The sequence below is a fragment of the Stenella coeruleoalba genome (assembly GCF_951394435.1).
Source record: "Stenella coeruleoalba genome assembly, contig: scaffold_283, whole genome shotgun sequence".
Taxonomy (NCBI): Eukaryota; Metazoa; Chordata; class Mammalia; order Artiodactyla; family Delphinidae; genus Stenella; species Stenella coeruleoalba.
The window spans coordinates 88,576-232,754 of NW_027646069.1; the positions used below are offsets into that span (position 1 = coordinate 88,576).

The window sequence follows — 144,179 nt, forward strand, 5'->3', positions numbered from 1 at the left end:
GAACAGGGTCTCAAATTTAGAAAACCAACTTATGCTTGCTTAAGGGGAAAGGTGAGTTGGGGTGCTGCATAAAACCAGAGATTGAAATGAGCACAGATAAAGTTCCTTAAGCCAAATATGGAATAGACAAGAGCTACTCCTTGCTCAACGAAATGGACTCAACACCGCATATTAAACGCCTAAGAATGTACCTGACTAGTAAGTATCTTAAAACCTATGGATTGCTATGTCTCCGAAAGAGAATCAAGCATGTGTACAGGGGCATAAACGCAGCAGTGATAGGATTGGAGAGGTTCGGTGAGCAAATGAAGACCCTTTGAAGTCATATTGCATGGTACCCATTCCACGGGTTTCAACTACCGAGGTTTTAGGTATTCTTCCTTCAGCTAAAATATGCATGTGGAACCCAGAGTATGATCAACAATGTGATCAGGAGACGTGTTCAAATATGTCTCAGTTTTCCTCCCCTGGTACTCGGGTGCAACATTCCAGACGCTTTACTAACACTCTCCCCACTTGGAGAGTCAGTCCCTTTAACCTCCAGTTTGGCCCAGTTTGCAATTTCTGCGGAAGATGAACAGGAATAGCGAGAACCAATGAGAGGCTTGCTGGAGGTGTCTGGACGGGCAAATTTAACTCTCATTTCCCACCAGGAAGAGGAAATAACCAAAGGCTCAGCGTGCCGTACTGGAACCAGATTAGGGCCTGAAGCCATCCTGCGGTGTTGCGGCCAGCTCAAAAGAAAGCGAGTTGAAGAAAGGAGCTCAGGGGCACTATAATTCACAAACCTGCAGAGTTATAAATGACAGCTATCGTCCAAAAATAGACTGAAGTAAGGCTGCCAAGAGGACTTGAAAGCGGGGCAGAATTGCAGGAAACCGATTTCAGGAGGTAGACTGGAATTGCATTGAAAGCATAGGAAAAGAGGCAGAACGTCCACAATGATGCACTTGGCCAAAAAGGGCGTATGCGTTTTTTCCTGAATATATTCAGGAAAAAACGCATACGCCCTTTTTGGCCAACCAAGCAAGCTTGCAAAGGAAATCTGCACTACAATGAAGTCTCACTTCCCCCCGGTCAAAAGGGCCATCTGAAAAAAGTGTAAAATCCAGAAAGGCAGGACAGGCCATGGAGAACTGGGAGCCTTGTTATGCTGATGGGCGGGATGTAAATTGCCAACAACCACTCGGGAGAAGTGTATGGTGTTTCCTGAAACATCTAAAAAACAAAGCAACAGAACCTAGGGCACTTCCACTTATGGTCCTATAGCTTAGGGAAATTAAAATCAAAAAGACACAGCCACCCCAAAGTTTGGAACGGCTCTGTTTACAAGAACCTCGTTTACAGTACAAGTTCAACATCGCAGAAAGTGAAAAATGGATAAAGAAGTTGTGGTATTTACTTACAAAGCAATATCACTCAGCAATGAAATCTGTGTCATCAGGCCCTTAGCAGCACAATGAGTGGATTCAGGTATGATGATTCTAACTGAAATAAGTCACACAGAAAAAGAAACATCATAAGATATCAGTAATACACGGAATGTAAACTTGGGTACACAGGAACTGAATTACAGAACAGAACAGGGTCTCAAATTTAGAAAACCAACTTATTCTTGCTTAAGGGTAAAGGTGAGTTGGGGTGCTGCATAAAACCAGAGATTGAAATGAGCACAGATAAAGTTCCTTAAGCCAAATACGGAATAGACAAGAGCTACTCCTTGCTCAACGAAATGGACTCAACACCCCATATTAAAGGCCTAAGAATGTACCGGACTAGTAAGTATCTTAAAACCTATGGATTGCTATGTCTCCGAAAGAGAATCAAGCATGTGTACAGGGGCATAAACGCAGCAGTGATAGGATTGGAGAGGTTCGGTGAGCAAATGAAGACCCTTTGAAGTCATATTGCATGGTACCCATTACACGGGTCTTAACTCTCCAGGTTTAAGGTATTCTTCCTTCAGCTAAAACATGCATGTGGAACCCAAGTATGATCAACCATGTGAACGGGAGACGTGTTCAAATATGTCTCAGTTTTCCTCCCCTGGTACTCGGGTGCAACATTCCAGATGCTTTACTAACACTCTCCCCACTTGGAGAGTCAGCGCCTTTAACCTCCTGTTTGGCCCAGTTTGCAATTTCTGCGGAAGATGAACAGGAATAGCGAGAACCAATGAGAGACTAGCTGGAGGTGTCTGGACGGGCAAATTTAACTCTCATTTCCCACCAGGAAGAGGAAATAACCAAAGGCTCAGTGTGCCGTGCCGGAACCAGATTAGGGCCTGAAGCCATCCTGCGGTGTTGCGGCCAGGTCACAAGAAAGCAAGTTGAAGAAAGGAGCTCAGGGGCACTGTAATTAACAAACCTGCAGAGTTATAAATGACAGCTATCGTCCAAAAATAGACTGAAGTAAGGCTGCCAAGAGGACTTGAAAGCGGGGCAGAATTGCAGGAAACCGATTTCAGGAGGTAGACTGGAATTGCATTGAAAGCATAGGAAAAGAGGCAGAACGTCCACAATGATGCACTTGGCCAAAAAGGGCGTATGCGTTTTTTCCTGAATATATTCAGGAAAAAACGCATACGCCCTTTTTGGCCAACCAAGCAAGCTTGCAAAGGAAATCTGCACTACAATGAAGTCTCACTTCCCCCCGGTCAAAAGGGCCATCTGAAAAAAGTGTAAAATCCAGAAAGGCAGGACAGGCCATGGAGAACTGGGAGCCTTGTTATGCTGATGGGCGGGATGTAAATTGCCAACAACCACTAGGGAGAAGTGTATGGTGTTTCCTGAAACATCTAAAAAACAAAGCAACAGAGCCTAGGGCACTGCCACTTATGGTCCTATAGCTTAGGGAAATTAAAATCAAAAAGACACAGCCACCCCAAAGTTTGGGACGCCTCCGTTTACAAGAACCTCGTTTACCGTACAAGTTCAATATCACAGAAAGTGAAAAATGGATAAAGAACTTGTGGTACTTACGTACAATGCAGTATCACTCAGCAATTAAATCTATGTCATCAGGCCCGTAGCAGCATAATGAGTGGATTCAGGTACGATGAATCTAACTGAAATAAGTCACACAGAAAAAGAAACATCATAAGATATCACTAATACACGGAATGTAAACTTGGCTACACAGGAACTGCATTCCAAAACAGAACAGGGTCTCAAATTTAGAAAACCAACTTATGCTTGCTTAAGGGGAAAGGTGAGTTGGGGTGCTGCATAAAACCAGAGATTGAAATGAGCACAGATAAAGTTCCTTAAGCCAAATATGGAATAGACAAGAGCTACTCCTTGCTCAACGAAATGGACTCAACACCGCATATTAAACGCCTAAGAATGTACCTGACTAGTAAGTATCTTAAAACCTATGGATTGCTATGTCTCCGAAAGAGAATCAAGCATGTGTACAGGGGCATAAACGCAGCAGTGATAGGATTGGAGAGGTTCGGTGAGCAAATGAAGACCCTTTGAAGTCATATTGCATGGTACCCATTCCACGGGTTTCAACTACCGAGGTTTTAGGTATTCTTCCTTCAGCTAAAATATGCATGTGGAACCCAGAGTATGATCAACAATGTGATCAGGAGACGTGTTCAAATATGTCTCAGTTTTCCTCCCCTGGTACTCGGGTGCAACATTCCAGACGCTTTACTAACACTCTCCCCACTTGGAGAGTCAGTCCCTTTAACCTCCAGTTTGGCCCAGTTTGCAATTTCTGCGGAAGATGAACAGGAATAGCGAGAACCAATGAGAGGCTTGCTGGAGGTGTCTGGACGGGCAAATTTAACTCTCATTTCCCACCAGGAAGAGGAAATAACCAAAGGCTCAGCGTGCCGTACCGGAACCAGATTAGGGCCTGAAGCCATCCTGCGGTGTTGCGGCCAGCTCAAAAGAAAGCGAGTTGAAGAAAGGAGCTCAGGGGCACTATAATTCACAAACCTGCAGAGTTATAAATGACAGCTATCGTCCAAAAATAGACTGAAGTAAGGCTGCCAAGAGGACTTGAAAGTGGGGCAGAATTGCAGGAAACCGATTTCAGGAGGTAGACTGGAATTGCATTGAAAGCATAGGAAAAGAGGCAGAACGTCCACAATGATGCACTTGGCCAAAAAGGGCGTATGCGTTTTTTCCTGAATATATTCAGGAAAAAACGCATACGCCCTTTTTGGCCAACCAAGCAAGCTTGCAAAGGAAATCTGCACTACAATGAAGTCTCACTTCCCCCCGGTCAAAAGGGCCATCTGAAAAAAGTGTAAAATCCAGAAAGGCAGGACAGGCCATGGAGAACTGGGAGCCTTGTTATGCTGATGGGCGGGATGTAAATTGCCAACAACCACTCGGGAGAAGTGTATGGTGTTTCCTGAAACATCTAAAAAACAAAGCAACAGAACCTAGGGCACTTCCACTTATGGTCCTATAGCTTAGGGAAATTAAAATCAAAAAGACACAGCCACCCCAAAGTTTGGAACGGCTCTGTTTACAAGAACCTCGTTTACAGTACAAGTTCAACATCGCAGAAAGTGAAAAATGGATAAAGAAGTTGTGGTATTTACTTACAAAGCAATATCACTCAGCAATGAAATCTGTGTCATCAGGCCCTTAGCAGCACAATGAGTGGATTCAGGTATGATGATTCTAACTGAAATAAGTCACACAGAAAAAGAAACATCATAAGATATCAGTAATACACGGAATGTAAACTTGGGTACACAGGAACTGAATTACAGAACAGAACAGGGTCTCAAATTTAGAAAACCAACTTATTCTTGCTTAAGGGTAAAGGTGAGTTGGGGTGCTGCATAAAACCAGAGATTGAAATGAGCACAGATAAAGTTCCTTAAGCCAAATATGGAATAGACAAGAGCTACTCCTTGCTCAACGAAATGGACTCAACACCCCATATTAAAGGCCTAAGAATGTACCGGACTAGTAAGTATCTTAAAACCTATGGATTGCTATGTCTCCGAAAGAGAATCAAGCATGTGTACAGGGGCATAAACGCAGCAGTGATAGGATTGGAGAGGTTCGGTGAGCAAATGAAGACCCTTTGAAGTCATATTGCATGGTACCCATTCCACGGGTTTCAACTACCCAGGTTTAAGGTATTCTTCCTTCAGCTAAAACATGCATGTGGAACCTAGAGTATGATCAACCATGTGATCGGGAGACGTGTTCAAATATGTCTCAGTTTTCCTCCCCTGGTACTCGGGTGCAAGATTCCAGACGCTTTACTAACACTCTCCCGACTTGGAGAGTCAGTCCCTTTAACCTCCTGTTTGGCCCAGTTTGCAATTTCTGCGGAAGATGAACAGGAATAGCGAGAACCAATGAGAGGCTAGCTGGAGGTGTCTGGACGGGCAAATTTAACTCTCACTTCCCACCAGGAAGAGGAATTAACCAAAGGCTCAGCATGCCGGGCCGGAACCAGATTAGGGCCTGAAGCCATCCTGCGGTGTTTCGGCCAGGTCACAAGAAAGGGAGTTGAAGAAAGGAGCTCAGGGGCACTGTAATTCACAAACCTGCAGAGTTATAAATGACAGCTATCGTCCAAAAATAGACTGAAGTAAGGCTGCCAAGAGGACTTGAAAGCGGGGCAGAATTGCAGGAATCCGATTTCAGGAGGTAGACTGGAATTGCATTGAAAGCATAGGAAAAGAGGCAGAACGTCCACAATGATGCACTTGGCCAAAAAGGGCGTATGCGTTTTTTCCTGAATATATTCAGGAAAAAACGCATACGCCCTTTTTGGCCAACCAAGCAAGCTTGCAAAGGAAATCTGCACTACAGTGAAGTCTCACTTCCCCTCGGTCAAAAGGGCCATCTGAAAAAAGTGTAAAATCCAGAAAGGCAGGACAGGCCATGGAGAACTGGGAGCCTTGTTATGCTGATGGGCGGGATGTAAATTGCCAACAGACACTCGGGAGAAGTGTATGGTGTTTCCTGAAACATCTAAAAAACAAAGCAACAGAGCCTAGGGCACTGCCACTTATGGTCCTATAGCTTAGGGAAATTAAAATCAAAAAGACACAGCCACCCCAAAGTTTGGGACGGCTCTGTTTACAAGAACCTCGTTTACAGTACAAGTTCAACATCGCAGAAAATGAAAAATGGATAAAGAAGTTGTGGTATTTACTTACAAAGCAATATCACTCAGCAATGAAATCTGTGTCATCAGGCCCTTAGCAGCACAATGAGTGGATTCAGGTATGATGATTCTAACTGAAATAAGTCACACAGAAAAAGAAACATCATAAGATATCAGTAATACACGGAATGTAAACTTGGCTACACAGGAACTGAATTACAGAACAGAACAGGGTCTCAAATTTAGAAAACCAACTTATGCTTGCTTAAGGGGAAAGGTGAGTTGGGGTGCTGCATAAAACCAGAGATTGAAATGAGCACAGATAAAGTTCCTTAAGTCAAATATGGAATAGACAAGAGCTACTCCTTGCTCAACGAAATGGACTCAACACGGCATATTAAACGCCTAATGTACCTGACTAGTAAGTATCGTAAAACCTATGGATTGCTATGTCTCCAAAAGAGAATCAAGCATGTGTACAGGGGCATAAACGCAGCAGTGATAGGATTGGAGAGGTTCGGTGAGCAAATGAAGACCCTTTGAAGTCATATTGCATGGTACCCATTCCACGGGTCTCAACTCTCCAGGTTTAAGGTATTCTTCCTTCAGCTAAAACATGCATGTGGAACCCAAGTATGATCAACCATGTGAACGGGAGACGTGTTCAAATATGTCTCAGTTTTCCTCCCCTGGTACTCGGGTGCAACATTCCAGACGCTTTACTAACACTCTCCCCACTTGGAGAGTCAGCGCCTTTAACCTCCTGTTTGGCCCAGTTTGCAATTTCTGCGGAAGATGAACAGGAATAGCGAGAACCAATGAGAGGCTAGCTGGAGGTGTCTGGACGGGCAAATTTAACTCTCATTTCCCACCAGGAAGAGGAAATAACCAAAGGCTCAGCGTGCCGTACCGGAACCAGATTAGGGCCTGAAGCCATCCTGCGGTGTTGCGGCCAGCTCAAAAGAAAGCGAGTTGAAGAAAGGAGCTCAGGGGCACTGTAATTCACAAACCTGCAGAGTTATAAATGACAGCTATCGTCCAAAAATAGACTGAAGTAAGGCTGCCAAGAGGACTTGAAAGTGGGGCAGAATTGCAGGAAACCGATTTCAGGAGGTAGACTGGAATTGCATTGAAAGCATAGGAAAAGAGGCAGAACGTCCACAATGATGCACTTGGCCAAAAAGGGCGTATGCGTTTTTTCCTGAATATATTCAGGAAAAAACGCATACGCCCTTTTTGGCCAACCAAGCAAGCTTGCAAAGGAAATCTGCACTACAATGAAGTCTCACTTCCCCCGGTCAAAAGGGCCATCTGAAAAAAGTGTAAAATCCAGAAAGGCAGGACAGGCCATGGAGAACTGGGAGCCTTGTTATGCTGATGGGCGGGATGTAAATTGCCAACAACCACTCGGGAGAAGTGTATGGTGTTTCCTGAAACATCTAAAAAACAAAGCAACAGAACCTAGGGCACTTCCACTTATGGTCCTATAGCTTAGGGAAATTAAAATCAAAAAGACACAGCCACCCCAAAGTTTGGAACGGCTCTGTTTACAAGAACCTCGTTTACAGTACAAGTTCAACATCGCAGAAAGTGAAAAATGGATAAAGAAGTTGTGGTATTTACTTACAAAGCAATATCACTCAGCAATGAAATCTATGTCATCAGGCCCTTAGCATCACAATGAGTGGATTCAGGTATGATGATTCTAACTGAAATAAGTCACACAGAAAAAGAAACATCATAAGATATCAGTAATACACGGAATGTAAACTTGGCTACACAGGAACTGAATTACAGAACAGAACAGGGTCTCAAATTTAGAAAACCAACTTATGCTTGCTTAAGGGTAAAGGTGAGTTGGGGTGCTGCATAAAACCAGAGATTGAAATGAGCACAGATAAAGTTCCTTAAGTCAAATATGGAATAGACAAGAGCTACTCCTTGCTCAACGAAATGGACTCAACACCGCATATTAAACGCCTAAGAATGTACCTGACTAGTAAGTATCGTAAAACCTATGGATTGCTATGTCTCCGAAAGAGAATCAAGCATGTGTACAGGGGCATAAACGCAGCAGTGATAGGATTGGAGAGGTTCGGTGAGCAAATGAAGACCCTTTGAAGTCATATTGCATGGTACCCATTCCACGGGTCTCAACTCTCCAGGTTTAAGGTATTCTTCCTTCAGCTAAAACATGCATGTGGAACCCAAGTATGATCAACCATGTGAACGGGAGACGTGTTCAAATATGTCTCAGTTTTCCTCCCCTGGTACTCGGGTGCAACATTCCAGACGCTTTACTAACACTCTCCCCACTTGGAGAGTCAGCGCCTTTAACCTCCTGTTTGGCCCAGTTTGCAATTTCTGCGGAAGATGAACAGGAATAGCGAGAACCAATGAGAGGCTAGCTGGAGGTGTCTGGACGGGCAAATTTAACTCTCATTTCCCACCAGGAAGAGGAAATAACCAAAGGCTCAGCGTGCCGTACCGGAACCAGATTAGGGCCTGAAGCCAACCTGCGGTGTTGCGGCCAGCTCAAAAGAAAGCGAGTTGAAGAAAGGAGCTCAGGGGCACTGTAATTCACAAACCTGCAGAGTTATAAATGACAGCTATCGTCCAAAAATAGACTGAAGTAAGGCTGCCAAGAGGACTTGAATGCGGGGCAGAATTGCAGGAAACCGATTTCAGGAGGTAGACTGGAATTGCATTGAAAGCATAGGAAAAGAGGCAGAACGTCCACAATGATGCACTTGGCCAAAAAGGGCGTATGCGTTTTTTCCTGAATATATTCAGGAAAAAACGCATACGCCCTTTTTGGCCAACCAAGCAAGCTTGCAAAGGAAATCTGCACTACAATGAAGTCTCAATTCCCCCCGTTCAAAAGGGCCATCTGAAAAAAGTGTAAAATCCAGAAAGGCAGGACAGGCCATGGAGAACTGGGAGCCTTGTTATGCTGATGGGCGGGATGTAAATTGCCAACAGACACTCGGGAGATGTGTATGGTGTTTCCTGAAACATCTAAAAAACAAAGCAACAGAGCCTAGGGCACTTCCACTTATGGTCCTATAGCTTAGGGAAATTAATATCAAAAAGACACAGCAACCCCAAAATTTGGGATGGCTCTTTTTACAGAAATCTCTTCTACGGCACAAGTTAAATATCCCAGAGAGCAAATAATGGATAAAGAAGTTGCGGTACTTATGTACAACGGAATACCACTCAGCAATGAAATCTATGTCACCAGGCCCATACCAGCATAATGAGTGCATTGAGGCACGATGATTCTAAGTGAAATAAGTCACACAGAAAAAGAAACATCATAAGGTATCACTAATACACAGAATGTGAACTTGGCTACACATGAACTGAATTACAAAACAGAACAGGGTCTCAAGTTTAGAAAACCAACTTATGCCTGCTTAAGGGGGAAGGTGAGTTGGGGTGCTGCATAAAAGCAGAGTTTGAAATTAGCACAGATACCGTTCCATAAGCCAAATATGTAATAGACAAGAGCTACCCCTTGCTCAACGAAATGGATTCAACAATGAGGTATCACCTCACACCTGGTAGAATAGGCATCATTGAAAATCTACAAACAAAAAATGCTGGAAAGGGTGTGGAGAAAAGGAACCCTCTTCCACTATTGTTGGGAATATAAATTGATACAGTCATTATGGAGAACAATATGGAATTTCTTAAGAAACTAACAATAGAATTACCATATGATACAGCAATCCCAGTACTGGACATATACCCAGACAAAACCATAAATCAAAAAGAGTCATTCACCGCAATGTTCATTGCATCACTATTTACAATATCGAGGTAATGGAAGCAACCTAAATGCCCACAGACAGACGAATGCATAAAGCTGTGGTACATATATAAAATGGAATATTACTAAGCCATGAAAAGGAATGAAATTGGGTCATTTGTAGAGACGTCGATGGATCTAGAGACTGTCATACAGAGTGAAGTAAGTCAGAAGGAGAAAATCAAATTTGTATATTCATGCATATATGTGGAACCTAGAAAAACTGTACAGATTAACCATTTTGCAAGGCATAAATAGAGCAACAGATGTAGACAACAAACGTATGGACAACAAGGGGGGAAAGCTTTTGGGGGGGTGGTGGTGGGAGGAGTTGAGAGACTGGGATTGGCATGTATACATTTATATGTATAAAATAGATAACCAATAAGAACCTGCTGTATAAAAATATAAAATAAAATTCAAAATTAAAAAGAAGTAAAATTTAAAAAATAAAACAGAAAAAACAATTATTCCCTGCACATACATGTATTTATATGAATAAATTATTTCCATGCTTATATCTGTAAATACAAAAAGAGGAATAAAATCTACCTTGAACCAAAAACGAAAAAGAGAAAAAAAACACAGAACCCACCAGTTACACAGAGGAAAACCGTATCAGGGCACTTGCTCCAGTTGTAAACAATTCTGAAGTTGGTCAGTGGTGGGGAATCGTCTCCCATTCAGCCAGCAGCCCCCACGCAACAAGCGTCCTCATTGCAAAGCTGGGGCACCGTGCCGAGGCATCTGTGAGTAAACGTGAGCTGAGCCCCAGGCCAGTTGCTGCTGAACTATTCCCACCCGTCCCAGGTAAAACACCTGAATATATACAAGGACTTGAAAGCCTAGAGGAAGGGCCATAGAGCCACACGAGTGACAGCATGCCGGCCGACTTGGTGCCTGCAGGCCAGCCAGGATGGTCCTGGCCCTGGGTGCTCTTCTGGAAGATTTCCATTTCCCTGCCTGAGATACCCGTCCTGTCCCTGCCCCCACTGCTTTTTTCCTTCCTCACCTCTGCCCAGGGAGAAATTCCAGCAGCAGGTATGGGTGACACATCCTCTTCTTTAGCAGGTGGCAGCCTGGCAACTGCTGCAGAAAGTCCAGCAGAGCCCCACTCACACTGGGCCACCCACAAAGCCGTGGCCTCTCACTCCCTCCCACCAGCCCAGCCCCGAGACTGCTGACAGGGCAGAGAAAATGGCGTCAGGCACGGCTGCAGGGGCTCTTGCTGCCTGGAGTGGTATTTATATTGATCTCAACCCAGGCACACCTGGGGAGGGCTGGCCGGCACGGTAAGGCTGCCCAGGTCAGCCAATCATCACCCCTCAGGGGCTCACAGTTGCAGAAAATGGAACTTGCTGAACCGGCCAGGTCCAAGGAACAGGTGTGGGCTCCTGAGAGTCAGGATAGACAAGGGGCTGCAGCTTTGGCTTGTTTTCTAATCATTTTATCTGGCCCATGAGTGGGAGACAACTTCAAGAAAACCCTCTCCTAATGAGAGGAACCCAGGAGTCAGGGAGAGGAGGGGTGGGTGGTGGTTGGAGACAGAGGCCTGGTGCCCCGGGTGCAGTGGAAGTCTCTGGAAGACCAGGTGGAGGGAGGCCTCACGGAGTGATGCCCAGGGTCACAGACCTGTCGCAGCTGCTGTTTGTTAGTTCAAGTCCTGCTCTGAGGTGCTCTGTGTCAGCTCTGAGCGACAGGTGAGCTGGGGGTGCTCTGCAATGAGGGCTATGTGCACGGTTCCTGTGTGCCCAGCCCTGCCACGGTACCCGCAAGGGTAGCTCTGTATCCTGGGAGGGGCCTGACCACGAGAGCCCCGTGGGCTGGGGTGGGGGTGGGGTACCTGCCCAGGTGAGCTCCATATTCTGGGATTGGTCTGACCACGAGAGCCCCATGGGCTGCTGGGGACCTGGTAAAGGATGTCAGGACAGTCAGTGAAGCCACCGAGGATATACCTCCAGTTGCTCCTAATTCCTACACCCTGCTGGTCATTCTACCAACCACCAGGACATGGTATTCTGTATTAGTCTTCAATGATGCCTTCTTTTGTATTCCATTAGTCCCAGAGTCACAAGAAATTTTGGCTTGTGAGTGGCAGGACTCAACATACAACTAAAACAATACTTCCGGGCCGTCTGGCCCCAAGGGTGCAAAAATTCCCACACCATCTTTGGGGAAAGCTTAGCTAAAGACCTAAAAGTTCTACCTCTGGAAAAGGAAACCCTCCTTCAATATGCAGACGACATTCTGATCACCAGCCCTACTAAGGAGGCCTCTGAACTACCAAGCCAATAAAGGATAGAAGTTGTCCAAGAAAAAGCTCAAATATCACAGACTGCGGTGACCTGCCTGGGCTTCATTCTCACAGAAGGTCAGAGAAGCCCATCCCAGGAAAGGGAAGAAACCATTTTCAGCCTTACCCCTTTCTAAAACTAGAAGACAGCTTAGGGGTTCCTGGGGAGGCCAGGGTTTGCTGCTTCTGGATCCCTAGCTACAGTCTACTAGCTGGGCCTCTATATGAAACACTGAAAGGAAAAGATGATGATCCTTTTGAATAGAATCCAGAAGTGGCCTTTCAAGAATGGAAAGAGCAGTCAATTCAGACCCTTGCCCTGGAACTCCCTAATTTAGCTAAACCCTTTGACCTTTACATTCCCGGTGAAAGGTGAATCGCCATTGGAGAATTAGTGCAAAAACTGGGACCACTTGAAATGGAACAATGCAAGAATGCCATCCAGGTAGGATAAACTACGGTCACTAAGGGGCTTGGCCCACTGCCACATCTGGCCAAGATACTGGCGGTATCTAAAAACCTGGAAATCAGCAGCCCAAAAGGCCACCTCCCTCCTAAGGGAAAAGGACCCCACGTGGTGATCCTAACCACCAACCATGCCCTGAAGTTGCAGGGTTCGCTCCGTGGGCACACCGACCTCGAGTGAGGAGGCCCTCCAACTCCAACATCCAGAGAGATAACCGGGGGCAACAGGGCACCATGACGACTCGTGTGAACATCACTTGACCTGGAGTTTCTCTCATAAAACAACAAGAGTGTGTCCCAAAAGAGTAGACTACTGCTTGCAGGACTTACTGCACCCAGAGGGGAGCTAATAATCTTGGCGGGGGAACAGTATACCACACTGTCACCATAGAAAAGCCTACAGACACCGTGATGATGGTGGCCAATAAGACCGGCTGGACTCCTGTTTACTTCAAAAGGCTGTTGACTCAGTAGCCATCATGGTCCTTGATCACCACTGACCCTGGACTGTCTGGGAGTTGAGCGGGCAGGGCTCTGACACCTGGTGCTGTTTGTACGTTAATTCAGGGGCCTAACTGAAGAAAGCGCAGACTACTGGTCAGAGCATCTAGGCTGGCAGAGACGGTCAGCCTAAGGTGGCCGAACAAATGTGGGGCGGGGTGAAACCGGCCCCCACAGCGTCTCTGCACATCTCTTTCCTGGACCCTTAAAGGTCATTAGAATCTATAACACTTCCAATGCTGGTGCTCAGGTGGACGAGCAGGGAGGCAGGGGTCCTGGGGACAATCAACGTCACCGGGAGGCTGCTGGGGAGAAGCTCTGACCCTCGCCCCAGGGTATGAGGGCTCCCAACTCAGCACTCAGCAGTTACAGAAGAAGGGTCTGCACCCTCAGCACTCCAAGAATGAGGAACGGGACAAAAGGCAGAGGAGGGGTTTGTCCCCAGCAAAGCCCATTAAAAATCCCTGGGAGATAAAAATAGAATCTGGGCAATAAAGTCAAGTCTAACCTTTTTTATCCTTTGTGCTTTGTCTAATTTCACGTGCTCCTAGGGTCCCGCATGCAGAGGTTCCACACCCGGCACTTCAGACCAGATTTCCTAGTGCAGAATGGCTGGGTCGACACCTCAGCTCCTGGGGCCCAGTGCAGACTCCACGATATAGAGCCTGAGCTACAGCCAACCCAGCCCTCGAGAGCTCCGCCGCCTCCCTCCCTCCCACTGACTCTGACAGGATCTCTACACAGCAGCCCAGCCCACAGCCCACGGGGTAGTGCATGCTCTCACCTTTCCATTCTCTGATCAAAATATAAAGTTTCCTTTGCTTGTGAACCAAACTCAGTCTCGATCTGTTGGCCCCAATGACACTGGGCAGGGGGACACTTGTTGGGGTCCACTCTGGAGGATCAGTAACAGAAATTGAGACTATTGTAACCTCAATGAACAGATGTGTGAGCCAAACTGTAGTTAACATAGAACAGTGTATAAGGCTCGGGTAAAATAAGATGTTTTTAACACTTCCATTTGATATTTCCATCACTTTTTATAAGCAAGTTCAGTGAAAAGGTTTGTCTTATTTGTCAGGTCAATATTAGAGAAACGAAGTGATTTCTTTCCAAGGATGTACAGCTAATAATCTTGGTTAAACCTTCAATCTTGTTTTAAATGCTTTTCCATTGAAAATGATACCTCTCTTTCAGCTCCCCCATTTCTGAGAAGTATAAAATCTTATAATTTATTATTACCAAAGGGGAAAGGTGGGAGGAGGGATAAATTAACAGTTTGGAATGAACACATACACACTGCTATGTATAAAATAGATCATCAACAAGGAACTACTGTATAGCACAGGGAACTACACTCAACATTTTGCAATAACCTATAAGGGGAAATAATCTGAAAAAGAATAGATATTTTTATTGACATCATCTATCAATGACAGTTAAAGTGTAGCCTAAGGGAAGCTGGTGGTGAGTGCTTCTGACCCTGAAGACTTCAATCATCTAAAGTTTGGACTCTGCCTACTTCCCAAGGCCCTTAATGAACATATGTGTAGCCGTAGCTTAAAAACTTCCCCAGTTTGGGTTTCGGGGAGACACTGATTTTGAAAAAGCCCTGGTGTTCTCCTTACATGAATGGGACTCTTCCTACTGCTAAAACATGTCTGTCACACCCAGAGGATGGTATACCGTCTGATCGGGAAGAGTTTGGAAAAGGCATCTCATCTCCTCATCTCCTGGTGCTCGGGTTCACCCCTCCAGCGTCTTTACTAACAGTCTCCCCACTTGGAGATGTCAGCACTGTCAACATCCTGTTGCGTACAGTTTGGAATTTGTCCAGAGGATGAAGCGGAAGGATGAGGAACAATGAGAGACAAGTCCTAGGTGTTCAGACAGGCACATGTCACTCTAATTTCCAATCAGGAAGACGAATTGACCAAAGGCTAGGGTTGCCCATGGAAACAGTATAGGGCTTGAGGAAATCCCGCTGCTTTGTGGCCAGTTCCCATAAACACGAGTTGAACAATGGAACTCAGGGGCAGTAAAATTCACAAAACTGCAGAGTTGAAAATATCCATCACTGAAAAATGTCTTGAGGAAAGTCAGAGAAAAGGACTTGTAAGCAAGGGAGAATGGCAGGAAAGGGATTTGAGGAGGTAGAAAGGACTCGCCATTAAGCACAAGAAAAGGAGCTGAACATTGCCAACATTGCAGTTGGCCAAAAAGGGTGTATGCGTTCTTTTCTGTATATATTCAAGAAAAGGGCATACACTTTTTTAGCCAACCAAACAGGTGGGCACTGGAAGTCAATACTACAAAAGATATCACTTCGCATCAGTCAGAAGAGCCATCCTCATAAAGCGTAAACAACAGAAATGCAGGACAGGGCAACGAGAAGAGGGAGCCCTGTGAGACTTATAGTGGAAATGTATATTGCCAACGGCCATTCTGGAGAAGTGTATTGTGTTTACTAAAGCATCTAAAAAATGAGCTACAGAGCATAGGGCACTTGCACTCATGGGCGTATATCTTGGGAAAAACAAAAATCGAGAGGACACAGGCACCCCAATGTTTACCCCCTCTCTGTTTAAAAGATCCTCGACTAGGATATAACTTAAATGTCTCTGGAGGGAAAAAATGGATAGAGATGTGGTACTTAGGTAGAGTGGAATATTATTCAGCCTGGAAATCAATGAAATATGGCCAGTTGTAACGACTCCGGAGGAGTTACGTATGATCATTCTAAGTGACAGAATTCAAAAAGAAAAAGACACATATCATAAGATATCACTTAAAGGTGGAATCCAAAATGGCTACACATGAAATAAATTACAAAACAAAAACATAGTCAAATATGTAGAAAACACGCATAAGGCTGCTAAACGGGAAAGGTGGGGAGGGGTGAGGCATCATCCAGGAGGTTGAAATTAGCAAAGATACCATTCCAAATACCAAACTGATAATCAACAAGGCCTACACGGTAGCTAAAAGAACTGCACTCAGCACACTCAAGTCACCGGAAAAGAATATATACGACTGGTAAGAATCTGAAAAAGAATTTATTGATGTCTCTCTGTACGCGAATCAAGTGGATGTACAGCAGCAAGAAACAGAGCTTTGAAAATCAGCTGTAACCAATATAGTAATAAATTGAAAAAAATAAACGACAGAGAGACAGAGAAAACCTCTTACAACTTTTCCTCAGGGACGGTGATGCAACATGGATTGAACACATCTAGACCCACAGCAGGATGAGACATAAGGCTGGAAACTGTTTGCGCTAAGAGAAATGTGAGGTTGGGTGAGGAAATGCACACCCTTTAAAGTAATACTACCTGGTACCCATTCAATGGGTCCCAAATCTGCAGGTTCAAGGGATCTTCCTACAGCTAAAACATGCATGGAAAACCCAGAGGACTGTACACCATGTGATCGGGAGATGTGTCTAAAATGCACCTCATTTATCCTCTCCTGGTGCTCCTGTTCACCATTCCAGCCACGCTACTTAGAATCTCCCCACTTGGAGAATCAGCACATTTAAACTTCTGTTTCACACATTTTGCAAATTGTGAGGAGGATGAACGGGAAGAGGGGGAACCAATGAGAGAAGAGTTGTAGGGGTTTGGACGGGCACATATCACTCTAATTTCCCATTAAGAGTAAGAATTAAAGAAAGGCTCAGCCTGCCTCGCCGGAGCCAAAATAGGGCCTGAAGCAATCCTGCGGGTTTGAGGCCAGCTCACAAAAGAGCAACTTAAAAAATGGAGCTCAGGGTCACTGCAATTCACAAACCTGCAGAGTTATAAATGAAAACTAACGTCCAAAAATATGTTGAGGTAAGGCAAAGAAGAGGATCTGAATGCAAGACAGAATTGCAAGAAACAGATTTCAAGAGATAGATTGGACTTGTCTTTAATGCACATGAAAAGCGGCAGAATTTCGACAATGATGCAGTTGGCCCAAAAGGGCGTATGCGTTTTTTCCTGATTATATCCAGGAAAAAACGCATACGCACTTTATGGGCAACGAAGCAAGCAAGCAATGCAAATGTGCACAACAAAGAAGTCTCACTTCCCACCGGTCAAAAGGGCCATCCTAAAAAATTGTAAAAACCAGAAATGCAGGACAGGCCATGGAGAACAGGGAGCCTTTATACGCTGATGGGCAGTGTGTGAACTGCCGAGAGCCACTCTGGAGAAGTGTATGGTGGTTCCTAAATCATCTAAAAAACAGAGCTACAGAGCATAGGACACTTCCAATCATGGGAGTATATCTAGGGAAGTCTAAAAATCAACAAGACACAAGCACACCACAGTTTAGGGCTACTCTGTTTACAAGAACCTCAACTTCAGTACACCTTAAATATCCCAGGAAAGAGAACAATGGATAAAGAAGATGTGGTACTTATGTACAATGGAATATCTCTTCACCATGAAATCAATGTAATAAGGCTAGTAGAAGGATAAAGAGTGGATTTAGGTCCGATAATACTACTTGAAATAAGTCAAACAGAAAAAGAAACATATCATAAGATATCACTTATAGAGGGAGGGTAAATATGGCTGCACAAGAAATGAATTACAGAACAGAACAGTGTCTCACATTTAGAAAACACACTTATGTCAGCTTAAGGGGAAAGGAGAGGTGGGGTGATGCATAAAACCAGAGTTTGAAATTAGCACAGATACCGTTCAATAAACCAAATAGGTATTAGACAAGATCTACACCTTGCTCAATGAACAGGCCTCAACACACCCTATACACCGCAGAGAAATATATCTGAGGAATAAGAATCTTAAAACCCATGTATTGATATATCTCCATAAGGGAATCAAGTGTGTGCAGAGCGGCACAAACACAGCAGTGAAAAGGAGCTAAACCCCATTATAGAAATAAATTTTAAAAACAAAACGCTGAAACAATGAAAGAGAGAAAAATTCTTACAAAATTCGCTCAGGGGCTGTGATGCAACCTGGATTGACCACATATAAACCCACAGCTGGATAAGACATAAGGCTGGACACTTGGGGCTGACAGGATTGGTGAGCTTTGGTGAGCAACTGCCGAAAGTTTAATGCAATACTTCATGCTACTCAGTCCAAGGGTCCCAACACTCCAGGTTGAAGGGAATCTTCCTACAGCTAAACCATGCTTGGGAAACCCAGCGACTGGTATACCATATGATCGGGAAAGGTTTCTAAAACGCACCTCATTTTTCCTCTCCTGGGGCTCCGGATCGACATTCCAGCCACTTTACTAACAACATCCCCACATGGAGTCAATGCCTTTAAGTTCTGGTATCGCACAGTCTGCAGTTAGTGCAGAGGATGAATGGGAATAGGGGGAACCAGTGAGAAACTAGCTGTAGCGGTTTCAATGGGCACATGTCACTCTAATATCACATCAGTAAGAAGAATTAACCAAAGGCACAGCAGGTGCCCCAGAAGAAAAATAGGGCTTCAAGGAATCCTGTGGTTATGGGGCAATACCACAAAAATAAGAGCTAAAAAATGGAGCTAAGGGCCACTGCAATTCAAAAACCTGCAGAGTTATAAAGGCCAACTATTTTTAAAAAATATATTGAGGTAAGGCTATGAAGAGGCATTGAAGCAAGGCAGAATTGCAGGAAACCGATTTCAGGAGGTAGACTGGAATTGCACTGAAAGCATATGAAGAGAGTCAGAAACTCGACAATGATGCACTTGGCCAAAAAGGGCGTATGTGTTTTTTCCTGAATATATTCAGGAAAAAACGCACACGCACTTTTTGGCCAACCAAGCAAGCTTGCAAAGGAAATCTGCACTACAATGAAGTCTCATTTCCACCTGGTCAAAAGGGCCATCTGAAAAAAGTGTAAAATCCATAAAGGCACGACAGGCCATGGAGAACTGGGAGCCTTCTTATGCTGATGGGCGGGATGTAAATTGCCAACAGCCACTCTGGAGAAGTGTATGGTGTTTCCTGAAACATCTAAAAAACAAAGCAACAGAACCTAGGGCACTTCCACTTATGGTCCTATAGCTTAGGGAAATTAAAATCAAAAAGACACAGCCACCCCAAAGTTTGGGACGGCTCTGTTTACAAGAACCTCGTTTACAGTACAAGTTCAATATCGCAGAAAGTGAAAAATGGATAAAGAACTTGTGGTACTTACGTACAATGCAATATCACTCAGCAATGAAATCTATGTCATCAGGCCCGTAACAGCATAATGAGTGGATTCAGGTATGATGATTCGAACTGAAATAAGTCACACAGAAAAGAAACATCATAAGGTATCACTAATACACAGAATGTGAACTTGGCTACACATGAACTGAATTACAAAACAGAACAGTGTCTCAAGTTTAGAAAACCAACTTATGCTTGCTTAAGGGGGAAGGTGAGTTGGGGTGCTGCATAAAACCAGAGATTGAAATGAGCACAGATAAAGTTCCTTAAGCCAAATATGGAATAGACAAGAGCTACTCCTTGCTCAACGAAATGGACTCAACACCCCATATTAAACGCCTAAGAATGTACCTGACTAGTAAGTATCTTAAAACCTATGGATTGCTATGTCTCCGAAAGAGAATCAAGCGTGTGTACAGGGGCATAAACGCAGCAGTGATAGGATTGGAGAGGTTCGGTGAGCAAATGAAGACCCTTTGAAGTCATATTGCATGGTACCCATTACACGGGTCTCAACTCTCCAGGTTTAAGGTATTCTTCCTTCAGCTAAAACATGCATGTGGAACCCAGATAATGATCAACCGTGTGAACGGGAGACGTGTTCAAATATGTCTCAGTTTTCCTCCCCTGGTACTCGGGTGCAACATTCCAGACGCTTTACTAACACTCTCCCCACTTGGAGAGTCAGCACCTTTAACCTCCTGTTTGGCCCCGTTTGCAATTTCTGCGGAAGATGAACAGGAATAGGGAGAACCAATGAGAGACTAGCTGGAGGTGTCTGGACGGGCAAATTTAACTCTCATTTCCCACCAGAAAGAGGAAATAACCAAAGGCTCAGCATGTCGTGCCGGAACCAGATTAGGGCCTGAAGCCATCCAGCGGTGTTGCAGCCAGCTCACAAGAAAACGAGTTGAAGAAAGGAGCTCAGGGGCACTGTAACTCACAAACCTGCAGAGTTATAAATGACAGCTATCGTCCAAAAATAGACTGAAGTAAGGCTGCCAAGAGGACTTGAAAGCGGGGCAGAATTGCAGGAAACCGATTTCAGGAGGTAGACTGGAATTGCATTGAAAGCATAGGAAAAGAGGCAGAACGTCCACAATGATGCACTTGGCCAAAAAGGGCGTATGCGTTTTTTCCTGAATATATTCAGGAAAAAACGCATACGCCCTTTTTGGCCAACCAAGCAAGCTTGCAAAGGAAATCTGCACTACAATGAAGTCTCACTTCCCCCCGGTCAAAAGGGCCATCTGAAAAAAGTGTAAAATCCAGAAAGGCAGGACAGGCCATGGAGAACTGGGAGCCTTGTTATGCTGATGGGCGGGATGTAAATTGCCAACAGACACTCGGGAGAAGTGTATGGTGTTTCCTGAAACATCGAAAAAACAAAGCAACAGAGCCTAGGGCACTTCCACTTATGGTCCTATAGCTTAGGGAAATTAAAATCAAAAAGACACAGCCACCCCAAAGTTTGGGACGGCTCTGTTTACAAGAACCTCGTTTACAGTACAAGTTCAACATCGCAGAAAGTGAAAAATGGATAAAGAAGTTGTGGTATTTACTTACAAAGCAATATCACTCAGCAATGAAATCTGTGTCATCAGGCCCTTAGCAGCACAATGAGTGGATTCAGGTATGATGATTCTAACTGAAATAAGTCACACAGAAAAAGAAACATCATAAGATATCAGTAATACACGGAATGTAAACTTCGCTACACAGGAACTGAATTACAGAACAGAACAGTGTCCCAAATTTAGAAACCCAACTTATGCTTGTTTAAGGGGAAAGGTGAGTTGGTGTGCTGCATAAAACCAGAGATTGAAATGAGCACAGATAAAGTTCCTTAAGCCAAATATGGAATAGACAAGAGCTAGTCCTTGCTCAACGAAATGGACTCAACACCGCATATTAAACGCCTAAGAATGTACCTGACTAGTAAGTATCTTAAAACCTATGGATTGCTATGTCTCCGAAAGAGAATCAAGCATGTGTACAGGGGCATAAACGCAGCAGTTATAGGACTGGAGAGGTTCGTGAGCAAATGAAGACCCTTTGAAGTCATATTGCATGGTACCCATTCCACGGGTTTCAACTACCCAGGTTTAAGGTATTCTTCCTTCAGCTACAACATGCATGTGGAACCTAGAGTATGATCAACCATGTGATCGGGAGACGTGTTCAAATATGTCTCAGTTTTCGTACGCTGGTACTCGGGTGCAACATTCCAGACGCTTACTAACACTCTCCCCACTTGGAGAGTCAATCCCTTTAACCTCCTGTTTGACCCAGTTTGCAATTTCTGCGGAAGATGAACAGGAATAGCGAGAATCAATGAGAGACTACCTGGAGGTGTCTTTTTGGGCAAATTTAACTCTCATTTCCCACCAGGAAGAGGAATTAACCAAAGGCTCAGCATGCCGTGCCAGAACCAGATTAGGGCCTGAAGACATCCTGCGGTGTTGCGGCCAGGTCACAAGAAAGCGAGTTGAAGAAAGGAGCTCAGGGGCACTGTAATTCACAAACCTGCAGAGTTATAAATGACAGCTATCGTCCAAAAATAGACTGAAGTAAGGCTGCCAAGAGGACTTGAAAGCGGGGCAGAATTGCAGGAAACCGATTTCAGGAGGTAGACTGGAATTGCATTGAAAGCATAGGAAAAGAGGCAGAACGTCCACAATGATGCACTTGGCCAAAAAGGGCGTATGCGTTTTTTCCTGAATATATTCAGGAAAATATATTCAGGAAAAAATATATTCAGGAAAAATATATTCAGGAAAAAACGCATACGCCCTTTTTGGCCAACCAAGCAAGCTTGCAAAGGAAATCTGCACTACAATGAAGTCTCACTTCCCCCCGGTCAAAAGGGCCATCTGAAAAAAGTGTAAAATCCAGAAAGGCAGGACAGGCCATGGAGAACTGGGAGCCTTGTTATGCTGATGGGCGGGATGTAAATTGCCAACAACCACTCGGGAGAAGTGTATGGTGTTTCCTGAAACATCTAAAAAACAAAGCAACAGAGCCTAGGGCACTTCCACTTATGGTCCTATAGCTTAGGGAATTTAAAATCAAAAAGACACAGCCACCCCAAAGTTTGGGACGCCTCTGTTTACAAGAACCTCGTTTACAGTACAAGTTCAACATCGCAGAAAGTGAAAAATGGATAAAGAAGTTGTGGTATTTACTTACAAAGCAATATCACTCAGCAATGAAATCTGTGTCATCAGGCCCTTAGCAGCACAATGAGTGGATTCAGGTATGATGATTCTAACTGAAATAAGTCACACAGAAAAAGAAACATCATAAGATATCAGTAATACACGGAATGTAAACTTGGCTACACAGGAACTGAATTACAGAACAGAACAGGGTCTCAAATTTCGAAAACCAACTTATGCTTGCTTAAGGGGAAAGGTGAGTTGTGGTGCTGCATAAAACCAGAGATTGAAATGAGCACAGATAAAGTTCCTTAAGCCAAATATGGAATAGACAAGAGCTACTCCTTGCTCAACGAAATGGACTCAACACCGCATATTAAACGCCTAAGAATGTACCTGACTAGTAAGTATCTTAAAACCTATGGATTGCTATGTCTCCGAAAGAGAATCAAGCATGTGTACAGGGGCATAAACGCAGCAGTGATAGGATTGGAGAGGTTCGGTGAGCAAATGAAGACCCTTTGAAGTCATATTGCATGGTACCCATTCCACGGGTTTCAACTACCCAGGTTTTAGGTATTCTTCCTTCAGCTAAAACATGCATGTGGAACCCAGAGTATGATCAACCGTGTGATCGGGAGACGTGTTCAAATATGTCTCAGTTTTCGTACCCTGGTACTCGGGTGCAACATTCCAGATGCTTTACTAACACTCTCCCGACTTGGAGAGTCAATCCCTTTAACCTCCTGTTTGGCCCAGTTTGCAATTTTTGCAGAAGATGAACAGGCATAGCGAGAACCAATGAGAGACTAGCTGGAGGTGTCTGGACGGGCAAATTTAACTCTCATTTCCCACCAGGAAGAGGAATTAACCAAAGGCTCAGCATGCCGGGCCGGAACCAGATTAGGGCCTGAAGCCATCCTGCGGTGTTGCGGCCAGCTCACAAGAAAGCGAGTTGAAGAAAGGAGCTCAGGGGCACTGTAATTCACAAACCTGCAGAGTTATAAATGACAGCTATCGTCCAAAAATAGACTGAAGTAAGGCTGCCAAGAGGACTTGAAAGCGGGGCAGAATTGCAGGAAACCGATTTCAGGAGGTAGACTGGAATTGCATTGAAAGCATAGGAAAAGAGGCAGAACGTCCACAATGATGCACTTGGCCAAAAAGGGCGTATGCGTTTTTTCCTGAATATATTCAGGAAAAAACGCATACGCCCTTTTTGGCCAACCAAGCAAGCTTGCAAAGGAAATCTGCACTACAATGAAGTCTCACTTCCCCCCGGTCAAAAGGGCCATCTGAAAAAAGTGTAAAATCCAGAAAGACAGGACAGGCCATGGAGAACTGGGAGCCTTGTTATGCTGATGGGCGGGATGTAAATTGCCAACAACCACTCGGGAGAAGTGTATGGTGTTTCCTGAAACATCTAAAAAACAAAGCAACAGAACCTAGGGCACTTGCACTTATGGTCCTATAGCTTAGGGAAATTAAAATCAAAAAAACACAGCCACCCCAAAGTTTGGGACGGCTCTCTTTACAAAAACCTCGTTTACAGTACAAGTTCAACATCGCAGAAAATGAAAAATGGATAAAGAAGCTGTGGTATTTACTTACAAAGCAATAACACTCAGCAATGAAATCTATGTCATCAGGCCCTTAGCATCACAATGAGTGGATTCAGGTATGATGATTCTAACTGAAATAAGTCACACAGAAAAAGAAACATCATAAGATATCACTAATACACAGAATGGAAACTTGGCTACACAGGAACTGAATTACAGAACAGAACAGGGTCTCAAATTTAGAAAACCAACTTATGCTTGCTTAAGGGTAAAGGTGAGTTGGGGTGCTGCATAAAACCAGAGATTGAAATGAGCACAGATAAAGTTCCTTAAGCCAAATATGGAATAGACAAGAGCTACTCCTTGCTCAACGAAATGGACTCAACACCGCATATTAAACGCCTAAGAATGTACCTGACTAGTAAGTATCTTAAAACCTATGGATTGCTATGTCTCCGAAAGAGAATCAAGCATGTGTACAGGGGCATAAACGCAGCAGTGATAGGATTGGAGAGGTTCGGTGAGCAAATGAAGACCCTTTGAAGTCATGTTGCATGGTACCCATTCCACGGGTTTCAACTACCCAGGTTTAAGGTATTCTTCCTTCAGCTAAAACATGCACGTGGAACCAAGAGTATGATCATCCGTGTGAACGGGAGACGTGTTCAAATATGTCTCAGTTTTCGTACCCTGGTACTCGGGTGCAACATTCCAGACGCTTTACTAACACTCTCCCGACTTGGAGAGTCAGCGCCTTTAACCTCCTGTTTGGCCCAGTTTGCAATTTCTGCGGAAGATGAACAGGAATAGCGAGAACCAATGAGAGACTAGCTGGAGGTGTCTGGACGGGCAAATTTAACTCTCATTTCCCACCAGGAAGAGGAAATAACCAAAGGCTCAGCGTGCCGTGCCGGAACCAGATTAGGGCCTGAAGCCATCCTGCGGTGTTGCGGCCAGCTCACAAGAAAGCGAGTTGAAGAAAGGAGCTCAGGGGCACTGTAATTCACAAACCTGCAGAGTTATAAATGACAGCTATCGTCCAAAAATAGACTGAAGTAAGGCTGCCAAGAGGACTTGAAAGCGGGGCAGAATTGCAGGAAACCGATTTCAGGAGGTAGACTGGAATTGCATTGAAAGCATAGGAAAAGAGGCAGAACGTCCACAATGATGCACTTGGCCAAAAAGGGCGTATGCATTTTTTCCTGAATATATTCAGAAAAAAACGCATACGCCCTTTTTGGCTAACCAAGCAAACTTGCAAAGGAAATCTGCACTACAATGAAGTCTCACTTCCCTCTGGTCAAAAGGGCCATCTGAAAAAAGTGTAAAATCCAGAAAGGCAGGACAGGCCATGGAGAACTGGGAGCCTTGTTATGCTGATGGGCGGGATGTAAATTGCCAACAGACACTCGGGAGAAGTGTATGGTGTTTCCTGAAACATCTAAAAAACAAAGCAACAGAGCCTAGGGCACTGCAACTTATGGTCCTATAGCTTAAGGAAATTAAAATCAAAAAGACACAGCCACCCCAAAGTTTGGGACGCCTCTGTTTACAAGAACCTCGTTTACAGTACAAGTTCAACATCGCAGAAAGTGAAAAATGGATAAAGAAGTTGTGGTATTTACTTACAAAGCAATATCACTCAGCAATGAAATCTGTGTCATCAGGCCCTTAGCAGCACAATGAGTGGATTCAGGTATGATGTTTCTAACTGAAGTAAGTCACACAGAAAAAGAAACATCATAAGATATCAGTAATACACGGAATGTAAACTTGGCTACACAGGAACTGAATTACAGAACAGAACAGGGTCTCAAATTTAGAAAACCAACTTATGCTTGCTTAAGGGGAAAGGTGAGTTGGGGTGCTGCATAAAACCAGAGATTGAAATGAGCACAGATAAAGTTCCTTAAGCCAAATATGGAATAGACAAGAGCTACTCCTTGCTCAACGAAATGGACTCAACACCGCATATTAAACGCCTAAGAATGTACCTGACTAGTAAGTATCTTAAAACCTATGGATTGCTCTGTCTCCAAAAGAGAATCAAGCATGTGTACAGGGGCATAAATGCAGCAGTGATAGGATTGGAGAGGTTCGGTGAGCAAATGAAGACCCTTTGAAGTCATATTGCATGGTACCCATTCCACGGGTCTCAACTCTCCAGGTTTAAGGTATTCTTCCTTCAGCTAAAACATGCATGTGGAACCCAAGTATGATCAACCATGTGAACGGGAGACGTGTTCAAATATGTCTCAGTTTTCCTCCCCTGGTACTCGGGTGCAACATTCCAGACGCTTTACTAACACTCTCCCCACTTGGAGAGTCAGCGCCTTTAACCTCCTGTTTGGCCCAGTTTGCAATTTCTGCGGAAGATGAACAGGAATAGCGAGAACCAATGAGAGGCTAGCTGGAGGTGTCTGGACGGGCAAATTTAACTCTCATTTCCCACCAGGAAGAGGAATTAACCAAAGGCTCAGCATGCCGGGCCGGAACCAGATTAGGGCCTGAAGCCATCCTGCGGTGTTGCGGCCAGGTCACAAGAAAGCGAGTTGAAGAAAGGAGCTCAGGGGCACTGTAATTCACAAACCTGCAGAGTTATAAATGACAGCTATCGTCCAAAAATAGACTGAAGTAAGGCTGCCAAGAGGACTTGAAAGCGGGGCAGAATTGCAGGAAACCGATTTCAAGAGGTAGACTGGAATTGCATTGAAAGCATAGGAAAAGAGGCAGAACGTCCACAATGATGCACTTGGCCAAAAAGGGCGTATGCATTTTTTCCTGAATATATTCAGGAAAAAACGCATACGCCCTTTTTGGCCAACCAAGCAAGCTTGCAAAGGAAATCTGCACTACAATGAAGTCTCACTTCCCCCCGGTCAAAAGGGCCATCTGAAAAAAGTGTAAAATCCAGAAAGGCAGGACAGGCCATGGAGAACTGGGAGCCTTGTTATGCTGATGGGCGGGATGTAAATTGCCAACAACCACTCGGGAGAAGTGTATGGTGTTTCCTGAAACATCTAAAAAACAAAGCAACAGAACCTAGGGCACTTCCACTTATGGTCCTATAGCTTAGGGAAATTAAAATCAAAAAGACACAGCCACCCCAAAGTTTGGAACGGCTCTGTTTACAAGAACCTCGTTTACAGTACAAGTTCAACATCGCAGAAAGTGAAAAATGGATAAAGAAGTTGTGGTATTTACTTACAAAGCAATATCACTCAGCAATGAAATCTGTGTCATCAGGCCCTTAGCAGCACAATGAGTGGATTCAGGTATGATGATTCTAACTGAAATAAGTCACACAGAAAAAGAAACATCATAAGATATCAGTAATACACGGAATGTAAACTTGGCTACACAGGAACTGAATTACAGAACAGAACAGGGTCTCAAATTTAGAAAACCAACTTATGCTTGCTTAAGGGTAAAGGTGAGTTGGGGTGCTGCATAAAACCAGAGATTGAAATGAGCACAGATAAAGTTCCTTAAGCCAAATATGGAATAGACAAGAGCTACTCCTTGCTCAACGAAATGGACTCAACACCGCATATTAAACGCCTAAGAATGTACCTGACTAGTAAGTATCTTAAAACCTATAGATTGCTATGTCTCCGAAAGAGAATCAAGCATGTGTACAGGGGCATAAACGCAGCAGTGATAGGAGTGGAGAGGTTCGGTGAGCAAATGAAGACCCTTTGAAATCATATTGCATGGTACCCATTCCACGGGTTTCAACTACCCAGGTTTTAGGTATTCTTCCTTCAGCTAAAACATGCATGTGGAACCCAGAGTATGATCAACCATGTGATCGGGAGACGTGTTCAAATATGTCTCAGTTTTCCTCCCCTGGTATTCGGGTGCAACATTCCAGACGCTTTACTAACACTCTCCCCACTTGGAGAGTCAGCGCCTTTAACCTCCTGTTTGGCCCAGTTTGCAATTTCTGTGGAAGATGAACAGGAATAGCGAGAACCAATGAGAGGCTAGCTGGAGGTGTCTGGACGGGCAAATTTAACTCTCATTTCCCACCAGGAGGAGGAAATAAACAAAGGCTCAGCGTGCCGTGCCAGAACCAGATTAGGGCCTGAAGCCATCCTGCGGTGTTGCGGCCAGATCACAAGAAAGCGAGTTGAAGAAAGGAGCTCAGGGGCACTGTAATTCACAAACCTGCAGAGTTATAAATGACAGCTATCGTCCAAAAATAGACTGAAGTAAGGCTGCCAAGAGGACTTGAAAGCGGGGCAGAATTGCAGGAAACCGATTTCAGGAGGTAGACTGGAATTGCATTGAAAGCATAGGAAAAGAGGCAGAACGTCCACAATGATGCACTTGGCCAAAAAGGGCGTATGCGTTTTTTCCTGAATATATTCAGGAAAAAACGCATACGCCCTTTTTGGCCAACCAAGCAAGCTTGCAAAGGAAATCTGCACTACAATGAAGTCTCACTTCCCCCCGGTCAAAAGGGCCATCTGAAAAAAGTGTAAAATCCAGAAAGGCAGGACAGGTCATGGAGAACTGGGAGCCTTGTTATGCTGATGGGCGGGATGTAAATTGCCAACAACCACTCGGGAGAAGTGTATGGTGTTTCCTGAAACATCTAAAAAACAAAGCAACAGAGCCTAGGGCACTTCCACTTATGGTCCTATAGCTTAGGGAAATTAAAATCAAAAAGACACAGCCACCCCAAAGTTTGGAACGGCTCTGTTTACAAGAACCTCGTTTACAGTACAAGTTCAACATCGCAGAAAGTGAAAAATGGATAAAGAACTTGTGGTACTTACGTACAATGCAGTATCACTCAGCAATGAAATCTATGTCATCAGGCCCATAGCAGCATAATGAGTAGATTCAGGTACGATGATTCTAACTGAAATAAGTCACACAGAAAAAGAAACATCATAAGATATCACTAATACACGGAATGGAAACTTGGCTACACAGGAACTGAATTACAGAACAGAACAGGGTCTCAAATTTAGAAAACCAACTTATGCTTGCTTAAGGGGAAAGGTGAGTTGGGGTGCTGCATAAAACCAGAGATTGAAATGAGCACAGATAAAGTTCCTTAAGCCAAATATGGAATAGACAACAGCTACTCCTTGCTCAACGAAATGGACTCAACACCCCATATTAAACGCCTAAGAATGTACCTGACTAGTAAGTATCTTAAAACCTATGGATTGCTATGTCTCCGTAAGAGAATCAAGCATGTGTACAGGGGCATAAACGCAGCAGTGATAGGATTGGAGAGGTTCGGTGAGCAAATGAAGACCCTTTGAAGTCATATTGCATGGTACCCATTCCACAGGTTTCAACTACCCAGGTTTAAGGTATTCTTCCTTCAGCTATAACATGCATGTGGATCCTAGAGTATGATCAACCATGTGATCGGGAGACGTGTTCAAATATGTCTCAGTTTTCCTCCCCTGGTACTCGGGTGCAACATTCCAGACGCTTTACTAACACTCTCCCCACTTGGAGAGTCAGTCCCTTTAACCTCCTGTTTGGCCCAGTTTGCAATTTCTGCGGAAGATGAACAGGAATAGCGAGAACCAATGAGAGGCTAGCTGGAGGTGTCTGGATGGGCAAATTTAACTCTCATTTCCCACCAGGAAGAGGAAATAACCAAAGGCTCAGCGTGCCGTACCGGAACCAGATTAGGGCCTGAAGCCATCCTGCGGTGTTGCGGCCAGGTCACAAGAAAGCGAGTTGAAGAAAGGAGCTCAGGGGCACTGTAATTCACAAACCTGCAGAGTTATAAATGACAGCTATCGTCCAAAAATAGACTGAAGTAAGGCTGCCAAGAGGACTTGAAAGCGGGGCAGAATTGCAGGAAACCGATTTCAGGAGGTAGACTGGAATTGCATTGAAAGCATAGGAAAAGAGGCAGAACGTCCACAATGATGCACTTGGCCAAAAAGGGCGTATGCGTTTTTTCCTGAATATAATCAGGAAAAAACGCATACGCCCTTTTTGGCCAACCAAGCAAGCTTGCAAAGGAAATCTGCACTACAATGAAGTCTCACTTCCCCCCGGTCAAAAGGGCCATCTGAAAAAAGTGTAAAGTCCAGAAAGGCAGGACAGGCCATGGAGAACTGGGAGCCTTGTTATGCTGATGGGCGGGATGTAAATTGCCAACAGACACTCGGGAGAAGTGTATGGTGTTTCCTGAAACATCTAAAAAACAAAGCAACAGAACCTAGGGCACTTCCACTTATGGTCCTATAGCTTAGGGAAATTAAAATCAAAAAGACACAGCCACCCCAAAGTTTGGAACGGCTCTGTTTACAAGAACCTCGTTTACAGTACAAGTTCAACATCGCAGAAAGTGAAAAATGGATAAAGAAGTTGTGGTATTTACTTACAAAGCAATATCACTCAGCAATGAAATCTGTGTCATCAGGCCCTTAGCAGCACAATGAGTGGATTCAGGTATGATGATTCTAACTGAAATAAGTCACACAGAAAAAGAAACATCATGAGATATCAGTAATACACGGAATGTAAACTTGGCTACACAGGAACTGAATTACAGAACAGAACAGGGTCTCAAATTTAGAAAAGCAACTTATGCTTGCTTAAGGGGAAAGGTGAGTTGGGGTGCTGCATAAAACCAGAGATTGAAATGAGCACAGATAAAGTTCCTTAAGCCAAATATGGAATAGACAAGAGCTACTCCTTGCTCAATGAAATGGACTCAACACCGCATATTAAACGCCTAAGAATGTACCTGACTAGTAAGTATCTTAAAACCTATAGATTGCTATGTCTCCGAAAGAGAATCAAGCATGTGTACAGGGGCATAAACGCAGCAGTGATAGGATTGGAGAGGTTCGGTGAGCAAATGAAGACCCTTTGAAGTCATATTGCAATGTACCCATTCCACAGGTTTCAACTACCCAGGTTTTAGGTATTCTTCCTTCAGCTAAAACATGCATGTGGAACCCAGAGTATGATCAACCATGTGATCGGGAGACGTGTTCAAATATGTCTCAGTTTTCCTCCCCTGGTACTCGGGTGCAACATTCCAGATGCTTTACTAACACTCTCCCCACTTGGAGAGTCAGCGCCTTTAACCTCCTGTTTGGCCCAGTTTGCAATTTCTGCGGAAGATGAACAGGAGTAGCGAGAACCAATGAGAGGCTAGCTGGAGGTGTCTGGACGGGCAAATTTAACTCTCATTTCCCACCAGGAGGAGGAAATAACCAAAAGCTCAGCGTGCCGTGCCAGAACCAGATTAGGGCATGAAGCCATCCTGCGGTGTTGCGGCCAGGTCACAAGAAAGCGAGTTGAAGAAAGGAGCTCAGGGGCACTGTAATTCACAAACCTGCAGAGTTATAAATGACAGCTATCGTCCAAAAATAGACTGAAGTAAGGCTACCAAGAGGACTTGAAAGCGGGGCAGAATTGCAGGAAACCGATTTCAGGAGGTAGACTGGAATTGCATTGAAAGCATAGGAAAAGAGGCAGAACGTCCACAATGATGCACTTGGCCAAAAAGGGCGTATGCGTTTTTTCCTGAATATATTCAGGAAAAAACGCATACGCCCTTTTTGGCCAACCAAGCAAGCTTGCAAAGGAAATCTGCACTACAATGAAGTCTCACTTCCCCCAGGTCAAAAGGGCCATCTGAAAAAAGTGTAAAATCCAGAAAGGCAACAGGTCATTGAGAACTGGGAGCCTTGTTATGCTGATGGGCGGGATGTAAATTGCCAACAGACACTTGGGAGAAGTGTATGGTGTTTCCTGAAACATCTAAAACACAAAGCAACAGAGCCTAGGGCACTGCCACTTATGGTCCTATAGCTTAGGGAAATTAAAATCAAAAAGACACAGCCACCCCAAAGTTTGGGACGCCTCTGTTTACAAGAACCTCGTTTACAGTACAAGTTCAACATCGCAGAAAGTGAAAAATGGATAAAGAAGTTGTGGTATTTACTTACAAAGCAATATCACTCAGCAATGAAATCTATGTCATCAGGCCCTTAGCATCACAATGAGTGGATTCAGGTATGATGATTCTAACTGAAATAAGTCACACAGAAAAAGACACATCATAAGATATCAGTAATACACGGAATGTAAACTTGGCTACACAGGAACTGAATTACAGAACAGAACAGGTTCTCAAATTTAGAAAACCAACTTATGCTTGCTTAAGGGTAAAGGTGAGTTGGGGTGCTGCATAAAACCAGAGATTGAAATGAGCACAGATAAAGTTCCTTAAGCCAAATATGGAATAGACAAGAGCTACTCCTTGCTCAACGAAATGGACTCAACACCCCATATTAAACGCCTAAGAATGTACCTGACTAGTAAGTATCTTAAAACCTATGGATTGCTATGTCTCCAAAAGAGAATCAAGCGTGTGTACAGGGTTTAAATGCAGCAGTGATAGGATTGGAGAGGTTCGGTGAGCAAATGAAGACCCTTTGAAGTCATATTGCATGCTACCCATTTCACGGGTCTCAACTCTCCAGGTTTAAGGTATTCTTCCTTCAGCTAAAACATGCATGTGGAACCCAAGTATGATCAACCATGTGAACGGGAGACGTGTTCAAATATGTCTCAGTTTTCCTCCCCTGGTACTCGGGTGCAACATTCCAGACGCTTTACTAACACTCTCCCCACTTGGAGAGTCAGCGCCTTTAACCTCCTGTTTGGCCCAGTTTGCAATTTCTGCGGAAGATGAACAGGAATAGCGAGAACCAATGAGAGGCTAGCTGGAGGTGTCTGGACGGGCAAATTTAACACTCATTTCCCACCAGGAAGAGGAAATAACCAAAGGCTCAGCGTGCCGTACCGGAACCAGATTAGGGCCTGAAGCCATCCTGCGGTGTTGCGGCCAGCTCAAAAGAAAGCGAGTTGAAGAAAGGAGCTCAGGGGCACTGTAATTCACAAACCTGCAGAGTTATAAATGACAGCTATCGTCCAAAAATAGACTGAAGTAAGGCTGCCAAGAGGACTTGAAAGCGGGGCAGAATTGCAGGAAACCGATTTCAGGAGGTAGACTGGAATTGCATTGAAAGCATAGGAAAAGAGGCAGAACGTCCACAATGATGCACTTGGCCAAAAAGGGCGTATGCGTTTTTTCCTGAATATATTCAGGAAAAAACGCATACGCCCTTTTTGGCCAACCAAGCAAGCTTGCAAAGGAAATCTGCACTACAATGAAGTCTCACTTCCCCCGGGTCAAAAGGGCCATCTGAAAAAAGTGTAAAATCCAGAAAGGCAGGACAGGCCATGGAGAACTGGGAGCCTTGTTATGCTGATGGGCGCGATGTAAATTGCCAACAACCACTAGGGAGAAGTGTATGGTGTTTCCTGAAACATCTAAAAAACAAAGCAACAGAGCCTAGGGCACTTCCACTTATGGTCCTATAGCTTAGGGAAATTAAAATCAAGAAGACACAGCCACCCCAAAGTTTGGAACGGCTCTGTTTACAAGAACCTCGTTTACAGTACAAGTTCAACATCGCAGAAAGTGAAAAATGGATAAAGAACTTGTGGTACTTACGTACAATGCAGTATCACTCAGCAATGAAATCTATGTCATCAGGCCCGTGGCAGCATAATGAGTAGATTCAGGTACGATGATTCTAACTGAAATAAGTCACACAGAAAAAGAAACATCATAAGATATCACTAATACACGGAATGTAAACTTGGCTACACAGGAACTGAAATCCAAAACACAACAGGTTCTCAAATTTAGAAAACCAACTTATGCTTGCTTAAGGGTAAAGGTGAGTTGGGGTGCTGCATAAAACCAGAGATTGAAATGAGCACAGATAAAGTTCCTTAAGCCAAATATGGAATAGACAAGAGCTACTCCTTGCTCAACGAAATGGACTCAACACCGCATATTAAACGCCTAAGAATGTACCTGACTAGTAAGTATCTTAAAACCTATGGATTGCTATGTCTCCGAAAGAGAATCAAGCATGTGTACAGGGGCATAAACGCAGCAGTGATAGGATTGGAGAGGTTCGGTGAGCAAATGAAGACCCTTTGAAGTCATATTGCATGGTACCCATTCCACGGGTTTCAACTACCCAGGTTTTAGGTATTCTTCCTTCAGCTAAAACATGCATGTGGAACCCAGAGTATGATCAACCATGCGATCAGGAGACGTGTTCAAATATGTCTCAGTTTTCCTCCCCTGGTACTCGGGTGCAACATTCCAGACGCTTTACTAACACTCTCCCCACTTGGAGAGTCAGCGCCTTTAACCTCCTGTTTGGCCCAGTTTGCAATTTCTGCGGAAGATGAACAGGAATAGCGAGATCCAATGAGAGGCTAGCTGGAGGTGTCTGGACGGGCAAATTTAACTCTCATTTCCCAACAGAAAGAGGAAATAACCAAAGGCTCAGCGTGCCGTACCGGAACCAGATTAGGGCCTGAAGCCATCCTGCGCTGTTGCGGCCAGCTCAAAGAAAACGAGTTGAAGAAAGGAGCTCAGGGGCACTGTAATTCACAAACCTGCAGAGTTATAAATGACAGCTATCGTCCAAAAATATACTGAAGTAAGGCTGCCAAGAGGACTTGAAAGCGGGGCAGAATTGCAGGAAACCGATTGCAGGAGGTAGACTGGAATTGCATTGAAAGCATAGGAAAAGAGGCAGAACGTCCACAATGATGCACTTGGCGAAAAAGGGCGTATGCGTTTTTTCCTGAATATATTCAGGAAAAAACGCATACGCCCTTTTTGGCCAACCAAGCAAGCTTGCAAAGGAAATCTGCACTACAATGAAGTCTCACTTCCCCCCGGTCAAAAGGGCCATCTGAAAAAAGTGTAAAATCCAGAAAGGCAGGACAGGCCATGGAGAACTGGGAGCCTTGTTATGCTGATGGGCGGGATGTAAATTGCCAACAACCACTCGGGAGAAGTGTATGGTGTTTCCTGAAACATCTAAAAAACAAAGCAACAGAACCTAGGGCACTTCCACTTATGGTCCTATAGCTTAGGGAAATTAAAATCAAAAAGACACAGCCACCCCAAAGTTTGGAACGGCTCTGTTTACAAGAACCTCGTTTACAGTACAAGTTCAACATCGCAGAAAGTGAAAAATGGATAAAGAAGTTGTGGTATTTACTTACAAAGCAATATCACTCAGCAATGAAATCTGTGTCATCAGGCCCTTAGCAGCACAATGAGTGGATTCAGGTATGATGATTCTAACTGAAATAAGTCACACAGAAAAAGAAACATCATAAGATATCAGTAATACACGGAATGTAAACTTGGCTACACAGGAACTGAATTACAGAACAGAACAGGGTCTCAAATTTAGAAAACCAACTTATGCTTGCTTAAGGGTAAAGGTGAGTTGGGGTGCTGCATAAAACCAGAGATTGAAATGAGCACAGATAAAGTTCCTTAAGTCAAATATGGAACAGACAAGAGCTACTCCTTGCTCAACGAAATGGACTCAACACCGCATATTAAACGCCTAAGAATGTACCTGACTAGTAAGTATCGTAAAACCTATGGATTGCTATGTCTCCAAAAGAGAATCAAGCATGTGTACAGAGGCATAAACGCAGCAGTGATAGGATTGGAGAGGTTCGGTGAGCAAATGAAGACCCTTTGAAGTCATGTTGCATGGTACCCATTACACGGGTCTCAACACTCCAGGTTTAAGGTATTCTTCCTTCAGCTAAAACATGCATGTGGAACCCAAGTATGATCAACCATGTGAATGGGAGACGTGTTCAAATATGTCTCAGTTTTCCTCCCCTGGTACTCGGGTGCAACATTCCAGACGCTTTACTAACACTCTCCCCACTTGGAGAGTCAGCGCCTTTAACCTCCTGTTTGGCACAGTTTGCAATTTCTGCGGAAGATGAACAGGAATAGCGAGAACCAATGAGAGACTAGCTGGAGGTGTCTGGACGGGCAAATTTAACTCTCATTTCCCACCAGGAAGAGGAAATAACCAAAGGCACAGCGTGCCGTGCCGGAACCAGATTAGGGCCTGAAGCCATCCTGCGGTGTTGCGGCCAGGTCACAAGAAAGCGAGTTGAAGAAAGGAGCTCAGGGGCACTGTAATTCACAAACCTGCAGAGTTATAAATGACAGCTATCGTCCAAAAATAGACTGAAGTAAGGCTGCCAAGAGGACTTGAAAGCGGGGCAGAATTGCAGGAAACCGATTTCAGGAGGTAGACTGGAATTGCATTGAATGCATAGGAAAAGAGGCAGAACGTCCACAATGATGCACTTGGCCAAAAAGGGCGTATGCGTTTTTTCCTGAATATATTCAGGAAAAAACGCATACGCCCTTTTTGGCCAACCAAGCAAGCTTGCAAAGGAAATCTGCACTAAAATGAAGTCTCACTTCCCCCCGGTCAAAACGGCCTTCTGAAAAAAGTGTAAAATCCAGAAAGGCAGGACAGGCCATGGAGAACTGGGAGCCTTGTTATGCTGATGGGCGGGATGTAAATTGCCAACAACCACTCGGGAGAAGTGTATGGTGTTTCCTGAAACATCTAAAAAACAAAGCAACAGAGCCTAGGGCACTTCCACTTATGGTCCTATAGCTTAGGGAATTTAAAATCAAAAAGACCAGCCACCCCAAAGTTTGGAACGGCTCTGTTTACAAGAACCTCGTTTACAGTACAAGTTCAACATCGCAGAAAGTGAAAAATGGATAAAGAAGTTGTGGTATTTACTTACAAAGCAATATCACTCAGCAATGAAATCTGTGTCATCAGGCCCTTAGCAGCACAATGAGTGGATTCAGGTATGATGATTCTAACTGAAATAAGTCACACAGAAAAAGAAACATCATAAGATATCAGTAATACACGGAATGTAAACTTGGCTACACAGGAACTGAATTACAGAACAGAACAGGGTCTCAAATTTCGAAAACCAACTTATGCTTGCTTAAGGGGAAAGGTGAGTTGGGGTGCTGCATAAAACCAGAGATTGAAATGAGCACAGATAAAGTTCCTTAAGCCAAATATGGAATAGACAAGAGCTACTCCTTGCTCAACGAAATGGACTCAACACCGCATATTAAACGCCTAAGAATGTACCTGACTAGTAAGTATCTTAAAACCTATGGATTGCTATGTCTCTGAAAGAGAATCAAGCATGTGTACAGGGGCATAAACGCAGCAGTGATAGGATTGGGGAGGTTCGGTGAGCAAATGAAGACCCTTTGAAGTCATATTGCATGGTACCCATTCCACGGGTTTCAACTACCCAGGTTTTAGGTATTCTTCCTTCAGCTAAAACATGCATGTGGAACCCAAGTATGATCAACCATGTGAACGGGAGACGTGTTCAAATATGTCTCAGTTTTCCTCCCCTGGTACTCGGGTGCAACATTCCAGACGCTTTACTAACACTCTCCCCACTTGGAGAGTCAGCGCCTTTAACCTCCTGTTTGGCCCAGTTTGCAATTTCTGCGGAAGATGAACAGGAATAGCGAGAACCAATGAGAGGCTAGCTGGAGGTGTCTGGACGGGCAAATTTAACTCTCATTTCCCACCAGGAAGAGGAAATAACCAAAGGCTCAGTGTGCCGTGCCGGAACCAGATTAGGGCCTGAAGCCATCCTGCGGTGTTGCGGCCAGCTCACAAGAAAGCGAGTTGAAGAAAGGAGCTCAGGGGCACTGTAATTCACAAACCTGCAGAGTTATAAATGACAGCTATCGTCCAAAAATAGACTGAAGTAAGGCTGCCAAGAGGACTTGAAAGCGGGGCAGAATTGCAGGAAACTGATTTTAGGAGGTAGACTGGAATTGCATTGAATGCATAGGAAAAGAGGCAGAACGTCCACAATGATGCACTTGGCCAAAAAGGGCGTATGCGTTTTTTCCTGAATATATTCAGGAAAAAACGCATACGCCCTTTTTGGCCAACCAAGCAAGCTTGCAAAGGAAATCTGCACTACAATGAAGTCTCACTTCCCCCCGGTCAAAAGGGCCATCTGAAAAAAGTGTAAAATCCAGAAAGGCAGGACAGGCCATGGAGAACTGGGAGCCTTGTTATGCTGATGGGCGGGATGTAAATTGCCAACAACCACTTGGGAGAAGTGTATGGTGTTTCCTGAAACATCTAAAAAACAAAGCAACAGAGCCTAGGGCACTTCCACTTATGGTCCTATAGCTTAGGAAATTTAAAATCAAAAAGACCAGCCACCCCAAAGTTTGGAACGGCTCTGTTTACAAGAACCTCGTTTACAGTACAAGTTCAACATCGCAGAAAGTGAAAAATGGATAAAGAAGTTGTGGTATTTACTTACAAAGCAATATCACTCAGCAATGAAATCTGTGTCATCAGGCCCTTAGCAGCACAATGAGTGGATTCAGGTATGATGATTCTAACTGAAATAAGTCACACAGAAAAAGAAACATCATAAGATATCAGTAATACACGGAATGTAAACTTGGCTACACAGGAACTGAATTACAGAACAGAACAGGGTCTCAAATTTCGAAAACCAACTTATGCTTGCTTAAGGGGAAAGGTGAGTTGGGGTGCTGCATAAAACCAGAGATTGAAATGAGCACAGATAAAGTTCCTTAAGCCAAATATGGAATAGACAAGAGCTACTCCTTGCTCAACGAAATGGACTCAACACCGCATATTAAACGCCTAAGAATGTACCTGACTAGTAAGTATCTTAAAACCTATGGATTGCTATGTCTCCGAAAGAGAATCAAGCATGTGTACAGGGGCATAAACGCAGCAGTGATAGGATTGGAGAGGTTTGGTGAGCAAATGAATACCCTTTGAAATCATATTGCATGGTACCCATTCCACGGGTTTCAACTACCCAGGTTTTAGGTATTCTTCCTTCAGCTAAAACATGCATGTGGAACCCAAGTATGATCAACCATGTGAACGGGAGACGTGTTCAAATATGTCTCAGTTTTCCTCCCCTGGTACGCGGGTGCAACATTCCAGACGCTTTACTAACACTCTCCCCACTTGGAGAGTCAGTCCCTTTAACCTCCTGTTTGGCCCAGTTTGCAATTTCTGCGGAAGATGAACAGGAATAGCGAGAACCAATGAGAGGCTAGCTGGAGGTGTCTGGACGGGCAAATTTAACTCTCATTTCCCACCAGGAAGAGGAAATAACCAAAGGCTCAGTGTTCCGTGCCGGAACCAGATTAGGGCCTGAAGCCATCCTGCGGTGTTGCGGCCAGCTCACAAGAAAGCGAGTTGAAGAAAGGAGCTCAGGGGCACTGTAATTCACAAACCTGCAGAGTTATAAATGACAGCTATCGTCCAAAAATAGACTGAAGTAAGGCTGCCAAGAGGACTTGAAAGCGGGGCAGAATTGCAGGAAACCGATTTCAGGAGGTAGACTGGAATTGCATTGAAAGCATAGGAAAAGAGGCAGAACGTCCACAATGATGCACTTGGCCAAAAAGGGCGTATGTGTTTTTTCCTGAATATATTCAGGAAAAAACGCATACGCCCTTTTTGGCCAACCAAGCAAGCTTGCAAAGGAAATCTGCACTACAATGAAGTCTCACTTCCCCCCGGTCAAAAGGGCCATCTGAAAAAAGTGTAAAATCCAGAAAGGCAGGACAGGCCATGGAGAACTGGGAGCCTTGTTATGCTGATGGGCGGGATGTAAATTGCCAACAACCACTCGGGAGAAGTGTATGGTGTTTCCTGAAACATCTAAAAAACAAAGCAACAGAGCCTAGGGCACTTCCACTTATGGTCCTATAGCTTAGGGAAATTAAAATGAAAAAGACACAGCCACCCCAAAGTTTGGAACGGCTCTGTTTACAAGAACCTCGTTTACAGTAAAAGTTCAACATCGCAGAAAGTGAAAAATGGATAAAGAAGTTGTGGTATTTACTTACAAAGCAATATCACTCAGCAATGAAATCTGTGTCATCAGGCCCTTAGCAGCACAATGAGTGGATTCAGGTACGATGATTCTAATTCAAATAAGTCACACAGAAAAAGAAACATCATAAGATATCACTAATACACGGAATGTAAACCTGGCTACACAGGAACTGAATTCCAAAACAGAACAGGGTCGCAAATTTAGAAAACCAACTTATGCTTGCTTAAGGGTAAAGGTGAGTTGGGGTGCTGCATAAAACCAGAGATTGAAATGAGCACAGATAAAGTTCCTTAAGCCAAATATGGAATAGACAAGAGCTACTCCTTGCTCATCGAAATGGACTCAACACCCCATATTAAATGCCTAAGAATGTACCTGACTAGTAAGTATCTTAAAACCTATGGATTGCTATGTCTCCAAAAGAGAATCAAGCGTGTGTACAGGGGCATAAACGCAGCAGTGATAGGATTGAAGAGGTTCGGTGAGCAAATGAAGACCCTTTGAAGTCATATTGCATGGTACCCATTCCACGGGTCTCAACTCTCCAGGTTTAAGGTATTCTTCCTTCAGCTAAAACATGCATGTGGAACCCAGAGTATGATCAACCATGTGAACGGGAGACGTGTTCAAATATGTCTCAGTTTTCCTCCCCTGGTACTCGGGTGCAACATTCCAGACACTTTACTAACACTCTCCCCACTTGGAGAGTCAGTGCCTTTAACCTCCTGTTTGGCCCAGTTTGCAATTTCTGCGGAAGATGAACAGGAATAGCGAGAACCAATGAGAGACTAGCTGGAGGTGTCTGGACGGGCAAATTTAACTCTTATTTCCCACCAGGAAGAGGAAATAACCAAAGGCTCAGCATGCCGTGCCAGAACCAGATTAGGGCCTGAAGCCATCCTGCGGTGTTGCGGCCAGATCACAAGAAAGCGAGTTGAAGAAAGGAGCTCAGGGACACTGTAATTCACAAACCTGCAGAGTTATAAATGACAGCTATCGTCCAAAAATAGACTGAAGTAAGGCTGCCAAGAGGACTTGAAAGCAGGGCAGAATTGCAGGAAACCGATTTCAGGAGGTAGACTGGAATTGCATTGAAAGCATAGGAAAAGAGGCAGAACGTCCACAATGATGCACTTGGCCAAAAAGGGCGTATGCGTTTTTTCCTGAATATATTCAGGAAAAAACGCATACGCCCTTTTTGGCCAACCAAGCAAGCTTGCAAAGGAAATCTGCACTACAATGAAGTCTCACTTCCTCCCGGTCAAAAGGGCCATCTGAAAAAAGTGTAAAATCCAGAAAGGCAGGACAGGCCATGGAGAACTGGGAGCCTTGTTATGTTGATGGGTGGGATGTAAATTGCCAACAACCACTCGGGAGAAGTGTATGGTGTTTCCTGAAACATCTAAAAAACAAAGCAACAGAGCCTAGGGCACTTCCACTTATGGTCCTATAGCTTAGGGAAATTAAAATCAAAAAGACACAGCCACCCCAAAGTTTGGGACTCCTCTGTTTACAACAACCTCGTTTACCGTACAAGATCAATATCACAGAAAGTGAAAAATGGATAAAGAACTTGTGGTACTTACGTACAATGCAGTATCACTCAGCAATGAAATCTATGTCATCAGGCCCGTAGCAGCATAATGAGTGGATTCAGGTACGATGATTCTAACTGAAATACGTCACACAGAAAAAGAAACATCATAAGATATCACTAATACACGGAATGTAAACTTGGCTACACAGGAACTGAATTCCAAAACAGAACAGGGTCTCAAATTTAGAAAACCAACTTATGCTTGCTTAAGGGGAAAGGTGAGTTGTGGTGCTGCATAAAACCAGAGATTGAAATGAGCACAGATAAAGTTCCTTAAGCCAAATATGGAATAGACAAGAGCTACTCCTTGCTCAACGAAATGGACTCAACACCCCATATTAAACACCTAAGAATGTACCTGACTAGTAAGTATCTTAAAACCTATGGATTGCTATGTCTCCAAAAGAGAATCAAGCGTGTGTACAGGGGCATAAACGCGGCAGTGATAGGATTGGAGAGGTTCGGTGAGCAAATGAAGACCCTTTGAAGACATATTGCATGGTACCCATTCCACGGGTCTCAACTCTCCAGGTTTAAGGTATTCTTCCTTCAGCTAAAACATGCATGTGGAACCCAGAGTATGATCAACCGTGTGAACGGGAGACGTGTTCAAATATGTCTCAGGTTTCCTCCCCTGGTACTCGGGTGCAACATTCCAGACGCTTTACTAACACTCTCCCCACTTGGAGAGTCAGCGCCTTTAACCTCCTGTTTGGCCCAGTTTGCAATTTCTGCGGAAGATGAACAGGAATAGCGAGAACCAATGAGAGACTAGCTGGAGGTGTCTGGACGGGCAAATTTAACTCTCATTTCCCACCAGGAAGAGGAATTAACCAAAGGCTCAGCGTGCCGTGCCGGAACCAGATTAGGGCCTGAAGCCATCCTGCGGTGTTGCGGCCAGCTCACAAGAAAGCGAGTTGAAGAAAGGAGCTCAGGGGCACTGTAATTCACAAGCCTGCAGAGTTATAAATGACAGCTATCATCCAAAAATAGACTGAAGTAAGGCTGCCAAGAGGACTTGAAAGCGGGGCAGAATTGCAGGAAACCGATTTCAGGAGGTAGACTGGAATTGCATTGAAAGCATAGGAAAAGAGGCAGAACGTCCACAATGATGCACTTGGCCAAAAAGGGCGTATGCGTTTTTTCCTGAATATATTCAGGAAAAAACGCATACGCCCTTTTTGGCCAACCAAGCAAGCTTGCAAAGGAAATCTGCACTACAATGAAGTCTCACTTCCCCCCGGTCAAAAGGGCCATCTGAAAAAAGTGTAAAATCCAGAAAGGCAGGACAGGCCATGGAGAAATGGGAGCCTTGTTATGCTGATGGGCGGGATGTAAATTGCCAACAGACACTCGGGAGAAGTGTATGGTGTTTCCTGAAACATCTAAAAAACAAAGCAACAGAGCCTAGGGCACTGCCACTTGTGGTCCTATAGCTTAGGGAAATCAAAATCAAAAAGACACAGCCACCCCAAAGTTTGGGACGCCTCTGTTTACAAGAACCTCGTTTACAGTACAAGTTCAACATCGCAGAAAGTGAAAAATGGATAAAGAAGTTGTGGTATTTACTTACAAAGCAATATCACTCAGCAATGAAATCTCTGTCATCAGGCCCTTAGCAGCACAATGAGTGGATTCAGGTACGATGATTCTAACTGAAATAAGTCACACAGAAAAAGAAACATCATAAGATATCACTAATACACGGAACGTAAACCTGGCTACACAGGAACTGAATTCCAAAACAGAACAGGGTCGCAAATTTAGAAAACCAACTTATGCTTGCTTAAGGGTAAAGGTGAGTTGGGGTGCTGCATAAAACCAGAGATTGAAATGAGCACAGATAAAGTTCCTTAAGCCAAATATGGAATAGACAAGAGCTACTCCTTGCTCAACGAAATGGACTCAACACCCCATATTAAACGCCTAAGAATGTACCTGACTAGTAAGTATCTTAAAACCTATGGATTGCTATGTCTCCAAAAGAGAATCAAGCGTGTGTACAGGGGCATAAACGCAGCAGTGATAGGATTGAAGAGGTTCGGTGAGCAAATGAAGACCCTTTGAAGTCATATTGCATGGTACCCATTCCACGGGTCTCAACTCTCCAGGTTTAAGGTATTCTTCCTTCAACTAAAACATGCATGTGGAACCCAGAGTACGATCAACCGTGTGAACGGGAGACGTGTTCAAATATGTCTCAGTTTTCCTCCCCTGGTACTCGGGTGCAACATTCCAGACGCTTTACTAACACTCTCCCCACTTGGAGAGTCAGCGCCTTTAACCTCCTGTTTGGCCCAGTTTGCAATTTCTGCGGAAGATGAACAGGAATAGCGAGAACCAATGAGAGACTAGCTGGAGGTGTCTGGACGGGCAAATTTAACTCTTATTTCCCACCAGGAAGAGGAAATAACCAAAGGCTCAGCATGCCGTGCCAGAACCAGATTAGGGCCTGAAGCCATCCAGCGGTGTTGCGGCCAGCTCACAAGAAAGCGAGTTGAAGAAAGGAGCTCAGGGACACTGTAATTCACAAACCTGCAGAGTTATAAATGACAGCTATCGTCCAAAAATAGACTGAAGTAAGGCTGCCAAGAGGACTTGAAAGCAGGGCAGAATTGCAGGAAACCGATTTCAGGAGGTAGACTGGAATTGCATTGAAAGCATAGGAAAAGAGGCAGAACGTCCACAATGATGCACTTGGCCAAAAAGGGCGTATGCGTTTTTTCCTGAATATATTCAGGAAAAAACGCATACGCCCTTTTTGGCCAACCAAGCAAGCTTGCCAATGAAATCTGCACTACAATGAAGTCTCACTTCCCCCCAGTCAAAAGGGCCATCTGAAAAAAGTGTAAAATCCAGAAAGGCAGGACAGGCCATGGAGAACTGGGAGCCTTGTTATGCTGATGGGCGGGATGTAAATTGCCAACAACCACTCGGGAGAAGTGTATGGTGTTTCCTGAAACATCTAAAAGACAAAGCAACAGAGCCTAGGGCACTTCCACTTATGGTCCTATAGCTTAGGGAAATTAAAATCAAAAAGACACAGCCACCCCAAAGTTTGGGACGCCTCTGTTTACAACAACCTCGTTTACCGTACAAGATCAATATCACAGAAAGTGAAAAATGGATAAAGAACTTGTGGTACTTACGTACAATGCAGTATCACTCAGCAATGAAATCTATGTCATCAGGCCCGTAGCAGCATAATGAGTGGATTCAGGTACGATGATTCTAACTGAAATAAGTCACACAGAAAAAGAAACATCATAAGATATCACTAATACACGGAATGTAAACTTGGCTACACAGGAACTGAATTCCAAAACAGAACAGGGTCTCAAATTTAGAAAACCAACTTATGCTTGCTTAAGGGGAAAGGTGAGTTGTGGTGCTGCATAAAACCAGAGATTGAAATGAGCACAGATAAAGTTCCTTAAGCCAAATATGGAATAGACAAGAGCTACTCCTTGCTCAACGAAATGGACTCAACACCCCATATTAAACGCCTAAGAATGTACCTGACTAGTAAGTATCTTAAAACCTATGGATTGCTATGTCTCCAAAAGAGAATCAAGCGTGTGGACAGGGGCATAAACGCAGCAGTGATAGGATTGGAGAGGTTCGGTGAGCAAATGAAGACCCTTTGAAGACATATTGCATGGTACCCATTCCACGGGTCTCAACTCTCCAGGTTTAAGGTATTCTTCCTTCAGCTAAAACATGCATGTGGAACCCAGAGTATGATCAACCGTGTGAACGGGAGACGTGTTCAAATATGTCTCAGGTTTCCTCCCCTGGTACTCGGGTGCAACATTCCAGACGCTTTACTAACACTCTCCCCACTTGGAGAGTCAGCGCCTTTAACCTCCTGTTTGGCCCAGTTTGCAATTTCTGCGGAAGATGAACAGGAATAGCGAGAACCAATGAGAGACTAGCTGGAGGTGTCTGGACGGGCAAATTTAACTCTCATTTCCCACCCGGAAGAGGAATTAACCAAAGGCTCAGCGTGCCGTGCCGGAACCAGATTAGGGCCTGAAGCCATCCTGCGGTGTTGCGGCCAGCTCACAAGAAAGCGAGTTGAAGAAAGGAGCTCAGGGGCACTGTAATTCACAAGCCTGCAGAGTTATAAATGACAGCTATCGTCCAAAAATAGACTGAAGTAAGGCTGCCAAGAGGACTTGAAAGCGGGGCAGAATTGCAGGAAACCGATTTCAGGAGGTAGACTGGAATTGCATTGAAAGCATAGGAAAAGAGGCAGAACGTCCACAATGATGCACTTGGCCAAAAAGGGCGTATGAGATTTTTCCTGAATATATTCAGGAAAAAACGCATACGCCCTTTTTGGCCAACCAAGCAAGCTTGCAAAGGAAATCTGCACTACAATGAAGTCTCACTTCCCCACAGTCAAAAGGGCCATCTGAAAAAAGTGTAAAATCCAGAAAGGCAGGACAGGCCATGGAGAACTGGGAGCCTTGTTATGCTGATGGGCGGGATGTAAATTGCCAACAGACACTCGGGAGAAGTGTATGGTGTTTCCTGAAACATCTAAAAAACAAAGCAACAGAGCCTAGGGCACTGCCACTTGTGGTCCTATAGCTTAGGGAAATCAAAATCAAAAAGACACAGCCACCCCAAAGTTTGGGATGCCTCTGTTTACAAGAACCTCGTTTACATTACAAGTTCAACATCGCAGAAAGTGAAAAATGGATAAAGAAGTTGTGGTATTTACTTACAAAGCAATATCACTCAGCAATGAAATCTGTGCCATCAGGCCCTTAGCAGCACAATGAGTGGATTCAGGTACGATGATTCTAACTGAAATAAGTCACACAGAAAAAGAAACATCATAAGATATCACTAATACACGGAATGTAAACCTGGCTACACAGGAACTGAATTCCAAAACAGAACAGGGTCGCAAATTTAGAAAACCAACTTATGCTTGCTTAAGGGTAAAGGTGAGTTGGGGTGCTGCATAAAACCAGAGATTGAAATGAGCACAGATAAAGTTCCTTAAGCCAAATATGGAATAGACAAGAGCTACTCCTTGCTCAATGAAATGGACTCAACACCCCATATTAAACGCCTAAGAATGTACCTGACTAGTAAGTATCTTAAAACCTATGGATTGCTATGTCTCCAAAAGAGAATCAAGCGTGTGTACAGGGGCATAAACGCAGCAGTGATAGGATTGAAGAGGTTCGGTGAGCAAATGAAGAACCTTTGAAGTCATATTGCATGGTACCCATTCCACGGTTCTCAACTCTCCAGGTTTAAGGTATTCTTCCTTCAGCTAAAACATGCATGTGGAACCCAGAGTATGATCAACCGTGTGAACGGGAGACGTGTTCAAATATGTCTCAGTTTTCCTCCCCTGGTACTCGGGTGCAACATTCCAGACGCTTTACTAACACTCTCCCCACTTGGAGAGTCAGCGCCTTCAACCTCCTGTTTGGCCCAGTTTGCAATTTCTGCGGAAGATGAACAGGAATAGCGAGAACCAATGAGAGACTAGCTGGAGATGTCTGGACGGGCAAGTTTAACTCTTATTTCCCACCAGGAAGAGGAAATAACCAAAGGCTCAGCGTGCCGTACCGGAACCAGATTAGGGCCTGAAGCCATCCTGCGCTGTTGCGGCCAGCTCAAAAGAAAACGAGTTGAAGAAAGGAGCTCAGGGGCACTGTAATTCACAAACCTGCAGAGTTATAAATGACAGCTATCGTCCAAAAATAGACTGAAGTAAGGCTGCCAAGAGGACTTGAAAGCGGGGCAGAATTGCAGGAAACCGATTGCAGGAGGTAGACTGGAATTGCATTGAAAGCATAGGAAAAGAGGCAGAACGTCCACAATGATGCACTTGGCCAAAAAGGGCGTATGCGTTTTTTCCTGAATATATTCAGGAAAAAACGCATACGCCCTTTTTGGCCAACCAAGCAAGCTTGCAAAGGAAATCTGCACTACAATGAAGTCTCACTTCCCCCCGGTCAAAAGGGCCATCTGAAAAAAGTGTAAAATCCAGAAAGGCAGGACAGGCCATGGAGAACTGGGAGCCTTGTTATGCTGATGGGCGGGATGTAAATTGCCAACAACCACTCGGGAGAAGTGTATGGTGTTTCCTGAAACATCTAAAAAACAAAGCAACAGAACCTAGGGCACTTCCACTTATGGTCCTATAGCTTAGGGAAATTAAAATCAAAAAGACACAGCCACCCCAAAGTTTGGAACGGCTCTGTTTACAAGAACCTCGTTTACAGTACAAGTTCAACATCGCAGAAAGTGAAAAATGGATAAAGAAGTTGTGGTATTTACTTACAAAGCAATATCACTCAGCAATGAAATCTGTGTCATCAGGCCCTTAGCAGCACAATGAGTGGATTCAGGTATGATGATTCTAACTGAAATAAGTCACACAGAAAAAGAAACATCATAAGATATCAGTAATACACGGAATGTAAACTTGGCTACACAGGAACTGAATTACAGAACAGAACAGGGTCTCAAATTTAGAAAACCAACTTATGCTTGCTTAAGGGTAAAGGTGAGTTGGGGTGCTGCATAAAACCAGAGATTGAAATGAGCACAGATAAAGTTCCTTAAGTCAAATATGGAACAGACAAGAGCTACTCCTTGCTCAACGAAATGGACTCAACACCGCATATTAAACGCCTAAGAATGTACCTGACTAGTAAGTATCGTAAAACCTATGGATTGCTATGTCTCCAAAAGAGAATCAAGCATGTGTACAGAGGCATAAACGCAGCAGTGATAGGATTGGAGAGGTTCGGTGAGCAAATGAAGACCCTTTGAAGTCATGTTGCATGGTACCCATTACACGGGTCTCAACTCTCCAGGTTTAAGGTATTCTTCCTTCAGCTAAAACATGCATGTGGAACCCAAGTATGATCAACCATGTGAATGGGAGACGTGTTCAAATATGTCTCAGTTTTCCTCCCCGGGTACTCGGGTGCAACATTCCAGACGCTTTACTAACACTCTCCCCACTTGGAGAGTCAGCGCCTTTAACCTCCTGTTTGGCCCAGTTTGCAATTTCTGCGGAAGTTGAACAGGAATAGCGAGAACTAATGAGAGGCTAGCTGGAGGTGTCTGGACGGGCAAATTTAACTCTCATTTCCCACCCGGAAGAGGAAATAACCAAAGGCTCAGCGTGCCGTACCGGAGCCAGATTAGGGCCTGAAGCCATCCTGCGGTGTTGCGGCCAGCTCAAAAGAAAGCGAGTTGAAGAAAGGAGCTCAGGGGCACTGTAATTCACAAGCCTGCAGAGTTATAAATGACAGCTATCGTCCAAAAATAGACTGAAGTAAGGCTGCCAAGAGGACTTGAAAGCGGGACAGAATTGCAGAAAACCGATTTCAGGAGGTAGACTGGAATTGCATTGAAAGCATAGGAAAAGAGGCAGAACGTCCACAATGATGCACTTGGCCAAAAAGGGCATATGCGTTTTTTCCTGAATATATTCAGGAAAAAACGCATATGCACTTTTTGGCCAACCAAGCAAGCTTGCAAAGGAAATCTGCACTACAATGAAGTCTCACTTCCCCCAGGTCAAAAGGGCCATCTGAAAAAAGTGTAAAATCCAGAAAGGCAGGACAGGCCATGGAGAACTGGGAGCCTTGTTATGCTGATGGGCAGGATGTAAATTGCCAACAACCACTCGGGAGAAGTGTATGGTGTTTCCTGAAACATCTAAAAAACAAAGCAACAGAACCTAGGGCACTTCCACTTATGGTACTATAGCTTAGGGAAATTAAAATCAAAAAGACACAGCCACCCCAAAGTTTGGAACGGCTCTGTTTACAAGAACCTCGTTTACAGTACAAGTTCAACATCGCAGAAAGTGAAAAATGGATAAAGAAGTTGTGGTATTTACTTACAAAGCAATATCACTCAGCAATGAAATCTGTGTCATCAGGCCCTTAGCAGCACAATGAGTGGATTCAGGTATGATGATTCTAACTGAAATAAGTCACACAGAAAAAGAAACATCATAAGATATCAGTAATACACGGAATGTAAACTTGGCTACACAGGAACTGAATTACAGAACAGAACAGGGTCTCAAATTTAGAAAACCAACTTATGCTTGCTTAAGGGTAAAGGTGAGTTGGGGTGCTGCATAAAACCAGAGATTGAAATGAGCACAGATAAAGTTCCTTAAGCCAAATATGGAATAGACAAGAGCTACTCCTTGCTCAACGAAATGGACTCAACACCGCATATTAAACACCTAAGAATGTACCTGACTAGTAAGTATCTTAAAACCTATAGATTGCTATGTCTCCGAAAGAGAATCAAGCATGTGTACAGGGGCATAAACGCAGCAGTGATAGGATTGGAGAGGTTCAGTGAGCAAATGAAGTTCCTTTGAAGTCATATTGCATGGTACCCATTCCACGGGTTTCAACTACCCAGGTTTTAGGTATTCTTCCTTCAGCTAAAACATGCATGTGGAACCCAGAGTATGATCAACCATGTGATCGGGAGACGTGTTCAAATATGTCTCAGTTTTCCTCCCCTGGTACTCGGGTGCAACATTCCAGACGCTTTACTAACACTCTCCCCACTTGGAGAGTCAGCGCCTTTAACCTCCTGTTTGGCCCAGTTTGCAATTTCTGCGGAAGATGAACAGGAATAGCGAGAACCAATGAGAGACTAGCTGGAGGTGTCTGGACGGGCAAATTTAACTCTCATTTCCCACCAGGAAGAGGAAATAACCAAAGGCACAGCGTGCCGTGCCGGAACCAGATTAGGGCCTGAAGCCATCCTGCGGTGTTGCGGCCAGGTCACAAGAAAGCGAGTTGAAGAAAGGAGCTCAGGGGCACTGTAATTCACAAACCTGCAGAGTTATAAATGACAGCTATCGTCCAAAAATAGACTGAAGTAAGGCTGCCAAGAGGACTTGAAAGCGGGGCAGAATTGCAGGAAACCGATTTCAGGAGGTAGACTGGAATTGCATTGAATGCATAGGAAAAGAGGCAGAACGTCCACAATGATGCACTTGGCCAAAAAGGGCGTATGCGTTTTTTCCTGAATATATTCAGGAAAAAACGCATACGCCCTTTTTGGCCAACCAAGCAAGCTTGCAAAGGAAATCTGCACTACAATGAAGTCTCACTTCCCCCCGGTCAAAAGGGCCATCTGAAAAAAGTGTAAAATCCAGAAAGGCAGGACAGGCCATGGAGAACTGGGAGCCTTGTTATGCTGATGGGCGGGATGTAAATTGCCAACAACCACTCGGGAGAAGTGTATGGTGTTTCCTGAAACATCTAAAAAACAAAGCAACAGAGCCTAGGGCACTTCCACTTATGGTCCTATAGCTTAGGGAATTTAAAATCAAAAAGACCAGCCACCCCAAAGTTTGGAACGGCTCTGTTTACAAGAACCTCGTTTACAGTACAAGTTCAACATCGCAGAAAGTGAAAAATGGATAAAGAAGTTGTGGTATTTACTTACAAAGCAATATCACTCAGCAATGAAATCTGTGTCATCAGGCCCTTAGCAGCACAATGAGTGGATTCAGGTATGATGATTCTAACTGAAATAAGTCACACAGAAAAAGAAACATCATAAGATATCAGTAATACACGGAATGTAAACTTGGCTACACAGGAACTGAATTACAGAACAGAACAGGGTCTCAAATTTCGAAAACCAACTTATGCTTGCTTAAGGGGAAAGGTGAGTTGGGGTGCTGCATAAAACCAGAGATTGAAATGAGCACAGATAAAGTTCCTTAAGCCAAATATGGAATAGACAAGAGCTACTCCTTGCTCAACGAAATGGACTCAACACCGCATATTAAACGCCTAAGAATGTACCTGACTAGTAAGTATCTTAAAACCTATGGATTGCTATGTCTCTGAAAGAGAATCAAGCATGTGTACAGGGGCATAAACGCAGCAGTGATAGGATTGGGGAGGTTCGGTGAGCAAATGAAGACCCTTTGAAGTCATATTGCATGGTACCCATTCCACGGGTTTCAACTACCCAGGTTTTAGGTATTCTTCCTTCAGCTAAAACATGCATGTGGAACCCAAGTATGATCAACCATGTGAACGGGAGACGTGTTCAAATATGTCTCAGTTTTCCTCCCCTGGTACTCGGGTGCAACATTCCAGACGCTTTACTAACACTCTCCCCACTTGGAGAGTCAGCGCCTTTAACCTCCTGTTTGGCACAGTTTGCAATTTCTGCGGAAGATGAACAGGAATAGCGAGAACCAATGAGAGGCTAGCTGGAGGTGTCTGGACGGGCAAATTTAACTCTCATTTCCCACCAGGAAGAGGAAATAACCAAAGGCTCAGTGTGCCGTGCCGGAACCAGATTAGGGCCTGAAGCCATCCTGCGGTGTTGCGGCCAGCTCACAAGAAAGCGAGTTGAAGAAAGGAGCTCAGGGGCACTGTAATTCACAAACCTGCAGAGTTATAAATGACAGCTATCGTCCAAAAATAGACTGAAGTAAGGCTGCCAAGAGGACTTGAAAGCGGGGCAGAATTGCAGGAAACTGATTTTAGGAGGTAGACTGGAATTGCATTGAATGCATAGGAAAAGAGGCAGAACGTCCACAATGATGCACTTGGCCAAAAAGGGCGTATGCGTTTTTTCCTGAATATATTCAGGAAAAAACGCATACGCCCTTTTTGGCCAACCAAGCAAGCTTGCAAAGGAAATCTGCACTACAATGAAGTCTCACTTCCCCCCGGTCAAAAGGGCCATCTGAAAAAAGTGTAAAATCCAGAAAGGCAGGACAGGCCATGGAGAACTGGGAGCCTTGTTATGCTGATGGGCGGGATGTAAATTGCCAACAACCACTTGGGAGAAGTGTATGGTGTTTCCTGAAACATCTAAAAAACAAAGCAACAGAGCCTAGGGCACTTCCACTTATGGTCCTATAGCTTAGGAAATTTAAAATCAAAAAGACCAGCCACCCCAAAGTTTGGAACGGCTCTGTTTACAAAAACCTCGTTTACAGTACAAGTTCAACATCGCAGAAAGTGAAAAATGGATAAAGAAGTTGTGGTATTTACTTACAAAGCAATATCACTCAGCAATGAAATCTGTGTCATCAGGCCCTTAGCAGCACAATGAGTGGATTCAGGTATGATGATTCTAACTGAAATAAGTCACACAGAAAAAGAAACATCATAAGATATCAGTAATACACGGAATGTAAACTTGGCTACACAGGAATTGAATTACAGAACAGAACAGGGTCTCAAATTTAGAAAACCAACTTATGCTTGCTTAAGGGTAAAGGTGAGTTGGGGTGCTGCATAAAACCAGAGATTGAAATGAGCACAGATAAAGTTCCTTAAGCCAAATATGGAATAGACAAGAGCTACTCCTTGCTCAACGAAATGGACTCAACACCGCATATTAAACGCCTAAGAATGTACCTGACTAGTAAGTATCTTAAAACCTATGGATTGCTATGTCTCCGAAAGAGAATCAAGCATGTGTACAGGGGCATAAACGCAGCAGTGATAGGATTGGGGAGGTTCGGTGAGCAAATGAAGACCCTTTGAAGTCATATTGCATGGTATCCATTCCACGGGTTTCAACTACCCAGGTTTTAGGTATTCTTCCTTCAGCTAAAACATGCATGTGGAACCCAAGTATGATCAACCATGTGAACGGGAGACGTGTTCAAATATGTCTCAGTTTTCCTCCCCTGGTACTCGGGTGCAACATTCCAGACGCTTTACTAACACTCTCCCCACTTGGAGAGTCAGCGCCTTTAACCTCCTGTTTGGCACAGTTTGCAATTTCTGCGGAAGATGAACAGGAATAGCGAGAACCAATGAGAGGCTAGCTGGAGGTGTCTGGACGGGCAAATTTAACTCTCATTTCCCACCAGGAAGAGGAAATAACCAAAGGCTCAGTGTGCCGTGCCGGAACCAGATTAGGGCCTGAAGCCATCCTGCGGTGTTGCGGCCAGCTCACAAGAAAGCGAGTTGAAGAAAGGAGCTCAGGGGCACTGTAATTCACAAACCTGCAGAGTTATAAATGACAGCTATCGTCCAAAAATAGACTGAAGTAAGGCTGCCAAGAGGACTTGAAAGCGGGGCAGAATTGCAGGAAACCGATTTTAGGAGGTAGACTGGAATTGCATTGAATGCATAGGAAAAGAGGCAGAACGTCCACAATGATGCACTTGGCCAAAAAGGGCGTATGCGTTTTTTCCTGAATATATTCAGGAAAAAACGCATACGCCCTTTTTGGCCAACCAAGCAAGCTTGCAAAGGAAATCTGCACTACAATGAAGTCTCACTTCCCCCCGGTCAAAAGGGCCATCTGAAAAAAGTGTAAAATCCAGAAAGGCAGGACAGGCCATGGAGAACTGGGAGCCTTGTTATGCTGATGGGCGGGATGTAAATTGCCAACAACCACTTGGGAGAAGTGTATGGTGTTTCCTGAAACATCTAAAAAACAAAGCAACAGAGCCTAGGGCACTTCCACTTATGGTCCTATAGCTTAGGAAATTTAAAATCAAAAAGACCAGCCACCCCAAAGTTTGGAACGGCTCTGTTTACAAGAACCTCGTTTACAGTACAAGTTCAACATCGCAGAAAGTGAAAAATGGATAAAGAAGTTGTGGTATTTACTTACAAAGCAATATCACTCAGCAATGAAATCTGTGTCATCAGGCCCTTAGCAGCACAATGAGTGGATTCAGGTATGATGATTCTAACTGAAATAAGTCACACAGAAAAAGAAACATCATAAGATATCAGTAATACACGGAATGTAAACTTGGCTACACAGGAATTGAATTACAGAACAGAACAGGGTCTCAAATTTAGAAAACCAACTTATGCTTGCTTAAGGGTAAAGGTGAGTTGGGGTGCTGCATAAAACCAGAGATTGAAATGAGCACAGATAAAGTTCCTTAAGCCAAATATGGAATAGACAAGAGCTACTCCTTGCTCAACGAAATGGACTCAACACCGCATATTAAACGCCTAAGAATGTACCTGACTAGTAAGTATCTTAAAACCTATGGATTGCTATGTCTCCGAAAGAGAATCAAGCATGTGTACAGGGGCATAAACGCAGCAGTGATAGGATTGGGGAGGTTCGGTGAGCAAATGAAGACCCTTTGAAGTCATATTGCATGGTACCCATTCCACGGGTTTCAACTACCCAGGTTTTAGGTATTCTTCCTTCAGCTAAAACATGCATGTGGAACCCAAGTATGATCAACCATGTGAACGGGAGACGTGTTCAAATATGTCTCAGTTTTCCTCCCCTGGTACGCGGGTGCAACATTCCAGACGCTTTACTAACACTCTCCCCACTTGGAGAGTCAGTCCCTTTAACCTCCTGTTTGGCCCAGTTTGCAATTTCTGCGGAAGATGAACAGGAATAGCGAGAACCAATGAGAGGCTAGCTGGAGGTGTCTGGACGGGCAAATTTAACTCTCATTTCCCACCAGGAAGAGGAAATAACCAAAGGCTCAGTGTTCCGTGCCGGAACCAGATTAGGGCCTGAAGCCATCCTGCGGTGTTGCGGCCAGCTCACAAGAAAGCGAGTTGAAGAAAGGAGCTCAGGGGCACTGTAATTCACAAACCTGCAGAGTTATAAATGACAGCTATCGTCCAAAAATAGACTGAAGTAAGGCTGCCAAGAGGACTTGAAAGCGGGGCAGAATTGCAGGAAACCGATTTCAGGAGGTAGACTGGAATTGCATTGAAAGCATAGGAAAAGAGGCAGAACGTCCACAATGATGCACTTGGCCAAAAAGGGCGTATGCGTTTTTTCCTGAATATATTCAGGAAAAAACGCATACGCCCTTTTTGGCCAACCAAGCAAGCTTGCAAAGGAAATCTGCACTACAATGAAGTCTCACTTCCCCCCGGTCAAAAGGGCCATCTGAAAAAAGTGTAAAATCCAGAAAGGCAGGACAGGCCATGGAGAACTGGGAGCCTTGTTATGCTGATGGGCGGGATGTAAATTGCCAACAACCACTCGGGAGAAGTGTATGGTGTTTCCTGAAACATCTAAAAAACAAAGCAACAGAGCCTAGGGCACTTCCACTTATGGTCCTATAGCTTAGGGAAATTAAAATCAAAAAGACACAGCCACCCCAAAGTTTGGAACGGCTCTGTTTACAAGAACCTCGTTTACAGTAAAAGTTCAACATCGCAGAAAGTGAAAAATGGATAAAGAAGTTGTGGTATTTACTTACAAAGCAATATCACTCAGCAATGAAATCTGTGTCATCAGGCCCTTAGCAGCACAATGAGTGGATTCAGGTACGATGATTCTAATTGAAATAAGTCACACAGAAAAAGAAACATCATAAGATATCACTAATACACGGAATGTAAACCTGGCTACACAGGAACTGAATTCCAAAACAGAACAGGGTCGCAAATTTAGAAAACCAACTTATGCTTGCTTAAGGGTAAAGGTGAGTTGGGGTGCTGCATAAAACCAGAGATTGAAATGAGCACAGATAAAGTTCCTTAAGCCAAATATGGAATAGACAAGAGCTACTCCTTGCTCATCGAAATGGACTCAACACCCCATATTAAACGCCTAAGAATGTACCTGACTAGTAAGTATCTTAAAACCTATGGATTGCTATGTCTCCAAAAGAGAATCAAGCGTGTGTACAGGGGCATAAACGCAGCAGTGATAGGACTGAAGAGGTTCAGTGAGCAAATGAAGACCCTTTGAAGTCATATTGCATGGTACCCATTCCACGGGTCTCAACTCTCCAGGTTTAAGGTATTCTTCCTTCAGCTAAAACATGCATGTGGAACCCAGAGTATGATCAACCATGTGAACGGGAGACGTGTTCAAATATGTCTCAGTTTTCCTCCCCTGGTACTCGGGTGCAACATTCCAGACACTTTACTAACACTCTCCCCACTTGGAGAGTCAGTGCCTTTAACCTCCTGTTTGGCCCAGTTTGCAATTTCTGCGGAAGATGAACAGGAATAGCGAGAACCAATGAGAGACTAGCTGGAGGTGTCTGGACGGGCAAATTTAACTCTTATTTCCCACCAGGAAGAGGAAATAACCAAAGGCTCAGCATGCCGTGCCAGAACCAGATTAGGGCCTGAAGCCATCCTGCGGTGTTGCGGCCAGCTCACAAGAAAGCGAGTTGAAGAAAGGAGCTCAGGGACACTGTAATTCACAAACCTGCAGAGTTATAAATGACAGCTATCGTCCAAAAATAGACTGAAGTAAGGCTGCCAAGAGGACTTGAAAGCAGGGCAGAATTGCAGGAAACCGATTTCAGGAGGTAGACTGGAATTGCATTGAAAGCATAGGAAAAGAGGCAGAACGTCCACAATGATGCACTTGGCCAAAAAGGGCGTATGTGTTTTTTCCTGAATATATTCAGGAAAAAACGCATACGCCCTTTTTGGCCAACCAAGCAAGCTTGCAAAGGAAATCTGCACTACAATGAAGTCTCACTTCCTCCCGGTCAAAAGGGCCATCTGAAAAAAGTGTAAAATCCAGAAAGGCAGGACAGGCCATGGAGAACTGGGAGCCTTGTTATGCTGATGGGTGGGATGTAAATTGCCAACAACCACTCGGGAGAAGTGTATGGTGTTTCCTGAAACATCTAAAAAACAAAGCAACAGAGCCTAGGGCACTTCCACTTATGGTCCTATAGCTTAGGGAAATTAAAATCAAAAAGACACAGCCACCCCAAAGTTTGGGACGCCTCTGTTTACAACAACCTCGTTTACCGTACAAGATCAATATCACAGAAAGTGAAAAATGGATAAAGAACTTGTGGTACTTACGTACAATGCAGTATCACTCAGCAATGAAATCTATGTCATCAGGCCCTACGATGATTCTAACTGAAATAAGTCACACAGAAAAAGAAACATCATAAGATATCACTAATACACGGAATGTAAACTTGGCTACACAGGAACTGAATTCCAAAACAGAACAGGGTCTCAAATTTAGAAAACCAACTTATGCTTGCTTAAGGGGAAAGGTGAGTTGCGGTGCTGCATAAAACCAGAGATTGAAATGAGCACAGATAAAGTTCCTTAAGCCAAATATGGAATAGACAAGAGCTACTCCTTGCTCAACGAAATGGACTCAACACCCCATATTAAACGCCTAAGAATGTACCTGACTAGTAAGTATCTTAAAACCTATGGATTGCTATGTCTCCAAAAGAGAATCAAGCGTGTGTACAGGGGCATAAACGCAGCAGTGATAGGATTGGAGAGGTTCGGTGAGCAAATGAAGACCCTTTGAAGACACATTGCATGGTACCCATTCCACGGGTCTCAACTCTCCAGGTTTAAGGTATTCTTCCTTCAGCTAAAACATGCATGTGGAACCCAGAGTATGATCAACCGTGTGAACGGGAGACGTGTTCAAATATGTCTCAGGTTTCCTCCCCTGGTACTCGGGTGCAACATTCCAGACGCTTTACTAACACTCTCCCCACTTGGAGAGTCAGCGCCTTTAACCTCCTGTTTGGCCCAGTTTGCAATTTCTGCGGAAGATGAACAGGAATAGCGAGAACCAATGAGAGACTAGCTGGAGGTGTCTGGACGGGCAAATTTAACTCTCATTTCCCACCAGGAAGAGGAATTAACCAAAGGCTCAGCGTGCCGTGCCGGAACCAGATTAGGGCCTGAAGCCATCCTGCGGTGTTGCGGCCAGCTCACAAGAAAGCGAGTTGAAGAAAGGAGCTCAGGGGCACTGTAATTCACAAGCCTGCAGAGTTATAAATGACAGCTATCGTCCAAAAATAGACTGAAGTAAGGCTGCCAAGAGGACTTGAAAGCGGGGCAGAATTGCAGGAAACCGATTTCAGGAGGTAGACTGGAATTGCATTGAAAGCATAGGAAAAGAGGCAGAACGTCCACAATGATGCACTTGGCCAAAAAGGGCGTATGCGTTTTTTCCTGAATATATTCAGGAAAAAACGCATACGCCCTTTTTGGCCAACCAAGCAAGCTTGCAAAGGAAATCTGCACTACAATGAAGTCTCACTTCCCCCCGGTCAAAAGGGCCATCTGAAAAAAGTGTAAAATCCAGAAAGGCAGGACAGGCCATGGAGAACTGGGAGCCTTGTTATGCTGATGGGCGGGATGTAAATTGCCAACAGACACTCGGGAGAAGTGTATGGTGTTTCCTGAAACATCTAAAAAACAAAGCAACAGAGCCTAGGGCACTGCCACTTGTGGTCCTATAGCTTAGGGAAATCAAAATCAAAAAGACACAGCCACCCCAAAGTTTGGGACGCCTCTGTTTACAAGAACCTCGTTTACAGTACAAGTTCAACATCGCAGAAAGTGAAAAATGAATAAAGAAGTTGTGGTATTTACTTACAAAGCAATATCACTCAGCAATGAAATCTGTGTCATCAGGCCCTTAGCAGCACAATGAGTGGATTCAGGTACGATGATTCTAACTGAAATAAGTCACACAGAAAAAGAAACATCATAAGATATCACTAATACACGGAATGTAAACCTGGCTACACAGGAACTGAATTCCAAAACAGAACAGGGTCGCAAATTTCGAAAACCAACTTATGCTTGCTTAAGGGTAAAGGTGAGTTGGGGTGCTGCATAAAACCAGAGATTGAAATGAGCACAGATAAAGTTCCTTAAGCCAAATATGGAATAGACAAGAGCTACTCCTTGCTCAACGAAATGGACTCAACACCCCATATTAAACGCCTAAGAATGTACCTGACTAGTAAGTATCTTAAAACCTATGGATTGCTATGTCTCCAAAAGAGAATCAAGCGTGTGTACAGGGGCATAAACGCAGCAGTGATAGGATTGAAGAGGTTCGGTGAGCAAATGAAGACCCTTTGAAGTCATATTGCATGGTACCCATTCCACGGGTCTCAACTCTCCAGGTTTAAGGTATTCTTCCTTCAGCTAAAACATGCATGTGGAACCCAGAGTACGATCAACCGTGTGAACGGGAGACGTGTTCAAATATGTCTCAGTTTTCCTCCCCTGGTACTCGGGTGCAACATTCCAGACGCTTTACTAACACTCTCCCCACTTGGAGAGTCAGCGCCTTTAACCTCCTGTTTGGCCCAGTTTGCAATTTCTGCGGAAGATGAACAGGAATAGCGAGAACCAATGAGAGACTAGCTGGAGGTGTCTGGACGGGCAAGTTTAACTCTTATTTCCCACCAGGAAGAGGAAATAACCAAAGGCTCAGCATGCCGTGCCGGAACAAGATTAGGGCCTGAAGCCATCCTGCGGTGTTGCGGCCAGCTCACAAGAAAGCGAGTTGAAGAAAGGAGCTCAGGGGCACTGTAATTCACAAACCTGCAGAGTTATAAATGACAGCTATCGTCCAAAAATAGACTGAAGTAAGCCTGCCAAGAGGACTTGAAAGCAGGGCAGAATTGCAGGAAACCGATTTCAGGAGGTAGACTGGAATTGCATTGAAAGCATAGGAAAAGAGGCAGAACGTCCACAATGATGCACTTGGCCAAAAAGGGCGTATGCGTTTTTTCCTGAATATATTCAGGAAAAAACGCATACGCCCTTTTTGGCCAACCAAGCAAGCTTGCAAAGGAAATCTGCACTACAATGAAGTCTCACTTCCCCCCGGTCAAAAGGGCCATCTGAAAAAAGTGTAAAATCCAGAAAGGCAGGACAGGCCATGGAGAACTGGGAGCCTTGTTATGCTGATGGGCGGGATGTAAACTGCCAACAACCACTCGGGAGAAGTGTATGGTGTTTCCTGAAACATCTAAAAGACAAAGCAACAGAGCCTAGGGCACTTCCACTTATGGTCCTATAGCTTAGGGAAATTAAAATCAAAAAGACACAGCCACCCCAAAGTTTGGGACGCCTCTGTTTACAACAACCTCGTTTACCGTACAAGATCAATATCACAGAAAGTGAAAAATGGATAAAGAACTTGTGGTACTTACGTACAATGCAGTATCACTCAGCAATGAAATCTATGTCATCAGGCCCGTAGCAGCATAATGAGTGGATTCAGGTACGATGATTCTAACTGAAATAAGTCACACAGAAAAAGAAACATCATAAGATATCACTAATACACGGAATGTAAACTTGGCTACACAGGAACTGAATTCCAAAACAGAACAGGGTCTCAAATTTAGAAAACCAACTTATGCTTGCTTAAGGGGAAAGGTGAGTTGGGGTGCTGCATAAAACCAGAGATTGAAATGAGCACAGATAAAGTTCCTTAAGCCAAATATGGAATAGACAAGAGCTACTCCTTGCTCAACGAAATAGACTCAACACCCCATATTAAACCCCTAAGAATGTACCTGACTAGTAAGTATCTTAAAACCTATGGATTGCTATGTCTCCAAAAGAGAATCAAGCGTGTGTACAGGGGCATAAACGCAGCAGTGATAGGATTGGAGAGGTTCGGTGAGCAAATGAAGACCCTTTGAAGACATATTGCATGGTACCCATTCCACGGGTCTCAACTCTCCAGGTTTAAGGTATTCTTCCTTCAGCTAAAACATGCATGTGGAACCCAGAGTATGATCAACCGTGTGAACGGGAGACGTGTTCAAATATGTCTCAGGTTTCCTCCCCTGGTACTCGGGTGCAACATTCCAGACGCTTTACTAACACTCTCCCCACTTGGAGAGTCAGCGCCTTTAACCTCCTGTTTGGCCCAGTTTGCAATTTCTGCGGAAGATGAACAGGAATAGTGAGAACCAATGAGAGACTAGCTGGAGGTGTCTGGACGGGCAAATTTAACTCTCATTTCCCACCCGGAAGAGGAATTAACCAAAGGCTCAGCGTGCCGTGCCGGAACCAGATTAGGGCCTGAAGCCATCCTGCGGTGTTGCGGCCAGCTCACAAGAAAGCGAGTTGAAGAAAGGAGCTCAGGGGCACTGTAATTCACAAGCCTGCAGAGTTATAAATGACAGCTATCGTCCAAAAATAGACTGAAGTAAGGCTGCCAAGAGGACTTGAAAGCGGGGCAGAATTGCAGGAAACCGATTTCAGGAGGTAGACTGGAATTGCATTGAAAGCATAGGAAAAGAGGCAGAACGTCCACAATGATGCACTTGGCCAAAAAGGGCGTATGCGTTTTTTCCTGAATATATTCAGGAAAAAACGCATACGCCCTTTTTGGCCAACCAAGCAAGCTTGCAAAGGAAATCTGCACTACAATGAAGTCTCACTTCCCCCCGGTCAAAAGGGCCATCTGAAAAAAGTGTAAAATCCAGAAAGGCAGGACAGGCCATGGAGAACTGGGAGCCTTGTTATGCTGATGGGCGGGATGTAAATTGCCAACAGACACTCGGGAGAAGTGTATGGTGTTTCCTGAAACATCTAAAAAACAAAGCAACAGAGCCTAGGGCACTGCCACTTGTGGTCCTATAGCTTAGGGAAGTCAAAATCAAAAAGACACAGCCACCCCAAAGTTTGGGACGCCTCTGTTTACAAGAACCTCGTTTACAGTACAAGTTCAACATCGCAGAAAGTGAAAAATGGATAAAGAAGTTGTGGTATTTACTTACAAAGCAATATCACTCAGCAATGAAATCTGTGTCATCAGGCCCTTAGCAGCACAATGAGTGGATTCAGGTACGATGATTCTAACTGAAATAAGTCACACAGAAAAAGAAACATCATAAGATATCACTAATACACGGAATGTAAACCTGGCTACACAGGAACTGAATTCCAAAACAGAACAGGGTCGCAAATTTAGAAAACCAACTTATGCTTGCTTAAGGGTAAAGGTGAGTTGGGGTGCTGCATAAAACCAGAGATTGAAATGAGCACAGATAAAGTTCCTTAAGCCAAATATGGAATAGACAAGAGCTACTCCTTGCTCAACGAAATGGACTCAACACCCCATATTAAACGCCTAAGAATGTACCTGACTAGTAAGTATCTTAAAACCTATGGATTGCTATGTCTCCAAAAGAGAATCAAGCGTGTGTACAGGGGCATAAACGCAGCAGTGATAGGATTGAAGAGGTTCGGTGAGCAAATGAAGACCCTTTGAAGTCATATTGCATGGTACCCATTCCACGGGTCTCAACTCTCCAGGTTTAAGGTATTCTTCCTTCAGCTAAAACATGCATGTGGAACCCAGAGTACGATCAACCGTGTGAACGGGAGACGTGTTCAAATATGTCTCAGTTTTCCTCCCCTGGTACTCGGGTGCAACATTCCAGACGCTTTACTAACACTCTCCCCACTTGGAGAGTCAGCGCCTTTAACCTCCTGTTTGGCCCAGTTTGCAATTTCTGCGGAAGATGAACAGGAATAGCGAGAACCAATGAGAGACTAGCTGGAGGTGTCTGGACGGGCAAATTTAACTCTTATTTCCCACCAGGAAGAGGAAATAACCAAAGGCTCAGCATGCCGTGCCAGAACCAGATTAGGGCCTGAAGCCATCCTGCGGTGTTGCGGCCAGCTCACAAGAAAGCGAGTTGAAGAAAGGAGCTCAGGGACACTGTAATTCACAAACCTGCAGAGTTATAAATGACAGCTATCGTCCAAAAATAGACTGAAGTAAGGCTGCCAAGAGGACTTGAAAGCAGGGCAGAATTGCAGGAAACCGATTTCAGGAGGTAGACTGGAATTGCATTGAAAGCATAGGAAAAGAGGCAGAACGTCCACAATGATGCACTTGGCCAAAAAGGGCGTATGCGTTTTTTCCTGAATATATTCAGGAAAAAACGCATACGCCCTTTTTGGCCAACCAAGCAAGCTTGCAAAGGAAATCTGCACTACAATGAAGTCTCACTTCCCCCCGGTCAAAAGGGCCATCTGAAAAAAGTGTAAAATCCAGAAAGGCAGGACAGGCCATGGAGAACTGGGAGCCTTGTTATGCTGATGGGCGGGATGTAAATTGCCAACAACCACTCGGGAGAAGTGTATGGTGTTTCCTGAAACATCTAAAAGACAAAGCAACAGAGCCTAGGGCACTTCCACTTATGGTCCTATAGCTTAGGGAAATTAAAATCAAAAAGACACAGCCACCCCAAAGTTTGGGACGCCTCTGTTTACAACAACCTCGTTTACCGTACAAGATCAATATCACAGAAAGTGAAAAATGGATAAAGAACTTGTGGTACTTACGTACAATGCAGTATCACTCAGCAATGAAATCTATGTCATCAGGCCCGTAGCAGCATAATGAGTGGATTCAGGTACGATGATTCTAACTGAAATAAGTCACACAGAAAAAGAAACATCATAAGATATCACTAATACACGGAATGTAAACTTGGCTACACAGGAACTGAATTCCAAAACAGAACAGGGTCTCAAATTTAGAAAACCAACTTATGCTTGCTTAAGGGGAAAGGTGAGTTGTGGTGCTGCATAAAACCAGAGATTGAAATGAGCACAGATAAAGTTCCTTAAGCCAAATATGGAATAGACAAGAGCTACTCCTTGCTCAACGAAATGGACTCAACACCCCATATTAAACGCCTAAGAATGTACCTGACTAGTAAGTTTCTTAAAACCTATGGATTGCTATCTCCAAAAGAGAATCAAGCGTGTGTACAGGGGCATAAACGCAGCAGTGATAGGATTGGAGAGGTTCGGTGAGCAAATGAAGACCCTTTGAAGACATATTGCATGGTACCCATTCCACGGGTCTCAACTCTCCAGGTTTAAGGTATTCTTCCTTCAGCTAAAACATGCATGTGGAACCCAGAGTATGATCAACCGTGTGAACGGGAGACGTGTTCAAATATGTCTCAGGTTTCCTCCCCTGGTACTCGGGTGCAACATTCCAGACGCTTTACTAACACTCTCCCCACTTGGAGAGTCAGCGCCTTTAACCTCCTGTTTGGCCCCGTTTGCAATTTCTGCGGAAGATGAACAGGAATAGCGAGAACCAATGAGAGACTAGCTGGAGGTGTCTGGACGGGCAAATTTAACTCTCATTTCCCACCAGGAAGAGGAATTAACCAAAGGCTCAGCGTGCCGTGCCGGAACCAGATTAGGGCCTGAAGCCATCCTGCGGTGTTGCGGCCAGCTCACAAGAAAGCGAGTTGAAGAAAGGAGCTCAGGGGCACTGTAATTCACAAGCCTGCAGAGTTATAAATGACAGCTATCGTCCAAAAATAGACTGAAGTAAGGCTGCCAAGAGGACTTGAAAGCGGGGCAGAATTGCAGGAAACTGATTTTAGGAGGTAGACTGGAATTGCATTGAAAGCATAGGAAAAGAGGCAGAACGTCCACAATGATGCACTTGGCCAAAAAGGGCGTATGAGATTTTTCCTGAATATATTCAGGAAAAAACGCATACGCCCTTTTTGGCCAACCAAGCAAGCTTGCAAAGGAAATCTGCACTACAATGAAGTCTCACTTCCCCACGGTCAAAAGGGCCATCTGAAAAAAGTGTAAAATCCAGAAAGGCAGGACAGGCCATGGAGAACTGGGAGCCTTGTTATGCTGATGGGCGGGATGTAAATTGCCAACAGACACTCGGGAGAAGTGTATGGTGTTTCCTGAAACATCTAAAAAACAAAGCAACAGAGCCTAGGGCACTGCCACTTGTGGTCCTATAGCTTAGGGAAATCAAAATCAAAAAGACACAGCCACCCCAAAGTTTGGAACGGCTCTGTTTACAAGAACCTCGTTTACAGTACAAGTTCAACATCGCAGAAAGTGAAAAATGGATAAAGAAGTTGTGGTATTTACTTACAAAGCAATATCACACAGCAATGAAATCTGTGTCATCAGGCCCTTAGCAGCACAATGAGTGGATTCAGGTATGATGATTCTAACTGAAATAAGTCACACAGAAAAAGAAACATCATAAGATATCAGTAATACACGGAATGTAAACTTGGCTACACAGGAACTGAATTACAGAACAGAACAGGGTCTCAAATTTAGAAAACCAACTTCTGCTTGCTTAAGGGGAAAGGTGAGTTGGGGTGCTGCATAAAACCAGAGATTGAAATGAGCACAGATAAAGTTCCTTAAGCCAAATATGGAATAGACAAGAGCTACTCCTTGCTCAACGAAATGGACTCAACACCCCATATTAAACGCCTAAGAATGTACCTGACTAGTAAGTATCTTAAAACCTATGGATTGCTATGTCTCCGAAAGAGAATCAAGCATGTGTACAGGGTCATAAACGCAGCAGTGATAGGATTGGAGAGGTTCGGTGAGCAAATGAAGACCCTTTGAATTCATATTGCATGGTACCCATTCCACGGGTTTCAACTACCCAGGTTTAAGGTATTCTTCCTTCAGCTAAAACATGCATGTGGAACCTAGAGTATGATCAACCATGTGATCGGGAGACGTGTTCAAATATGTCTCAGTTTTCCTCCCCTGGTACTCGGGTGCAACATTCCAGACGCTTTACTAACACTCTCCCCACTTGGAGAGTCAGTCCCTTTAACCTCCTGTTTGGCCCAGTTTGCAATTTCTGCGGAAGATGAACAGGAATAGCGAGAACCAATGAGAGGCTAGCTGGAGGTGTCTGGACGGGCAAATTTAACTCTCATTTCCCACCAGGAAGAGGAAATAACCAAAGGCTCAGCGTGCCGTACCGGAACCAGATTAGGGCCTGAAGCCATCCTGCGGTGTTGCGGCCAGGTCACAAGAAAGCGAGTTGAAGAAAGGAGCTCAGGGGCACTGTAATTCACAAACCTGCAGAGTTATAAATGACAGCTATCGTCCAAAAATAGACTGAAGTAAGGCTGCCAAGAGGACTTGAAAGCGGGGCAGAATTGCAGGAAACCGATTTCAGGAGGTAGACTGGAATTGCATTGAAAGCATAGGAAAAGAGGCAGAATGTCCACAATGATGCACTTGGCCAAAAAGGGCGTATGCGTTTTTTCCTGAATATATTCAGGAAAAAACGCATACGCCCTTTTTGGCCAACCAAGCAAGCTTGCAAAGGAAATCTGCACTACAATGAAGTCTCACTTCCCCCCGGTCAAAAGGGCCATCTGAAAAAAGTATAAAATCCAGAAATGCAACAGGCCATTGAGAACTGGGAGCCTTGTTATGCTGATGGGCGGGATGTAAATTACCAACAGACACTTGGGAGAAGTGTATGGTGTTTCCTGAAACATCTAAAAGACAAAGCAACAGAGCCTAGGGCACTTCCACTTATGGTCCTATAGCTTAGGGAAATTAAAATCAAAAAGACACAGCCACCCCAAAGTTTGGAACGGCTCTGTTTACAAGAACCTCGTTTACAGTACAAGTTCAACATCGCAGAAAGTGAAAAATGGATAAAGAAGTTGTGGTATTCACTTACAAAACAATAACACTCAGCAATGAAATCTATGTCATCAGGCCCTTAGCAACACAATGAGTGGATTCAGGTATGATGATTCTAACTGAAATAAGTCACACAGAAAAAGAAACATCATAAGATATCAGTAATACACGGAATGGAAACTTGGCTACACAGGAACTGAATTACAGAACAGAAAAGGGTCTCACATTTAGAAAAACAACTTATGTTGCTTAAGGGTAAAGGTGAGTTGGGGTGCTGCATAAAACCAGAGATTGAAATGAGCACAGATAAAGTTCCTTAAGCCAAATATGGAATAGACAAGAGCTACTCCTTGCTCAGCGAAATGGACTCAACACCGCATATTAAACGCCTAAGAATGTACCTGACTTGTAAGTATCTTAAAACCTATGGATTGCTATGTCTCTGAAAGAGAATCAAGCATGTGTACAGGGGCATAAACGCAGCAGTGATAGGATTGGAGAGGTTCGGTGAGCAAATGAAGACCCTTTGAAGTCATATTGCATGGTACCCATTCCACGGGTTTCAACTACCCAGGTTTAAGGTATTCTTCCTTCAGCTAAAACATGCATGTGGAACCCAAGTATGATCAACCATGTGAACGGGAGACGTGTTGAAATATGTCTCAGTTTTCCTCCCCTGGTACTCGGGTGCAACATTCCAGACGCTTTACTAACACTCTCCCCACTTGGAGAGTCAGTCCCTTTAACCTCCTGTTTGGCCCAGTTTGCAATTTCTGCGGAAGATGAACAGGAATAGCGAGAACCAATGAGAGGCTAGCTGGAGGTGTCTGGACGGGCAAATTTAACTCTCATTTCCCACCAGGAAGAGGAAATAACCAAAGGCTCAGCGTGCCGTACCGGAACCAGATTAGGGCCTGAAGCCATCCTGCGGTGTTGCGGCCAGGTCACAAGAAAGCGAGTTGAAGAAAGGAGCTCAGGGGCACTGTAATTCACAAACCTGCAGAGTTATAAATGACAGCTATCGTCCAAAAATAGACTGAAGTAAGGCTGCCAAGAGGACTTGAAAGCGGGGCAGAATTGCAGGAAACCGATTTCAGGAGGTAGACTGGAATTGCATTGAAAGCATAGGAAAAGAGGCAGAATGTCCACAATGATGCACTTGGCCAAAAAGGGCGTATGCGTTTTTTCCTGAATATATTCAGGAAAAAACGCATACGCCCTTTTTGGCCAACCAAGCAAGCTTGCAAAGGAAATCTGCACTACAATGAAGTCTCACTTCCCCCCGGTCAAAAGGGCCATCTGAAAAAAGTATAAAATCCAGAAATGCAACAGGCCATTGAGAACTGGGAGCCTTGTTATGCTGATGGGCGGGATGTAAATTACCAACAGACACTTGGGAGAAGTGTATGGTGTTTCCTGAAACATCTAAAAGACAAAGCAACAGAGCCTAGGGCACTTCCACTTATGGTCCTATAGCTTAGGGAAATTAAAATCAAAAAGACACAGCCACCCCAAAGTTTGGAACGGCTCTGTTTACAAGAACCTCGTTTACAGTACAAGTTCAACATCGCAGAAAGTGAAAAATGGATAAAGAAGTTGTGGTATTCACTTACAAAACAATAACACTCAGCAATGAAATCTATGTCATCAGGCCCTTAGCAACACAATGAGTGGATTCAGGTATGATGATTCTAACTGAAATAAGTCACACAGAAAAAGAAACATCATAAGATATCAGTAATACACGGAATGGAAACTTGGCTACACAGGAACTGAATTACAGAACAGAAAAGGGTCTCACATTTAGAAAAACAACTTATGTTGCTTAAGGGTAAAGGTGAGTTGGGGTGCTGCATAAAACCAGAGATTGAAATGAGCACAGATAAAGTTCCTTAAGCCAAATATGGAATAGACAAGAGCTACTCCTTGCTCAGCGAAATGGACTCAACACCGCATATTAAACGCCTAAGAATGTACCTGACTTGTAAGTATCTTAAAACCTATGGATTGCTATGTCTCTGAAAGAGAATCAAGCATGTGTACAGGGGCATAAACGCAGCAGTGATAGGATTGGAGAGGTTCGGTGAGCAAATGAAGACCCTTTGAAGTCATATTGCATGGTACCCATTCCACGGGTTTCAACTACCCAGGTTTAAGGTATTCTTCCTTCAGCTAAAACATGCATGTGGAACCCAAGTATGATCAACCATGTGAACGGGAGACGTGTTGAAATATGTCTCAGTTTTCCTCCCCTGGTACTCGGGTGCAACATTCCAGACGCTTTACTAACACTCTCCCCACTTGGAGAGTCAGTCCCTTTAACCTCCTGTTTGGCCCAGTTTGCAATTTCTGCGGAAGATGAACAGGAATAGCGAGAACCAATGAGAGGCTAGCTGGAGGTGTCTGGACGGGCAAATTTAACTCTCATTTCCCACCAGGAAGAGGAATTAACCAAAGGCTCAGCATGCCGGGCCGGAACCAGATTAGGGCCTGAAGCCATCCTGCGGTGTTGCGGCCAGGTCACAAGAAAGCGAGTTGAAGAAAGGAGCTCAGGGGCACTGTAATTCACAAACCTGCAGAGTTATAAATGACAGCAATCGTCCAAAAATAGACTGAAGTAAGGCTGCCAAGAGGACTTGAAAGCGGGGCAGAATTGCAGGAAACCGATTTCTGGAGGTAGACTGGAATTGCATTGAAAGCATAGGAAAAGAGGCAGAACGTCCACAATGATGCACTTGGCCAAAAAGGGCGTATGCGTTTTTTCCTGAATATATTCAGGAAAAAACGCATACGCCCTTTTTGGCCAACCAAGCAAGCTTGCAAAGGAAATCTGCACTACAATGAAGTCTCACTTCCCCCCGGTCAAAAGGGCCATCTGAAAAAAGTGTAAAATCCAGAAAGGCAGGACAGGCCATGGAGAACTGGGAGCCTTGTTATGCTGAAGGGCGGGATGTAAATTGCCAAAAACCACTCGGGAGAAGTGTATGGTGTTTCCTGAAACATCTAAAAAACAAAGCAACAGAGCCTAGGGCACTTCCACTTATGGTCCTATAGCTTAGGGAATTTAAAATCAAAAAGACACAGCCACCCCAAAGTTTGGAACGGCTCTGTTTACAAGAACCTCGTTTACAGTACAAGTTCAACATCGCAGAAAGTGAAAAATGGATAAAAAAGTTGTGGTATTTACTTACAAAGCAATATCACTCAGCAATGAAATCTGTGTCATCAGGCCCTTAGCAGCACAATGAGTGGATTCAGGTATGATGATTCTAACTGAAATAAGTCACACAGAAAAAGAAACATCATAAGATATCAGTAGGGCGGAGGTCGGGGCTGCGTAGTGGGAGGCGGACTGGCGAGGGGCGCCGGAAGAGCTGCAGGTGCGGCCCAGCGTCCGATTCCTCGGGCCCGCCGAGCCAGGAGGTACTGAGCCGCCGCCGCCGCCGCCGCCGCCCTCGGCCCGACCTGCAGCGGGGTATGGGGGCGGTGCGGCCCCTCGGCCCCCTCCCCCTCTCTCCCTCCTCTCCACCCCTCCCCTTCCCGTGGTCCCGGGCTCCCGGACCCTCCCCCAGGGCCGCATTCTCCTCTCCCCGTCTTCCTGTCCTCTTCCGCTGTCCTCTCGTTCCCCACCCCCAAGCATAAACACCCCTCCGCGTCCCAGGCGTCTCCCGTCGCCCCTCCCCCCTCCCCGGGGGTCCGCCCTCCAGCGTTCCGGGGGTTCCCGAGGTCTCTCCAGCGGCAGCTTTCTGTAAGCGCGGTCCCGAAGATGGGAGGCGCGGTGAGTGCTGGTGAAGACAACGACGAGCTGATAGACCATCTGAAGGCGGCGCAGTACATCTGCTCCGAGCTGGTGGAGCAGGCCTTCCGAGCTGTTGACCGCGCTGACTATTACCTCGAGGAGTTTAAGGAGAACGCGTACAAGGACCTGGCGTGGAAGCACGGGAACATCCACCTCTCTGCTCCGTGCATCTATTCGGAGGTGATGGAGGCCCTGGACCTGCAGCCTGGCCTTTCCTTCCTGAACCTGGGCAGCGGCACCGGCTACCTCAGCTCCATGGTGGGGCTCATCCTCGGTCCTTTTGGTGTGAACCACGGGGTGGAACTCCATTCAGATGTGACAGAGTATGCGAAGCAGAAGCTGGACTTTTTCATCAGGACGAGTGACAGCTTCGACAAGTTTGACTTCTGCGAGCCCTCCTTCGTCACCGGCAATTGCCTGGAGATCTCTCCAGGCTGCTCTCAGTATGACCGGGTGTACTGCGGGGCAGGCGTGCAGAAGCAGCACGAGGGGTACATGAAGAGCCTCCTCAAAGTCGGGGGCGTCCTGGTCATGCCGCTGGAAGAGAAGTTGACTAAGATAACTCGGATGGGTCCTTCCGCCTGGGAAACCAAAAAGATTCTGGCTGTGTCTTTTGCTCCACTCGTCCAGCCCTGCCAGTCGGAGTCAGGAGAATCACGACTTGTCCACACCCCTGGCGGTTCGCAGCCTCCAGGACCTGGCGCGCATTGCCATCCGGGGCACCATTAAGAAGGTCATCCACCAGGAAGCTGTGAACAAAAACGGGAACGGACTGAAGAACACTCCCAGGTTTAAACGGAGGAGAGTTCGCCGCCGCCGAATGGAAACGATTGTCTTTTTGGACAAAGAGGTGTTTGCCAGTCGGCTCTCCAACCCCTCTGATGACACCAGCTGCAGAGACCTGGAAGACGAGCGGCAAGAAGAAGAGGTGACAACCCCGCCGGACACCAAGCCCGAGCCCCCGGTGAACTTCCTGCGTGAGAAGGTCCTGAGCCTCCCTCTGCCAGATCCCCTGAAGTACTACCTGCTTTATTACAGAGAAAAGTAAGTCTGTGGTCCAGGGGAGGAGGCCAAGCCTTCCTGGAGGGCTGCCCGCAGCAGGTGCACTGGAGGAGGAAGGGGCTCCCGCTCTGCATCTCGTCTTCTCGTCTGTCCTTGACTGTCCTGTAGAGTTTTCATCCAGTCATCTGATTTCTGTAAACATAGTCTGACAAACATAAGGTGCAAGGGGGAATGTCTCAAAAGGGCGAGAGTCTCCTGGAGGAGGGGTTGACTTCACACTCTCAGGAAATGCTGAGGTCTACACGTGGAGGTGGCCTGGAGACCGTTTCTTACACAAGGTACACGTGTCTGCATCAGAAAGGAAAACTGAAGTTGAAATTAATCTGTGTTTCTTATAAAAGGTGAGACAAAAAGCACAAGTTGCTAAGTGTATGAAATCTTTTCTGAGTGGGACACGCCTATGTGCAAGTTTGAATTTTACGGAATCAACCTCTTAATTACTGGCACCGAGTAATTAAAGATTTATTAAAAGATTAATTTAAAAGATTTAACTAAATGTTTTAGTTATTTGGAACGTGGATACTTGATTGAAAAGCCCTCTCTTATTTTAAGTAAATTAATTACATCTTACGTGAGTTGTCAATTGTAATTTTAAAAAACAAAAATTGTGATGGGGAGAGGAATGAACGTATCAGATTGCCAGGTGTCTTTGTGGAATTGCAAAAGAATTCCAAGGCATTTTTTTCTGACACCTTTTGTTACCTTTAAAGTAACCAACATTGAGTAATCCCGTCAAAGAAAGTCCTGAAGAATGAAACAAGTGTTGTGTGTAAGTAATGAGCTGCATTACTTTTGCCCCAGAGACAGAGAGTACTGTTGACTCAACTTTAAATACAGTCAACGGTGTCTAAGGCTCAGTCCTCAGAGCAGGTGGGAAGTACTGGCTGCAGGAAATGGATTGGGGACGGTGTAGACGGCCTGTGGGTTGGTGTTTTGTTTTTTTTTTCAGTTGGCTATTGTTCTGTAATCACATAACAGTACTGATTCATAGATTTTATCTTTTATAATTCTGGAGAAAAATATTTGTTAGTTTTGTAATTTTTCCTAAGAACAAACGCGTGTTTGGTACATTGCATTAGAACAGTTTCACTCAAGTTTGACTTGTGGAATCCATCTTCTCCAGCGCTGTGTGTTGAGAGCTTCCTGTCTTATTAAGTCGTGGGTCTAGAAGAAGAGGCCGTCCTTTTAGTTAGGTGGCAGGATGTTTACAAGTGACACTGCTTCTTCCAAAACATTGGTTCTTTTCAGACTTTTCAGTTTTAACCAAAGTTAAACCCCAAATCAGAGTCATCCAGATTTTATGATTCATTTGATCTCTCAGCCTCTCAGGAGTTGCTGGATTTCAGTGTCTTTGTGGTTTTACCAGCTTCGCGGAGTTCTGGTTATTTTGTTTTGCCATTTATGCTTTTTTAAAGTAACTGAGTCATTTTATCACAGAACACTGCGTGCACACATAGCTGGGAAAGCGGGTGTATTGCCCTAAATGGGTACCGTTAAGCTGTTGTAAAGAAGGGTTTCTTCATAGTCGTGTTTACCTGCCTTTAACTGAACATCAAGCCTCATTGTCTCAGAGAGAAAAGCATGAGTCACGTTTACTTGCTAAGACTTCGGTTTGCAGATCTTGTTGACGTCATTCTAATTGATTTGTAGAGACCTCTGCAACACGTGGACGTTTTTGGACATGATATCTGAAATATTTTATATTAGGTGGCTTGACTAAATGTTTTTCTGTAATTGTATATGGATTTCCTTTTTTTTCAACCACATTTGCCTTTATGCTAGATTGTAGAAAGTCTTTGCGAGGCATAAGACATGTTTTCCCCTATGTATGTTAAACCCTTCCTAACATTTTGTATTTACATGTTGGTTTGTGACTTTTAAACCAGAATTTGGTTACAAGATATATATATATAGATATTGAATATAATATATGTGAAATAATTTGGTATTGATCTATCTAATAAACATAAAGGAGAATCATCAGTGAGTTTCCCTGTGTGTCAGCACCTTTCTCCGGAGTCAGTATGAGACACTACTTTCTGTTTTCAGACAGATGACTTATATATATAGTCTGTGTTGTCTGCAAGCTCTGTATTGTAAACCACATTCTAGACAATGGCTGACTTTTGTGTTTCGATTAGTCTGTATTTTTATATGTGACTTTCGTCTTGCAAGTAGTGCAGCCATAGACATGTGCAAAACAAGCAACAAATGTATAATATTAAGCACATAAGACAGAAGCCAGCTGCGTATTTAAAAGTATTTTTGCCCATCTGGAACTTTCAGGGGATTAAGGCGAGAAATATGAAACAAAGGTTTTGATGAACTGATACACAAGCGATACCAATAAAGGTAGTTACGGCAAAAAAAAAAAAGATATCAGTAATACACGGAATGTAAACTTGGCTACACAGGAACTGAATTACAGAACAGAACAGGGTCTCAAATTTAGAAAACCAACTTATGCTTGCTTAAGGGTAAAGGTGAGTTGGGGTGCTGCATAAAACCAGATTGAAATGAGCACAGATAAAGTTCCTTAAGCCAAATATGGAATAGACAAGAGCTACTCCTTGCTCAATGAAATGGACTCAACACCCCATATTAAACGCCTAAGAATGTACCTGACTAGTAAGTATCTTAAAACCTATGGATTGCTATGTCTCCGAAAGAGAATCAAGCATGTGTACAGGGGCATAAACGCAGCAGTGATAGGATTGGAGAGGTTCGGTGAGCAAATGAAGACCCTTTGAAGTCATATTGCATGGTACCCATTCCACGGGTTTCAACTACCCAGGTTTAAGGTATTCTTCCTTCAGCTAAAACATGCATGTGGAACCTAGAGTATGATCAACCATGTGATCGGGAGACGTGTTCAAATATGTCTCAGTTTTCGTACCCTGGTACTCGGGTGCAACATTCCAGACGCTTTACTAACACTCTCCCGACTTGGAGAGTCAGTCCCTTTAACCTCCTGTTTGGCCCAGTTTGCAATTTCTGCGGAAGATGAACAGGAATAGCGAGAACCAATGAGAGACGAGCTGGAGGTGTCTGGACGGGCAAATTTAACTCTCATTTCCCACCAGGAAGAGGAATTAACCAAAGGCTCAGCATGCCGTGCCGGAACCAGATTAGGGCCTGAAGCCATCCTGCGGTGTTTCGGCCAGCTCACAAGAAAGCGAGTTGAAGAAAGGAGCTCAGGGGCACTGTAATTCACAAACCTGCAGAGTTATAAATGACAGCTATCGTCCAAAAATAGACTGAAGTAAGGCTGCCAAGAGGACTTGAAAGCGGGGCAGAATTGCAGGAAACCGATTTCAGGAGGTAGACTGGAATTGCATTGAAAGCATAGGAAAAGAGGCAGAACGTCCACAATGATGCACTTGGCCAAAAAGGGCGTATGCGTTTTTTCCTGAATATATTCAGGAAAAAACGCATACGCCCTTTTTGGCCAACCAAGCAAGCTTGCAAAGGAAATCTGCACTACAATGAAGTCTCACTTCCCCCCGGTCAAAAGGGCCATCTGAAAAAAGTGTAAAATCCAGAAAGGCAGGACAGGCCATGGAGAACTGGGAGCCTTGTTATGCTGATGGGCGGGATGTAAATTGCCAACAACCACTCGGGAGAAGTGTATGGTGTTTCCTGAAACATCTAAAAAACAAAGCAACAGAACCTAGGGCACTTCCACTTATGGTCCTATAGCTTAGGGAAATTAAAATCAAAAAGACACAGCCACCCCAAAGTTTGGAACGGCTCTGTTTACAAGAACCTCGTTTACAGTACAAGTTCAACATCGCAGAAAGTGAAAAATGGATAAAAAAGTTGTGGTATTTACTTACAAAGCAATATCACTCAGCAATGAAATCTGTGTCATCAGGCCCTTAGCAGCACAATGAGTGGATTCAGGTATGATGATTCTAACTGAAATAAGTCACACAGAAAAAGAAACATCATAAGATATCAGTAATACACGGAATGTAAACTTGGCTACACAGGAACTGAATTACAGAACAGAACAGGGTCTCAAATTTAGAAAACCAACTTATGCTTGCTTAAGGGTAAAGGTGAGTTGGGGTGCTGCATAAAACCAGAGATTGAAATGAGCACAGATAAAGTTCCTTAAGCCAAATATGGAATAGACAAGAGCTACTCCTTGCTCAAAGAAATGGACTCAACACCGCATATTAAATGCCTAAGAATGTACCTGACTAGTAAGTATCTTAAAACCTAGGGATTGCTATGTCTCCGAAAGAGAATCAAGCATGTGTACAGGGGCATAAACGCAGCAGTGATAGGATTGGAGAGGTTCGGTGAGCAAATGAAGACCCTTTGAAGTCATATTGCATGGTACCCATTCCACGGGTTTCAACTACCCAGGTTTAAGGTATTCTTCCTTCAGCTAAAACATGCATGTGGAACCTAGAGTATGATCAACCAAGTGATCGGGAGACGTGTTCAAATATGTCTCAGTTATCCTCCCCTGGTACTCGGGTGCAACATTCCAGACGCTTTACTAACACTCTCCCGACTTGGAGAGTCAGTCCCTTTAACCTCCTGTTTGGCCCAGGTTGCAATTTCTGCGGAAGATGAACAGGAATAGCGAGAACCAATGAGAGGCTAGCTGCACGTGTCTGGACGGGCAAATTTAACTCTCATTTCCCACCAGGAAGAGGAATTAACCAAAGGCTCAGCATGCCGGGCCGGAACCAGATTAGGGCCTGAAGCCATCCTGCGGTGTTGCGGCCAGGTCACAAGAAAGCGAGTTGAAGAAAGGAGCTCAGGGGCACTGTAATTCACAAACCTGCAGAGTTATAAATGACAGCTATCGTCCAAAAATAGACTGAAGTAAGGCTGCCAAGAGGACTTGAAAGCGGGGCAGAATTGCAGGAAACCGATTTCAGGAGGTAGACTGGAATTGCATTGAAAGCATAGGAAAAGAGGCAGAACGTCCACAATGATGCACTTGGCCAAAAAGGGCGTATGCGTTTTTTCCTGAATATATTCAGGAAAAAACGCATACGCCCTTTTTGGCCAACCAAGCAAGCTTGCAAAGGAAATCTGCACTACAATGAAGTCTCACTTCCCCCCGGTCAAAAGGGCCATCTGAAAAAAGTGTAAAATCCAGAAAGGCAGGACAGGCCATGGAGAACTGGGAGCCTTGTTATGCTGATGGGCGGGATGTAAATTGCCAACAGACACTCGGGAGAAGTGTATGGTGTTTCCTGAAACATCTAAAAAACAAAGCAACAGAGCCTAGGGCACTGCCACTTATGGTCCTATAGTTTAGGGAAATTAAAATCAAAAAGACACAGCCCTGGCGCGGAGGATTGTGGGGTTGCTGGGCGGCCCGGGCGCAGAGAAGAGGAGCAGCGGGCCACTGAATAGGCTTCCAAAATGATGCCCACACCAGTTATCCTGTTGAAAGAGGGGACTGATAGCTCCCAAGGCATCCCCCAGCTTGTAAGTAACATCAGTGCCTGCCAGGTGATTGCTGAGGCTGTAAGAACTACCCTGGGCCCCCGTGGTATGGACAAGCTCATTGTGGATGGCCGAGGCAAAGCAACAATTTCTAATGATGGGGCCACAATTCTGAAACTCCTTGATGTTGTCCATCCTGCAGCAAAGACTTTAGTGGACATTGCCAAATCCCAAGATGCTGAGGTCGGTGATGGCACCACCTCAGTGACCCTGCTGGCTGCAGAGTTTCTGAAGCAGGTGAAACCCTATGTGGAGGAAGGTTTGCACCCACAGATCATCATCCGAGCTTTCCGCACTGCCACTCAGTTGGCGGTTAACAAGATCAAAGAGATTGCCGTCACTGTGAAGAAGGAAGATAAAGTGGAGCAGAGGAAGCTGCTAGAGAAATGTGCCGTGACTGCTCTGAGCTCCAAGCTGATCTCCCAGCAGAAAGCCTTCTTCGCTAAGATGGTGGTGGATGCGGTGATGATGCTCGATGACTTGCTGCAGCTTAAAATGATTGGAATCAAGAAGGTTCAGGGTGGAGCCCTAGAGGAGTCCCAGCTTGTAGCTGGTGTTGCATTCAAGAAGACTTTCTCTTATGCTGGGTTTGAAATGCAACCCAAAAAGTACCATAATCCAATGATTGCCCTTTTAAATGTTGAGCTCGAGCTGAAAGCTGAGAAGGATAATGCGGAAATCAGAGTCCACACAGTTGAGGATTATCAGGCAATCGTTGATGCTGAATGGAACATTCTTTATGACAAGTTAGAGAGGATCCATCACTCCGGAGCCAAAGTCGTCTTGTCCAAACTCCCCATTGGGGATGTGGCCACCCAATACTTTGCTGACAGGGACATGTTCTGTGCTGGCCGAGTGCCGGAGGAGGACCTGAAGAGGACAATGATGGCTTGCGGAGGCTCCATCCAGACCAGTGTGAACGCTCTGTCATCAGATGTTCTGGGCCGCTGCCAGGTCTTTGAAGAGACCCAGATTGGAGGCGAGAGGTACAATTTCTTCAAAGGCTGCCCCAAGGCCAAGACTTGTACTATCATTCTCCGTGGTGGCGCTGAGCAGTTTATGGAGGAGACAGAGCGGTCCCTGCACGACGCCATCATGATTGTCAGAAGGGCCATCAAGAATGATTCAGTGGTGGCTGGTGGCGGCGCCATTGAGATGGAGCTCTCCAAGTACCTGCGAGATTACTCAAGGACCATTCCAGGAAAACAGCAGCTATTGATTGGGGCCTATGCCAAGGCATTGGAAATTATCCCACGCCAGCTGTGTGACAACGCTGGCTTTGATGCCACAAACATCCTCAACAAGCTGCGGGCTCGGCACGCCCAGGGGGGCATGTGGTATGGCGTGGACATCAACAATGAGGACATTGCTGACAACTTTGAGGCCTTCGTGTGGGAGCCAGCTATGGTGCGGATCAATGCCCTGACTGCAGCCTCTGAGGCTGCGTGCCTTATTGTGTCCGTAGATGAAACCATCAAGAACCCTCGCTCCACAGTGGATGTTCCCCCAGCTGCTGGCCGGGGCCGAGGTCGTGGCCACCCCCATTGAGAGGCACCCCAGCTCTCACTGCAGGCTGCCTGCAGGCTGTGCTCACTCTGTCTTGGTGAAATGGTATTACAAGGAAGGGGTAGTATTTGGCCCACTCTCTTCTCACTGGAGGTTATTTAAATAAAACTTAAAAGACTTAGAAAAAAAAAAAAAAAAGACACAGCCACCCCAAAGTTTGGGACGCCTCTGTTTACAAGAACCTCGTTTACAGTACAAGTTCAACATCGCAGAAAGTGAAAAATGGATAAAGAAGTTGTGGTATTTACTTACAAAGCAATATCACTCAGCAATGAAATCTATGTCATCAGGCCCTTAGCAGCACAATGAGTGGATTCAGGTATGATGATTCTAACTGAAATAAGTCACACAGAAAAAGAAACATCATAAGATATCAGTAATACACGGAATGTAAACTTGGCTACACAGGAACTGAATTACAGAACAGAACAGGGTCTCAAATTTAGAAAACCAACTTATGCTTGCTTAAGGGGAAAGGTGAGTTGGGGTGCTGCATAAAACCAGAGATTGAAATGAGCACAGATAAAGTTCCTCAAGCCAAATATAGAATAGACAAGAGCTACTCCTTGCTCAACGAAATGGACTCAACACCGCATATTAAACGCCTAAGAATGTACCTGACTAGTAAGTATCTTAAAACCTATAGATTGCTATGTCTCCGAAAGAGAATCAAGCATGTGTACAGGGGCATAAACGCAGCAGTGATAGGATTGGAGAGGTTCGGTGAGCAAATGAAGACCCTTTGAAGTCATATTGCATGGTACCCATTACACGGGTCTCAACTCTCCAGGTTTAAGGTATTCTTCCTTCAGCTAAAACATGCATGTGGAACTCAAGTATGATCAACCATGTGATCGGGAGACGTGTTCAAATATGTCTCAGTTTTCCTCCCCTGGTACTCGGGTGCAACATTCCAGACGCTTTACTAACACTCTCCCCACTTGGAGAGTCAGCGCCTTTAACCTCCTGTTTGGCCCAGTTTGCAATTTCTGCAGAAGATGAACAGGCATAGCGAGAACCAATGAGAGGCTAGCTGGAGGTGTCTGGACGGGCAAATTTAACTCTCCTTTCCCACCAGGAAGAGGAAATAACCAAAGGCTCAGCGTGCCGTGCCGGAACCAGATTAGGGCCTGAAGCCATCCTGCGGTGTTGCGGCCAGCTCAAAAGAAAGCGAGTTGAAGAAAGGAGCTCAGGGGCACTGTAATTCACAAACCTGCAGAGTTATAAATGACAGCTATCGTCCAAAAATATACTGAAGTAAGGCTGCCAAGAGGAGTTGAAAGCGGGGCAGAATTGCAGGAAACCGATTTCAGGAGGTAGACTGGAATTGCATTGAAAGCATAGGAAAAGAGGCAGAACGTCCACAATGATGCACTTGGCCAAAAAGGGCGTATGCGTTTTTTCCTGAATATATTCAGGAAAAAACGCATACGCCCTTTTTGGCCAACCAAGCAAGCTTGCAATGGAAATCTGCACTACAATGAAGTCTCACTTCCCCCCGGTCAAAAGGGCCATCTGAAAAAAGTGTAAAATCCAGAAAGGCAGGACAGGCCATGGAGAACTGGGAGCCTTGTTATGCTGAAGGGCGGGATGTAAATTGCCAACAACCACTCGGGAGAAGTGTATGATGTTTCCTGAAACATCTAAAAAACAAAGCAACAGAGCCTAGGGCACTTCCACTTATGGTCCTATAGCTTAGGGAATTTAAAATCAAAAAGACACAGCCACCCCAAAGTTTGGAACGGCTCTGTTTACAAGAACCTCGTTTACAGTACAAGTTCAACATCGCAGAAAGTGAAAAATGGATAAAGAAGTTGTGGTATTTACTTACAAAGCAATATCACTCAGCAATGAAATCTGTGTCATCAGGCCCTTAGTAGCACAATGAGTGGATTCAGGTATGATGATTCTAACTGAAATAAGTCACACAGAAAAAGAAACATCATAAGATATCAGTAATACACTGAATGTAAACTTGGCTACACAGGAACTGAATTACAGAACAGAACAGGGTCTCAAATTTAGAAAACCAACTTATGCTTGCTTAAGGGGAAAGGTGAGTTGGGGTGCTGCATAAAACCAGAGATTGAAATGAGCACAGATAAAGATCCTTAAGCCAAATATGGAATAGACAAGAGCTACTCCTTGCTCAAAGAAATGGACTCAACACCGCATATTAAATGCCTAAGAATGTACCTGACTAGTAAGTATCTTAAAACCTATGGATTGCTATGTCTCCGAAAGAGAATCAAGCATGTGTACAGGGTCATAAACGCAGCAGTGATAGGATTGGAGAGGTTCGGTGAGCAAATGAAGACCCTTTGAAGTCATATTGCATGGTACCCATTCCACGGGTTTCAACTACCCAGGTTTTAGGTATTCTTCCTTCAGCTAAAACATGCATGTGGAACCCAGAGTATGATCAACCATGTGATCGGGAGACGTGTTCAAATATGTCTCAGTTTTCCTCCCCTGGTACTCGGGTGCAACATTCCAGACGCTTTACTAACACTCTCCCGACTTGGAGAGTCAGCGCCTTTAACCTCCTGTTTGGCCCAGTTTGCAATTTCTGTGGAAGATGAACAGGAATAGCGAGAACCAATGAGAGACTAGCTGGAGGTGTCTGGACGGGCAAATATAACTCTCATTTCCCACCAGGAAGAGGAAATAACCAGAGGCTCAGCGTGCCGTGCCGGAACCAGATTAGGGCCTGAAGCCATCCTGCGGTGTTGCGGCCAGGTCACAAGAAAGCCAGTTGAAGAAAGGAGCTCAGGGGCACTGTAATTCACAAACCTGCAGAGTTATAAATGACAGCTATCGTCCAAAAATAGACTGAAGTAAGGCTGCCAAGAGGACGTGAAAGCGGGGCAGAATTGCAGGAAACCGATTTCAGGAGGTAGACTGGAATTGCATTGAAAGCATAGGAAAAGAGGCAGAACGTCCACAATGATGCACTTGGCCAAAAAGGGCGTATGCGTTTTTTCCTGAATATATTCAGGAAAAAACGCATACGCCCTTTTTGGCCAACCAAGCAAGCTTGCAAAGGAAATCTGCACTACAATGAAGTCTCACTTCCCCCCGGTCAAAAGGGCCATCTGAAAAAAGTGTAAAATCCAGAAAGGCAGGACAGGCCATGGACAACTGGGAGCCTTGTTATGCTGATGGGCGGAATGTAAATTACCAACAGACACTCAGGAGAAGTGTATGGTGTTTCCTGAAACATCTAAAAAACAAAGCAACAGAGCCTAGGGCACTGCCACTTATGGTCCTATAGCTTAGGGAAATTAAAATCAAAAAGACACAGCCACCCCAAAGTTTGGGACGCCTCTGTTTACAAGAACCTCGTTTACAGTACAAGTTCAACATCGCAGAAAGTGAAAAATGGATAAAGAAGTTGTGGTATTTACTTACAAAGCAATATCACTCAGCAATGAAATCTATGTCATCAGGCCCTTAGCAACACAATGAGTGGATTCAGGTATGATGATTCTAACTGAAATAAGTCACACAGAAAAAGAAACATCATAAGATATCAGTAATACACGGAATGTAAACTTGGCTACACAGGAACTGAATTACAGAACAGAACAGGGTCTCAAATTTAGAAAACCAACTTATGCTTGCTTAAGGGGAAAGGTGAGTTGGGGTGCTGCATAAAACCAGAGATTGAAATGAGCACAGATAAAGTTCCTTAAGCCAAATATGGAATAGACAAGAGCTACTCCTTGCTCAATGAAATGGACTCAACACCGCATATTAAACGCCTAAGAATGTACCTGACTAGTAAGTATCTTAAAACCTATGGATTGCTATGTCTCCGAAAGAGAATCATGCATGTGTAAAAGGGCATAAACTCAGCAGTGATAGGATTGGAGAGGTTCGTGAGCAAATGAAGACTCTTTGAAGTCATATTGCATGGTACCCATTCCACGGGTTTCAACTATCCAGGTTTAAGGTATTCTTCTTTCAGCTAAAACATGCATGTGGAACCTAGAGTATGATCAACCATGTGATCGGGAGACGTGTTCAAATATGTCTCAGTTTTCGTACCCTGGTACTCGGGTGCAACATTCCAGACGCTTTACTAACACTCTCCCCAGTTGGAGAGTCAGTCCCTTTAACCTCCTGTTTGGCCCAGTTTGCAATTTCTGTGGAAGATGAACAGGAATAGCGAGAACCAATGAGAGGCTAGCTGGAGGTGTCTGGACGGGCAAATTTAACTCTCATTTCCCACCAGGAAGAGGAAATAACCAAAGGCTCAGCGTGCCGTGCCAGAACCAGATTAGGGCCTGAAGACATCCTGCGGTGTTGCGGCCAGCTCACAAAAAAGCGAGTTGAAGAAAGGAGCTCAGGGGCACTGTAATTCACAAACCTGCAGAGTTATAAATGACAGCTATCGTCCAAAAATAGACTGAAGTAAGGCTGCCAAGAGGACTTGAAAGCGGGGCAGAATTGCAGGAAACCGATTTCAGGAGGTAGACTGGAATTGCATTGAAAGCATAGGAAAAGAGGCAGAACGTCCACAATGATGCACTTGGCCAAAAAGGGCGTATGCGTTTTTTCCTGAATATATTCAGGAAAAAACGCATACGCCCTTTTTGGCCAACCAAGCAAACTTGCAAAGGAAATCTGCACTACAATGAAGTCTCACTTCCCCCCGGTCAAAAGGGCCATCTGAAAAAAGTGTAAAATCCAGAAAGGCAGGACAGGCCATGGAGAACTGGGAGCCTTGTTATGCTGATGGGCGGGATGTAAATTGCCAACAGACACTCGGGAGAAGTGTATGGTGTTTCCTGAAACATCTAAAAAACAAAGCAACAGAGCCTAGGGCACTGCCACTTATGGTCCTATAGCTTAGGGAAATTAAAATCAAAAAGACACAGCCACCCCAAAGTTTGGGACGCCTCTGTTTACAAGAACCTCGTTTACAGTACAAGTTCAACATCGCAGAAAGTGAAAAATGGATAAAGAAGTTGTGGTATTTACTTACAAAGCAATATCACTCAACAATGAAATCTATGTCATCAGGCCCTTAGCAGCACAATGAGTGGATTCAGGTATGATGATTCTAACTGAAATAAGTCACACAGAAAAAGAAACATCATAAGATATCACTAATACACGGAATGTAAACTTGGCTACACAGGAACTGAATTACAGAACAGAACAGGGTCTCAAATTTAGAAAACCAACTTATGCTTGCTTAAGGGGAAAGGTGAGTTGGGGTGCTGCATAAAACCAGAGATTGAAATGAGCACAGATAAAGTTCCTTAAGCCAAATATGGAATAGACAAGAGCTACTCCTTGCTCAACGAAATGGACTCAACACCGCATATTAAACGCCTAAGAATGTACCTGACTAGTAAGTATCTTAAAACCTATGGATTGCTATGTCTCCGAAAGAGAATCAAGCATGTGTACAGGGGCATAAACACAGCAGTGATAGGATTGGAGAGGTTCGTGAGCAAATGAAGACCCTTTGAAGTCATATTGCATGGTACCCATTCCACGGGTTTCAACTACCCAGGTTTAAGGTATTCTTCCTTCAGCTAAAACATGCATATGGAACCTACAGTATGATCAACCATGTGATCGGGAGACGTGTTCAAATATGTCTCAGTTTTCGTACCCTGGTACTCGGGTGCAACATTCCAGACGCTTTACTAACACTCTCCCCACTTGGCGAGTCAGTCCCTTTAACCTCCTGTTTGGCCCAGTTTGCAATTTCTGTGGAAGATGAACAGGAATAGCGAGAACCAATGAGAGACTAGCTGGAGGTGTCTGGATGGGCAAATTTAACTCTCATTTCCCACCAGGAAGAGGAATTAACCAAAGGCTCAGCGTGCCATGCCAGAACCAGATTAGGGCCTGAAGCCATGCTGCGGTGTTGCGGCCAGGTCACAAGAAAGCGAGTTGAAGAAAGGAGCTCAGGGGCACTGTAATTCACAAACCTGCAGAGTTATAAATGACAGCTATCGTCCAAAAATAGACTGAAGTAAGGCTGCCAAGAGGACTTGAAAGCGGGGCAGAATTGCAGGAAACCGATTTCAGGAGGTAGACTGGAATTGCATTGAAAGCATAGGAAAAGAGGCAGAACGTCCACAATGATGCACTTGGCCAAAAAGGGCGTATGCGTTTTTTCCTGAATATATTCAGGAAAAAACGCATACGCCCTTTTTGGCCAACCAAGCAAGCTTGCAAAGGAAATCTGCACTACAATGAAGTCTCACTTCCCCCCGGTCAAAAGGGCCATCTGAAAAAAGTGTAAAATCCAGAAAGGCAGGACAGGCCATGGAGAACTGGGAGCCTTGTTATGCTGATGGGCGGGATGTAAATTGCCAACAGACACTCGGGAGAAGTGTATGGTGTTTCCTGAAACATCTAAAAAACAAAGCAACAGAGCCTAGGGCACTTCCACTTATGGTCCTATAGCTTAGGGAAATTAAAAGCAAAAAGACACAGCCACCCCAAAGTTTGGGACGCCTCTGTTTACAAGAACCTCGTTTACCGTACAAGTTCAATATCACAGAAAGTGAAAAATGGATAAAGAACTTGTGGTACTTACATACAATGCAGTATCACTCAGCAATGAAATCTATGTCATCAGGCCCGTAGCAGCATAATGAGTAGATTCAGGTACGATGATTCTAACTGAAATAAGTCACACAGAAAAAGAAACATCATAAGATATCAGTAATACACGGAATGTAAACTTGGCTACACAGGAACTGAATTCCAAAACAGAACAGGTTCTCAAATTTAGAAAACCAACTTATGCTTGCTTAAGGGGAAAGGTGAGTTGGGGTGCTGCATAAAACCAGAGATTGAAATGAGCACAGATAAAGTTCCTTAAGCCAAATATGGAATAGACAAGAGCTACTCCTTGCTCAACAAAATGGACTCAACACCGCATATTAAACGCCTAAGAATGTACCTGACTAGTAAGTATCTTAAAACCTATGGATTGCTATGTCTCCAAAAGAGAATCAAGCATGTGTACAGGGGCATAAACGCAGCAGTGATAGGATTGGAGAGGTTCGTGAGCAAATGAAGACCCTTTGAACTCATATTGCATGGAACCCATTCCACGGGTTTCAACTATCCAGGTTTAAGGTATTCTTCCTTCAGCTAAAACATGCATGTGGAACCTAGAGTATGATCAACCATGTGATCGGGAGACGTGTTCAAATATGTCTCAGTTTTCGTACCCTGGTACTCGGGTGCAACATTCCAGACGCTTTACTAAAACTCTCCCCAGTTGGAGTGTCAGTCCCTTTAACCTCCTGTTTGGCCCAGTTTGCAATTTCTGTGGAAGATGAACAGGAATAGCGAGAACCAATGAGAGGCTAGCTGGAGGTGTCTGGACGTGCAAATTTAACTCTCATTTCCCACCAGGAAGAGGAATTAACCAAAGGCTCAGCGTGCCGTGCCAGAACCACATTAGGGCCTGAAGACATCCTGCGGTGTTGCGGCCAGGTCACAAGAAAGCGAGTTGAAGAAAGGAGCTCAGGGGCACTGTAATTCAGAAACCTGCAGAGTTATAAATGACAGCTATCGTCCAAAAATAGACTGAAGTAAGGCTGCCAAGAGGACTTGAAAGCGGGGCAGAATTGCAGGAAACCGATTTCAGGAGGTAGACTGGAATTGCATTGAAAGCATAGGAAAAGAGGCAGAACGTCCACAATGATGCACTTGGCCAAAAAGGGCGTATGCGTTTTTTCCTGAATATATTCAGGAAAAAACGCATACGCCCTTTTTGGCCAACCAAGCAAACTTGCAAAGGAAATCTGCACTACAATGAAGTCTCACTTCCCCCCGGTCAAAAGGGCCATCTGAAAAAAGTGTAAAATCCAGAAAGGCAGGACAGGCCATGGAGAACTGGGAGCCTTGCTATGCTGATGGGCGGGATGTAAATTGCCAACAACCACTCGGGAGAAGTGTATGGTGTTTCCTGAAACATCTAAAAAACAAAGCAACAGAGCCTAGGGCACTTCCACTTATGGTCCTATAGCTTAGGGAAATTAAAATCAAAAAGACACAACCACCCCAAAGTTTGGAACGGCTCTGTTTACAACACCTCGTTTACAGTACAAGTTCAACATCGCAGAAAGTGACAAATGGATAAAGAAGTTGTGGTATTCACTTACAAAGCAATATCACTCAGCAATGAAATCTATGTCATCAGGCCCTTAGCAGCACAATGAGTGGATTCAGGTATGATGATTCTAACTGAAATAAGTCACACAGAAAAAGAAACATCATAAGATATCAGTAATACACGGAATGGAAACTTGGCTACACAGGAACTGAATTACAGAACAGAACAGGGTCTCAAATTTAGAAAACCAACTTATGCTTGCTTAAGGGTAAAGGTGAGTTGGGGTGCTGCATAAAACCAGAGATTGAAATGAGCACAGATAAAGTTCCTTAAGCCAAATATGGAATAGACAAGAGCTACTCCTTGCTCAATGAAATGGACTCAACACCCCATATTAAACGCCTAAGAATGTACCTGACTAGTAAGTATCTTAAAACCTATGGATTGCTATGTCTCCGAAAGAGAATCAAGCATGTGTACAGGGGCATAAACGCAGCAGTGATAGGATTGGAGAGGTTCGGTGAGCAAATGAAGACCCTTTGAAGTCATATTGCATGGTACCGATTACACGGGTCTCAACTCTCCAGGTTTAAGGTATTCTTCCTTCAGCTAAAACATGCATGTGGAACCCCGCGTATGATCAACCGTGTGAACGGGAGACGTGTTCAAATATGTCTCAGTTTTCCTCCCCTGGTACTCGGGTGCAACATTCCAGACCCTTTACTAACACTCTCCCGACTTGGAGAGTCAGCGCCTTTAACCTCCTGTTTGGCCCAGTTTGCAATTTCTGCGGAAGATGAACAGGAATAGCGAGAACCATTGAGACGCTAGCTGGAGGTGTCTGGACGGGCAAATTTAATTCTCATTTCCCAGCAGGAAGAGGAAATAACCAAAGGCTCAGCGTGCCGTGCAGGAACCAGATTAGGGCCTGAAGCCATCCTGCGGTGTTGCGGCCAGCTCAAAAGAAAGCGAGTTGAAGAAAGGAGCTCAGGGTCTCTGTAATTCACAAACCTGCATAGTTATAACTGACAGCTATCGTCCAAAAATATACTGAAGTAAGGCTGCCAAGAGGACTTGAAAGCGGGGCAGAATTGCAAGATACCGATTTCAGGAGGTAGACTGGAATTGCATTGAAAGCATAGGAAAAGAGGCAGAACGTCCACAATGATGCACTGTGCCAAAAGGGCGTATGCGTTTTTTCCTGAATATATTCAAGAAAAAACGCATACGCCCTTTTTGGCCAACCAAGGAAGCTTGCAAAGGAAATCTGCACTACAATGAAGTCTCACTTCCCCCCGGTCAAAAGGGCCATCTGAAAAAAGTGTAAAACCCAGAAAGGCAGGACAGGCCATGGAGAACTGGGAGCCTTGTTATGCTGATGGGCGGGATGTAAATTGCCAACAGACACTCGGGAGATGTGTATGGTGTTTCCTGAAACATCTAAAAAACAAAGCAACAGAGCCTAGGGCACTTCCACTTATGGTCCTATAGCTTAGGGAAATTAATATCAAAAAGACACAGCAACCCCAAAATTTGGGATGGCTCTTTTTACAGAAATCTCTTCTACGGCACAAGTTAAATATCCCAGAGAGCAAATAATGGATAAAGAAGTTGCGGTACTTATGTACAACAGAATAACACTCAGCAATGTAATCTATGTCACCAGGCCCGTACCAGCATAATGAGTGCATTGAGGCACGATGATTCTAAGTGAAATAAGTCACACAGAAAAAGAAACATCATAAGGTATCACTAATACACAGAATGTGAACTTGGCTACACAAGAACTGAATTACAAAACAGAACAGGGTCTCAAGTTTAGAAAACCAACTTATGCCTGCTTAAGGGGGAAGGTGAGTTGGGGTGCTGCATAAAAGCAGAGTTTGAAATTAGCACAGATACCGTTCCATAAGCCAAATATGTAATAGACAAGAGCTACCCCTTGCTCAACGAAATGGATTCAACAATGAGGTATCACCTCACACCTGGTAGAATAGGCATCATTGAAAATCTACAAACAAAAAATGCTGGAAAGGGTGTGGAGAAAAGGAACCCTCTTCCACTATTGTTGGGAATATAAATTGATACAGTCATTATGGAGAACAATATGGAATTTCTTAAGAAACTAACAATAGAATTACCATATGATACAGCAATCCCAGTACTGGACATATACCCAGACAAAACCATAAATCAAAAAGAGTCATTCACCGCAATGTTCATTGCATCACTATTTACAATATCGAGGTAATGGAAGCAACCTAAATGCCCACAGACAGACGAATGCATAAAGCTGTGGTACATATATAAAATGGAATATTACTAAGCCATGAAAAGGAATGAAATTGGGTCATTTGTAGAGACGTCGATGGATCTAGAGACTGTCATACAGAGTGAAGTAAGTCAGAAGGAGAAAATCAAATTTGTATATTCATGCATATATGTGGAACCTAGAAAAACTGTACAGATTAACCATTTTGCAAGGCATAAATAGAGCAACAGATGTAGACAACAAACGTATGGACAACAAGGGGGGAAAGCTTTTGGGGGGGTGGTGGTGGGAGGAGTTGAGAGACTGGGATTGGCATGTATACATTTATATGTATAAAATAGATAACCAATAAGAACCTGCTGTATAAAAATATAAAATAAAATTCAAAATTAAAAAGAAGTAAAATTTAAAAAATAAAACAGAAAAAACAATTATTCCCTGCACATACATGTATTTATATGAATAAATTATTTCCATGCTTATATCTGTAAATACAAAAAGAGGAATAAAATCTACCTTGAACCAAAAACGAAAAAGAGAAAAAAAACACAGAACCCACCAGTTACACAGAGGAAAACCGTATCAGGGCACTTGCTCCAGTTGTAAACAATTCTGAAGTTGGTCAGTGGTGGGGAATCGTCTCCCATTCAGCCAGCAGCCCCCACGCAACAAGCGTCCTCATTGCAAAGCTGGGGCACCGTGCCGAGGCATCTGTGAGTAAACGTGAGCTGAGCCCCAGGCCAGTTGCTGCTGAACTATTCCCACCCGTCCCAGGTAAAACACCTGAATATATACAAGGACTTGAAAGCCTAGAGGAAGGGCCATAGAGCCACACGAGTGACAGCATGCCGGCCGACTTGGTGCCTGCAGGCCAGCCAGGATGGTCCTGGCCCTGGGTGCTCTTCTGGAAGATTTCCATTTCCCTGCCTGAGATACCCGTCCTGTCCCTGCCCCCACTGCTTTTTTCCTTCCTCACCTCTGCCCAGGGAGAAATTCCAGCAGCAGGTATGGGTGACACATCCTCTTCTTTAGCAGGTGGCAGCCTGGCAACTGCTGCAGAAAGTCCAGCAGAGCCCCACTCACACTGGGCCACCCACAAAGCCGTGGCCTCTCACTCCCTCCCACCAGCCCAGCCCCGAGACTGCTGACAGGGCAGAGAAAATGGCGTCAGGCACGGCTGCAGGGGCTCTTGCTGCCTGGAGTGGTATTTATATTGATCTCAACCCAGGCACACCTGGGGAGGGCTGGCCGGCACGGTAAGGCTGCCCAGGTCAGCCAATCATCACCCCTCAGGGGCTCACAGTTGCAGAAAATGGAACTTGCTGAACCGGCCAGGTCCAAGGAACAGGTGTGGGCTCCTGAGAGTCAGGATAGACAAGGGGCTGCAGCTTTGGCTTGTTTTCTAATCATTTTATCTGGCCCATGAGTGGGAGACAACTTCAAGAAAACCCTCTCCTAATGAGAGGAACCCAGGAGTCAGGGAGAGGAGGGGTGGGTGGTGGTTGGAGACAGAGGCCTGGTGCCCCGGGTGCAGTGGAAGTCTCTGGAAGACCAGGTGGAGGGAGGCCTCACGGAGTGATGCCCAGGGTCACAGACCTGTCGCAGCTGCTGTTTGTTAGTTCAAGTCCTGCTCTGAGGTGCTCTGTGTCAGCTCTGAGCGACAGGTGAGCTGGGGGTGCTCTGCAATGAGGGCTATGTGCACGGTTCCTGTGTGCCCAGCCCTGCCACGGTACCCGCAAGGGTAGCTCTGTATCCTGGGAGGGGCCTGACCACGAGAGCCCCGTGGGCTGGGGTGGGGGTGGGGTACCTGCCCAGGTGAGCTCCATATTCTGGGATTGGTCTGACCACGAGAGCCCCATGGGCTGCTGGGGACCTGGTAAAGGATGTCAGGACAGTCAGTGAAGCCACCGAGGATATACCTCCAGTTGCTCCTAATTCCTACACCCTGCTGGTCATTCTACCAACCACCAGGACATGGTATTCTGTATTAGTCTTCAATGATGCCTTCTTTTGTATTCCATTAGTCCCAGAGTCACAAGAAATTTTGGCTTGTGAGTGGCAGGACTCAACATACAACTAAAACAATACTTCCGGGCCGTCTGGCCCCAAAGGTGCAAAAATTCCCACACCATCTTTGGGGAAAGCTTAGCTAAAGACCTAAAAGTTCTACCTCTGGAAAAGGAAACCCTCCTTCAATATGCAGATGACATTCTGATCACCAGCCCTACTAAGGAGGCCTCTGAACTACCAAGCCAATAAAGGATAGAAGTTGTCCAAGAAAAAGCTCAAATATCACAGACTGCGGTGACCTGCCTGGGCTTCATTCTCACAGAAGGTCAGAGAAGCCCATCCCAGGAAAGGGAAGAAACCATTTTCAGCCTTACCCCTTTCTAAAACTAGAAGACAGCTTAGGGGTTCCTGGGGAGGCCAGGGTTTGCTGCTTCTGGATCCCTAACTACAGTCTACTAGCTGGGCCTCTATATGAAACACTGAAAGGAAAAGATGATGATCCTTTTGAATAGAATCCAGAAGTGGCCTTTCAAGAATGGAAAGAGCAGTCAATTCAGACCCTTGCCCTGGAACTCCCTAATTTAGCTAAACCCTTTGACCTTTACATTCCCGGTGAAAGGTGAATCGCCATTGGAGAATTAGTGCAAAAACTGGGACCACTTGAAATGGAACAATGCAAGAATGCCATCCAGGTAGGATAAACTACGGTCACTAAGGGGCTTGGCCCACTGCCACATCTGGCCAAGATACTGGCGGTATCTAAAAACCTGGAAATCAGCAGCCCAAAAGGCCACCTCCCTCCTAAGGGAAAAGGACCCCACGTGGTGATCCTAACCACCAACCATGCCCTGAAGTTGCAGGGTTCGCTCCGTGGGCACACCGACCTCGAGTGAGGAGGCCCTCCAACTCCAACATCCAGAGAGATAACCGGGGGCAACAGGGCACCATGACGACTCGTGTGAACATCACTTGACCTGGAGTTTCTCTCATAAAACAACAAGAGTGTGTCCCAAAAGAGTAGACTACTGCTTGCAGGACTTACTGCACCCAGAGGGGAGCTAATAATCTTGGCGGGGGAACAGTATACCACACTGTCACCATAGAAAAGCCTACAGACACCGTGATGATGGTGGCCAATAAGACCGGCTGGACTCCTGTTTACTTCAAAAGGCTGTTGACTCAGTAGCCATCATGGTCCTTGGTCACCACTGACCCTGGACTGTCTGGGAGTTGAGCGGGCAGGGCTCTGACACCTGGTGCTGTTTGTACGTTAATTCAGGGGCCTAACTGAAGAAAGCGCAGACTACTGGTCAGAGCATCTAGGCTGGCAGAGACGGTCAGCCTAAGGTGGCCGAACAAATGTGGGGCGGGGTGAAACCGGCCCCCACAGCGTCTCTGCACATCTCTTTCCTGGACCCTTAAAGGTCATTAGAATCTATAACACTTCCAATGCTGGTGCTCAGGTGGACGAGCAGGGAGGCAGGGGTCCTGGGGACAATCAACGTCACCGGGAGGCTGCTGGGGAGAAGCTCTGACCCTCGCCCCAGGGTATGAGGGCTCCCAACTCAGCACTCAGCAGTTACAGAAGAAGGGTCTGCACCCTCAGCACTCCAAGAATGAGGAACGGGACAAAAGGCAGAGGAGGGGTTTGTCCCCAGCAAAGCCCATTAAAAATCCCTGGGAGATAAAAATAGAATCTGGGCAATAAAGTCAAGTCTAACCTTTTTTATCCTTTGTGCTTTGTCTAATTTCACGTGCTCCTAGGGTCCCGCATGCAGAGGTTCCACACCCGGCACTTCAGACCAGATTTCCTAGTGCAGAATGGCTGGGTCGACACCTCAGCTCCTGGGGCCCAGTGCAGACTCCACGATATAGAGCCTGAGCTACAGCCAACCCGGCCCTCGAGAGCTCCGCTGCCTCCCTCCCTCCCACTGACTCTGACAGGATCTCTACACAGCAGCCCAGCCCACAGCCCACGGGGTAGTGCATGCTCTCACCTCTCCATTCTCTGATCAAAATATAAAGTTTCCTTTGCTTGTGAACCAAACTCAGTCTCGATCTGTTGGCCCCAATGACACTGGGCAGGGGGACACTTGTTGGGGTCCACTCTGGAGGATCAGTAACAGAAATTGAGACTATTGTAACCTCAATGAACAGATGTGTGAGCCAAACTGTAGTTAACATAGAACAGTGTATAAGGCTCGGGTAAAATAAGATGTTTTTAACACTTCCATTTGATATTTCCATCACTTTTTATAAGCAAGTTCAGTGAAAAGGTTTGTCTTATTTGTCAGGTCAATATTAGAGAAACGAAGTGATTTCTTTCCAAGGATGTACAGCTAATAATCTTGGTTAAACCTTCAATCTTGTTTTAAATGCTTTTCCATTGAAAATGATACCTCTCTTTCAGCTCCCCCATTTCTGAGAAGTATAAAATCTTATAATTTATTATTACCAAAGGGGAAAGGTGGGAGGAGGGATAAATTAACAGTTTGGAATGAACACATACACACTGCTATGTATAAAATAGATCATCAACAAGGAACTACTGTATAGCACAGGGAACTACACTCAACATTTTGCAATAACCTATAAGGGGAAATAATCTGAAAAAGAATAGATATTTTTATTGACATCATCTATCAATGACAGTTAAAGTGTAGCCTAAGGGAAGCTGGTGGTGAGTGCTTCTGACCCTGAAGACTTCAATCATCTAAAGTTTGGACTCTGCCTACTTCCCAAGGCCCTTAATGAACATATGTATAGCTGTAGCTTAAAAACTTCCCCAGTTTGGGTTTCGGGGAGACACTGATTTTGAAAAAGCCCTGGTGTTCTCCTTACATGAATGGGACTCTTCCTACTGCTAAAACATGTCTGTCACACCCAGAGGATGGTATACCGTCTGATCGGGAAGAGTTTGGAAAAGGCATCTCATCTCCTCATCTCCTGGTGCTCGGGTTCACACCTCCAGCGTCTTTACTAACAGTCTCCCCACTTGGAGATGTCAGCACTGTCAACATCCTGTTGCGTACAGTTTGGAATTTGTCCAGAGGATGAAGCGGAAGGATGAGGAACAATGAGAGACAAGTCCTAGGTGTTCAGACAGGCACATGTCACTCTAATTTCCAATCAGGAAGACGAATTGACCAAAGGCTAGGGTTGCCCATGGAAACAGTATAGGGCTTGAGGAAATCCCGCTGCTTTGTGGCCAGTTCCCATAAACACAAGTTGAACAATGGAACTCAGGGGCAGTAAAATTCACAAAACTGCAGAGTTGAAAATATCCATCACTGAAAAATGTCTTGAGGAAAGTCAGAGAAAATGACTTGTAAGCAAGGGAGAATGGCAGGAAAGGGATTTGAGGAGGTAGAAAGGACTCGCCATTAAGCACAAGAAAAGGAGCTGAACATTGCCAACATTGCAGTTGGCCAAAAAGGGTGTATGCGTTCTTTTCTGTATATATTCAAGAAAAGGGCATACACTTTTTTAGCCAACCAAACAGGGGGGCACTGGAAGTCAATACTACAAAAGATATCACTTCGCATCAGTCAGAAGAGCCATCCTCATAAAGCGTAAACAACAGAAATGCAGGACAGGGCAACGAGAAGAGGGAGCCCTGTGAGACTTATAGTGGAAATGTATATTGCCAACGGCCATTCTGGAGAAGTGTATTGTGTTTACTAAAGCATCTAAAAAATGAGCTACAGAGCATAGGGCACTTGCACTCATGGGCGTATATCTTGGGAAAAACAAAAATCGAGAGGACACAGGCACCCCAATGTTTACCCCCTCTCTGTTTAAAAGATCCTCGACTAGGATATAACTTAAATGTCTCTGGAGGGAAAAAATGGATAGAGATGTGGTACTTAGGTAGAGTGGAATATTATTCAGCCTGGAAATCAATGAAATATGGCCAGTTGTAACGACTCCGGAGGAGTTACGTATGATCATTCTAAGTGACAGAATTCAAAAAGAAAAAGACACATATCATAAGATATCACTTAAAGGTGGAATCCAAAATGGCTACACATGAAATAAATTACAAAACAAAAACATAGTCAAATATGTAGAAAACACGCATAAGGCTGCTAAACGGGAAAGGTGGGGAGGGGTGAGGCATCATCCAGGAGGTTGAAATTAGCAAAGATACCATTCCAAATACCAAACTGATAATCAACAAGGCCTACACGGTAGCTAAAAGAACTGCACTCAGCACACTCAAGTCACCGGAAAAGAATATATACGACTGGTAAGAATCTGAAAAAGAATTTATTGATGTCTCTCTGTACGTGAATCAAGTGGATGTACAGCAGCAAGAAACAGAGCTTTGAAAATCAGCTGTAACCAATATAGTAATAAATTGAAAAAAATAAACGACAGAGAGACAGAGAAAACCTCTTACAACTTTTCCTCAGGGACGGTGATGCAACATGGATTGAACACATCTAGACCCACAGCAGGATGAGACATAAGGCTGGAAACTGTTTGTGCTAAGAGAAATGTGAGGTTGGGTGAGGAAATGCACACCCTTTAAAGTAATAGTACCTGGTACCCATTCAATGGGTCCCAAATCTGCAGGTTCAAGGGATCTTCCTACAGCTAAAACATGCATGGAAATCCCAGAGGACTGTACACCATGTGATCGGGAGATGTGTCTAAAATGCACCTCATTTATCCTCTCCTGGTGCTCCTGTTCACCATTCCAGCCACGCTACTTAGAATCTCCCCACTTGGAGAATCAGCACATTTAAACTTCTGTTTCACACATTTTGCAAATTGTGAGGAGGATGAACGGGAAGAGGGGGAACCAATGAGAGAAGAGTTGTAGGGGTTTGGACGGGCACATATCACTCTAATTTCCCATTAAGAATAAGAATTAAAGAAAGGCTCAGCCTGCCTCGCCGGAGCCAAAATAGGGCCTGAAGCAATCCTGCGGGTTTGAGGCCAGCTCACAAAAGAGCAACTTAAAAAATGGAGCTCAGGGTCACTGCAATTCACAAACCTGCAGAGTTATAAATGAAAACTAACGTCCAAAAATATGTTGAGGTAAGGCAAAGAAGAGGATCTGAATGCAAGACAGAATTGCAAGAAACAGATTTCAAGAGATAGATTGGACTCGTCTTTAACGCACATGAAAAGCGGCAGAATTTCGACAATGATGCAGTTGGCCCAAAAGGGCGTATGCGTTTTTTCCTGATTATATCCAGGAAAAAACGCATACGCACTTTATGGGCAACGAAGCAAGCAAGCAATGCAAATGTGCACAACAAAGAAGTCTCACTTCCCACCGGTCAAAAGGGCCATCCTAAAAAATTGTAAAAACCAGAAATGCAGGACAGGCCATGGAGAACAGGGAGCCTTTATACGCTGATGGGCAGTGTGTGAACTGCCGAGAGCCACTCTGGAGAAGTGTATGGTGGTTCCTAAATCATCTAAAAAACAGAGCTACAGAGCATAGGACACTTCCAATCATGGGAGTATATCTAGGGAAGTCTAAAAATCAACAAGACACAAGCACACCACAGTTTAGGGCTACTCTGTTTACAAGAACCTCAACTTCAGTACACCTTAAATATCCCAGGAAAGAGAACAATGGATAAAGAAGATGTGGTACTTATGTACAATGGAATATCTCTTCACCATGAAATCAATGTAATAAGGCTAGTAGAAGGATAAAGAGTGGATTTAGGTCCGATAATACTACTTGAAATAAGTCAAACAGAAAAAGAAACATATCATAAGATATCACTTATAGAGGGAGGGTAAATATGGCTGCACAAGAAATGAATACAGAACAGAACAGTGTCTCACATTTAGAAAACACACTTATGTCAGCTTAAGGGGAAAGGAGAGGTGGGGTGATGCATAAAACCAGAGTTTGAAATTAGCACAGATACCGTTCAATAAACCAAATAGGTATTAGACAAGATCTACACCTTGCTCAATGAACAGGCCTCAACACACCCTATACACCGCAGAGAAATATATCTGAGGAATAAGAATCTTAAAACCCATGTATTGATATATCTCCATAAGGGAATCAAGTGTGTGCAGAGCGGCACAAACACAGCAGTGAAAAGGAGCTAAACCCCATTATAGAAATAAATTTTAAAAACAAAACGCTGAAACAATGAAAGAGAGAAAAATTCTTACAAAATTCGCTCAGGGGCTGTGATGCAACCTGGATTGACCACATATAAACCCACAGCTGGATAAGACATAAGGCTGGACACTTGGGGCTGACAGGATTGGTGAGCTTTGGTGAGCAACTGCCGAAAGTTTAATGCAATACTTCATGCTACTCAGTCCAAGGGTCCCAACACTCCAGGTTGAAGGGAATCTTCCTACAGCTAAACCATGCTTGGGAAACCCAGCGACTGGTATACCATATGATCGGGAAAGGTTTCTAAAACGCACCTCATTTTTCCTCTCCTGGGGCTCCGGATCGACATTCCAGCCGCTTTACTAACAACATCCCCACATGGAGTCAATGCCTTTAAGTTCTGGTATCGCACAGTCTGCAGTTAGTGCAGAGGATGAATGGGAATAGGGGGAACCAGTGAGAAACTAGCTGTAGCGGTTTCAATGGGCACATGTCACTCTAATATCACATCAGTAAGAAGAATTAACCAAAGGCACAGCAAGGTGCCCCAGAAGAAAAATAGGGCTTCAAGGAATCCTGTGGTTATGGGGCAAGACCACAAAAATAAGAGCTAAAAAATGGAGCTAAGGGCCACTGCAATTCAAAAACCTGCAGAGTTATAAAGGCCAACTATTTTTAAAAAATATATTGAGGTAAGGCTATGAAGAGGCATTGAAAGCAAGGCAGAATTTCAGGAAACCGATTTCAGGAGGTAGACAGGAATTGCATTGAAAGCATATGAAGAGAGTCAGAAACTCGACAATGATGCACTTGGCCAAAAAGGGCGTATGCGTTTTTTCCTGAATATATTCAGGAAAAAACGCATACACCCTTTTTGGCCAACCAAGCAAGCTTGCAAAGGAAATCTGCACTACAATGAAGTCTCACTTCCCCCCGGTCAAAAGGGCCATCTGAAAAAAGTGTAAAATCCATAAAGGCACGACAGGCCATGGAGAACTGGGAGCCTTCTTATGCTGATGGGCGGGATGTAAATTGCCAACAGCCACTCTGGAGAAGTGTATGGTGTTTCCTGAAACATCTAAAAAACAAAGCAACAGAGCCTAGGGCACTTCCACTTATGGTCCTATAGCTTAGGGAAATTAAAATCAAAAAGACACAGACACCCCAAAGTTTGGGACGGCTCTGTTTACAAGAACCTCGTTTACGGTACAAGTTCAATATCGCAGAAAGTGAAAAATGGATAAAGAACTTGTGGTACTTACGTACAATGCAATATCACTCAGCAATGAAATCTGTGTCATCAGGCCCGTAGCAGCATAATGAGTGGATTCAGGTATGATGATTCGAACTGAAATAAGTCACACAGAAAAGAAACATCATAAGGTATCATTAATACACAGAATGTCGACTTGGCTACACATGAACTGAATTACAAAACAGAACAGTGTCTCAAGTTTAGAAAACCAACTTATGCTTGCTTAAGGGGGAAGCTGAGTTGGGGTGCTACATAAAACCAGAGATTGAAATGAGCACAGATAAAGTTCCATAAGCCAAATATGGAATAGACAAGAGCTACTCCTTGCTCAATGAAATGGACTCAACACCCCATATTAAACGCCTAAGAATGTACCTGACTAGTAAGTATCTTAAAACCTATGGATTGCTATGTCTCCGAAAGAGAATCAAGCGTGTGTACAGGGGCATAAACGCAGCAGTGATAGGATTGGAGAGGTTCGGTGAGCAAATGAAGACCCTTTGAAGTCATATTGCATGGTACCCATTACACGGGTCTCAACTCTCCAGGTTTAAGGTATTCTTCCTTCAGCTAAAACATGCATGTGGAACCCAGAGTATGATCAACCGTGTGAACGGGAGACGTTTTCAAATATGTCTCAGTTTTCCTCCCCTGGTACTCGGGTGCAACATTCCAGACGCTTTACTAACACTCTCCCCACTTGGAGAGTCAGCACCTTTAACCTCCTGTTTCGCCCCGTTTGCAATTTCTGCGGAAGATGAACAGGAATAGGGAGAACCAATGAGAGACTAGCTGGAGGTGTCTGGACGGGCAAATTTAACTCTCATTTCCCACCAGAAAGAGGAAATAACCAAAGGCTCAGCATGCCGTGCCGGAACCAGATTAGGGCCTGAAGCCATCAAGCGGTGTTGCAGCCAGCTCACAAGAAAACGAGTTGAAGAAAGGAGCTCAGGGGCACTGTAATTCACAAACCTGCAGAGTTATAAATGACAGCTATCGTCCAAAAATATACTGAAGTAAGGCTGCCAAGAGGACTTGAAAGCGGGGCAGAATTGCAGGAAACCGATTTCAGGAGGTAGACTGGAATTGCATTGAAAGCATAGGAAAAGAGACAGAACGTCCACAATGATGCACTTGGCCAAAAAGGGCGTATGCGTTTTTTCCTGAATATATTCAGGAAAAAACGCATACGCCCTTTTTGGCCAACCAAGCAAGCTTGCAAAGGAAATCTGCACTACAATGAAGTCTCACTTCCCCCCGGTCAAAAGGGCCATCTGAAAAAAGTGTAAAATCCAGAAAGGCAGGACAGGCCATGGAGAACTGGGAGCCTTGTTATGCTGATGGGCGGGATGTAAATTGCCAACAGACACTCGGGAGAAGTGTATGGTGTTTCCTGAAATATCGAAAAAACAAAGCAACAGAGCCTAGGGCACTTCCACTTATGGTCCTATAGCTTAGGGAAATTAAAATCAAAAAGACACAGCCACCCCAAAGTTTGGGACGCCTCTGTTTACAAGAACCTCGTTTACAGTACAAGTTCAACATCGCAGAAAATGAAAAATGGATAAAGAAGCTGTGGTATTTACTTACAAAGCAATATCACTCAGCAATGAAATCTATGTCATCAGGCCCATAGCAGCACAATGAGTGGATTCAGGTATGATGATTCTAACTGAAATAAGTCACACAGAAAAAGAAACATCATAAGATATCAGTAATACACGGAATGGAAACTTGGCTACACAGGAACTGAATTACAGAACAGAACAGGGTCTCAAATTTAGAAAACCAACTTATGCTTGCTTAAGGGTAAAGGTGAGTTGGGGTGCTGCATAACACCAGAGATTGAAATGAGCACAGATAAAGTTCCTTAAGCCAAATATGGAATAGACAAGAGCTACTCCTTGCTCAACGAAATGGACTCAACACCGCATATTAAACGCCTAAGAATGTACCTGACTAGTAAGTATCTTAAAACCTATGGATTGCTATGTCTCCGAAAGAGAATCAAGCATGTGTACAGGGGCATAAACGCAGCAGTGATAGAATTGGAGAGGTTCGGTGAGCAAATGAAGACCCTTTGAGGTCACATTGCATGGTACCCATTTCACGGGTTTCAACTACCCAGGTTTAAGGTATTCTTCCTTCAGCTAAAACATGCATGTGGAACCCAGAGTATGATCATCCGTGTGAACGGGAGACGTGTTCAAATATGTCTCAGTTTTCTTCCCCTGGTACTCGGGTGCAACATTCCAGACGCTTTACTAACACTCTCCCGACTTGGAGAGTCAGCGCCTTTAACCTCCTGTTTGGCCCAGTTTGCAATTTCTGCGGAAGATGAACAGGAATAGCGAGAACCAATGAGAGACTAGCTGGAGGTGTCTGGACGGGCAAATTTAACTCTCATTTCCCACCAGGAAGAGGAAATAACCAAAGGCTCAGCGTGCCGTGCCGGAACCAGATTAGGGCCTGAAGCCATCCTGCGGTGTTGCGGCCAGCTCACAAGAAAGCGAGTTGAAGAAAGAGCTCAGGGGCACTGTAATTCACAAACCTGCAGAGTTATAAATGACAGCTATCGTCCAAAAATATACTGAAGTAAGGCTGCCAAGAGGACTTGAATGCGGGGCAGAATTGCAGGAAACCGATTTCAGGAGGTAGACTGGAATTGCATTGAAAGCATAGGAAAAGAGGCAGAACGTCCACAATGATGCACTTGGCCAAAAAGGGCGTATGCGTTTTTTCCTGAATATATTCAGGAAAAAACGCATACGCCCTTTTTGGCCAACCAAGCAAACTTGCAAAGGAAATCTGCACTACAATAAAGTCTCACTTCCCCCCGGTCAAAAGGGCCATCTGAAAAAAGTGTAAAATCCAGAAAGGCAGGACAGGCCATGGAGAACTGGGAGCCTTGTTATGCTGATGGGCGGGATGTAAATTGCCAACAGACACTCGGGAGAAGTGTATGGTGTTTCCTGAAACATCTAAAAAACAAAGCAACAGAGCCTAGGGCACTGCCACTTATGGTCCTATAGCTTAGGGAAATTAAAATCAAAAAGACACAGCCACCCCAAAGTTTGGGACGCCTCGGTTTACAAGAACCTCGTTTACAGTACAAGTACAACATCGTAGAAAGTGAAAAATGGATAAAGAAGTTGTGGTATTTACTTACAATGCAATATCACTCAGCAATGAAATCTATGTCATCAGGCCCTTAGCAGCACAATGAGTGGATTCAGGTATGATGATTCGAACTGAAATAAGTCACACAGAAAAGAAACATCATAAGGTATCATTAATACACAGAATGTCGACTTGGCTACACATGAACTGAATTACAAAACAGAACAGTGTCTCAAGTTTAGAAAACCAACTTATGCTTGCTTAAGGGGGAAGGTGAGTTGGGGTGCTGCATAAAACCAGAGATTGAAATGAGCACAGATAAATTTCCTTAAGCCAAATATGGAATAGACAAGAGCTACTCCTTGCTCAACGAAATGGACTCAACACCCCATATTAAACGCCTAAGAATGTACCTGACTAGTAAGTATCTTAAAACCTATGGATTGCTATGTCTCCAAAAGAGAATCAAGCGTGTGTACAGGGGCATAAATGCAGCAGTGATAGGATTGGAGAGGTTCGTGAGCAAATGAAGACCCTTTGAAGTCATATTGCATGGTACCCATTACACGGGTCTCAACTCTCCAGGTTTAAGGTATTCTTCCTTCAGCTAAAACATGCATGTGGAACCCAGAGTATGATCAACCGTGTGAACGGGAGACGTTTTCAAATATGTCTCAGTTTTCCTCCCCTGGTACTCGGGTGCAACATTCCAGACGCTTTACTAACACTCTCCCCACTTGGAGAGTCAGCACCTTTAACCTCCTGTTTCGCCCCGTTTGCAATTTCTGCGGAAGATGAACAGGAATAGGGAGAACCAATGAGAGACTAGCTGGAGGTGTCTGGACGGGCAAATTTAACTCTCATTTCCCACCAGAAAGAGGAAATAACCAAAGGCTCAGCATGCCGTGCCGGAACCAGATTAGAGCCTGAAGCCATCCAGCGGTGTTGCGGCCAGCTCACAAGAAAACGAGTTGAAGAAAGGAGCTCAGGGGCACTGTAATTCACAAACCTGCAGAGTTATAAATGACAGCTATCGTCCAAAAATATACTGAAGTAAGGCTGCCAAGAGGACTTGAAAGCGGGGCAGAATTGCAGGAAACCGATTTCAGGAGGTAGACTGGAATTGCATTGAAAGCATAGGAAAAGAGGCAGAACGTCCACAATGATGCACTTGGCCAAAAAGGGCGTATGCGTTTTTTCCTGAATATATTCAGGAAAAAACGCATACGCCCTTTTTGGCCAACCAAGCAAGCTTGCAAAGGAAATCTGCACTACAATGAAGTCTCACTTCCCCCCGGTCAAAAGGGCCATCTGAAAAAAGTGTAAAATCCAGAAAGGCAGGACAGGCCATGGAGAACTGGGAGCCTTGTTATGCTGATGGGCGGGATGTAAATTGCCAACAGACACTCGGGAGAAGTGTATGGTGTTTCCTGAAACATCGAAAAAACAAAGCAACAGAGCCTAGGGCACTTCCACTTATGGTCCTATAGCTTAGGGAAATTACAATCAAAAAGACACAGCCACCCCAAAGTTTGGGACGCCTCTGTTTACAAGAACCTCGTTTACAGTACAAGTTCAACATCGCAGAAAATGGAAAATGGATAAAGAAGCTGTGGTATTTACTTACAAAGCAATATCACTCAGCAATGAAATCTATGTCATCAGGCCCTTAGCAGCACAATGAGTGGATTCAGGTATGATGATTCTAACTGATATAAGTCACACAGAAAAAGAAACATCATAAGATATCACTAATACACGGAATGTAAACTTGGCTACACAGGAACTGAATTACAGAACAGAACAGGGTCTCAAATTTAGAAAACCAACTTATGCTTGCTTAAGGGTAAAGGTGAGTTGGGGTGCTGCATAACACAAGAGATTGAAATGAGCACAGATAAAGTTCCTTAAGCCAAATATGGAATAGACAAGAGCTACTCCTTGCTCAACGAAATGGACTCAACACCGCATATTAAACGCCTAAGAATGTACCTGACTAGTAAGTATCTTAAAACCTATGGATTGCTATGTCTCCGAAAGAGAATCAAGCATGTGTACAGGGGCATAAACGCAGCAGTGATAGAATTGGAGAGGTTCGGTGAGCAAATGAAGACCCTTTGAAGTCATATTGCATGGTACCCATTCCACGGGTTTCAACTACCCAGGTTTAAGGTATTCTTCCTTCAGCTAAAACATGCATGTGGAACCCAGAGTATGATCATCCGTGTGAACGGGAGACGTGTTCAAATATGTCTCAGTTTTCTTCCCCTGGTACTCGGATGCAACATTCCAGACGCTTTACTAACACTCTCCCGACTTGGAGAGTCAGCGCCTTTAACCTCCTGTTTGGCCCAGTTTGCAATTTCTGCGGAAGATGAACAGGAATAGCGAGAACCAATGAGAGACTAGCTGGAGGTGTCTGGACGGGCAAATTTAACTCTCATTTCCCACCAGGAAGAGGAAATAACCAAAGGCTCAGCGTGCCGTGCCGGAACCAGATTAGGGCCTGAAGCCATCCTGCGGTGTTGCGGCCAGCTCACAAGAAAGCGAGTTGAAGAAAGAGCTCAGGGGCACTGTAATTCACAAACCTGCAGAGTTATAAATGACAGCTATCGTCCAAAAATATACTGAAGTAAGGCTGCCAAGAGGACTTGAATGCGGGGCAGAATTGCAGGAAACCGATTTCAGGAGGTAGACTGGAATTGCATTGAAAGCATAGGAAAAGAGGCAGAACGTCCACAATGATGCACTTGGCCAAAAAGGGCGTATGCGTTTTTTCCTGAATATATTCAGGAAAAAACGCATACGCCCTTTTTGGCCAACCAAGCAAGCTTGCAAAGGAAATCTGCACTACAATGAAGTCTCACTTCCCCCCGGTCAAAAGGGCCATCTGAAAAAAGTGTAAAATCCAGAAAGGTAGGACAGGCCATGGAGAACTGGGAGCCTTGTTATGCTGATGGGCGGGATGTAAATTGCCAACAGCCACTCGGGAGAAGTGTATGGTGTTTCCTGAAACATCTAAAAAACAAAGCAACAGAGCCTAGGGCACTGCCACTTATGGTCCTATAGCTTAGGGAAATTAAAATCAAAAAGACACAGCCACCCCAAAGTTTGGGACGCCTCGGTTTACAAGAACCTCGTTTACAGTACAAGTTCAACATCGTAGAAAGTGAAAAATGGATAAAGAAGTTGTGGTATTTACTTACAAAGCAATAGCACTCAGCAATGAAATCTATGTCATCAGGCCCTTAGCAGCACAATGAGTGGATTCAGGTATGATGATTCTAACTGAAATAAGTCACACAGAAAAAGAAACATCATAAGATATCAGTAATACACGGAATGGAAACTTGGCTACACAGGAACTGAATTACAGAACAGAACAGGGTCTCAAATTTAGAAAACCAACTTATGCTTGCTTAAGGGGAAAGGTGAGTTGGGGTGCTGCATAAAACCAGAGATTGAAATGAGCACAGATAAAGTTCCTTAAGCCAAATATGGAATAGACAAGAGCTACTCCTTGCTCAACGAAATGGACTCAACACCGCATATTAAACGCCTAAGAATGTACCTGACTAGTAAGTATCTTAAAACCTATGGATTGCTATGTCTCCGAAAGAGAATCAAGCATGTGTACAGGGGCATAAACGCAGCAGTGATAGGATTGGAGAGGTTCGTGAGCAAATGAAGACCCTTTGAAGTCATATTGCATGGTACCCATTCCACGGGTTTCAACTACCCAGGTTTAAGGTATTCTTCCTTCAGCTAAAACATGCATGTGGAACCTAGAGTATGATCAACCATGTGATCGGAAGACGTGTTCAAATATGTCTCAGTTTTCGTACCCTGGTACTCTGGTGCAACATTCCAGACGCTTTACTAACACTCTCCCGTCTTGGAGAGTCAGTCCCTTTAACCTCCTGTTTGGCCCAGTTTGCAATTTCTGCGGAAGATGAACAGGAATAGCGAGAACCAATGAGAGACTAGCTGGAGGTGTCTGGACGGGCAAATTTAACTCTCATTTCCCACCAGGAAGAGGAATTAACCAAAGGCTCAGCGTGCCGTGCCGGAACCAGATTAGGGCCTGAAGCCATCCTGCGGTGTTGCGGCCAGCTCACAAGAAAGCGAGTTGAAGAAAGGAGCTTAGGGGCACTGTAATTCACAAACCTGCAGAGTTATAAATGACAGCTATCGTCCAAAAATATACTGAAGTAAGGCTGCCAAGAGGACTTGAAAGCGGGGCAGAATTGCAGGAAACCGATTTCAGGAGGTAGACTGGAATTGCATTGAAAGCATAGGAAAAGAGGCAGAACGTCCACAATGATGCACTTGGCCAAAAAGGGCGTATGCGTTTTTTCCTGAATATATTCAGGAAAAAACGCATATGCCCTTTTTGGCCAACCAAGCAAGCTTGCAAAGGAAATCTGCACGACAATGAAGTCTCACTTCCCCCCGGTCAAAAGGGCCATCTGAAAAAAGTGTAAAATCCAGAAAGGCAGGACAGGCCATGGAGAACTGGGAGCCTTGTTATGCTGATGGGCGGGATGTAAATTGCCAACAGACACTTGGGAGAAGTGTATGGTGTTTCCTGAAACATCTAAAAAACAAAGCAACAGAGCCTAGGGCACTTCCACTTATGGTCCTATAGCTTAGGGAAATTAAAATCAAAAAGACACAGCCACCCCAAAGTTTGGGACGCCTCTGTTTACAAGAACCTCGTTTACCGTACAAGTTCAATATCACAGAAAGTGAAAAATGGATAAAGAACTTGTGGTACTTACGTACAATGCAGTATCACTCAGCAATGAAATCTATGTCATCAGGCCCGTAGCAGCATAATGAGTGGATTCAGGTACGATGATTCTAACTGAAATAAGTCACACAGAAAAAGAAACATCATAAGATATCAGTAATACACGGAATGTAAACTTGGCTACACAGGAACTGAATTACAGAACAGAACAGGGTCTCAAATTTAGAAAACCAACTTATGCTTGCTTAAGGGTAAAGGTGAGTTGGGGTGCTGCATAAAACCAGAGATTGAAATGAGCACAGATAAAGTTCCTTAAGCCAAATATGGAATAGACAAGAGCTACTCCTTGCTCAAAGAAATGGACTCAACACCGCATATTAAACGCCTAAGAATGTACCTGACTAGTAAGTATCTTAAAACCTATAGATTGCTATGTCTCCGAAAGAGAATCAAGCATGTGTACAGGGGCATAAACGCAGCAGTGATAGGATTGGAGAGGTTCGGTGAGCAAATGAAGACCCTTTGAAGTCATATTGCATGGTACCCATTCCACGGGTTTCAACTACCCAGGTTTTAGGTATTCTTCCTTCAGCTAAAACATGCATGTGGAACCCAGAGTATGATCAACCATGTGATCGGGAGACGTGTTCAAATATGTCTCAGTTTTCCTCCCCTGGTACTCGGGTGCAACATTCCAGACGCTTTACTAACACTCTCCCGACTTGGAGAGTCAGCGCCTTTAACCTCCTGTTTGGCCCAGTTTGCAATTTCTGGGGAAGATGAACAGGAATAGCGAGAACCAATAAGAGGCTAGCTGGAGGTGTCTGGACGGGCAAATTTAACTCTCATTTCCCACCAGGAAGAGGAAATAACCAAAGGCTCAGCGTGCCGTACCGGAACCAGATTAGGGCCTGAAGCCATCCTGCGGTGTTGCGGCCAGCTCACAAGAAAGCGAGTTGAAGAAAGGAGCTCAGGGGCACTGTAATTCACAAACCTGCAGAGTTATAAATGACAGCTATCGTCCAAAAATAGCCTGAAGTAAGGCTGCCAAGAGGACTTGAAAGCGGGGCAGAATTGCAGGAAACCGATTTCAGGAGGTAGACAGGAATTGCATTGAAAGCATAGGAAAAGAGGCAGAACATCCACAATGATGCACTTGGCCAAAAAGGGCGTATGCGTTTTTTCCTGAATATATTCAGGAAAAAACGCATACGCCCTTTTTGGCCAACCAAGCAAGCTTGCAAAGGAAATCTGCACTACAATGAAGTCTCACTTCCCCCTGGTCAAAAAGGCCATCTGAAAAAAGTGTAAAATCCAGAAAGGCAGGACAGGCCATGGAGAACTGGGAGCCTTGTTATGCTGATGGGCGGGATGTAAATTGCCAACAACCACTCGGGAGAAGTGTATGGTGTTTCCTTAAACATCTAAAAAACAAAGCAACAGAGCCTAGGCACTTCCAATTATGGTCCTATAGCTTAGGGAATTTAAAATCAAAAAGACACAGCCACCCCAAAGTTTGGAACGGCTCTGTTTACAAAAACCTCGTTTACAGTACAACTTCAACATCTCAGAAAGTGAAAAATGGATAAAAAAGTTGTGGTATTTACTTACAAAGCAATATCACTCAGCAATGAAATCTGTGTCATCAGGCCCTTAGCAGCACAATGAGTGGATTCAGGAATGATGATTCTAACTGAAATAAGTCACACAGAAAAAGAAACATCATAAGATATCAGTAATACACGGAATGGAAACTTGGCTACACAGGAACTGAATTACAGAACAGAACAGGGTCTCAAATTTAGAAAACCAACTTATGCTTGCTTAAGGGGAAAGGTGAGTTGGGGTGCTGCATAAAACCAGAGATTGAAATGAGCACAGGTAAAGTTCCTTAAGTCAAATATGGAATAGACAAGAGCTACTCCTTGCTCAACGAAATGGACTCAACACCGCATATTAAACGCCTAAGAATGTACCTGACTAGTAAGTATCTTAAAACCTATGGATTGCTATGTCTCCGAAAGAGAATCAAGCATGTGTACAGGGGCATAAACGCAGCAGTGATAGGATTCGAGATGTTCGGTGAGCAAATGAAGACCCTTTGAAGTCATATTGCATGGTACCCATTCCACGGGTTTCAATTACCCAGGTTTAAGGTATTCTTCCTTCAGCTAAAACATGCATGTGGAACCTAGAGTATGATCAACCATGTGATCGGGAGACGTGTTCAAATATGTCTCAGTTTTCGTACCCTGGTACTCTGGTGCAACATTCCAGACGCTTTACTAACACTCTCCCGTCTTGGAGAGTCAGTCCCTTTAACCTCCTGTTTGGCCCAGTTTGCAATTTCTGCGGAAGATGAACAGGAATAGCGAGAACCAATGAGAGACTAGCTGGAGGTGTCTGGACGGGCAAATTTAACTCTCATTTCCCACCAGGAAGAGGAATTAACCAAAGGCTCAGCGTGCCGGGCCGGAACCAGATTAGGGCCTGAAGCCATGCTGCGGTGTTGCGGCCAGCTCACAAGAAAGCGAGTTGAAGAAAGGAGCTCAGGGGCACTGTAATTCACAAACCTGCAGAGTTATAAATGACAGCTATCGTCCAAAAATAGACTGAAGTAAGGCTGCCAAGAGGACTTGAAAGCGGGGCAGAATTGCAGGAAACCGATTTCAGGAGGTAGACTGGAATTGCATTGAAAGCATAGGAAAAGAGGCAGAACGTCCACAATGATGCACTTGGCCAAAAAGGGCGTATGCGTTTTTTCCTGAATATATTCAGGAAAAAACGCATACGCCCTTTTTGGCCAACCAAGCAAGCTTGCAAAGGAAATCTGCACTACAATGAAGTCTCACTTCCCCCCGGTCAAAAGGGCCATCTGAAAAAAGTGTAAAATCCAGAAAGGCAACAGGCCATTGAGAACTGGGAGCCTTGTTATGCTGATGGGCGGGATGTAAATTGCCAACAGACACTCGGGAGAAGTGTATGGTGTTTCCTGAAACATCTAAAAAACAAAGCAACAGAGCCTAGGGCACTTCCACTTATGGTCCTATAGCTTAGGGAAATTAAAATCAAAAAGACACAGCCACCCCAAAGTTTGGAACGGCTCTGTTTACAAGAACCTCATTTACAGTACAAGTTCAACATCGCAGAAAGCGAAAAATGGATAAAGAACTTGTGGTACTTACGTACAATGCAGTATCACTCAGCAATGAAATCTATGTCATCAGGCCCGTAGCAGCATAATGAGTAGATTCAGGTACGATGATTCTAACTGAAATAAGTCACACAGAAAAAGAATCATCATAAGATATCACTAATACACGGAATGTAAACTTGGCTACACAGGAACTGAATTCCAAAAGAGAACAGATTCTCAAATTTAGAAAACCAACTTATGCTTGCTTAAGGGGAAAGGTGAGTTGGGGTGCTGCATAAAACCAGAGATTGAAATGAGCACAGATAAAGTTCCTTAAGCCAAATATGGAATAGACAAGAGCTACTCCTTGCTCAACGAAATGGACTCAACACCGCATATTAAACGCCTAAGAATGTACCTGACTAGTAAGTATCTTAAAACCTATGGATTGCTATCTCTCCGAAAGAGAATCAAGGATGTGTACAGGGGCATAAACGCAGCAGTGATAGGATTGGAGAGGTTCGGTGAGCAAATGAAGACCCTTTGAAGTCATATTGCATGGTACCCATTCCACGGGTTTCAACTACCCAGGTTTTAGGTATTCTTCCTTCAGCTAAAACATGCATGTGGAACCCAGAGTATGATCAACCATGTGATCAGGAGACGTGTTCAAATATGTCTCAGTTTTCCTCCCCTGGTACTCGGGCGCAACATTCCAGACGCTTTACTAACACTCTCCCCACTTGGAGAGTCAGCGCCTTTAACCTCCTGTTTGGCCCAGTTTGCAATTTCTGCGGAAGATGAACAGGAATAGCGAGAACCAATGAGAGGCTAGCTGGAGGTGTCTGGACGGGCAAATTTAACTCTCATTTCCCACCAGGAAGAGGAAATAACCAAAGGCTCAGTGTGCCGTACCGGAACCAGATTAGGGCCTGAAGCCATCCTGCGGTGTTGCGGCCAGGTCACAAGAAAGCGAGTTGAAGAAAGGAGCTCAGGGGCACTGTAATTCACAAACCTGCAGAGTTATAAATGACAGCTATCGTCCAAAAATAGACTGACGTAAGGCTGCCAAGAGGACTTGAAAGCGGGGCAGAATTGCAGGAAACCGATTTCAGGAGGTAGACTGGAATTGCATTGAAAGCATAGGAAAAGAGGCAGAACGTCCACAATGATGCACTTGGCCAAAAAGGGCATATGCGTTTTTTCCTGAATATAATCAGGAAAAAACGCATACGCCCTTTTTGGCCAACCAAGCAAGCTTGCAAAGGAAATCTGCACTACAATGAAGTCTCACTTCCCCCCGGTCAAAAGGGCCATCTGAAAAAAGTGTAAAATCCAGAAAGGCAACAGGCCATTCAGAACTGGGAGCCTTGTTATGCTGATGGGCGGGATGTAAATTGCCAACAGACACTCGGGAGAAGTGTACGGTGTTTCCTGAAACATCTAAAAAACAAAGCAACAGAGCCTAGGGCACTTCCACTTATGGTCCTATAGCTTAGGGAAATTAAAATCAAAAAGACACAGCCACCCCAAAGTTTGGAACGGCTCTGTTTACAAGAACCTCGTTTACAGTACAAGTTCAACATCGCAGAAAGTGAAAAATGGATAAAGAAGTTGTGGTATTTACTTACAAAGCAATATCACTCAGCAATGAAATCTGTGTCATCAGGCCCTTAGCAGCACAGTGAGTGGATTCAGGTATGATGATTCTAACTGAAATAAGTCACACAGAAAAAGAAATATCATAAGATATCAGTAATACACGGAATGTAAACTTGCCTACACAGGAACTGAATTACAGAACAGAACAGGGTCTCAAATTTAGAAAACCAACTTATTCTTGCTTAAGGGTAAAGGTGAGTTGGGGTGCTGCATAAAACCAGAGATTGAAATGAGCACAGATAAAGTTCCTTAAGCCAAATATGGAATAGACAAGAGCTACTCCTTGCTCAACGAAATGGACTCAACACCCCATATTAAATGCCTAAGAATGTACCTGACTAGTAAGTATCTTAAAACCTATGGATTGCTATGTCTCCGAAAGAGAATCAAGCATGTGTACAGGGGCATAAACGCAGCAGTGATAGGATTGGAGAGGTTCAGTGAGCAAATGAAGACCCTTTGAAGTCATATTGCATGGTACCCATTCCACGGGTTTCAACTACCCAGGTTTAAGGTATTCTTCCTTCAGCTAAAACATGCATGTGGAACCTAGAGTATGATCAACCATGTGATCGGGAGACGTGTTCAAATATGTCTCAGTTTTCCTCCCCTGGTACTCGGGTGCAACATTCCAGACGCTTTACTAACACTCTCCCCACTTGGAGAGTCAGTCCCTTTAACCTCCTGTTTGGCCCAGTTTGCAATTTCTGCGGAAGATGAACAGGAATAGCGAGAACCAATGAGAGGCTAGCTGGAGGTGTCTGGACGGGCAAATTTAACTCTCATTTCCCACCAGGAAGAGGAATTAACCAAAGGCTCAGCATGCCGGGCCGGAACCAGATTAGGGCCTGAAGCCATCCTGCGGTGTTGCGGCCAGGTCACAAGAAAGCGAGTTGAAGAAAGGAGCTCAGGGGCACTGTAATTCACAAACCTGCAGAGTTATAAATGACAGCTATCGTCCAAAAATAGACTGAAGTAAGGCTGCCAAGAGGACTTGAAAGCGGGGCAGAATTGCAGGAAACCGATTTCAGGAGGTAGACTGGAATTGCATTGAAAGCATAGGAAAAGAGGCAGAACGTCCACAATGATGCACTTGGCCAAAAAGGGCGTATACGGTTTTTCCTGAATATATTCAGGAAAAAACGCATACGCCCTTTTTGGCCAACCAAGCAAGCTTGCAAAGGAAATCTGCACTACAATGAAGTCTCACTTCCCCACGGTCAAAAGGGCCATCTGAAAAAAGTGTAAAATCCAGAAAGGCAGGACAGGCCATGGAGAACTGGGAGCCTTGTTATGCTGATGGGCGGGATATAAATTGCCAACAGACACTCGGGAGAAGTGTATGGTGTTTCCTGAAACATCTAAAAAACAAAGCAACAGAGCCTAGGGCACTTCCACTTATGGTCCTATAGCTTAGGGAAATTAAAATCAAAAAGACACAGCCACCCCAAAGTTTGGAACGGCTCTGTTTACAAGAACCTCGTTTACAGTACAAGTTCAACATCGCAGAAAGTGAAAAATGGATAAAGAAGTTGTGGTATTTACTTACAAAGCAATATCACTCAGCAATGAAATCTATGTCATCAGGCCCTTAGCATCACAATGAGTGGATTCAGGTATGATGATTCTAACTGAAATAAGTCACACAGAAAAAGAAACATCATAAGATATCAGTAATACACGGAATGTAAACTTGGCTACACAGGAACTGAATTACAGAACAGAACAGGGTCTCAAATTTAGAAAACCAACTTATGCTTGCTTAAGGGTAAAGGTGAGTTGGGGTGCTGCATAAAACCAGAGATTGAAATGAGCACAGATAAAGTTCCTTAAGTCAAATATGGAATAGACAAGAGCTACTCCTTGCTCAACGAAATGGACTCAACACCGCATATTAAACGCCTAAGAATGTACCTGACTAGTAAGTATCTTAAAACCTATGGATTGCTATGTCTCCAAAGGAGAATCAAGCATGTGTACAGGGGCATAAACGCAGCAGTGATAGGATTGGAGAGGTTCGGTGAGCAAATGAAGACCCTTTGAAGTCATATTGCATGGTACCCATTCCACGGGTCTCAACTCTCCAGGTTTAAGGTATTCTTCCTTCAGGTAAAACATGCATGTGGAACCCAAGTATGATCAACCATGTGAACGGGAGACGTGTTCAAATATGTCTCAGTTTTCCTCCCCTGGTACTCGGGTGCAACATTCCAGACGCTTTACTAACACTCTCCCCACTTGGAGAGTCAGCGCCTTTAACCTCCTGTTTGGCCCAGTTTGCAATTTCTGCGGAAGATGAACAGGAATAGCGAGAACCAATGAGAGGCTAGCTGGAGGTGTCTGGACGGGCAAATTTAACTCTCATTTCCCACCAGGAAGAGGAATTAACCAAAGGCTCAGCATGCCGGGCCCGAACCAGATTAGGGCCTGAAGCCATCCTGCGGTGTTGCGGCCAGGTCACAAGAAAGCGAGTTGAAGAAAGGAGCTCAGGGGCACTGTAATTCACAAACCTGCAGAGTTATAAATGACAGCTATCGTCCAAAAATAGACTGAAGTAAGGCTGCCAAGAGGACTTGAAAGCGGGGCAGAATTGCAGGAAACCGATTTCAAGAGGTAGACTGGAATTGCATTGAAAGCATAGGAAAAGAGGCAGAACGTCCACAATGATGCACTTGGCCAAAAAGGGCGTATGCGTTTTTTCCTGAATATATTCAGGAAAAAACGCATACGCCCTTTTTGGCCAACCAAGCAAGCTTGCAAAGGAAATCTGCACTACAATGAAGTCTCACTTCCCCCCGGTCAAAAGGGCCATCTGAAAAAAGTGTAAAATCCAGAAAGGCAGGACAGGCCATGGAGAACTGGGAGCCTTGTTACGCTGATGGGCGGGATGTAAATTGCCAACAACCACTCGGGAGAAGTGTATGGTGTTTCCTGAAACATCTAAAAAACAAAGCAACAGAACCTAGGGCACTTCCACTTATGGTCCTATAGCTTAGGGAAATTAAAATCAAAAAGACACAGCCACCCCAAAGTTTGGAACGGCTCTGTTTACAAGAACCTCGTTTACAGTACAAGTTCAACATCGCAGAAAGTGAAAAATGGATAAAGAAGTTGTGGTATTTACTTACAAAGCAATATCACTCAGCAATGAAATCTGTGTCATCAGGCCCTTAGCAGCACAATGAGTGGATTCAGGTATGATGATTCTAACTGAAATAAGTCACACAGAAAAAGAAACATCATAAGATATCAGTAATACACGGAATGTAAACTTGGCTACACAGGAACTGAATTACAGAACAGAACAGGGTCTCAAATTTAGAAAACCAACTTATGCTTGCTTAAGGGTAAAGGTGAGTTGGGGTGCTGCATAAAACCAGAGATTGAAATGAGCACAGATAAAGTTCCTTAAGCCAAATATGGAATAGACAAGAGCTACTCCTTGCTCAACGAAATGGACTCAACACCGCATATTAAACGCCTAAGAATGTACCTGACTAGTAAGTATCTTAAAACCTATAGATTGCTATGTCTCCGAAAGAGAATCAAGCATGTGTACAGGGGCATAAACGCAGCAGTGATAGGATTGGAGAGGTTCGGTGAGCAAATGAAGACCCTTTGAAATCATATTGCATGGTACCCATTCCACGGGTTTCAACTACCCAGGTTTTAGGTATTCTTCCTTCAGCTAAAACATGCATGTGGAACCCAGAGTATGATCAACCATGTGATCGGGAGACGTGTTCAAATATGTCTCAGTTTTCCTCCCCTGGTATTCGGGTGCAACATTCCAGACGCTTTACTAACAGTCTCCCCACTTGGAGAGTCAGCGCCTTTAACCTCCTGTTTGGCCCAGTTTGCAATTTCTGTGGAAGATGAACAGGAATAGCGAGAACCAATGAGAGGCTAGCTGGAGGTATCTGGACGGGCAAATTTAACTCTCATTTCCCACCAGGAGGAGGAAATAAACAAAGGCTCAGCGTGCCGTGCCAGAACCAGATTAGGGCCTGAAGCCATCCTGCGGTGTTGCGGCCAGATCACAAGAAAGCGAGTTGAAGAAAGGAGCTCAGGGGCACTGTAATTCACAAACCTGCAGAGTTATAAATGACAGCTATCGTCCAAAAATAGACTGAAGTAAGGCTGCCAAGAGGACTTGAAAGCGGGGCAGAATTGCAGGAAACCGATTTCAGGAGGTAGACTGGAATTGCATTGAAAGCATAGGAAAAGAGGCAGAACGTCCACAATGATGCACTTGGCCAAAAAGGGCGTATGCGTTTTTTCCTGAATATATTCAGGAAAAAACGCATACGCCCTTTTTGGCCAACCAAGCAAGCTTGCAAAGGAAATCTGCACTACAATGAAGTCTCACTTCCCCCCGGTCAAAAGGGCCATCTGAAAAAAGTGTAAAATCCAGAAAGGCAGGACAGGCCATGGAGAACTGGGAGCCTTGTTATGCTGATGGGCGGGATGTAAATTGCCAACAGACACTCGGGAGAAGTGTATGGTGTTTCCTGAAACATCTAAATAACAAAGCAACAGAGCCTAGGGCACTGCCACTTATGGTCCTATAGCTTAGGGAAATTAAAATCAAAAAGACACAGCCACCCCAAAGTTTGGGACGCCTCTGTTTACAACAACCTCGTTTACAGTACAAGTTCAACATCGCAGAAAGTGAAAAATGGATAAAGAAGTTGTGGTATTTACTTACAAAGCAATATCACTCAGCAAGGAAATCTATGTCATCAGGCCCTTAGCAGAACAATGAGTGGATTCAGGTATGATGATTCTAACTGAAATAAGTCACACAGAAAAAGAAACATCATAAGATATCAGTAATACACGGAATGTAAACTTGGCTACACAGGAACTGAATTACAGAACAGAACAGGGTCTCAAATTTAGAAAACCAACTTATGCTTGCTTAAGGGGAAAGGTGAGGTGGGGTGCTGCATAAAACCAGAGATTGAAATGAGCACAGATAAAGTTCCTTAAGTCAAATATGGAATAGACAAGAGCTACTCCTTGCTCAACGAAATGGACTCAACACCGCATATTAAACGCCTAAGAATGTACCTGACTAGTAAGTATCGTAAAACCTATGGATTGCTATGTCTCCGAAAGAGAATCAAGCATGTGTACAGGAGCATAAACGCAGCAGTGATAGGATTGGAGAGGTTCGGTGAGCAAATGAAGACCCTTTGAAGTCATATTGCATGGTACCCATTTCACGGGTCTCAACTCTCCAGGTTTAAGGTATTCTTCCTTCAGCTAAAACATGCATGTGGAACCCAAGTATGATCAACCATGTGATCGGGAGACGTGTTCAAATATGTCTCAGTTTTCGTACCCTGGTACTCGGGTGCAACATTCCAGACGCTTACTAACACTCTCCCCACTTGGAGAGTCAGCGCCTTTAACCTCCTGTTTGGCCCAGTTTGTAATTTCTGCGGAAGATGAACAGGAATAGCGAGAACCAATGAGAGGCTAGCTGGAGGTGTCTGGACGGGAAAATTTAACTCTCATTTCCCACCAGGAGGAGGAAATAACCAAAGGCTCAGCGTGCCGTACCGGAACCAGATTAGGGCCTGAAGCCATCCAGCGGTGTTGCGGCCAGCTCTAAAGAAACCGAGTTGAAGAAAGGAGCTCAGGGGCACTGTAATTCACAAACCTGCAGAGTTATAAATGACAGCTATCATCCAAAAATAGACTGAAGTAAGGCTGCCAAGAGGACTTGAAAGCGGGGCAGAATTGCAGGAAACCGATTTCAGGAGGTAGACTGGAATTGCATTGAAAGCATAGGAAAAGAGGCAGAACGTCCACAATGATGCACTTGGCCAAAAAGGGCGTATGCGTTTCTTCCTGAATATATTCAGGAAAAAACGCATACGCCCTTTTTGGCCAACCAAGCAAGCTTGCAAAGGAAATCTGCACTACAATGAAGTCTCACTTCCCCCCGGTCAAAAGGGCCATCTGAAAAAAGTGTAAAATCCAGAAAGGCAGGACAGGCCATGGAGAACTGGGAGCCTTGTTATGCTGATGGGCGGGATGTAAATTGCCAACAACCACTCGGGAGAAGTGTATGGTGTTTCCTGAAACATCTAAAAAACAAAGCAACAGAGCCTAGGGCACTTCCACTTATGGTCCTATAGCTTAGGGAAATTAAAATCAAAAAGACACAGCCACCCCAAAGTTTGGAACGGCTCTGTTTACAAGAACCTCGTTTACAGTACAAGTTCAACATCGCAGAAAGTGAAAAATGGATAAAGAACTTGTGGTACTTACGTACAATGCAGTATCACTCAGCAATGAAATCTATGTCATCAGGCCCATAGCAGCATAATGAGTAGATTCAGGTACGATGATTCTAACTGAAATAAGTCACACAGAAAAAGAAACATCATAAGATATCACTAATACACGGAATGGAAACTTGGCTACACAGGAACTGAATTACAGAACAGAACAGGGTCTCAAATTTAGAAAACCAACTTATGCTTGCTTAAGGGTAAAGGTGAGTTGGGGTGCTGCATAAAACCAGAGATTGAAATGAGCACAGATAAAGTTCCTTAAGCCAAATATGGAATAGACAACAGCTACTCCTTGCTCAACGAAATGGACTCAACACCCCATATTAAACGCCTAAGAATGTACCTGACTAGTAAGTATCTTAAAACCTATGGATTGCTATGTCTCCGTAAGAGAATCAAGCATGTGTACAGGGGCATAAATGCAGCAGTGATAGGATTGGAGAGGTTCGGTGAGCAAATGAAGACCCTTTGAAGTCATATTGCATGGTACCCATTCCACAGGTTTCAACTACCCAGGTTTAAGGTATTCTTCCTTCAGCTATAACATGCATGTGGATCCTAGAGTATGATCAACCATGTGATCGGGAGACGTGTTCAAATATGTCTCAGTTTTCCTCCCCTGGTACTCGGGTGCAACATTCCAGACGCTTTACTAACAGTCTCCCCACTTGGAGAGTCAGTCCCTTTAACCTCCTGTTTGGCCCAGTTTGCAATTTCTGCGGAAGATGAACAGGAATAGCGAGAACCAATGAGAGGCTAGCTGGAGGTGTCTGGATGGGCAAATTTAACTCTCATTTCCCACCAGGAAGAGGAATTAACCAAAGGCTCAGCATGCCGGGCCGGAACCAGATTAGGGCCTGAAGCCATCCTGCGGTGTTGCTGCCAGGTCACAAGAAAGCGAGTTGAAGAAAGGAGCTCAGGGGCACTGTAATTCACAAACCTGCAGAGTTATAAATGACAGCTATCGTCCAAAAATAGACTGAAGTAAGGCTGCCAAGAGGACTTGAAAGCGGGGCAGAATTGCAGGAAACCGATTTCAGGAGGTAGACTGGAATTGCATTGAAAGCATAGGAAAAGAGGCAGAACGTCCACAATGATGCACTTGGCCAAAAAGGGCGTATGCGTTTTTTCCTGAATATAATCAGGAAAAAACGCATACGCCCTTTTTGGCCAACCAAGCAAGCTTGCAAAGGAAATCTGCACTACAATGAAGTCTCACTTCCCCCCGGTCAAAAGGGCCATCTGAAAAAAGTGTAAAATCCAGAAAGGCAACAGGCCATTGAGAACTGGGAGCCTTGTTATGCTGATGGGCGGGATGTAAATTGCCAACAGACACTCGGGAGAAGTGTATGGTGTTTCCTGAAACATCTAAAAAACAAAGCAACAGAGCCTAGGGCACTTCCACTTATGGTCCTATAGCTTAGGGAAATTAAAATCAAAAAGACACAGCCACCCCAAAGTTTGGAACGGCTCTGTTTACAAGAACCTCGTTTACAGTACAAGTTCAACATCGCAGAAAGTGAAAAATGGATAAAGAACTTGTGGTACTTACGTACAATGCAGTATCACTCAGCAATGAAATCTATGTCATCAGGACCGTAGCAGCATAATGAGTAGATTCAGGTACGATGATTCTAACTGAAATAAGTCACACAGAAAAAGAAACATCATAAGATATCACTAATACACGGAATGTAAACTTGGCTACACAGGAACTGAATTCCAAAACAGAACAGGTTCTCAAATTTAGAAAACCAACTTATGCTTGCTTAAGGGGAAAGGTGAGTTGGGTTGCTGCATAAAACCAGAGATTGAAATGAGCACAGATAAAGTTCCTTAAGCCAAATATGGAATAGACAAGAGCTACTCCTTGCTCAACGAAATGGACTCAACACCGCATATTAAACGCCTAAGAATGTACCTGACTAGTAAGTATCTTAAAACCTATGGATTGCTATGTCTCCGAAAGAGAATCAAGCATGTGTACAGGGGCATAAACGCAGCAGTGATAGGATTGGAGAGGTTCGTGAGCAAATGAAGACCCTTTGAATTCATATTGCATGGTACCCATTCCACGGGTTTCAACTACCCAGGTTTTAGGTATTCTTCCTTCAGCTAAAACATGCATGTGGAACCCAGAGTATGATCAACCATGTGATCGGGAGACGTGTTCAAATATGTCTCAGTTTTCCTCCCCTGGTACTCGGGTGCAACATTCCAGACGCTTTACTAACACTCTCCCCACTTGGAGAGTCAGTCCCTTTAACCTCCTGTTTGGCCCAGTTTGCAATTTCTGCGGAAGATGAACAGGAATAGCGAGAACCAATGAGAGGCTAGCTGGAGGTGTCTGGACGGGCAAATTTAACTCTCATTTCCCACCAGGAAGAGGAAATAACCAAAGGCTCAGCGTGCCGTACCGGAACCAGATTAGGGCCTGAAGCCATCCTGCGGTGTTGCGGCCAGGTCACAAGAAAGCGAGTTGAAGAAAGGAGCTCAGGGGCACTGTAATTCACAAACCTGCAGAGTTATAAATGACAGCTATCGTCCAAAAATAGACTGAAGTAAGGCTGCCAAGAGGACTTGAAAGCGGGGCAGAATTGCAGGAAACCGATTTCAGGAGGTAGACTGGAATTGCATTGAAAGCATAGGAAAAGAGGCAGAACGTCCACAATGATGCACTTGGCCAAAAAGGGCGTATGCGTTTTTTCCTGAATATATTCAGGAAAAAACGCATACGCCCTTTTTGGCCAACCAAGCAAGCTTGCAAAGGAAATCTGCACTACAATGAAGTCTCACTTCCCCCCGGTCAAAAGGGCCATCTGAAAAAAGTGTAAAGTCCAGAAAGGCAGGACAGGCCATGGAGAACTGGGAGCCTTGTTATGCTGATGGGCGGGATGTAAATTGCCAACAGACACTCGGGAGAAGTGTATGGTGTTTCCTGAAACATCTAAAAAACAAAGCAACAGAACCTAGGGCACTTCCACTTATGGTCCTATAGCTTAGGGAAATTAAAATCAAAAAGACACAGCCACCCCAAAGTTTGGAACGGCTCTGTTTACAAGAACCTCGTTTACAGTACAAGTTCAACATCGCAGAAAGTGAAAAATGGATAAAGAAGTTGTGGTATTTACTTACAAAGCAATATCACTCAGCAATGAAATCTGTGTCATCAGGCCCTTACCAGCACAATGAGTGGATTCAGGTATGATGATTCTAACTGAAATAAGTCACACAGAAAAAGAAACATCATGAGATATCAGTAATACACGGAATGTAAACTTGGCTACACAGGAACTGAATTACAGAACAGAACAGGGTCTCAAATTTAGAAAACCAACTTATGCTTGCTTAAGGGGAAAGGTGAGTTGGGGTGCTGCATAAAACCAGAGATTGAAATGAGCACAGATAAAGTTCCTTAAGCCAAATATGGAATAGACAAGAGCTACTCCTTGCTCAATGAAATGGACTCAACACCGCATATTAAACGCCTAAGAATGTACCTGACTAGTAAGTATCTTAAAACCTATAGATTGCTATGTCTCCGAAAGAGAATCAAGCATGTGTACAGGGGCATAAACGCAGCAGTGATAGGATTGGAGAGGTTCGGTGAGCAAATGAAGACCCTTTGAAGTCATATTGCAATGTACCCATTCCACAGGTTTCAACTACCCAGGTTTTAGGTATTCTTCCTTCAGCTAAAACATGCATGTGGAGCCCAGAGTATGATCAACCGTGTGAATGGGAGATGTGTTCAAATATGTCTCAGTTTTCCTCCCCTGGTACTCGGGTGCAACATTCCAGACGCTTTACTAACACTCTCCCCACTTGGAGAGTCAGCGCCTTTAACCTCCTGTTTGGCCCAGTTTGCAATTTCTGCGGAAGATGAACAGGAATAGCGAGAACCAATGAGAGACTAGCTGGAGGTGTCTGGACGGGCAAATTTAACTCTCATTTCCCACCAGGAGGAGGAAATAACCAAAAGCTCAGCGTGCCGTGCCAGAACCAGATTAGGGCATGAAGCCATCCTGCGGTGTTGCGGCCAGGTCACAAGAAAGCGAGTTGAAGAAAGGAGCTCAGGGGCACTGTAATTCACAAACCTGCAGAGTTATAAATGACAGCTATCGTCCAAAAATAGACTGAAGTAAGGCTACCAAGAGGACTTGAAAGCGGGGCAGAATTGCAGGAAACCGATTTCAGGAGGTAGACTGGAATTGCATTGAAAGCATAGGAAAAGAGGCAGAACGTCCACAATGATGCACTTGGCCAAAAAGGGCGTATGCGTTTTTTCCTGAATATATTCAGGAAAAAACGCATACGCCCTTTTTGGCCAACCAAGCAAGCTTGCAAAGGAAATCTGCACTACAATGAAGTCTCACTTCCCCCAGGTCAAAAGGGCCATCTGAAAAAAGTGTAAAATCCAGAAAGGCAACAGGTCATTGAGAACTGGGAGCCTTGTTATGCTGATGGGCGGGATGTAAATTGCCAACAGACACTTGGGAGAAGTGTATGGTGTTTCCTGAAACATCTAAAACACAAAGCAACAGAGCCTAGGGCACTGCCACTTATGGTCCTATAGCTTAGGGAAATTAAAATCAAAAAGACACAGCCACCCCAAAGTTTGGGACGCCTCTGTTTACAAGAACCTCGTTTACAGTACAAGTTCAACATCGCAGAAAGTGAAAAATGGATAAAGAAGTTGTGGTATTTACTTACAAAGCAATATCACTCAGCAATGAAATCTATGTCATCAGGCCCTTAGCATCACAATGAGTGGATTCAGGTATGATGATTCTAACTGAAATAAGTCACACAGAAAAAGACACATCATAAGATATCAGTAATACACGGAATGTAAACTTGGCTACACAGGAACAGAATTACAGAACAGAACAGGTTCTCAAATTTAGAAAACCAACTTATGCTTGCTTAAGGGTAAAGGTGAGTTGGGGTGCTGCATAAAACCAGAGATTGAAATGAGCACAGATAAAGTTCCTTAAGCCAAATATGGAATAGACAAGAGCTACTCCTTGCTCAACGAAATGGACTGAACACCCCATATTAAACGCCTAAGAATGTACCTGACTAGTAAGTATCTTAAAACCTATGGATTGCTATGTCTCCAAAAGAGAATCAAGCGTGTGTACAGGGTTTAAATGCAGCAGTGATAGGATTGGAGAGGTTCGGTGAGCAAATGAAGACCCTTTGAAGTCATATTGCATGGTACCCATTTCACGGGTCTCAACTCTCCATGTTTAAGGTATTCTTCCTTCAGCTAAAACATGCATGTGGAACCCAAGTATGATCAACCATGTGAACGGGAGACGTGTTCAAATATGTCTCAGTTTTCCTCCCCTGGTACTCGGGTGCAACATTCCAGACGCTTTACTAACACTCTCCCCACTTGGAGAGTCAGCGCCTTTAACCTCCTGTTTGGCCCAGTTTGCAATTTCTGCGGAAGATGAACAGGAATAGCGAGAACCAATGAGAGGCTAGCTGGAGGTGTCTGGACGGGCAAATTTAACACTCATTTCCCACCAGGAAGAGGAAATAACCAAAGGCTCACCGTGCCGTACCGGAACCAGATTAGGGCCTGAAGCCATCCTGCGGTGTTGCGGCCAGCTCAAAAGAAAGCGAGTTGAAGAAAGGAGCTCAGGGGCACTGTAATTCACAAACCTGCAGAGTTATAAATGACAGCTATCGTCCAAAAATAGACTGAAGTAAGGCTGCCAAGAGGACTTGAAAGCGGGGCAGAATTGCAGGAAACCGATTGCAGGAGGTAGACTGGAATTGCATTGAAAGCATAGGAAAAGAGGCAGAACGTCCACAATGATGCACTTGGCCAAAAAGGGCGTATGCGTTTCTTCCTGAATATATTCAGGAAAAAACGCATACGCCCTTTTTGGCCAACCAAGCAAGCTTGCAAAGGAAATCTGCACTACAATGAAGTCTCACTTCCCCCCGGTCAAAAGGGCCATCTGAAAAAAGTGTAAAATCCAGAAAGGCAGGACAGGCCATGGAGAACTGGGAGCCTTGTTATGCTGATGGGCGGGATGTAAATTGCCAACAACCACTCGGGAGAAGTGTATGGTGTTTCCTGAAACATCTAAAAAACAAAGCAACAGAGCCTAGGGCACTTCCACTTATGGTCCTATAGCTTAGGGAAATTAAAATCAAAAAGACACAGCCACCCCAAAGTTTGGAATGGCTCTGTTTACAAGAACCTCGTTTACAGTACAAGTTCAACATCGCAGAAAGTGAAAAATGGATAAAGACCTTGTGGTACTTACGTACAATGCAGTATCACTCAGCAATGAAATCTATGTCATCAGGCCCATAGCAGCATAATGAGTAGATTCAGGTACGATGATTCTAACTGAAATAAGTCACACAGAAAAAGAAACATCATAAGATATCACTAATACACGGAATGGAAACTTGGCTACACAGGAACTGAATTACAAAACAGAACAGGGTCTCAAATTTAGAAAACCAACTTATGCTTGCTTAAGGGTAAAGGTGAGTTGGGGTGCTGCATAAAACCAGAGATTGAAATGAGCACAGATAAAGTTCCTTAAGCCAAATATGGAATAGACAACAGCTACTCCTTGCTCAACGAAATGGACTCAACACCCCATATTAAACGCCTAAGAATGTACCTGACTAGTAAGTATCTTAAAACCTATGGATTGCTATGTCTCCGTAAGAGAATCAAGCATGTGTACAGGGGCATAAACGCAGCAGTGATAGGATTGGAGAGGTTCGGTGAGCAAATGAAGACCCTTTGAAGTCATATTGCATGGTACCCATTCCACAGGTTTCAACTACCCAGGTTTAAGGTATTCTTCCTTCAGCTATAACATGCATGTGGATCCTAGAGTATGATCAACCATGTGATCGGGAGACGTGTTCAAATATGTCTCAGTTTTCCTCCCCTGGTACTCGGGTGCAACATTCCAGACGCTTTACTAACACTCTCCCCACTTGGAGAGTCAGTCCCTTTAACCTCCTGTTTGGCCCAGTTTGCAATTTCTGCGGAAGATGAACAGGAATAGCGAGAACCAATGAGAGGCTAGCTGGAGGTGTCTGGATGGGCAAATTTAACTCTCATTTCCCACCAGGAAGAGGAATTAACCAAAGGCTCAGCATGCCGGGCCGGAACCAGATTAGGGCCTGAAGCCATCCTGCGGTGTTGCTGCCAGGTCACAAGAAAGCGAGTTGAAGAAAGGAGCTCAGGGGCACTGTAATTCACAAACCTGCAGAGTTATAAATGACAGCTATCGTCCAAAAATAGACTGAAGTAAGGCTGCCAAGAGGACTTGAAAGCGGGGCAGAATTGCAGGAAACCGATTTCAGGAGGTAGACTGGAATTGCATTGAAAGCATAGGAAAAGAGGCAGAACGTCCACAATGATGCACTTGGCCAAAAAGGGCGTATGCGTTTTTTCCTGAATATAATCAGGAAAAAACGCATACGCCCTTTTTGGCCAACCAAGCAAGCTTGCAAAGGAAATCTGCACTACAATGAAGTCTCACTTCCCCCCGGTAAAAAGGGCCATCTGAAAAAAGTGTAAAATCCAGAAAGGCAACAGGCCATTGAGAACTGGGAGCCTTGTTATGCTGATGGGCGGGATGTAAATTGCCAACAGACACTCGGGAGAAGTGTATGGTGTTTCCTGAAACATCTAAAAAACAAAGCAACAGAGCCTAGGGCACTTCCACTTATGGTCCTATAGCTTAGAGAAATTAAAATCAAAAAGACACAGCCACCCCAAAGTTTGGAACGGCTCTGTTTACAAGAACCTCGTTTACAGTACAAGTTCAACATCGCAGAAAGTGAAAAATGGATAAAGAACTTGTGGTACTTACGTACAATGCAGTATCACTCAGCAATGAAATCTATGTCATCAGGACCGTAGCAGCATAATGAGTAGATTCAGGTACGATGATTCTAACTGAAATAAGTCACACAGAAAAAGAAACATCATAAGATATCACTAATACACGGAATGTAAACTTGGCTACACAGGAACTGAATTCCAAAACAGAACAGGTTCTCAAATTTAGAAAACCAACTTATGCTTGCTTAAGGGGAAAGGTGAGTTGGGGTGCTGCATAAAACCAGAGATTGAAATGAGCACAGATAAAGTTCCTTAAGCCAAATATGGAATAGACAAGAGCTACTCCTTGCTCAACGAAATGGACTCAACACCGCATATTAAACGCCTAAGAATGTACCTGACTAGTAAGTATCTTAAAACCTATGGATTGCTATGTCTCCGAAAGAGAATCAAGCATGTGTACAGGGGCATAAACGCAGCAGTGATAGGATTGGAGAGGTTCGGTGAGCAAATGAAGACCCTTTGAAGTCATATTGCATGGTACCCATTCCACGGGTTTCAACTACCCAGGTTTTAGGTATTCTTCCTTCAGCTAAAACATGCATGTGGAACCCAGAGTATGATCAACCATGTGATCGGGAGACGTGTTCAAATATGTCTCAGTTTTCCTCCCCTGGTACTCGGGTGCAACATTCCAGACGCTTTACTAACACTCTCCCCACTTGGAGAGTCAGTCCCTTTAACCTCCTGTTTGGCCCAGTTTGCAATTTCTGCGGAAGATGAACAGGAATAGCGAGAACCAATGAGAGGCTAGCTGGAGGTGTCTGGACGGGCAAATTTAACTCTCATTTCCCACCAGGAAGAGGAAATAACCAAAGGCTCAGCGTGCCGTACCGGAACCAGATTAGGGCCTGAAGCCATCCTGCGGTGTTGCGGCCAGGTCACAAGAAAGCGAGTTGAAGAAAGGAGCTCAGGGGCACTGTAATTCACAAACCTGCAGAGTTATAAATGACAGCTATCGTCCAAAAATAGACTGAAGTAAGGCTGCCAAGAGGACTTGAAAGCGGGGCAGAATTGCAGGAAACCGATTTCAGGAGGTAGACTGGAATTGCATTGAAAGCATAGGAAAAGAGGCAGAACGTCCACAATGATGCACTTGGCCAAAAAGGGCGTATGCGTTTTTTCCTGAATATATTCAGGAAAAAAACGCATACGCCCTTTTTGGCCAACCAAGCAAGCTTGCAAAGGAAATCTGCACTACAATGAAGTCTCACTTCCCCCCGGTCAAAAGGGCCATCTGAAAAAAGTGTAAAGTCCAGAAAGGCAGGACAGGCCATGGAGAACTGGGAGCCTTGTTATGCTGATGGGCGGGATGTAAATTGCCAACAGACACTCGGGAGAAGTGTATGGTGTTTCCTGAAACATCTAAAAAACAAAGCAACAGAACCTAGGGCACTTCCACTTATGGTCCTATAGCTTAGGGAAATTAAAATCAAAAAGACACAGCCACCCCAAAGTTTGGAACGGCTCTGTTTACAAGAACCTCGTTTACAGTACAAGTTCAACATCGCAGAAAGTGAAAAATGGATAAAGAAGTTGTGGTATTTACTTACAAAGCAATATCACTCAGCAATGAAATCTGTGTCATCAGGCCCTTAGCAGCACAATGAGTGGATTCAGGTATGATGATTCTAACTGAAATAAGTCACACAGAAAAAGAAACATCATGAGATATCAGTAATACACGGAATGTAAACTTGGCTACACAGGAACTGAATTACAGAACAGAACAGGGTCTCAAATTTAGAAAACCAACTTATGCTTGCTTAAGGGGAAAGGTGAGTTGGGGTGCTGCATAAAACCAGAGATTGAAATGAGCACAGATAAAGTTCCTTAAGCCAAATATGGAATAGACAAGAGCTACTCCTTGCTCAATGAAATGGACTCAACACCGCATATTAAACGCCTAAGAATGTACCTGACTAGTAAGTATCTTAAAACCTATAGATTGCTATGTCTCCGAAAGAGAATCAAGCATGTGTACAGGGGCATAAACGCAGCAGTGATAGGATTGGAGAGGTTCGGTGAGCAAATGAAGACCCTTTGAAGTCATATTGCAATGTACCCATTCCACAGGTTTCAACTACCCAGGTTTTAGGTATTCTTCCTTCAGCTAAAACATGCATGTGGAACCCAGAGTATGATCAACCATGTGATCGGGAGACGTGTTCAAATATGTCTCAGTTTTCCTCCCCTGGTACTCGGGTGCAACATTCCAGACGCTTTACTAACACTCTCCCGACTTGGAGAGTCAGTCCCTTTAACCTCCTGTTTGGCCCAGTTTGCAATTTCTGCGGAAGATGAACAGGAATAGCGAGAACCAATGAGAGGCTAGCTGGAGGTGTCTGGACGGGCAAATTTAACTCTCATTTCCCACCAGGAGGAGGAAATAACCAAAAGCTCAGCGTGCCGTGCCAGAACCAGATTAGGGCATGAAGCCATCCTGCGGTGTTGCGGCCAGGTCACAAGAAAGCGAGTTGAAGAAAGGAGCTCAGGGGCACTGTAATTCACAAACCTGCAGAGTTATAAATGACAGCTATCGTCCAAAAATAGACTGAAGTAAGGCTACGAAGAGGACTTGAAAGCGGGGCAGAATTGCAGGAAACCGATTTCAGGAGGTAGACTGGAATTGCATTGAAAGCATAGGAAAAGAGGCAGAACGTCCACAATGATGCACTTGGCCAAAAAGGGCGTATGCGTTTTTTCCTGAATATATTCAGGAAAAAACGCATACGCCCTTTTTGGCCAACCAAGCAAGCTTGCAAAGGAAATCTGCACTACAATGAAGTCTCACTTCCCCCAGGTCAAAAGGGCCATCTGAAAAAAGTGTAAAATCCAGAAAGGCAACAGGTCATTGAGAACTGGGAGCCTTGTTATGCTGATGGGCGGGATGTAAATTGCCAACAGACACTTGGGAGAAGTGTATGGTGTTTCCTGAAACATCTAAAACACAAAGCAACAGAGCCTAGGGCACTGCCACTTATGGTCCTATAGCTTAGGGAAATTAAAATCAAAAAGACACAGCCACCCCAAAGTTTGGGACGCCTCTGTTTACAAGAACCTCGTTTACAGTACAAGTTCAACATCGCAGAAAGTGAAAAATGGATAAAGAAGTTGTGGTATTTACTTACAAAGCAATATCACTCAGCAATGAAATCTATGTCATCAGGCCCTTAGCATCACAATGAGTGGATTCAGGTATGATGATTCTAACTGAAATAAGTCACACAGAAAAAGACACATCATAAGATATCAGTAATACACGGAATGTAAACTTGGCTACACAGGAACTGAAATACAGAACAGAACAGGTTCTCAAATTTAGAAAACCAACTTATGCTTGCTTAAGGGTAAAGGTGAGTTGGGGTGCTGCATAAAACCAGAGATTGAAATGAGCACAGATAAAGTTCCTTAAGCCAAATATGGAATAGACAAGAGCTACTCCTTGCTCAACGAAATGGACTCAACACCCCATATTAAACGCCTAAGAATGTACCTGACTAGTAAGTATCTTAAAACCTATGGATTGCTATGTCTCCAAAAGAGAATCAAGCGTGTGTACAGGGTTTAAATGCAGCAGTGATAGGATTGGAGAGGTTCGGTGAGCAAATGAAGACCCTTTGAAGTCATATTGCATGGTACCCATTTCACGGGTCTCAACTCTCCAGGTTTAAGGTATTCTTCCTTCAGCTAAAACATGCATGTGGAACCCAAGTATGATCAACCATGTGAACGGGAGACGTGTTCAAATATGTCTCAGTTTTCCTCCCCTGGTACTCGGGTGCAACATTCCAGATGCTTTACTAACACTCTCCCCACTTGGAGAGTCAGCGCCTTTAACCTCCTGTTTGGCCCAGTTTGCAATTTCTGCGGAAGATGAACAGGAATAGCGAGAACCAATGAGAGGCTAGCTGGAGGTGTCTGGACGGGCAAATTTAACACTCATTTCCCACCAGGAAGAGGAAATAACCAAAGGCTCAGCGTGCCGTACCGGAACCAGATTAGGGCCTGAAGCCATCCTGCGGTGTTGCGGCCAGCTCAAAAGAAAGCGAGTTGAAGAAAGGAGCTCAGGGGCACTGTAATTCACAAACCTGCAGAGTTATAAATGACAGCTATCGTCCAAAAATAGACTGAAGTAAGGCTGCCAAGAGGACTTGAAAGCGGGGCAGAATTGCAGGAAACCGATTGCAGGAGGTAGACTGGAATTGCATTGAAAGCATAGGAAAAGAGGCAGAACGTCCACAATGATGCACTTGGCCAAAAAGGGCGTATGCGTTTTTTCCTGAATATATTCAGGAAAAAACGCATACGCCCTTTTTGGCCAACCAAGCAAGCTTGCAAAGGAAATCTGCACTACAATGAAGTCTCACTTCCCCCCGGTCAAAAGGGCCATCTGAAAAAAGTGTAAAATCCAGAAAGGCAGGACAGGCCATGGAGAACTGGGAGCCTTGTTATGCTGATGGGCGGGATGTAAATTGCCAACAACCACTAGGGAGAAGTGTATGGTGTTTCCTGAAACATCTAAAAAACAAAGCAACAGAGCCTAGGGCACTTCCACTTATGGTCCTATAGCTTAGGGAAATTAAAATCAAGAAGACACAGCCACCCCAAAGTTTGGAACGGCTCTGTTTACAAGAACCTCGTTTACAGTACAAGTTCAACATCGCAGAAAGTGAAAAATGGATAAAGAACTTGTGGTACTTACGTACAATGCAGTATCACTCAGCAATGAAATCTATGTCATCAGGCCCGTGGCAGCATAATGAGTAGATTCAGGTACGATGATTCTAACTGAAATAAGTCACACAGAAAAAGAAACATCATAAGATATCACTAATACACGGAATGTAAACTTGGCTACACAGGAACTGAAATCCAAAACAGAACAGGTTCTCAAATTTAGAAAACCAACTTATGCTTGCTTAAGGGTAAAGGTGAGTTGGGGTGCTGCATAAAACCAGAGATTGAAATGAGCACAGATAAAGTTCCTTAAGCCAAATATGGAATAGACAAGAGCTACTCCTTGCTCAACGAAATGGACTCAACACCGCATATTAAACGCCTAAGAATGTACCTGACTAGTAAGTATCTTAAAACCTATGGATTGCTATGTCTCCGAAAGAGAATCAAGCATGTGTACAGGGGCATAAACGCAGCAGTGATAGGATTGGAGAGGTTCGGTGAGCAAATGAAGACCCTTTGAAGTCATATTGCATGGTACCCATTCCACGGGTTTCAACTACCCAGGTTTTAGGTATTCTTCCTTCAGCTAAAACATGCATGTGGAACCCAGAGTATGATCAACCATGCGATCAGGAGACGTGTTCAAATATGTCTCAGTTTTCCTCCCCTGGTACTCAGGTGCAACATTCCAGACGCTTTACTAACACTCTCCCCACTTGGAGAGTCAGCGCCTTTAACCTCCTGTTTGGCCCAGTTTGCAATTTCTGCGGAAGATGAACAGGAATAGCGAGAACCAATGAGAGGCTAGCTGGAGGTGTCTGGACGGGCAAATTTAACTCTCATTTCCCAACAGGAAGAGGAAATAACCAAAGGCTCAGCGTGCCATACCGGAACCAGATTAGGGCCTGAAGCCATCCTGCGCTGTTGCGGCCAGCTCAAAAGAAAACGAGTTGAAGAAAGGAGCTCAGGGGCACTGTAATTCACAAACCTGCAGAGTTATAAATGACAGCTATCGTCCAAAAATATACTGAAGTAAGGCTGCCAAGAGGACTTGAAAGCGGGGCAGAATTGCAGGAAACCGATTGCAGGAGGTAGACTGGAATTGCATTGAAAGCATAGGAAAAGAGGCAGAACGTCCACAATGATGCACTTGGCCAAAAAGGGCGTATGCGTTTTTTCCTGAATATATTCAGGAAAAAACGCATACGCCCTTTTTGGCCAACCAAGCAAGCTTGCAAAGGAAATCTGCACTACAATGAAGTCTCACTTCCCCCCGGTCAAAAGGGCCATCTGAAAAAAGTGTAAAATCCAGAAAGGCAGGACAGGCCATGGAGAACTGGGAGCCTTGTTATGCTGATGGGCGGGATGTAAATTGCCAACAACCACTAGGGAGAAGTGTATGGTGTTTCCTGAAACATCTAAAAAACAAAGCAACAGGACCTAGGGCACTTCCACTTATGGTCCTATAGCTTAGGGAAATTAAAATCAAAAAGACACAGCCACCCCAAAGTTTGGAACGGCTCTGTTTACAAGAACCTCGTTTACAGTACAAGTTCAACATCGCAGAAAGTGAAAAATGGATAAAGAAGTTGTGGTATTTACTTACAAAGCAATATCACTCAGCAATGAAATCTGTGTCATCAGGCCCTTAGCAGCACAATGAGTGGATTCAGGTATGATGATTCTAACTGAAATAAGTCACACAGAAAAAGAAACATCATAAGATATCAGTAATACACGGAATGTAAACTTGGCTACACAGGAACTGAATTACAGAACAGAACAGGGTCTCAAATTTAGAAAACCAACTTATGCTTGCTTAAGGGTAAAGGTGAGTTGGGGTGCTGCATAAAACCAGAGATTGAAATGAGCACAGATAAAGTTCCTTAAGTCAAATATGGAACAGACAAGAGCTACTCCTTGCTCAACGAAATGGACTCAACACCGCATATTAAACGCCTAAGAATGTACCTGACTAGTAACTATCGTAAAACCTATGGATTGCTATGTCTCCAAAAGAGAATCAAGCATGTGTACAGAGGCATAAACGCAGCAGTGATAGGATTGGAGAGGTTCGGTGAGCAAATGAAGACCCTTTGAAGTCATGTTGCATGGTACCCATTCCACGGGTTTCAACTACCCAGGTTTTAGGTATTCTTCCTTCAGCTAAAACATGCATGTGGAACCCAAGTATGATCAACCATGTGAACGGGAGACGTGTTCAAATATGTCTCAGTTTTCCTCCCCTGGTACTCGGGTGCAACATTCCAGACGCTTTACTAACACTCTCCCCACTTGGAGAGTCAGCGCCTTTAACCTCCTGTTTGGCACAGTTTGCAATTTCTGCGGAAGATGAACAGGAATAGCGAGAACCAATGAGAGGCTAGCTGGAGGTGTCTGGACGGGCAAATTTAACTCTCATTTCCCACCAGGAAGAGGAAATAACCAAAGGCTCAGTGTGCCGTGCCGGAACCAGATTAGGGCCTGAAGCCATCCTGCGGTGTTGTGGCCAGCTCACAAGAAAGCGAGTTGAAGAATGGAGCTCAGGGGCACTGTAATTCACAAACCTGCAGAGTTATAAATGACAGCTATCGTCCAAAAATAGACTGAAGTAAGGCTGCCAAGAGGACTTGAAAGCGGGGCAGAATTGCAGGAAACCGATTTTAGGAGGTAGACTGGAATTGCATTGAATGCATAGGAAAAGAGGCAGAACGGCCACAATGATGCACTTGGCCAAAAAGGGCGTATGCGTTTTTTCCTGAATATATTCAGGAAAAAACGCATACGCCCTTTTTGGCCAACCAAGCAAGCTTGCAAAGGAAATCTGCACTACAATGAAGTCTCACTTCGCCCCGGTCAAAAGGGCCATCTGAAAAAAGTGTAAAATCCAGAAAGGCAGGACAGGCCATGGAGAACTGGGAGCCTTGTTATGCTGATGGGCGGAATGTAAATTGCCAACAACCACTTGGGAGAAGTGTATGGTGTTTCCTGAAACATCTAAAAAACAAAGCAACAGAGCCTAGGGCACTTCCACTTATGGTCCTATAGCTTAAGGAATTTAAAATCAAAAAGACACAGCCACCCCAAAGTTTGGAACGGCTCTGTTTACAAGAACCTCGTTTACAGTACAAGTTCAACATCGCAGAAAGTGAAAAATGGATAAAGAACTTGTGGTATTTACTTACAAAGCAATATCACTCAGCAGTGAAATCTGTGTCATCAGGCCCTTAGCAACACAATGAGTGGATTCAGGTATGATGATTCTAACTGAAATAAGTCACACAGAAAAAGAAACATCATAAGATATCAGTAATACACGGAATGTAAACTTGGCTACACAGGAACTGAATTACAGAACAGAACAGGGTCTCAAATTTCGAAAACCAACTTATGCTTGCTTAAGGGGAAAGGTGAGTTGGGGTGCTGCATAAAACCAGAGATTGAAATGAGCACAGATAAAGTTCCTTAAGCCAAATATGGAATAGACAAGAGCTACTCCTTGCTCAACGAAATGGACTCAACACCGCATATTAAACGCCTAGGAATATACCTTCCTAGTAAGAATCATAAAAGCTATGGATTTATATATCTCTGTAAGAGAATCAAGAGTGTGTACAGCGGCATTAAAGCAGTGAAAATCAGCTAAATCCCATATTAAAAAAAATTTCTTAAACAAAACACAATGACAGTGAAATAGAGAGCAATACTTAAGTAATTCATTCAAGGCTTCTCATGAAACCTGCATTTACCATGTCTACACCAGAGCTTGGTGACACATAAGGCTGGACACTTGGGGCTCATAAGTTTGGTGAGGTTTGGTGAGCAAATGCAGACCCTTTGAAGTCATATTGCATGGTACCCATTCCATGGGTTTCAACTCTCCAGGTTTAAGGGATTCTTCCTTCAGCTAAAACATGCATGTGGAACCCAGAGTATGATCCACCGTGTGATCGAGAAACGTGTTCAAATGTGTCTCACTTTTCGTTCCCTGGTACTCGGGTGCAACATTCCAGACGCTTTACTAACACTCTCCTCACTTGGAGAGTGAGTGCCTTTAACCTCCTGTTTGGCGCAGTTTGCAATTTCTGCAGAAGATGAACAGGAATAGGGAGAACCAATGAGAGACTAGCTGGAGGTGTCTGGACGGGCAAATTTAACTCTCATTTCCCACAGGGAAGAGGAATAAACCAAAGGCTCAGCACGCCGTGCCGGAACCAGATTAGGGCCTGAAGCAATCCTGCGGTGTTGTGGCCAGCTCACAAGAAAGCGAGTTGAAGAAAGGAGCTCAGGGGCACTGTAATTCACAAACCTGCAGATTTATAAATGACAGCCATTGTCCGAAAATATACTGAAGTACGGCTGCCAAGAAGACTTGAATGCGGGGCAGAATTGCAGGAAACTGATTTCAGGAGGAATCGGAATTGGATTGCATTTAAAACACAGGAAAAGAGGCAGAACGTCGACAATGATGCACTTGGACAAAAAGGGCGTATGCGTTTTTAACTGAATATATTCAGAAAAAACGCATACGCCCTTTTTGGCCAACCAAGCAAGCTTGCAAAGGAAATCTGCACTACAATGAAGTCTCACTTCCCCCCGGTCAAAAGGGCCATCTGAAAAAAGTGTAAAATCCAGAAAGGCAGAACAAGCCATGGAGAACTGGGAGCCTTGTTATGCTGATGGGCGGGATGTAAATTGCCAACAGCCGCTCTGTAGAAGTGTATGGTGTTTCCTGAAACATCTAAAAAACAAAGCAACAGAGCCTAGGGAACTTCCACTTATGGTCCTATAGCTTAGGGAAATTAAAATCAAAAAGACACAGCCACCCCAAAATTTGGGATGGCTCTTTTTACAGGAATCTCTTCTGCGGCACAAGTTAAATATCCCAGAGAGCAAATAATGGATAAAGAAGTTGCGGTACTTATGTACAACAGAATACCACTCAGCAATGAAATCTATGTCACCAGGCCCGTACCAGCATAATGAGTGGATTGAGGCACGATGATTCTAAGTGAAATAAGTCACACAGAAAAAGGAACATCATAAGATATCAGTAATACACGGAATGTAAACTTGGCTACACAGGAACTGAATTACAGAACAGAACAGGGTCTCAAATTTAGAAAACCAACTTATGCTTGCTTAACGGGAAAGGTGAGTTGGGGTGCTGCATAAAACCAGAGATTGAAATGAGCACAGATAAATTTCCTTAAGCCCCATATGGAATAGACAAGAGCTACTCCTTGCTCAACGAAATGGACTCAACACCACATATTAAACGCCTAAGAATGTACCTGACTAGTAAGTATCTTAAAACCTATGGATTGCTATGTCTCCAAAAGAGAATCAAGCGTGTGTACAGGGGCATAAACGCAGCAGTGATAGGATTGGAGAGGTTCGGTGAGCAAATGAAGACCCTTTGAAGTCATATTGCATGGTACCCATTCCACGGGTCTCAACTCTCCAGGTTTAAGGTATTCTTCCTTCAGCTAAAACATGCATGTGGAACCCAGAATATGATCAACCGTGTGAACAGGAGACGTGTTCAAATATGTCTCAGTTTTCCTCCCCTGGTACTCGGGTGCAACATTCCAGACGCTTTACTAACACTCTCCCCACTTGGAGAGTCAGCACCTTTAACCTCCTGTTTGGCCCAGTTTGCAATTTCTGCGGAAGATGAACAGGAATAGGGAGAACCAATGTGAGACTAGCTGGAAGTGTCTGGACGGGAAAAATTAACTCTCATTTCCCACCAGGAAGAGGAAATAACCAAAGGCTCAGCGTGCCGTGCCGGAACCAGATTAGGGCCTGAAGCCATCCTGCGGTGTTGCGGCCAGCTCAAAAGAAAGCGAGTTGAAGAAAGGAGCTCAGGGGCACTGTAATTCACAAACCTGCAGAGTTATAAATGACAGCTATCGTCCAAAAATATACTGAAGTAAGGCTGCCAAGAGGACTTGAAAGCGGGGCAGAATTGCAGGAAACCGATTTCAGGAGGTAGACTGGAATTGCATTGAAAGCATAGGAAAAGAGGCAGAACGTCCACAATGATGCACTTGGCCAAAAAGGGCGTATGCGTTTTTTCCTGAATATATTCAGGAAAAAACGCATACGCCCTTTTTGGCCAACCAAGCAAGCTTGCAAAGGAAATCTGCACTACAATGAAGTCTCACTTCCCCCCGGCCAAAAGGGCCATCTGATAAAAGTGTAAAATCCAGAAAGGCAACAGGCCATTGAGAACTGGGAGCCTTGTTATGCTGATGGGCGGGATGTAAATTGCCAACAGACACTTGGGAGAAGTGTATGGTGTTTCCTGAAACATCTAAAAAACAAAGCAACAGAGCCTAGGGCACTTCCACTTATGGTCCTATAACTTAGGGAAATTAAAATCAAAAAGGCACAGCCACCCCAAAGTTTGGGACGCCTCTGTTTACAAGAACCTCATTTACCGTACAGGTACAATATCACAGAAAGTGAAAAATGGATAAAGAACTTGTGGTACTTACGTACAATGCAGTATCACTCAGCAATGAAATCTATGTCATCAGGCCCGTAGCAGCATATTAAGTGGATTCAGGTACGATGATCCTAACTGAAATAAGTCACACAGAAAAAGAAACATCATAAGATATCAGTAATACACGGAATGTAAACTTGGCTACACAGGAACTGAATTCCAAAACAGAACAGGGTCTCAAATTTAGAAAACCAACTTATGCTTGCTTAAGGGTAAAGGTGAGTTGGGGTGCTGCATAAAACCAGAGGTTGAAATGAGCACAGATAAAGTTCCTTAAGCCAAATATGGAATAGACAAGAGCTACTCCTTGCTCAACGAAATGGACTCAACACCCCATATTAAACGCCTAAGAATGTACCTGACTAGTAAGTATCTTAAAACCTATGGATTGCTATGTCTCCAAAAGAGAATCAAGCGTGTGTACAGGGGCATAAACGCAGCAGTGATAGGATTGGAGAGGTTCGGTGAGCAAATGAAGACCCTTTGAAGTCATATTGCATGGTACCCATTCCACAGGTCTCAACTCTCCAGGTTTAAGGTATTCTTCCTTCAGCTAAAACATGCATGTGGAACCCAGAGTATGATCAACCATGTGAACGGGAGACGTGTTCAAATATGTCTCAGTTTTCCTCCCCTGGTACTCGGGTGCAACATTCCAGACGCTTTACTAACACTCTCCCCACTTGGAGAGTCAGCGCCTTTAACCTCCTGTTTGGCCCAGTTTGCAATTTCTGCGGAAGATGAACAGGAATAGGGAGAACCAATGTGAGACTAGCTGGAGGTGTCTGGACGGGCAAATTTAACTCTCATTTCCCACCAGGAAGAGGAAATAACCAAAGGCTCAGCGTGCCGTGCCGTATCCAGATTAGGGCCTGAAGCCATCCTGCGGTGTTGCGGCCTGCTCAAAAGAAAGCGAGTTGAAGAAAGGAGCTCAGGGGCACTGTAATTCACAAACCTGCAGAGTTATAAATCACAGCTATCGTCCAAAAATATACTGAAGTAAGGCTGCCAAGAGGACTTGAAAGCGGGGCAGAATTGCAGAAAACCGATTTCAGGAGGTAGACTGGAATTGCATTGAAAGCATAGGAAAAGAGGCAGAACGTCCACAATGATGCACTTGGCCAAAAAGGGCGTATGTGTTTTTTCCTGAATATATTCAGGAAAAAACGCATACGCCCTTTTTGGCCAACCAAGCAAGCTTGCAAAGGAAATCTGCACTACAATGAAGTCTCACTTCCCCCCGGTCAAAAGGGCCATCTGAAAAAAGTGTAAAATCCAGAAAGGCAGGACAGGCCATGGAGAACTGGGAGCCTTGTTATGCTGATGGGCGGGATGTAAATTGCCAACAGACACTCGGGAGAAGTGTATGGTGTTTCCTGAAACATCTAAGAAACAAAGCAACAGAGCCTAGGGCACTTCCACTTATGGTCCTATAGCTTAGGGAAATTAAAATCAAAAAGACACAGCCACCCCAAAGTTTGGGACGCCTCTGTTTACAAGAACCTCGTTTACCGTACAAGTTCAATATCACAGAAAGTGAAAAATGGATAAAGAACTTGTGGTACTTACGTACAATGCAGTATCACTCAGCAATGAAATCTATGTCATCAGGCCCGTAGCAGCATAATGAGTGGATTCAGGTACGATGATTCTAACTGAAATAAGTCACACAGAAAAAGAAACATGATAAGATATCACTAATACACGGTATGTAAATTTGGCTACACAGGATCTGAATTCCAAAACAGAACAGGGTCTACAATTTAGAAAACCAACTTATGCTTGCTTAAGGGTAAAGGTGAGGTGGGGTGCTGCATAAAACCAGAGATTGAAATGAGCACAGATAAAGTTCCTTAAGCCAAATATGGAATAGACAAGAGCTACTCCTTGCTCAACGAAATGGACTCAACACCGCATATTAAACACCTAAGAATGTACCTGACTAGTAAGTATCTTAAAACCTATGGATTGCTATGTCTCCGAAACAGAATCATGCATGTGTACAGGGGCATAAACGCAGCAGTGATAGGATTGGAGAGGTTCGGTGAGCAAATGAAGACCCTTTGAAGTCATATTGCATGGTACCCATTCCACGGGTCTCAACTCTCCAGGTTTAAGGTATTCTTCCTTCAGCTAAAACATGCATGTGGAACCCAGAGTATGGTCAACCGTGTGAACGGGAAACGTGTTCAAATATGTCTCAGTTTTCCTCCCCTGGTACTCGGGTGCAACATTCCAGACGCTTTACTAACACTCTCCCCACTTGGAGAGTCAGCGCCTTTAACCTCCTGTTTGGCCCAGTTTGCAATTTCTGCGGAAGATGAACAGGAATAGGGAGAACCAATGAGAGACTAGCTGGAGGTGTCTGGACGGGCAAATTTAACTCTCATTTCCCACCAGGAAGAGGAAATAACCAAAGGCTTAGTGTGCCGTGCCGGATCCAGATTAGGGCCTGAAGTCATCCTGCGGTGTTGCGGCCAGCTCAAAAGAAAACGAGTTGAAGAAAGGAGCTCAGGGGCACTGTAATTCACAAACCTGCAGAGTTATAAATGACAGCTATCGTCCAAAAATATACTGAAGTAAGGCTGCCAAGAGGACTTGAAAGCGGGGCAGAATTGCAGGAAACCGATTTCAGGAGGTAGACTGGAATTGCATTGAAAGCATAGGAAAAGAGGCAGAACGTCCACAATGATGCACTTGGCCAAAAAGGGCGTATGCGTTTTTTCCTGAATATATTCAGGAAAAAACGCATACGCCCTTTTTGGCCAACCAAGCAAGCTTGCAAAGGAAATCTGCACTACAATGAAGTCTCACTTCCCCCCCGGTCAAAAGGGCCATCTGAAAAAAGTGTAAAATCCAGAAAGGCAGGACAGGCCATGGAGAACTGGGAACCTTGTTATGCTGATGGGCGGGATGAAAATTGCCAACAGACACTCGGGAGAAGTGTATGGTGTTTCCTGAAACATCTAAAAAACAAAGCAACAGAGCCTAGGGCACTTCCACTTATGGTCCTATAGCTTACGGAAATTAAAATCAAAAAGACACAGCCACCCCAAAGTTTGGGACGCCTCTGTTTACAAGAACCTCGTTTACCGTACAAGTTCAATATCACAGAAAGTGAAAAATGGATAAAGAACTTGTGGTACTTACGTACAATGCAGTATCACTCAGCAATGAAATCTATGTCATCAGGCCCGTAGCAGCATAATGAGTGGATTCAGGTACGATGATTCTAACTGAAATAAGTCACACAGAAAAAGAAAAATCATAAGATATCACTAATACACGGAATGTAAATTTGGCTACACAGGAACTGAATTCCAAAACAGAACAGGGTCTCAAATTTAGAAAACCAACTTATGCTTGCTTAAGGGGAAAGGTGAGTTGGGGTGCTGCATAAAACCAGAGATTGAAATGAGCACAGATAAAGTTCCTTAAGCCAAATATGGAATAGACAAGAGCTACTCCTTGCTCAACGAAATGGACTCAACACCGCATATTAAACACCTAAGAATGTACCTGACTAGTAAGTATCTTAAAACCTATGGATTGCTATGTCTCCGAAAGAGAATGAAGCATGTGTACAGGGGCATAAACGCAGCAGTGATAGGATTGGAGAGGTTCGGTGAGCAAATGAAGACCCTTTGAAGTCTTATTGCATGGTACCCATTCCACGGGTCTCAACTCTCCAGGTTTAAGGTATTCTTCCTTCAGCTAATACATACATGTGGAACCTAGAGTATGATCAACCATGTGATCGGGAGATGTGTTCAAATATGTCTCAGTTTTCGTACCCTGGTACTCGGGTGCAACATTCCATACGCTTTACTAACACTCTCCCCACTTGGAGAGTCAGCGCCTTTAACCTCCTGTTTGGCCCAGTTTGCAATTTCTGCGGAAGATGAACAGGAATAGCGAGAACCAATGAGAGACTAGCTGGAGGTGTCTGGACGGGCAAATTTAACTCTCATTTCCCACCAGGAAGAGGAATTAACCAAAGGCTCAGCGTGCCGTGCCAGAACCAGATTAGGGCCTGAAGCCATCCTGCGGTGTTGCGGCCAGCTCACAAGAAAGCGAGTTGAAGAAAGGAGCTCAGGGGCACTGTAATTCACAAACCTGCAGAGTTATAAATGACAGCTATCGTCCAAAAATACACTGAAGTAAGGCTGCCAAGAGGACTTGAAAGCGGGGCAGAATTGCAGGAAACCGATTTCAGGAGGTAGACTGGAATTGCATTGAAAGCATAGGAAAAGAGGCAGAACATCCACAATGATGCACTTGGCAAAAAGGGCGTATGCGTTTTTTCCTGAATATATTCAGGAAAACACGCATACGCCCTTTTTGGCCAACCAAGCAAGCTTGCAAAGGAAATCTGCACTACAATGAAGTCTCACTTCCCCCCGGTCAAAAGGGCCATCTGAAAAAAGTGTAAAATCCAGAAAGGCAGGACAGGCCATGGAGAACTGGGAGCCTTGTTATGCTGATGGGCGGGATGTAAATTGCCAACAGACACTCGGGAGAAGTGTATGGTGTTTCCTGAAACATCTAAAAAACAAAGCAACAGAGCCTAGGGCACTTCCACTTATGGTCCTATAACTTAGGGAAATTAAAATCAAAAAGGCACAGCCACCCCAAAGTTTGGGACGCCTCTGTTTACAAGAACCTCATTTACCGTACAGGTACAATATCACAGAAAGTGAAAAATGGATAAAGAACTTGTGGTACTTACGTACAATGCAGTATCACTCAGCAATGAAATCTATGTCATCAGGCCCATAGCAGCATAATGAGTGGATTCAGGTATGATGATTCTAACTGAAATAAGTCACACAGAAAAAGAAACATCATAAGATATCACTAATACACGGAATGAAAATTTGGCTACACAGGAACTGAATTCCAAAACAGAACAGGGTCTCAAATTTAGGAAACCAACTTATGCTTGCTTAAGGGGAAAGGTGAGTTGGGGTCCTGCATAAAACCAGAGATTGAAATGAGCACAGATAAAGTTCCTTAAGCCAAATATGGAATAGACAAGAGCTACTCCTTGCTCAACGAAATGGACTCAACACCGCATATTAAACACCTAAGAATGTACCTGAATAGTAAGTATCTTAAAACCTACGGATTGCTCTGCCTCCGAAAGAGAATCAAGCATGTGTACAGGGGCATAAACGCAACAGTGATAGGATTGGAGAGGTTCGGTGAGCAAATGAAGACCCTTTGTAGTCATATTGCATGGTACCTATTCCACGGGTCTCAACTCTCCAGGTTTAAGGTATTCTTCCTTCAGCTAAAACATGCATGTGGAGCCCAGAGTATGATCAACCGTGTGAATGGGAGATGTGTTCAAATATGTCTCAGTTTTCCTCCCCTGGTACTCGGGTGCAACATTCCAGGCGCTTTACTAACACTCTCCCCACTTGGAGAGTCAGCGCCTTTAACCTCCTGTTTGGCCCAGTTTGCAATTTCTGCGGAAGATGAACAGGAATAGGGAGAACCAATGAGAGACTAGCTGGAGGTGTCTGGACGGGCAAATTTAACTCTCATTTCCCACCAGGAAGAGGAATTAACCAAAGGCTCAGCGTGCCGTGCCGGAACCAGATTAGGGCCTGAAGCCATCCTGCGGTGTTGCGGCCAGCTCACAAGAAAGCGAGTTGAAGAAAGGAGCTCAGGGACACTGTAATTCACAAACCTGCAGAGTTATAAATGACAGCTATCGTCCAAAAATATACTGAAGTAAGGCTGCCAAGAGGACTTGACAGTGGGGCAGAATTGCAGGAGACCGATTTCAGGAGGTAGACTGGAATTGCATTGAAAGCATAGGAAAAGAGGCAGAACATCCACAATGATGCACTTGGCAAAAAGGGCGTATGCGTTTTTTCCTGAATATATTCAGGAAAAAACGCATACGCCCTTTTTGGCCAACCAAGCAAGCTTGCAAAGGAAATCTGCACTACAATGAAGTCTCACTTCCCCCCGGTCAAAAGGGCCATCTGAAAAAAGTGTAAAATCCAGAAAGGCAGGACAGGCCATGGAGAACTGGGAGCCTTGTTATGCTGATGGGCGGGATGTAAATTGCCAACAGACACTCGGGAGAAGTGTATGGTGTTTCCTGAAACATCTACGAAACAAAGCAACAGAGCCTAGGGCACTTCCACTTATGGTCCTATAGCTTAGGGAAATTAAAATCAAAAAGACACAGCCACTCCAAAGTTTGGGACGCCTCTGTTTACAAGAACCTCGTTTACCGTACAAGTTCAATATCACAGAAAGTGAAAAATGGATAAAGAACTTGTGGTACTTACGTACAATGCAGTATCACTCAGCAATGAAATCTATGTCATCAGGCCCATAGCAGCATAATGAGTGGATTCAGGTATGATGATTCTAACTGAAATAAGTCACACAGAAAAAGAAACATCATAAGATATCACTAATACACGGAATGAAAATTTGGCTACACAGGAACTGAATTCCAAAACAGAACAGGGTCTCAAATTTAGGAAACCAACTTATGCTTGCTTAAGGGGAAAGGTGAGTTGGGGTCCTGCATAAAACCAGAGATTGAAATGAGCACAGATAAAGTTCCTTAAGCCAAATATGGAATAGACAAGAGCTACTCCTTGCTCAACGAAATGGACTCAACACCGCATATTAAACACCTAAGAATGTACCTGAATAGTAAGTATCTTAAAACCTACGGATTGCTATGCCTCCGAAAGAGAATCAAGCATGTGTACAGGGGCATAAACGCAACAGTGATAGGATTGGAGAGGTTCGGTGAGCAAATGAAGACCCTTTGTAGTCATATTGCATGGTACCTATTCCACGGGTCTCAACTCTCCAGGTTTAAGGTATTCTTCCTTCAGCTAAAACATGCATGTGGAGCCCAGAGTATGATCAACCGTGTGAATGGGAGATGTGTTCAAATATGTCTCAGTTTTCCTCCCCTGGTACTCGGGTGCAACATTCCAGGCGCTTTACTAACACTCTCCCCACTTGGAGAGTCAGCGCCTTTAACCTCCTGTTTGGCCCAGTTTGCAATTTCTGCGGAAGATGAACAGGAATAGGGAGAACCAATGAGAGACTAGCTGGAGGTGTCTGGACGGGCAAATTTAACTATCATTTCCCACCAGGAAGAGGAAATAACCAAAGGCTCAGCGTGCCGTGCCGGAACCAGATTAGGGCCTGAAGCCATCCTGCGGTGTTGCGGCCAGCTCACAAGAAAGCGAGTTGAAGAAAGGAGCTCAGGGACACTGTAATTCACAAACTTGCAGAGTTATAAATGACAGCTATCGTCCAAAAATAGACTGAAGTAAGGCTGCCAAGAGGACTTGACAGTGGGGCAGAATTGCAGGAGACCGATTTCAGGAGGTAGACTGGAATTGCATTGAAAGCATAGGAAAAGAGGCAGAACGTCCACAATGATGCACTTGGCCAAAAAGGGCGTATGCGTTTTTTCCTGAATATATTCAGGAAAAAACGCATACGCCCTTTTTGGCCAACCAAGCAAGCTTGCAAAGGAAATCTGCACTACAATGAAGTCTCACTTCCCCCCGGTCAAAAGGGCCATCTGAAAAAAGTGTAAAATCCAGAAAAGCAGGACAGGCCATGGAGAACTGGGAGCCTTGTTATGCTGATGGGCGGGATGTTAATTGCCAACAGACACTCGGGAGAAGTGTATGGTGTTTCCTGAAACATCTACGAAACAAAGCAACAGAGCCTAGGGCACTTCCACTTATGGTCCTATAGCTTAGGGAAATTAAAATCAAAAAGACACAGCCA

At 44.3% G+C, this 144,179-nt stretch overlaps 2 protein-coding genes and 1 long non-coding RNA gene across 3 annotated transcripts; 2 read left to right on the top strand and 1 right to left on the bottom strand.

Moving 5' to 3' along the window:
• Positions 1-13,953: 13,953 nt before the first annotated feature.
• LOC307181363 lies at positions 13,954-101,528 on the bottom strand. The gene is made up of 4 exons (XR_013826591.1): positions 101,488-101,528; positions 92,958-93,068; positions 19,322-19,403; positions 13,954-14,061 (listed from the first exon to the last, which is right to left on the bottom strand). It is a non-coding gene; the product is annotated as an uncharacterized lncRNA (long non-coding RNA).
• Positions 70,230-71,593, top strand: LOC307181362 (protein-L-isoaspartate O-methyltransferase domain-containing protein 2-like). Its single transcript, XM_079946623.1, has one exon. It carries the CDS (start codon positions 70,445-70,447, stop codon positions 71,204-71,206), a length of 762 nt encoding a protein of 253 aa, XP_079802749.1. The 5' UTR covers positions 70,230-70,444; the 3' UTR covers positions 71,207-71,593.
• LOC307181361 (T-complex protein 1 subunit eta) lies at positions 76,857-78,820 on the top strand. Its single transcript, XM_079946622.1, has one exon. It carries the CDS (start codon positions 76,931-76,933, stop codon positions 78,560-78,562), a length of 1,632 nt encoding a protein of 543 aa, XP_079802748.1. The 5' UTR covers positions 76,857-76,930; the 3' UTR covers positions 78,563-78,820.
• Positions 101,529-144,179: the final 42,651 nt, after the last annotated feature.

Coding starts and splice junctions, on each gene's coding strand:
- LOC307181362 (XM_079946623.1), top strand. CDS start 70,445: ATGGGAGGCGCGGTGAGTGCTGGTGAAGACAACGACGAGCTGATAGAC.
- LOC307181361 (XM_079946622.1), top strand. CDS start 76,931: ATGATGCCCACACCAGTTATCCTGTTGAAAGAGGGGACTGATAGCTCC.